The sequence below is a fragment of the Pelmatolapia mariae genome, linkage group LG12, assembly GCF_036321145.2.
Source record: "Pelmatolapia mariae isolate MD_Pm_ZW linkage group LG12, Pm_UMD_F_2, whole genome shotgun sequence".
Classification (NCBI taxonomy): Eukaryota; Metazoa; Chordata; class Actinopteri; order Cichliformes; family Cichlidae; genus Pelmatolapia; species Pelmatolapia mariae.
The window spans coordinates 15986945-16131123 of NC_086237.1; the positions used below are offsets into that span (position 1 = coordinate 15986945).

The 144179-nt window shown below is 40.3% G+C and overlaps 1 protein-coding gene across 8 annotated transcripts; it reads right to left on the reverse strand.

Annotated features, from left to right (window-relative positions):
• Positions 1 to 41896: 41896 nt before the first annotated feature.
• pbx3b (pre-B-cell leukemia homeobox 3b) lies at positions 41897 to 98225 on the reverse strand. 8 transcript variants are annotated; one of them, XM_063489866.1, is made up of 11 exons: positions 96766 to 98225; positions 96093 to 96166; positions 53844 to 54085; positions 52721 to 52911; positions 51578 to 51713; positions 50723 to 50752; positions 46940 to 47105; positions 46275 to 46352; positions 45729 to 45841; positions 44748 to 44837; positions 41897 to 43151 (listed from the first exon to the last, which is right to left on the reverse strand). In XM_063489866.1, exons 1-11 carry the CDS (start codon positions 97011 to 97013, stop codon positions 43059 to 43061), a joined length of 1461 nt encoding a protein of 486 aa, XP_063345936.1. In that variant the 5' UTR covers positions 97014 to 98225; the 3' UTR covers positions 41897 to 43058. The 8 variants fall into 8 exon arrangements, with proteins under 8 accessions (XP_063345936.1, XP_063345935.1, XP_063345938.1 ...); XM_063489865.1 differs by having other exon boundaries at positions 96093 to 96172; XM_063489868.1 differs by lacking the exon at positions 50723 to 50752.
• Positions 98226 to 144179: the final 45954 nt, after the last annotated feature.

The window sequence follows — 144179 nt, forward strand, 5'->3', positions numbered from 1 at the left end:
CAGATGGTCCACAATGCAGTGGCTTGGAGAGCCACATCCGTCCCTAATATAATTCATGGGGTGGCACCATTGTGGGGTGACTGATAAGGCCTTCACTTTGCCCTGCACTGGTCACTTGTCTCAAGGAGACTCCAAAGAAACTTCACTCTGTACAAATGGTGGCCAAAATATCTAATCCCACCAAGGGTTGCACTTTAGAGCTAAAACTTGTAGTGAGGTTACAGTGCTGAGAAAGGCCATTTATAATAGGGGAATTCTCTCTTTACCGTTTCACTAGTAGAAAATTCTTATTTGGAGGGTAAAAAAAGAAGAAGCAACTTCTTGTGAGAAAACTGCAGAAGATGTTAGATTTAGTGCAGACTTTACAGCAGTTATGGATGTCTACACAATGATCTACAGGCTTTTTTTTTTTTTTGCCATAGCATAACAAAACACCTTCAACTTGTGTAATTTTCCTCCTTGGCAATAAACTGAGAAAATGTTAATCTTATAAATGAGCACATTGGGGTGAGCTTGGTGACATTTTGATAGCTAAGAACACCATCAGACCTCATTTCGGCAGAGGAGGTTAAATGGAACCAAATGCACAGTTGTCCCAGAAGAGAGCAAACTGGTCACTGATGAGTAAGATCAGAGGAGATCAGTCGGCGCTGTGTTGACTCTCCGAATCTGTTTCCCATCAAGCCATTGTGGTTCACATTCTCCAGAGGAATTTTGCCTGACAAGGCAAATTTGTATAACTGCATGAAGATATTTAGAAATCTGTTCACCATTATCATAGCCGGTTATCATCCTCTGACGCTATTCATATGTTATTTCACATTGTTTATCCTCACAGATCTATGTCTCTGCCAAAATGAAAGTCTGCAGTGCTAAATGTTTAGCCCAACTATCAGTGCAATATAGATGTTTGGATTTGGAAAATATAAAACAGGTTTTCCAGCCTTTTATATTTTCTGCAGACAACACTGATAACAATAGTAACAATAATATATCATATTAACGCTTATCTGTTTTTAACATATAATCATGACTGGTCATTATATAAATAAGGTCATTACATGTGAATGTGACAGATTTAATATAGATATCCTCCAGTTTAATAGACCCAAGCAAATTTAGATCAAGTAGAGCCTCAGGAATAGCCTCCTTGAATTTGAACCACCTCATTGTCATCACAAATAATTTATCTAATAAATATTTATATCCTACTTGTCTTTTATACCCCTTTAAGCCTCCTCATATCACCTTTTGATTGTTTTCACGCTATGGCTGCGTTAGCAAAGCGCACCGAGCAGGAAATCAGAAACACCTGTATGATGCAACGCCATGCAATGTACTAGTTCTGCAATGAATTTCTCAATATTTTAATTGCTTGCCACGTCTATTGTGCAGTCTCCGGCTACACTTTACAATGAAAGCTGTTTCTGAGAACATCTCTTCTTCCTTTGAACAGCAGGATGTGGTGCACCTGTGCCTTCTGAGGTCAGCACAGGTCAAGAGTGATCTTAATTCCCGCTTGTTCAAACCCCCAAATTTTACAATTTTATTTCAAGAAATATATGTGTGTGTGTGTGTGCATGCTCTGTTGATTTATGCTGTTGTTTTCCATTGGCTACTATTGAAATTTAACACTGGAAGCTAACAATTTCAATTTTGGGGGTTGTTTGATTTTTAGATTGCTATAGAATAATCATATAAACAAATGTTTTATCCAAAACTCACTGTTCGCAAACAAAAGGAAATGCTGCATTCATTTGCTCTGCAGAGAGCCAAAAGACAATATAAATGCATCAAAGCCTGTTTTCATGCACTAAAAATTCAAAAGGCATTCATAAGTGGACTTTCAGTCTACACCAGCAGCCAGGGCTTATTTTTCAGCAAGACCAATAGTTGGAGTTCTGCCTATCGAAGCAGCATCTTTATTCGGATGGAAAATGAATCCTCAAGGAACATGGCCAGGCGCTTTATTGTGTATGCAGTGTGTGGCCAGGTTCAAATTGGCAATCAATTATCCAATTAAGACTGACAGAAATGCACATCAGGAATTCCAGCCCATCAGTCCAAGCTTCTGATTGGAACACGATTAGAGGGACTTAATTAAACCCTAGGTGCTGGGTGTTTAAACATCATTTGTGCAGCGTCAGAGGGCTTGGAAAATAAAAATCTGGACTCTGGATTCTCCACGCCTATTCCAGTCGCAGGCCAGGAAAGACATGAACACCTGTAAGGAATGTTCCTTTGACTCCGTCGTACGTGTGACTACGCTGGTTATTCAAAGAGGTACAACGACCATGGAATTGTAAAATTAAAATACATGCCCTTGGGAAGATAGGAAGAAAGAGATAAATATTTGTGAAAATTCCACAGTACAATGCAATAACAATAGCGACCATGATATTGTGCCACATTAGTCTTAAAGCCATTCCCACGGTTTAACAGTTTCTGAATAATTCAAGGACATACCATACCATGGAGAGCTGTATAAGTGTGATGTGTAGAATGAAATGCAGCTTGCTTCTGAGATTCTTCGGGGTATTTTCTTACTTGGCCAACCTCTCCTTCTCCTGTGTGGTTGTTTAGTGCCTGTATTGATTTCTGAGCTGTTTCTTCCTCCTATGTCAGACAGTGTGAAATGGAAGGCACTGCATTTTAATATTGGGTTGTGAATTAATCATTTTTCCTGATAGCAAAACTCAGCTCTGTCCCTGTAGGAGAACACCTTATCACAGCAAATAGGATTCAAAGGGAGAGGAGCAGTATAATCCACAGCTAATTGGATGAAATGGCTGGCTCTCTCCCTCCTTCCAGGGGCTAGCGTCCACGCAGCCCCCTCCACAGGGATCTTGGAGCCACCGAAGAGGTTATTACAGTTTGTCCTAAGGGAGCATTAATACCTTAGCCCTTGTTCAGACATGCAAATAATCTAATTCAAGGTCTAGCTAATTAACAACTTAGCTACAGTAAAGATAAAGAGGCTCAATAATAAGCCTGAGCTTTTTGTGGGAGGGCAATGTACCACCTACCTCAGATGCACCAATCTCACAAAAACACGGGGGCTGCACTTAAATATTACCAAACAACCTTGTATTCGAATGAAAAAGAGGGCTTTAAGCAAAACAGAGAACAATTAATTCTAAAGGCCAACGTGAAACTGGCTTCTTTGGGGACTGTATAAAAATTATTAAGGGAAGGTAGGCTACGTTTTGGGGCAGAGGGAGAGGCTCGTTAATGAGTGAATGTTATCCAGAGAAGGCATTATTTGTCACTAACCAGCAGCATCCATCTTCACTTTATCCTACATCTTAACAATTAGCAGTGCCAATGTAAAGTGGCATTTGTCAACAAAGGAAAATATGTGAGTTGACAAGATGAACTGTTTGAATAGTTTTGTTAGAACATATCATATCATAGTTTAAATGTGGGAACTTTTAGTTTGCTCCTCGAAGATGTTGCTTCAATCAGACAGACCAGAGGAGGGAAAAATTTGTGCTGGGGCGCTTTTAAAAATAACTGAAACATATCGTTTATCCTCTCACTCCACCACAATCTTTTTCACACAGTTTCCAGCAAACAAGAAAAAATTACAGCTAAATAAAACCATGCGGGGTCCTACAGAACAAAATTAAAAAAGGGGTAAGGTAAAGTGAAAAGGTCTACAGTATGAGTTTGTTAAAGAAAATATTAACTCTATTTATTGAATAATATTACAGCTGAGCATTAACCCTGGTTGTTAACCCTCGGGAACTGACACGCTTCAAATATATATACGCCAAGTTTTTTGGCAAATCGGCTTGTTGGTGCAAAAATATTCTTTCATGTCTGTCAAACTCTGTTATCTTTGGCTCTGTTTGTATATTTAACTCGATTAAAGGGAACACATTATTTCAATTTAAAATTTGTTCTTTGCTGAGTTGTCTGTTATGTGCGGACACAACAATGACTCATCCCTTGACTGAGCTACCTTTAAATGCTATGAGTAATGAAAGTTTGATAAGTGCATAACAGACAAACAAACTTCCTCTGACGACGGTTGGGTACATTAGTGAAAAAGCAGCCGAGCCGTTTCCTTAAGAATGGCTTTTTGACAGCCACACTTCTAATGAGACCATTTCTGATGAGGCTTTGGTGAGCAGTATATGGCTCAGCTGAAAGACCAGATGCATCTTTTAGGTCCTGCGCCAGGTCCTTGCTAGATTTATTTTCCCATTTCTTAAGAACATGACTTCCAGATACGGTTCACATCCCCTAGATAGTTTTTTTCTTTAGCCTCACCACTTTTTATTTTGTCCTCTACTTATCCAGTTTCCTAAAATTCCTTAAGAACACACTTTGCAGATTTTGATCAACCTTGCACTACAATAAAAGCAAGTGTCTGACTGGCAGTGGCTTCATTTTTCAGTATGACAATGACCCAAAACACTCAGTCATGGTCCCCAGAGCCCAAACCCGAACTTTATTGAAACAGTGCAGCATCATGTTGACAGAGAATGAAACAAAAGGCAGCCAACATCCAAAGAAGACCCATGAATGGGTTTAGGGGTAGTTTCCCTGAAGACTATTTAAGAAAGTTTGCCTAAGAGAGTTCAGGCTGTGCTGAAGAACAAATGTGGTCATACCAAATATTGACTCTTTCTGTTTTTGCCTTATGTGTTGTACATGTTTCAATAAGTCACTGTGCCGACCTCCCATTTTCCTAATTAAATACAAAAAAATGAGAGGTGTCTCGATACTTTTGCACAACATGGGATGTTTTCAGGAGCAATCAGATGGATATGTCAACATTTCTTTGACACTTAGCATGCTTAAATCTAATAAGAGTTTCTCCTTGAGTGCTCATGCAGCACACCATGGGCACTTATTTCAATAGCCTCTGCAGGCTGTTGTTTCATAATAAGCAACAGAAAAATGGAACATGTTTTAAGGCATCTCTGGCTTTTCCAGGGTAAAATGTTAATCCAGCTTTAGCAAGGTTACATGGTCAAGGTTGCCAAATTACCGACAAGCACTAATCACCCTGCCTTGGAGCGAGTCTGGCTCAGAAGCAAACACTGTGGAACATTGCTCCCAGCCCCCCTGAAATGCCTCACTACACTCACAGCCGCACTCCCTGCTTTTCCTATGTATGAAACTGTGATTTACAACATCAATTTACATCTGCCAATACCAAGTAACTTTTACTTAAATACATAAAGTTTCTGCTTCAAAGGGTTTGTGTTCGCCCTCTGAGGTTATTCAGAATACTATAAGCTTATATATCACACTAAAACAAACATGAAGATCACTGACCTTTGGAAATCGCAACACTGCCATCAAGAGAGAATCAGCACCAATTAACACAGAAACATTTCAGATTGGGATATATGCACACAGCTGTGTCTTTGTTTAGACTCCTCTTAAATTGACCATGAAATCCCTGGAAATGTGCTCCTCCAGAGTAGGAGGACTGTCATTTGTGGAGGAAAAAAACACCTTACCCAGCTTACTGTTTGTTAGAATGGTTTAATAAAAATGTAGCTGATTAGTAAGAAATCTTTACTGAAAAACATACGTTCAAACTTTTGTCATAGGCGTGCACATGTTTGCACAACTTTAAATATTATCGAAAAGCAGACATTTTCCAATATATAGTGTAAAAGTAAACATGTAAGTTCACCAACATACAATTTCCAACAATTGCAAAATTTGTCACGTATTTGCTTAAATACCTAAAATGCCCAATGGTAATAATACATTATCTCTTTTTGAGTATCTTACCTTATGTTTTAATCCTGTGTGCCATAGAATTTTGTTGTTAAAATAATATCAATCAATACATCGCTTGGGGAAATGCAGTGTGCTCTGAGTCACTAAAGTCAGTAAAGTGTCAAATGTGCATAAAAAAAGCCCCAAAACAAATAAAAAACAGTCCCTATAGTTCCAAATGTGCCATGTTAACCTGTCTGAGTGATGTTACCTACAAGCTGCAACAGTCATGAAAATTTAAATAAAAGTTATATTGTGTGTCATACATATTCTGGTCTTTTAGAGTATTCCAAACTGGGTAATGCATGATAGACGTATTCATGCACTGTTGGTTTAACTTGATTTAAGAAAATTCTTGACAGCAAGATCAATTCTGAGCAATCTCACCATAATAATGGACACGTGGTGATAACTTCTTACAATGTCATTAAAGACACGATGGGAATATATGTACATTTTTTAGAAAAGTATATATAAAACATCTCAAGGGTCCAACAGTCACCATTTTCCAACCAATCAGGCATCAGTTGTTATCATGGTTTGACACGTTTAAAGACAATAAACATAATCTGTGCATAATAATCTTGCGCTTACTATGAATTTTAGTTCCTCTTCTAAAACTAAGTATTATTGCAAAGGGTTAATGAAAGTTTAAAATATGGTATACCAAGTGTTACAGTCCAATCACTCTTTTTAATAGCTTTGTAGCGGCCAGAAAATCAAGTATTCATGAAGATTGAGGAAGATGATCCAGTGAACTTCAATTTAATTGGTGCAAATTAAAACAATCCATCTTTTGCAGCTGTCTATCTATCTGCTATCGCCACTTCATTGCTCGTCTTGCACCTTGATTACAATTATCTTTTAATAGCAAAACTTGTCAGCAATTTCTCTCCCTTCTGATTTACATCACAGCCCAACACAGCATTGTTCCACTCATATAATTCATGTTTTAGCGTAATGCAGAGTAAGCCTCCACTGGGCAGACGCAAGATATATTGACACCATCACCTAATATGTGCTGGCTGCTATGACATACTGTATGGCAAACTGTCTGTATGTAATACAGGCTGCAATCTTTCATCCATTCACACAAAAAGAGTTTGCATTGCCGCCGTTTGGTCCCAGTAGACTGTCCCCTGAGTAAAGAACATCAATAGACTGCAAAATAAATGCATATGCAGACAGTATTTTTTGCAGTACCAAGTAATGGCTCCAAGCAATTAGACTGAAAGATGACACTCTGATCTTTATTTGGGACACGGCGAGCTCTGTCTCTTTCCACTTTCATCCTCCCTTGCCTCTCCCGCGATATGCTGAGCTAAGATTTTGTCTGGTTCTATCCTCGAATAGGATCTTGCCATTAGCTTACGATGACGGGAACTAGCTTAAGGTTTCACATATGATATCACGTGTAGTAGTGCTCAGGGAATGGGCATGAATAGCTGTTGAGCTAAGCAGAAGGTTAAATATTTGCCAGATCAAGGCAAAACAACATTTAAAATGCTGTGCATGGTTGAGAACAAAAGCTCTTTTGTGAGAAGTAAATGCTGCTCAAGCCAACTGCTTGAACTTCTGGAAATAAAACTTAGAAGTATACCTCTGCACTAGTCTGTAAGGTCCAAGTGAGGCCGGTGTGAATGTCAGAACAGCCTTCATAGGAAAAAAAAATAATGTTCTCTGTAACTCATCTTTTCAAAGTATCAGCAGCAGACTCATTGCTGCAGCAGTAAAATATATCCAGGTCAAGAGTTTCAGCAATTGAAATTGCTGGACATTACAGCAAATGAGCCATGCATGGGCAATAATCAACAAAGAGATGGAGAAAGAACATGGCAAATATACAACTTCATATCAAGATATGCGGTCAGTGGGAGAAAAAACATCTGCTGGTTTTTTTTATTGCCAATAATTATTCACTTACAGAGGGTAACAGATATATTATGCTTTTGGAATTCCTCATAAACAAGACAATTAAAAAGGTACTTTAGGGAAGTAAAATCGGTGAAAAAGGGGTGGCGTGTGGAAAACAAAATCTGTTTATTTTTTCAATCGACAGTAATTTTACTGGTAACTACTGGCGAATGTACCCCTTTGCAATAAAGGGGTACATTCACCCCATTATTACACACAAAAAAAAAGGGGGGGGGGGGGGGGGGGGGAATCTATCAGTGCTTTAGGGAATTGTTCAGCCATTTCCACTATGCCCCAAATAAACTTGGATGTTCTTCATCCATCAGGTGACTACATGGAGAGCTGACCTGTCATAAATTCACTCTGTGGGGATGATGACAGGGCCGGAGCCAATCTTCATGAAAGAATAAAAAAATGGCACAAGGTTCCCTTCCCCCCACTCCCTGAGCCCCCTTCCAACCCCAACTCACCCTTTACCCTCACTACTGGAGAACCTCGCTCCCTATCTTCCTGCCTATCTCGCTGTCTCTGCGTCTACCTAGCTTTCTCTCTATCTCTCGCTCTCTCACTCTCTCTCTCTCTCTCACCCCCTTTTCTCTCCATGGGTAAGCAGGTAATCATGAGCTGTCACAGAAAGGTGACCCATTAATGTGATGGATACGGTGTGAAAAACAAATGGTGTGAAACGTGTGGATTGCTGTCCTTACTGCACCTTGGCCTTTTGTTCTGTCATATCAATATCCACACAGGGCCTCATTACACCGCTGCACTACACAATGAGTGGAGCGCCAGGGTCAAGACTGCGCCACGCTCCCTTTGACTGGCTCGGACTGGGCTTTTCAGCTCAACCTCACCCCAAAGGACTCCCAGGTAAACAGGAAGAGGGGCAACCTCTGGAGCCAGAGACAGCGCACATCATCCTAGACTAAATAAGCAACCGCCCCCACCCCAGCAGTTCCATCAGGGGCCCTGACTCTGTTGCTTATATGTGCTTACAGACAAAACTGGCAGTAGTCAATAAAATCAATGTTGTCATTTATTTGTGAATTGGTCTTTTGTCAATTTTAGGTTTATTTTTACTTGTAGCTTTGCTTTGGTTAACACTCCAAAGGAGCCTAGGCATTATTTATGTGTATTCATAGAAGTTTCACATTTTTCCTCAAATTATGTCAGCGAGGTCAAAAATATCTCTACATAAATATGGATGCCATCGAAGATGTTTTTCCAGAAAACTTACAAGTTCCTTGGCTATAGATCACATTTTTCCCAGACAATGGCAGGTCACATAGAGATGATTGAAACTCTGCATTGCTAGACTGTGTGTGAACAGCAGCAAAAGAATCAATAAGTGGGACTTATATGAATGTGTATGGACTTCTAAATTGCTTCAGGCATACGGTAAGATGGGCACTTAGACTTTCAAAGAGCCATACCGCCAGTCAAGGTCAGGAGGGGAAGTAGAGAGGAGCTATCAGAGTCCTGCCCTAACCCTGCACTGTCCATTACATTTCCCGGCTGTCTGGTCAAGCACTTATTAAAGACTGGGGCTAATTCTACCGCCAGGACCTGTGATCCACCAAGATTCTGCTAATCACCAAATAAGAAACATTATGGATTACATTCAATTGGTTTCATGTGCAGAAATCAGATGTATGGCCCGTAGGGACTTGTAGAGGAAGCACTAGAGTTACTTTGTGGGTTTTGCACGATAATCCACAGCATTTGTTAAAAATGTTAGACACGATAATATAATTTGCATTTATATTTGCATTTGACTTCTTCGCAGTTTTACAGTAGAACTGGAATATACTACATGTAAGTCAGCAGGGATGTCTCCACACCCTCTGTGTTTCCCCTGAGGTCTACAGTGGTGGTCTCGTGGACACCTCAGATGAAACGCTGGAGACTCTATTAAGGACAGTGGTTACGGGCCACAGACTAATCTAGTATGACAAACTGGAGGTGTCCTGTTATTTCCAGACCTGGTGATGAATCGAGGGCTGTAGTCCCCCATGCTGTCATGTCAGAGTGGAGCTGAAACAGATTGAGAGGGAACAGACAGCAGATTGATGTTCCAGGCTTCTTCCATCTCCTCTGAAATCCACAGAATCAGCCCATTAGCCCTCCTCCCATTTGCCTATCATTTTACACAGGCAGCTACCTCCACATTGAAATGTGAAACTCACCTAGGGGCTTAATCAAAGAAATAAAAAAATATACAAATGAAGAGTGATTTGTATATTTTTTTATTTATTACGTTTTACAATTTTTTAAAAAAAATATTTTCTGTTGTACTGTATTGTATCAAGCAGCCTTCGACTACAGCAGACAGTGGATCAACCAGTCTAATTAGGAAAAGCTGTTATCCACTGCCTATCGTTAGATTTATTTTGTGCTTTTAAATCAAAAAGGAGAAAAAAATATTATTTGCATAATTTCTACTAACATAGTTTAATGGCCCATTTTTAGCTCCCTCAAAGGTTATATTACCTTGTGCCAAAATTAGATATGTTATTCATTATTTTCTATTTTTCTTTTGCATTATCTTTCTTTAGGATTGCTTAAGCTAGCTACTTATTCTATTTTCTGGAACAATAAGGAAAAGTCAAGAATCAGCCAAACTACAAACACTGAAGTGTATCTAACCTGGCAGTGATGGGCTTGCTCTCATTTTGTCTACTTAACATCTCTAAGGTGTGTCCTCCTCTGATACTCAGTTTCTGTTGTTTAGCCAAAGTGGAAGTCATTGAAATCATCCTGTACATGCCTGTTATTCTATTTTTGTGTTTTTATGTACAGTTGTGATGCTGTATCTTGTTTAACATTAGCTAAAATTCTAGCCTTAGCATCCCATTAGCTAGCTAGCTTCTAGCTTGAGACTTGAGTACAATGGGCAAGTATTCCTGTAACCCCGCAGATCACAGCAATTATAATCAGCAACTGAAACACAGATGTTTTCAAAAACTGCAGTGGTTTTCACTTCTCATCACTGAAAAGAAAAAAAGTAATCAAATTACAATAATGCAATGAAGACTGCTGAACGGCATTACTAGCAATGCTAGGTAGGCTACTGAAGAAATGGTCACAGAAAAAAAACAAACCAGAACTCAAACTAAAGAAATATCTTTGGAAATATTTCAGGTTTCATTCATTTCTTTCCTCACAAGAATTAGATTTGTAATATTTTCATATCTTTACAATCTATGATGCTAGTTAGTTCACAGGGAGTCACTGATCAATCTATAGTTGCCATCCCTGAAACACACACCTCTGCCATACCCCCCTCCCTGCAATGACCGCATCCCCACAGTAATGTACCTGTATGTGTGTGAAGGACATCCCGACCGGCAGGGCTATCACAGACACAATCTCACAGCACTTTAATAACTTTGAGAGCGGTCAGCACCCTGCGCTTTAATAACACTCCCTGTCAGCTCACCCCACACTGCGCAAAATTGTCTCGTTGGAATTCTTTATGGTGGAGGCCAAAGAACTCCTGTGATGGGGATGGAATATAGCCACACTCAAACCGCTTCTACTTCTAAATGGCTTTCCAAGAGTATGTTTTTATCTTTGGCTCAAAACAAACAGGAGAGAAGACAGGCACTTGCTTTATGATGCAGCAATAAGCTTTAAAAATCAGCGCTATCAACTCTGGAAAAAAAAAGACGTCTTCTTTGAGTGTGCCTAAAGTTCACTCACTCATATGATAAAAATGTCAAAACTGGCACGACTGTTGAAAGCACACAAACTTTTCCATAAAAAAAACAGCTATCAATAGTACAAATAAACACTGACTGGACTGGCTGGATGTAACAAAGAATTGGCTCAATTAAACTGCTGGGAACATTATAGCACATATGTGCCGCTATATGCACATATCTGCCCACAAAAACTGGCAAATATAAATTGAAACCTGTAAATACACAACTGAATGAAATATATACTTTTTTTCCACGAATGACAGAGCTTGAAATTTTTTGTTGCGTCTTTGCTATAATTTGGCATCAAGCGCAGGGGGTAATGTAAGCAGTAACACTGGATGATTTCTAGCTATTGAAGTTTGTTTCAGTTTCCCCTCGCTGCCATTTGAAGCTGCCAACATGCAGCGCTGACTGGTGTAGCCACAGTGTTCTTATCATTATGCAAATATTTGATTATCTGTTAAGGGAGATCACAGCTAGTAGCTTTGCGAATGCAGCATGTTTATCTCCAGAATACATATTAAAGGAAAATTCAAGCTGAGCATATGAAGTGTAAATTGCCCAGTGCTGCACACAGTGTGCAGTGGCTGTGTTTCAGAGCTAATGATGGGCTCGGGCTGTGTTTTTGTGATGCATCTTAGATTATAGCTCTCTCTCCTGCAGCAGTGGTGCTGCGTTCCTGGTCATCACTGCCTAGTACTACTGATTAACATAATCAGCCAACATTAGTTATTCATGTGATGTGCAGAAGCGCTCGGGGGTCAAATCTTTGCCCTGTCTAATAACCTATGTTAAATATTAAAGAAGTACATGGGCTGCCTGATTTACATGCCTCTCATCCTGCCTTTAGATGCAAAAGTAGTGAGAAAAATCACTCTAGGCCTGTGGTCCATTAATTGCATGCAGAATAAATATATAGTGTGCTAAAAATGCATTGCTTTGATGATCTGAGGATGTGCCGTTAATGCCACAATGTACAACAGTTGTGCCCAATGCTAGATCACATCCAAGAGCTTATGTTCATGGAAGCTGAATATGTGATCATCTCATATCACACAGACCAGCCAAAGGTAGCCACCGCTGCCCTACAGAATTTCTCTGCGTGTGAATGTGTGTGCGTACAGTATTAGAGACCGCTTTTTTCCACTCGGCTTCATCTGACTGTCTGACAAAGAGGACGCCACTGGGCATGCATGAACTGACTTGCTGCATCTTTATGCCTCACATTTCTTGATTAGGAACAATGAGAGAGGCTAGCCAAGCGTTGAGCTGTCCATGTTGGGTGAGCCATGCGTTGGGTGGAGGGGTTGGGGGTGTGTAAATGTGTGTGTGTGTGTGTGTGTCTGTGAGTGGGGGTGGTTCTATGGGCTGCAGAGAAAGGGGCAGACTATGAACCCTGAGGAAGTCATTAGGAGACCAGTGACCTCACTGGTGCAGAGCTCAAAAAAAGCTGCCCATTGGCATGATGTCATACTTCACATGTCAACCTTCATCACAGCGGCACAATGAAGAGTCGAAAACTGTGAAAACTACATCACGTACCTGGATGCTTTAGCTCCACTTAGTGCGCCGTTTCAGTGAGTAATATTGCACTGAATCAAATCAGCATAGTGTATTCACGTGGTCCACATGTTCTGCAGCACATAAAAACATGGCGTTTCTCCATGTGCGAACGAGTCTGTCTGGTCCTACTATAAATAACAGCTTTGCTCAAAAATCCAGGTCAGTTTGTTCTTGTGTTTAAAAACTTAATAACGCTAAATCAGTCTGGCTTCAAAATACATTTAGAGGGTATTACATACCCAGTAGTCTTTATTTCAGAAACTCAGTCTTTCTCTCTGGGAGTTATAAAAGTCTCTAGCCCTACAAAATAAATACAAACACAGCTAGAGCAGCAGGTGGATCTCAAAGGTGGCACTATATTCCAATTCCACGTTGGGCCTTTAATGACAACTTGTACCGTGGAAGTGAATGGATGCACAATTTATCACCCATATTCCCTCACCCTGTAGGAATAAAGGGACCAAGCGTGTAGACTAATGAACTGCAAACTCTCCTCTAGGCTTCCTTTTGTAATGATGGAGCTACTCAGGAATTTTCTTCCTTCTTTTTTTGTAATTTGTTCCTTAAGAAAAAACAATTCTCCTTAGCTCTGCTCATTACTGCTTGGCTGTGGTGACCATTAGGAAATGAAAATAGCTGCACATATTGTGCAAAGCGAAGGCCTGCAGGCTAAAGGTCTGAGTAAAGAATTTAATCTCTAAATATAACTTAAGTGCTTATAAGCCGCTGTGATTTAACATAAAGAAATGGCATGATAGGCTAGTTTACAAGGCCCCTAAATTGCTAATGGAACCACTGTTTTCTGTAGAATTGCACAGAGTTTGAAATCAAATGTAAAAAAACTTCAGTGTGTATTTCCTCGTGAGCTATGTGTATAAGATTTGCTGTGTTGGAACCTGTGGTGGAAGCATGATTGATATCACCCCCACATGGGTGATATCAATCATATCTTTAGAAACTGAAAGTTTCATAGTCTATATCATCCGATACGAGACAAACAAAACACTTTACTACTGGCATTTTTCCCATTCTATCGTCTAAAGTACTGCACTTTTAGAAGAGCTAAAGGGGAAATGACGATACATTCTCAGGCAAGTAGCTATTGCTTCGTAAAGTTATTAGTGTAAATGGTCAGCGCATTCATTTTGTAAATCATTATGTACTTAATGTTTCTAATATTCATTATAAACTAACGCATAACAAAACAGTTTGGAAATGACCAGTTTGGCAGAATATTTTCCTGACCAAACCAATTTCAGTAGGACTTCCTGAGAGCTCAATAATGTCAGTCCTTCTGCAACATATGTGTAAACTTAGCTAATGCCTCCATCACACAAGTCTAAAGACCAGTCTGCAACTCCTGGCTGTTGCATTCAATTTATTGTCAGCAACAGACAGCAACCTCCAATGACCACACTCCAAACACTGCGGGAATGCACAGCAGCCCACTGCCAACCAGAAGTTGCCAATGGGCTGCTGAGCAATCTCTAGGGCATTGTGACAGAGGCCTTAGCTCAATTTAGATATATGTTGCAGAAGGACTGATATTGTTGAGCTGTCAGAAAAAGAAATAGCCAGAAAAAGACAGGTACTTAGGTAAAAGTGCTACATTGTTAATGACTTTAACTTTATACTCGTAACACAGACAGAGATTGAGTTACTTCTTTGTCACACACCAGTGCTTTTTATTAGCGCTATATAGTTCCGATAGAAAGACTTTAGACAATTCAGCATACTGTTAGAGGGAAGGCTTATATTAAAATAAAATTTCCTTTATTAGAGTTAACACTGTGACAATGAGCAGAATCTGTTCTTGTCAAGATTTGTGCAGAACTTTGTTCTGTGCAGTGTTAAGGAAACATGGCACACAAGCACAAAGTCTCATGGCACTCATACAGCATCAGTTCACTCACTCCAAACACAAATGTGGTGGCAAGCTCGATGTATTTGGCAGAGACCAATGTCCAGTGGTTACTGGATGAATGGCCCACAATATTGCACTGAGTGAGCGCACTCCCACATCGAGGCTGGACTGCTGTTTAAATCAAGCGGGCGGTCACACTCGATGTGTACATCACCACTGAGGCATGGTGAGCAATGAGACGCCTGTACTAGGCCCCTGCCGGCCCATTGCAGGGCTGGACTGCTGAGGCCCCTGGGCTGCCTAATCAAATCTGAAACCATCACATTCACTATGCTCTCAGGCAGAGATGCATGCAAGAAAGAAAAAAAAAAACATCTACATCACCAATCATCCCCCCTCCCCCACACATCTTAAATACCACCATTAGGAAGGCACTATAAAGGAATATGTAAGTAATGGTATAGCATTTCATTTTTTTCTAGTTTTTCCAGCAAAGGTCAGTTTGAAGTTAGACAGAGGTTTAAGAAGTCAGCGCAGCTTGTGCAAAACTCCTTGTGATCCTCACTACAGTGTGTGTATCATCAACCATATGCAGCTGATAACTACAATCTACCCTCAATCTCTAACTTTCCAGACCTATGAAATTGATGTGTTTATTTAGCGTGTCCAAGCCAAGGCAGAGCAGTAATAGCCTTGTCTAGGGGGTGAAGATGGAATCCCGTCGCTTCACCATCAATGTAAGATAATGGTTTCCTTTGATGGAGATTTGGGCCATCTAAACATAATTAGGCAAGCGTGAACAATGATCTCCATGAAGTGCAGAGTACTAATTAAAACAGTTCAGCATTACAGCATTTCAAAACATGACAATAAAAATAACAAGAGGACCCAAATGGATTGCACACTGTGCCAGTAGTTCCAAGGAAAAAAAAAAAGGACTGTCTCAGAAATTCAAAGGGCATTGAATTCACTCTAATGGAAACAGAGCTAAGGAGAAAAAATATAATTACACAAAATATATGTGTTTTAAATTAATCACTTCTAACTATTTACCCTTTATCTCGAGTTGCCCTCACTAACCGCATGTGTAAAATGAAAACTAATTATAAAATTCACTCACAAAGATCAGCTTTGAGCAAGAATGAGAGAAGTTATTAACATTATTCACTTAAAGCCATGAAGTTATGGAAAAAATGTATCAAATGTTGGATGTAAAAACTTGTTTACAGTTACTATGAAAGACCTTCTTTATAAAGCACATACATTTTTAGGTTAAAATCCCGCGTCTTACTCACAGTTCTGACCTTGCGTGTTCTCCTAATTAACATGTCTCATGTGTTCAGTGAAGCAGCATTACTACAGTAAAAACTAAGTACCTGCAGTCCATTAATGGTTGCTGTCTAAAACCATTTAAAGCTCAAAAGATCAGAAAAATAACAAAGGTTTTCAAGTGTGTGCGACTGTGTGTGATTCAAATAGCCAGTCTCTTAAGAGGCACATTGATTCCTAAATGAATGCAAGGCTAGAGAAAAATGGATTTTTTTCCTTAAGATGTGACTTTATATCTCTTCTTTAAATCCCTGCAGCACAGTGTGCATTTGATTACACACCGAGAAGGAGGAAATCTTTGCATCTTTATAAAATATTCATTGGAGTGGATGGGTGAGGCAAGGCTCTGTAGATGGTTGCTTGGTGATGGAGGAAAAGAAACTGAATTTGGTGTCTTCTGCGTAAATCAAACAAGTAGGTCAGGGATTTAATGCTAAAACTTCCAAAAAAAAAAAGAAAGAAATCCATTGTGAGTTTGCGTACTTATCAAAGATATTTTTCAGAGTATTTAATTAAGCGCTCAGTTTTTTAGTCTTTAATAAATGGTGCGCATCTAGTAAATGAGTTGATCAAGTGATTTACTGTTGTGAGATGGCTTTTGTTACAGCATCTTTCATCCGTTTTGTACGGACAAAAGATTGATTTAAGATATGATCGTGATTCAATTATAGCTGAATCCTTTATTACCCACTTGGCAGTCTCTGCTCTGTGGTTCCACTTCTGGTTGTGGCCTTCTTTGTAATTTTAAATTTTATATCCATGTGTTGACATTCCTGTGAAAACACAAATTCCCAATTACATCAGCTATCCATTTAATGTATGTCCTAAAAGTGTGTGTAATTCTTAACTTCCCTAACCTGATTTGCGTAATTGTAATTAATTCCTGTTGAGCCAGCACCAAACAAGTATGTGCAGCACTAAATTGGGCTCAGTGCAGTGTTAATCTTATAATTGTGGCACAAATAGACACACGCACACGTACACACACTCACACAAAGATGACTAATGACTTTTTAAAGCCCGGCAAATAGCTTTTGAATTCTCAGGAGTGCGTACAGTTACTGTTTCGCTCTTTACTGACACGGATGTGCATTTGTTTAATGTCTCAGATTGAAAGATTGAAAAGTTTACTGCTAAAAATAAGTAGCTGTGGTTCCACTGTCGTGCATGTCAGACTTTCAAAACAAAGGTGTAGTTCCAGTTCAGCAGTATGACTGCATTGCCAGACTCACTTTTATGTTCTTACTTTAAGAAAAAGGTGAATTTTAGTTAACATGTATTTGTGAAATTAACTGCCTTGTAATGTTTTCAGTGCCGATGGCCTTTCCTTATATGAAACATCAAGACACAAACTACCTATATCAGTGACTTAATGACAATCATTAATTAATTAGAAATGATAATTATTAGAAGTACCAATACCAGTGTTACGCTAATGCTGAACTCTTTTTAGGTGAAGCAGGCTGTGACTGAAAATGTGAACCCAGCCATACTTGGCCTTTTCAGAAAGCCAGAAGGTGTCACTGTTCATGCAATACTTCCACACTAAATGGACAGATGAAAGCACATCAGTGGTTTGTAAAAGCTGCTTGTGTTAGATTGGGGCTAAGGTAACAGCAATTAATGTATTATGGACATTCATTTGAATGAATGAATTTAATATTTAGTTAGTTACAGTGGCACAAATTCATATTTTCCAACACCTTAAACATCATTCAGCACTTACTAATGACATTAGAGTACACTAGTAAGCCTACTACTGTAATAAAAGATGCACTGTACCTGCCAGCACAGTTAAAAAAATTGAGTTGTTTCTTCATTACTTCATGAGATTAGATCTAATTTGACTAAAAAGCAACTCTGAGCAACAAAACACGTGAAAGAAAAGAAGCAGGATAATAAGAGCAGACAGAGTAGAAAAGACAGGTATGGCACAGACACACACACACACACACACACACACACACACACACACACACACACACACACACACACACACTCACAGACAGATTGAGTGGAGGGGCTTGTCAAAGAAGTAATACCCCTTGCTTGGTATCTTCAAAACTGACTGGATGACAAACATGTCTGTCAGTGCTGTGCCAATATAGTTTAGGGCCTCTCGTGATGGGGCACACACCCAATGACAGAAGCAGGTCATTTCCGCTCGCTAGCATCATAAATCCACCGTCTGGCCCCTGTCCGGCTGCTGATGCTGCAGAACACCACACACAGTGGACCTGTCGGAGCACCGTGAGCTACTGCGCTGTCCCCATGGCACACAAAAATACACACACATACACAACAAAAACTCGCAAAGAAGCGGTGGCCAACACACTGTCCCATCTACTCTTGTATGGCATCTTAGGTGAGTAAAGAAAGAAAAATATAAGTGTATCTTTTTGTTATAGCTTACAGAGCATCTTTGAGGATTTTTTTTCTCCCTTGTCAAGGAAGAAAGCAAAGCTGCTACACTGTGGTTCACCTGTCCTTTGTGTGGACCCTGACAGCTCATATTCTTGTCTGCAGTAAAGACTGCACTTAATATACAGAGGCATTGCAAGAATACAGTGCGAGCACGTCAGCTGGGAGATGAGGGATACTGCGCCTAATATATTCATGTTTTCTTAAATCAGGCTCAAGGTTAAAACAACATCTATTTTTCTTGGCGTCACATCTCTTTGGCAGAACACAGAGTTTCGATGTGCCAAACATGACACCTCCACTCACTAATACAAGAGAAATAAAGGATGAATGATAAATAAGTCTGCGTTTTCGCAACCTTCCACTATATACCCCACCCTCGTGTTCTTTTCAGCTCCTAGACAGAAATGCAAATAGGTCATCGAGCTTCATCCCCTATTGCCCTAACATGCAATGACAGTCCTTAAATTCACATTTGAAGCAGGAAGCTGAAAAAAAAAAGAGAAAAGAAATATGGGAAACTTTCCTATTTAGCTTGAAGAGGTAGTAATATTTCCCTTTGTAAGGCTGAGGATCAAAATATGTGCTTTAGGGAAATCATGACCGCTTTCAGGAAGCCATGACCGAGGTTGAGTGGAATGCTAAATGCCATACATCCTCAAGGTTATCTCTGAAGACAGAGCCCTTTTGGAATCTGCTTCTGCTTTATTTTCTTGAATGCATGCATCAAGTCGGCTGAAAAGAAAAAGATGAAGGTGACTCCTGGAACGAGTCAAACGCTCTCTCTTTGTGCACCCTGCCTGGCGGTTGTAGGGTGTACACCTTGCTGTGTTTGCAATGAATGGTTGCAATTCAGGAAGCTAGCTCCCAGTCGCTCTCTGTGCATTTCTGTCTGTGAACTGGGATTAGGCAGAGGTACAGTAAGCCAGGGGCTAATACAAAGCATTTAAATGTGAAAAGTGTCATTTCCATCCCCAAGTCCCTGAATATTGAAATTAGGTCATCAGTGCAGCAGAGGCCAATTTTCACCCTCATATATCATGGCTGCCCCTGCACCCAAGGTCTCATTACACCATACATGGTCAATAAGCCATTAACATGCAGCAGACAATGTGTAATGTTCATACAAAGACAATGTATCTACTGTACAGTAAGACTAGTGAATCACTGTTTGTGCAGTAAAATAACTGAAGGGAGGGGAAATAAAATATGTTTAAGAAACGGAGAGATAGAACTAGCGAGCATCTTTTGAAGTATTTTGGAGGGTTTGGATGCTATTGGTCGTTCGGCATGGGAGAAGCTTTTTGTATGCAGTCCTTTTTTTTCCCCAACATCAGTTTGCCAGAGTGATATTCATTTGTTGGAAGCTGTGCTGCATAAACAAACAACGCCCAAGGCTACCACTGGCTGGTTAAACAACCACGGGCTGTTTTCTCTTTTCTCTACCATAGCACATTGTAAATTCCTTGTTGGACCACAACACGCTCATCTATGTTTATTTAACAAATAGCCGACATGTACTGACAATTTCACCTCGGAATATTTACGCCTTGCATCTCAAAAACCACCTTGTTTACAGTTTCTGTTCAGGCTTTCAGTAATTAATTAATTAAAGATGGTTAGCACAAAAATAACAGCTCGCCATGACAGCAGAATTGTTTTAGGAATGATCGAACGGTCTACACCGCACATCCTCCCCAAGTTGCGATGATACAAACATTCTTTCGTTTGTCGGCATCCCTACATTTCTTCTTGCCATTACCCTGCAATAAACCGAGAGCATCAACATTCTTCTAACTAACCAAAGGCAGATTGAAGCTCCTGGCTGCCACTGCTGTAACAAATGGGGCAAATCATTGTCACAACCCATGTTTCTTTCTCCTTTAACGTGGTTACATGACTGTGCTGGGACATTTATGGACTGCCTGATCCAGTGCTGGCAGATTAAAGCAAAATCAACCCAAACCAGTTTAAACCTCTTCCCTGACGAGTCTCGCAGCATATTGTATGGCAAAAAACAAACATTTTATTAACAATAAAACATTGTTTTATTTCATTTTCTCGCTCTGATTCAATCTATTTCCCTCGACGTTTTTTTCAGGAGTACCTTCTTCCTGCTTGTGAAAATGGGGTTTGTATTGATGAGCTGGGCCCGATATTGATTTCCCATCATTCCTGGTGTGGACATTTTCTGGTCTATTATACTACAGTCGCAGCATATTCCCCTAGCAGCCGTAAAGTGGATATATGGGCAACCTGACCTTGGCAATATGGAGATAATGAAATATCCTTAATGACCCTTCCTGAAAGATTTTACAGGCTGGACTATAGACTGCCAACCCATGTACAATAATAGTTAGCAGAGGAGGATTTTAGAGGCCCAACTAAATCTAGAGCTCACTACACATATTAGTAGGAGTGTTGACTTGTTTATTTTACTAGGTTAATGTAACCATTAGGAGCACACATTTATATGATAGTAGCTAATATGAATGAAAGGTTTATATTCAAGGGCAGTGTCCGCCATTACTCTATGACTCCCAGCATAATGGAGGGAAAAAAGGAAAACAGTATGTGTATAAATGATACAGATCTATATATATATATATATATATATATATATATATATATATATATATATATATATATATATATATATATATATATATATATATATATATATATATATATATATATAAAATATTTGGACAGTGACACTTTTTGATCATTTTGATTTTAAGCCACCAAACAATAGAGATGACTGAATTTAACTCTAGGGGTTTAACAATAATGAATCACACCGCATTTTATTATTATATCATAATAAGAAGAAAATACTTCAACCTTGAGCATATGTCTTTACTCGTACCCTATTGATAATTGGAAGAAGAGTATGAAGGAAACGATTTAATTCTTTAGTGCTTACAAGGGCAAAGTGGGAGGGTGTGCGAAAACAATGTGCTCCTGTAATTTCCTCGAATTGTGTGAAACTGTAGCCAAAGACAGAAAGAAGAAAGGAAATGAATGCCTGAACTCAAGTAGTACTGTAGGTATTTAGGTGTCAGAGTTGGTTTGGCATCAGCAGGTAAAAAAGGGAGATCATTATTCACATGTCATGCTGACAGTTGTTTCAGAGATTCGTGCCGATAGCAGCTGATAATCATCCCCAGAGCGAAGCAACAATGAACTTGCCCTACCACTCCACTGTCTTCTGAACACTTCAAACATGCTCCACTTCAAACACAAAAGCAGCCATCTCCTTTGATGTCATTGTCAAAAAATGAGTTTTGTTCCATCGCATTTAAACTCCACCCCCTCCGCTGAAACCTTGACGGAGACGTGCGAGAAACAGATTTTGAACATGAAAAGAGCAGCTGTGTTGACTGATACAGCCCTCTATCCTCGGGCTGCCATACTTCTCCCTTTGCCTCACCAGAATAGGAAATAGTAAGAGCTGGGGAGTACATAACCTTTAAGGTTTTAGATGCCGCCGCTCGCGTTAATGTGATGTTTACAGAATATATGGTGCAGAATGTGTAATTATTTATAATTTCCTCTCCAGTTAAGTGACGACTACAACAATCCACGGAAGGCCAAGTAGTAGCTGAAATATCTAGTATTACATCTGCAGTTAGCTCTTTGTACAGCTCCTTTACTAAACGGGACCTGGTTGCAGAGGCAGCTGGCAGAGTATGTCTGCCCCTGATGAAATCGCACTACAGACACGGCTGCTTCATAATGACTATAATCACAGCAGATAAGCAACTAGTGCATGGGAAGGGTGGAGATCAGAGGGTGAAAGAAATAGAAGGAGAGAAAAAGTAATTGAATCTTTTGGAGGCACATTCAGATGAAAGCCATTGGCTGTGTGGGAGATGCTTTTCAGTGAATGACATTTAGATTACAGAGGTGCCCTGTTCACCATCACGGTCAATACCTCCTTCTTCACAATAGCACTCCTAAGTCTCAGCAACACTGCTCTCAGAATAAAGAACACATTTCAGCAGTGATGTGGATTTTGGGGATGCAGAGTTTTCTGTATGGATATTCTCCAGATTTAGGGGGCAAACACTGACGCTGCATTAAAGCATAGGAGACAGCATATTATCTGTTTAGACTGCAGTGTTCAAACATCGTCATCATCCCTGCTAGATAAATAAATTATAAGATTGAGATTTAATAATCTGATACATGGGCTGATATTTTTTTTCTTTCTGATATCAAAAAACAGATTTCCCTGTCATCTGTATAGTTACTCATAAATTTTTACAAAGATACGACAGCCCGTGTTAAAAATAACTTATTTTACTTGTTTATTCAGTTCTATTCTATTCGGTTTTATTTATGTAGCACCAAATCACAACAACAGTCACCTCAAGGCGCTTTTTATTTGAAACTAAAGACTCTACAACAATAGAGAGTAAGCCCCGACAATTAGATTACCTTCTATGAGGAATCACTTGACGACAGTGGGAAGAAAAAACTCCCTTTTAAGAGGAAGAAACCTCCGGCAGAACCAGGTTCAGAGAGGGGCAGCCATCTGCTGCGAGCGACTGGGGTTGACAGGACGGAGTCGGGTCACTTAGTCTCTCCCGAACTCTGTTTGTATCTGCTGGTTGTTGTGTTACAAACAGGGATGTTTCACTGTGCAATGTAACATGTTCAGGAGTATTTTTCCATCTTTTTTGCCTTTAAATGAAAATTATTTGTAGATACTGATTCGTCGACAAATAGCTAAACGGCTGGGCCGTAATACTGGCCAGTTAGCTATATGCTGATAATATCGTCCGGCCAGTATATCAGTCGGGCTCTAATAACTTCCACAACCAGAATAAGTGTTACATTCAAATATAAGGGTATTCAGTTTCTGCTGTGTATGGTCATTTTAAATATTCATTGAACCACCTTATCAAAATGTAACCGCTGGGGAAGTTTCTCCCCAGCACCTCCACCTGCTTTTATCCCTTCTATCTCCAGTATTGACACGGACCAGCATATTCCTAATATTAGAGGAATGCCATATTCCCCCGGTGACACACTTCAAATGTATCTCAGATTAATGATATATCACGGTAAGGGATCTACAAAAACCATTAGTAAGCCTGACACTTTGACGTCAGATTTTAAAAAATTTCCAAGTAATCTTTTTGATTTATGAAAGTGTGTCCAGGTTCATCGGGAGTGATTCCAGATTTATCACATCCTGGTTAGAATTATTAATGATTTTCAATTTGTAAATCTGATGCTGCCATGTTCGCAGGAGCTTCGCAGAATCACCAACGGCTGATATCAGAGTCCGAGGTTTGCTCCTGAAGCATGATTACTTTATAAAAATATTGCTACCTATGACTTACATTTCACTTATTTTCCACTCTCGCAGTTCCTTTCCCATCGCCTTCATTTCTCTCTCCTCACGTACGAGTGCCACACACATTTTTCAAAAACGCCTTCTAAACACCAGAGCAGCCACAGCTTATGTCATTGCTTGGCTAATCTTCTGAAGTTAGACATTGCACTATTAGTTCCGAGTTCCTGACACATGCACTTTTAAGGACCCGCTGTGTCAACATGTCAAATGGGATGTAGCGCGCTGACGGCTGTACATTGCAATCTTTCTCACTGTTGATGAGAAGTACAGAGAAGATCATCATCACTTTCCAAAGATAGCCAGCTATGTGTAATGTTGAGGTTTGCTTTGATGTCATGTCAATGCATCAGTACAACTACTTTACCTCTACTTAGTCTGTATGCTCACAATGACTTGAATCCATTCTCTGTGAGGTGTCCTTTGTGCGGCATATGCCCACTCAGACATGAATAAGAATGTCACTTTGCAAGTAAGCACTATGGAGACATAACAAGATGCACGGGTGTGACACCTTTTGCTGAAATGTGCTTTTCTATTGAAGCCAGAACAAACGCGATAATGATTTTTAAAAAGTTTAACATCCTCTCAGTCCGTCTTGTTTTCTAAGAGCACCTCAGTGATTATTTGAAATGCTATATTCCAGAAATAATTAGGCCACAGGAAGCTGATATTGCCAACATTTCTTGCTATTGCTGTTCCCATTCTTACACCTATATGGTGCATCTCACTTCAGAGGGAATCAGTGGATGTGTGAAACTGTTGATAACCCTCCCCTGTCCCTGTCCTGTTCTCAGATAAATACAGTCCTTCACCACATCCATGAGTCATTGCTGATAGTGCCAGCAGGAACGTGTTTGCAGTACTGCCTCTTTACCTATTCAAAACTCTGCTGCATTGACTCCCGTGTTGAATATCACCGATATCGTGGGGAAATTGATACTTCAGTCAACTTCAGTTAAGTTGTAACGTGTAAAGAAATCTTTGGTGAAGCATAAGAAAATTCCAGATCAAATATAACATTAGAGGAATATTATTGGAAAACTGTCATGTCTGCAAGGCAGCTAAATATAAATCCATACCCAGTAACTCATTATGACAAAGACTGGAACAGGAAACAGGCTGGCTCTGTCTAAAAATATGAAGAAATATGCCCACTCCAGCACCTCCCTCAAACTCATATTATTTCGAGGTTCTTGGAGTTTCATAATCAACGTAAGGTCAAAAAGAGAAACTTCCCCAAGGTCAAGACCCTTCTTCCTTAACTTCACTTGACCTACAGTGTCCTTGTGCTTGGGCACCACCTTTGTCTGCTCTGCTAGTTCTGATATGGATAATATCCCAGTAAGCATGATGCTGGCAGCTGGGCAACAAATGATAATACGTGCTTTTTAGCATCATCTTCTATCTTACTTTAGTGCAGTTGTTGGTCCACCGATGTATGCCCCAATAGGCAACAATCTTCCACTCTATCCTCCAGCAACCAACTAAGATGCTCTATTGATCAACTCAGTGGCTGAGGTAAAGGCCGGCGGGAAGATGGGACAAGTGGATGTGATTCCTACTTCCAGATGTTGCCAGAATGCAAGTTTGTACAAGCCTGTTCTGGCACAGGAGTAAGTTGCTCCTCTTCTGGTTTTGTTCACTGAATGTTGTCAGGATAATCTTTTATTGGGACACATAACAAAATAAAGTTATAACTAAAAATGTTCTTTGTAACCAATGACCTAACAACTGAAATTTCCTTCACCATGTGAACTAGTAAACAAAGAGCTTTAAATTTAGATGCCATAAGTATACAGTGTTTTCCCTGTGAGTACTACTAGGCCTCTGGTAATATTTAGTGTAAATCTGCCATTTACCTGCTGCCATCATTCAGCCTACTGTCTTGTCATTTCACAACAAGTCTTCTCAAACAGTTTTGTGAAATAAAGAAATTACCAAAATTACCATGCGCTATTTATCAAATAATGTAAAACAATAATGTTACCACTGAACCAAGTTACTACATGTAACACTGAATTTATTGCTCCACAAATTATTTTACCCAAAGTAATAAATGTTTTTGTAAGATTTTGCAGATTGAGAGTGCCAAAATGTGTAGTGCTCTGTAAAAATGAATCTCATTTCTCATTCTCTATTGTCTCTGCACTCAATTACCTAAATCTAATAAAAGCAACCACAAAGAAACTGTATAAACTTGAAAAAAGAAACCAAAAAAGGAGAAAAAAAAACAGAGGTTGAGAGGTTGAAGTCTTTACAGAAATCCTGATTAATTGTCCTCTACACAATTTAGATTTGGTTTCATGCTTTAAGTAAGAAGCTTCAGATTACAAAGCTCTTGTGCAAAGAGAACACAGACGTTGTAAGAAAAGAGAGCACTGTTATATACTGTTACACTGCTGCGTTTTGCAACTAATGAATTAAAAAATTCAAGCGTTACGCTCGCCATGAAGAAATACTTAAAACTCCACGGGAAATCTGCTTATTTGCTTTCTTGAGATTAAAGGTTAGATGACACCACTGATACTGTTAATATGCTGCATGCAAGGCAGCTATGCTCACCATAAAGAGAGGAAACAGAGAAAAACATCAAGCCTGGTTTTGTTCAAAGTGGGAATTAATTTCTTCTACTGGTACATATTTAATAAACATGCTCTAACGTTGTAATAAGAACACATTACTTGTTATAAATGGCATCAACCAGTCAGGCACAACAGATGAAAATCCGCTTTAATCTGGCATATTTACATGATGGATTACAGTTAATGAATTTTAATTAATGTGCATGAAGTTTAAAAACATTACAAAGCTGAAAAACTTCTGTAATGCTGGAAGATTTCACAGCTGATTAGGTCAATTGTAAATTAGTAAATGTAAATGGGTATAAAAAAAGAGCGTCCCAGAGAAGAGTGTTTACTGCTCCCTGAAAGACTGCAGCAAAGAGTTCAGCAATTTAAGAATAATGCATCTCACTGTAAAATTGTTAAAATATTGAGGATTTCATCCTGTATGGTATATGATATAATTAAAACATTTTGCAGTCTGGGGAAATCGCCGCTTACAAGGGACAGGGCTGGAATCCAATATTAAGAGGCTGCGATCTGCAGGGCCTCGGGTGGCACTGCTTTAAAAACAGATGTGATTCTGTGGTGGATGTCACTGCACAGCCTCGGAAACATTTACAAAAACCATTGTCAGTGAACATAGTTTGCTTCTACATCCACCAAGTTTAAATTCAACCTTGCAAAGAAGAAACCTTTATAAAGCAGAACCAGAAACACTGCTCCATTCTGCACTGAGCACGCCTCCTCGACTCTCCTCTGTTTCACTCCACACTACCGCATGTCATTAACTTTGTATCTTCCCTCTGCTGTGTTTTGTACTTTCGCCTCTCTCTCCCTGTACCTTACTGCAAATGCCTCCTCCTTCAGAGCCATATGTTCCTGATGCTCAGGTACCAACACTACCAACCTGCTGAGCATTTGATGTGATGTTGTTTGCTGTGTCTCTGTGCTGCTGCTGTTTCTCCCTTTGCTCTCCTCTCTCTTCAACCAGTCAAGATGGATAACTGCACCTCTTTCACCAAGAATCTTAAAGTTCTAATATTTAGAATAGTTTACCATACATTGTTAAATGGCAATGTTTTCGGCTGATGTTGTGTTGATAAAAGCAAAATAAGTGGAACATAATCCACTTACTTCATCCACTAATGGAGTGAGGCTGAAGAGAAAACAGTAAGCCTGTTTGCTTAGCTGGCCTGCCTGCAGTCCAGACCTATCACACATTGAACACATTTGGGGGAATATGAATTTTTTTAAAAAGTCCTTATTTGTTGAGGAGCTGATGATGCAACATCTTAATAAACATGCTGATGTCCTAACTTTATTAACCATTTTGGTGCTGAAAGATTAAGAGTAGTTCTTTTTCATCAAAAAGAAAATAAAAACAGTTTGTAAACTTTAACAGATTTTTTTCACGTTTCTTTCTTTGGGTTAGGTTTGTTTTTGGAAATGCGGTAGTATCCGACTTCTCGTGAAAATGGGAAGGAAAATTGACTGAAATTGAACATTTATTTAGCTCGAGGTTGAAAGTTATCAGAAAATAAAAACAAACAAACAAAAAAAAAGGTTACCAATAATAGCAAATGGATTTTCTGTTGAACTGGTTACTTTTATACTTGTTTCTTTTGCAATTGTTTACCAGTGGGTGAGTCAGTGTGAAACAATGTTTATTGCTTTTCGGTTAAGAGCCCAGGGGAATTTATGCATTGCTGTGGAAGTAATTAACAGAGATGGAGGGGTACAGCAAAGGAATTCCAAATGAAATGACAGCTCACTCCTCACTATCATACATTTACATTTTTCTTCTCTGCTGCTCATTTTTGTGGCTCCTGCTAAACGTTGTCCTGGGGAGACGAGTATTTTACGGTCAATGCAACTCTTTTTTTTCTATTACCTACAGCACCGACTGTCACTTTCCCTAAAGGCATGCCAAAAGAAAAGCCATTGTCTGTGCTACCGTATGCTAATCTAAACATTCTTGAGACTTCTTAGGACTTTATATGTGCTCATTATTGCCCTGGGAAAGTCAGACTCATAAGTCACTCTCAAACTGGTGTCTTTCTGTGACTAATATGTCCGGAGCCGTTTCCCGTTTGTAGTCTGCTTGTAGTCGAGTCCTACTAATTAATGGCTTTTGATCGCATGGCGATTAACAGTCCCTATGGAAACCTTTAAAAAAACGCTGGCATTTGCCGAAATCTATCCTATGACCGTTAGCTATCGTCACTTTAGCTTTAACATTTATCTGCATTCATAAATAAAAGTGCAAATTGAAATTTTCACCCGGATATCTGCTGGCTACACCGATAGCACCAAAAAAAAAAGGTCCGTTTTCCCCCAGAGGCTGAGTCAACAGAGTAGCTGAATTACTAATCACAATTCTTATACTGTAGTATCATTTTACGTCTGCAGCCCTTATTCAATTTTACTTGGCAGCGTCAAAATGAAATTTAATTTGAACTAAGATGCGTTGTAAAAGCCAGATGCTCTGAGATGAAACAGAGACACGTTGTTTCCTCCTGGGAACGAGAGATGGAAAAATTAAATGTCTTTTCACCACCGGTACATTCGTGTTTTTAATTTTTTTTAAAACAGAAACAGCATCATCTTGCAGTCTGGTATAGAATTTTATCTCTTGTTGTATAATATATAGTATGATGTCAGCCCCCTGTAAAAAGGCAGTCAGACAATCAGCACTTGAGAGGACCATAACTTACTTTCTAGTTTGAAAGCAAACAACGTTTTTTTTTGTTTTTTTTAAGACATTCTAGGTAGGATCAGAGTCTGGAAATTGCCATGCTTTTCCTTGCCAGTCTGTGCAGTCCTGACAGGCTTTGACAAAGGGAGCTGCAAGCTAACAGACTTGACAACAAGAGCCTGTGACAACCATACAAATTAAGGATGACTTATGATGAAGTATTGTGGTCTGAGAGGCAAGACAGAAAGTACCAGGACTTAATTTGTGTCAGACTAGCAATGATTGTAATGAATTCCTGTGGTTGGGTTGGACTCAGTGCCAAGGTCTTGAAAATTCATGCAGCGAAGATCCTGCATGTAGATTCCAAATATGCGGTGCAATCATTTATTGTCGAACCGCATCTTAAATGTATTCCTGTTGTTCTTTTAATGTGAATCATTTCTTCGATTATGTGTCCTTGTCAATTTGGTGGATAACTTGCTATTTTTGGTCATAGCTCTGACCACAATTTTCAAGTTCATTTTATGCTATAAGGCTCTCAGACAAGGCAGGCTGATCATTTTATCCATACAGTAAATGACCTTTTATTGAGGATGTCAATAGGAGGATCTGGTTACCTATGTTGAGGGAGAGGGAGGAACTTAATTGCTCCCAGTGAGTGCAGTCTGAGGACTTGATTAGACCTTGAACCCCTTCTCATGTTTTTCATTTGTGTGGTGACGACCTTCCTCCTGCCTGAAATCAGCCCGGGCTCATTGCGTGTCCACCGCTCTCTGGAGATTCATGCCCCAGTGGCTCCAACTGACTGCTGGCTTCATTCTAGTAACTCTGAAAGAAAATCTGTTAACTCTTTTTTTTAAAAGCATAGAGCTCATTATATTAATCCAGAAAACCGTCCTTCACAATTTATCTCATGACAATAACCTAAATGTAACAACATAGGCCGGTGAAAAAGGAGTGATTATTTGCTTCTTCTTTTTAAAAATCAATTATATTGTATATAAAACACCAGTTATAGTGTATTGCTTCCTGGAAAATGGAAAGTAAATCTACTATTCTATACTATAAAATAACTACTGCGACCAAATCAGATGAAAGGGGGGAGAAAAAACAGAAATCACAATTACGGCGCTCAACTGACCCACCTGCCATTAGCAAGATGAATTAGCTGGGTCCATGCTAGTGACAACAGCTACAGAGGGAAAATGATCCTGGTGCCTCATAGACCTGGGCTCCCAGACACTACCAGGAAGCAGACAGGGGCCACTTTGAGCCCGGAGACCCAGAGAGAGAGAGAGAGCGGGGGATAAACAAGATAAACACATTCACTAAAGCAGCAGTGGTGTAAAAGACTGATGGGGGTTTACATGTCCAGTAAAGTGCTACACCATGCTACAACCATTGTGAGTAAAATCAGTAACTTTGTTTCCTATTAGAAATTGGAAACAGGGCCAGAATGGAGTGGACAATATTTGTATGGCTTATATCACTTTTTAAGGGGTAAAAAAAATCTGTGATTCATGATCAAAAATTTATTATGTTACGTGGGACAGTGTTAACAGTTCTTCAAGACAATCTTCCATGTCTATTGCTTCAGATTTGATTGCCAGGGGTAATGGGATGACTGATTGCATGTTAAATATGACATCATGCCAATGGGCAACTTTTTCTGTGCGCTGCACCAGTGAGGTCACTGGTCTCCTAATGATTTCCTCGGGGTTCAGAACCAGCCTACTCGGCTACAGCCGCTCCTCTCACGCTTTTTAATCAATAGTCGAAGATAGTTGCAGAATGTAAAGTATGTTGCAATTCAGAGTCAAAAGAACTGGAAAGTGCCCTTAGATGTGATCGCATATGAAGCAACAAGATAACAAACACATTATTTAATTCAGTCAAATGATTGCATGGCAGGCTGTGAATTTTAAAGAGAATTAAAATGATCAGCTATGAATATTTTTTCATGTTAACCTGTAACGAAGGTGGTGTAAAGGTTTCGAAAATCCCACAGAAGTGTCTGTGAGAGAAAACTGTGCGATGGTGTTTACCACGGTTTCTGGACAAATATGTCCTCGGTATAACCGCCTCACATCTGTATTTGTTCTGCTCTGAATCATAGGTGGCCCAAAGCTGTCTTGATAAATAGCTACTCCAGGCAAGTATGGTGTATGCTCTCTGACACTATAGGTCACATAACCTTGTTGTCGGGACTAAGACTAATGCAATGTGAAGTGTCAAGTTATTATACTTAAACTAGACTGTGGAGCAGAACCTGAGCCACTGTGGTGATAGCAAGTAGGTGAAACAAGGCAAGGTGAATGTAAAAAGGTCATAAAAGGAGAAGATACTGAGCAAATGAGAGGGGATGGAAGGGAAAAATATTCGACACTGAGCGGGTCTTGTCGGAGGTGAAAAGGGGCACCGAGGTTCTCGCTACTCAACGTACATCATAATTGGCTGCTCAGAGCTGGAGCGATGCAAAACACAATGCTGACTCGCTAGTCGCGCACGATGCCAGGAAGGGAATCTGTTTGTTTATTTCAGGAGAACTAAATAATGCAGTAATAATCCTCCTCACCATGTCTCCCGAGCAAATGCCTCAGCACCTGTCAAGAATTTGCAGTATGTTGTCTATTGAGAGAGTTGCAAGAAGAAAACATGCTATTATTACAAAGCCAAGTAAACTAAAGTAATTGTCTGCAGATGGCAAAAACAAGCCACAGCTGTTAATACAGTGTGAAACATAAGATATGAAATATAAATGTAGCAGCGAGGGACTGAGAACAAACTGCATCAGACCAAAAGCTAATGACTTCCCATTACACAATGTAGCCTATAGCCACACTGCAATACATAGCGAATGGAGGATGGAAAATGTGCTGTAAAGACTAGCTGTTATTCCAAGTAATTACCAGAATCAAAGTCGCTAGCTGGAGGATTTTAGGTTTGAATCGATTTCACTAAAATGAACATTTTGCCAGTTTATTATAAAATGCAATATGGTGTATGTATTTTTTTATAGAGTAGCGGGCGCATTCTCTAAATGATTATAATTAACACAAATACATCTCATTAAAGCGTTGACACACAAAGTAGAATAATAAAGTCAGCAGGCAGCTTAGCATAGCTTAGCATAAAGACTGAAAATTGAGGAAATAGCAACTCCAGCACACGAGCATTAAACCAAAACTTTATGTTTCAGAAATAGCCAGGATAGCTGTTTCTCTCTGTGACTAATCCTTATGCCAAGTTTAACTAACTAACTAGTAGTCATTGGTGTTAAAAAACCTTGCAAAGAAAAAAAATTAAAGATTTTCCAAAATGCATCTATTATAAAACGGCTTCACAAAGCGTCTCCAAGTGAACCAGCAGGTGGTTCACAAAAAGAACACAGGAAGCAATCACATGCATCTTATTAAACAGTTTTTTTAATATGTGCAGGTGAGAAGAAGTCCAAAAAGTGATTTTGGTGCAGATGATTTCAGTCTTATTGCACTTAAATGAGTGCCACTCTGTCTTTGTAGATAAACATGCTGCCGGGAGGGGGGGTTAACGCCTGGGCCCTGTTTCAGAAAGCCGGTTTAGTGCAAACTCTGAGTAAGTATACCCTGAGTTAACGAAAACTCTGGGTTTTCGGTTTCACAAAGCGAGTTTAGATTAATTCTGAGTGAGTTACTATGACGACACACTCCGTGAAGCTAACCTGCCCCCTAGCAGGTTTACTTCAACTAACCCTTACCTTCTCCGCCTCTTTGTCGGAAACCTGACTGTAGGAAGTGTCAGACATGGCGTGCCCCTTCCTTGAAGAGCCAGTAGAAGCCCAAATTCTCCGCAGAGCTCTCCGCCGGGAGAGAGTGATTAGAGCGCGTTTGGACATTTTATCATTTCCTGATGATTTTCTGTGTGAACGTTACTGTTTTTCAGCACAATCCATAATTTATTTGAATAACATCCTCAGGCCTTATATTGCTCATGTGACACACCGCGGACATTCTCTCAGTTCTGTACATATTATTTGTATTGCACTACGTTTTTTTGCAAGCGGGAGCTTTCTGTATAATATTGGTGACGCTGAGCACGTTTCCAAGGCTACCGTCTGTCGGGCAGTCAGGAATGTGACAGTTGCACTGAAACGTCTCCTGTACTCGTTTGTGGTGTTCCCCGGTCATAGACCCACACGATTTATCAAAGAGGGATTCCACAAAATTGCAGGTATCAGGATGAACAAAACCTAATTCATGATGTGGTGATACTTGAACTACTACTTAGATTTTACATTTATTTTCAGGGTTCCCAGGCGTGATTGGCCGTATAGATGGCACTCACATTCCAATCATTGCTCCTTCAGTAAATGAAGGAGACTATGTGAACAGGAAGTCTTTCCACAGCATTAATGTACAGGTACATAGTTCCCTGTAGTAGTGCTGGGCGATATGACGATATATATCGTGTGGACGATAGAAAAGTGTCTATCGTGCCATTTGTCTTCTATCGTTTATATCGTTTCTAACCCGAATTTTACAAATTATTACATAAAATATATCATTAACCCTTTACAACCGGTCGGAGCAGGCAAACTCCGTTTTGCCTAACTATTTTTAAATCCCTGTAGAACTGTAACCACGTAAGGTGGCGCAATAATGTTTTTTTTGCATATGAAACCGTAGTAGTTGTACTTACATCTTATTCCATTAGCTTGTCCTAAGTCACGGTTTTCTTCCACATATAGCTTTGCAAAAATTGCATAAAAAGCGCTTGCAGCAACAAAAACATAATATTCCAGACTTGCAGCAACAAAAACACAATATTCCAGAAACAGGCTTTGCCGATCCGATCAGCTGTTCATAACACTTCCTACGTTGGAATATAAGTCAGCGCAACTATCTTATGTCCGCCATTACCTGTCCGAAACCGGAAGTGACGTCATGTTCGCGGAAAATGTAGTTTTTTAAGCTTCAAAGTCTATGTTGGTATTTTTAAAAGTCATGTTTGACTTTATGCTCTTCCGTATCGTTTCTGGGATGCTTAGAAGTCAAATTACACTGTTGGAAATAGTTTATTTTGATGCACATGCTGTGTTTTTGCAAATTTGCATTTATTTATTTTCATTTTTCCTGTAGTATATAAAAATTTGTGTATCTCAAAAATAAAACTATGAAGACACTCAAAATAAATAAATGTAAAGATAAGCTCTGGCGGACTTGGTTCTATTGTAGGTCTTAAAGGGTTAAATAGCCTGTGCAAATATATTAGTGTTGTCTTCTCACTATACATACTCTTAACTTTATGCATCCATAAAGTGTAAAAAAATGTTATTTTTTGCAAAGAAACTCTGTCTTGTGGTTTCACAACATGGTGCTGCTTTACGTGCACCCGGATTTGCGACATGCTTTACAGTAACTCAAAACAAAGACTGCACCCTCTCCACTCGCTGTTTAAAGACTGCATACTTTCCAGATGACCACAGGTCAGGTGGTATATCGTGATATATATCGTTATCGTGATATAAAATAATTCATATCGTGATAAATATTTTTTCCATATCGCCCAGCACTACCCTGTAGCATTTCAAACTAACAAATTATTTCATTATAGTAATGGAGTATAGTATAGGCCAACTGCTCCGCCTCTGTGAGTGGTGGTGGTGGAGGACCCCCACCTGTTTTTCGGGCCTCCGCTTTTTTTCTGTTGGCTATAACGGGTCACATTTGAGCATACAGAGTAAGCAAATATGTACTTGTAATGTGCTCAGATAATTTCAATAAGTGCTTACAGAAAGAAAATTAATGTAGCCTCTAACTGCAATTGATTTACATAGGACAAACAGACCAAGCACTATGGCTCATAATACAATTACACCTTACCTGTTTGGACTATATTTTTATATTTCATTTTTACTTGCTGCCAGGAACGTTTGGGGCCTGTTGGGTTGCACCTGCGCTCACATCACATCACAAAATAAAATGTATAAAATAAAAAATAAAATGAAATGTAATAAAATAACGTGTTAAATGGGTGGAAATCCCTAGATAAATGTTTAAATTAACACTCACGCATTGACTCTGACTCTGTCGGCTATGTTTTGCCATGCATGCTCCCTTTCTTTTGCAGCTGAGGCTGTGTTACTTTTTTTCCGCAAAATTTGCATGTTATCGGTGTATGCTGCCATCAGAATTTCGGCCTCAAGCGCTGTAAAATACATTGACCGTGCCTTCTTTCCCTCCGTCTCCATGGTGACTCGCTTAATCTGTGCTCCACTAATCAGGGCTTTATGCGCGCGCTTAACTTGGGGTTAAAGCAACTCCGGGTTGATTGAACTAATTGTTATCAGCCTTTCTGAAACCGAATATTCTGAGTTGGATAGTTCGGGGTTACTCAACCCTGAGTATCATTTTTAACTCTGAGTTTTCTAAACCGGCTTTCTGAAACAGGGCCCTGTTTTTGCAGGAGCAAAGGGCGAACACAATAAGGTTCATCCAGGTTGGAAACCTCACACGTAACCCTGACTGCAGAGCTTCTTTAGCAGCGCGACGGGATTCTGAATATTTGAAGAAGCTTTTGATAATCTTTCTCAGAATGGTGCCGTCCTTCTTTTAAATCGTCTCACCTCCACCACATGAAAACGTAGCGAACGATATTTAACAGACCATTTAATGTATTAGGAGAAAAACATCAAAGGAATCTATCACAAACACCTTGTCACTTTAGGTAGACTTGTCACTTCTTACCTTTTTTAAAGCTTGCAAATGAATTTAGTCTGTTGTCTGGTATATTTATTCAGTGACCCACTTTCCTAATCTTAAATAAAAAAAAATAATAAAAAGAAATTGGTTCAGTTGCGTTATCTTTTTTTCAGAAGTTGACAACAGGCTTGTTTGTTTTTGCATGTCAGGCTATATGTTGAAGCAAAGAAGGCAAACAGAGACAAGAAATGAGACAAAGCCTCAAAATATGGGATATTTACATACACTAACTCTGAGCCCCTTGATGCCCAAAAACTATGAAGTTACTAGATACGAATATATATACTATTTTATGCTGTAAGGGTTATGAAGACAGAAAAAAACTCTTCGAGAATCAAAGAGAATAAAGCTGAATTCCACATTAATTTTTTTTGTTTCCAAGTCTTCAAGTGTCCCATGATCTAAGTCAAGCTGACAGCAGACAGGAGTGACACCCAGTGGGGTCTTCTGCTGCCTAAAAGTTTGATCCGTGCATTCAGAGATGCTCTTCTGCATACTTTGGTTGAGGTTATTTGAGTTAGTTTTGCCGTCCTATCAGGTCAAAGCACTCTCCTCTGCCATCAACAAGATACTTTTGTTTAGAGATCTGTGGCGAACTGGATTTTCTTTGTAAACCCTACACGTGGCTGTGTGGGAAATTCCCAGTAAATCATCAGTTTATAAAATACACATATCAAATCAGCATTTGTTCCCCCATGCATCGAGTTTCTGGCCTGTGATTGGCTGATTAGATATTTGCATTAAGGAAGGCGTGAACAGGTGCACCTACAGTAACAAAGTAGCCACCAGTGTTGGGCAAGTTACTTTGAAAAAGTAATTCAATTATAGTTACTAGTTACTTCTTCAAAAAAGTAACTGAGTTAGTAACTGAGTTACAATATACTAAAAGTAATTAATTACTTGGAAAAGTAACTATTGCGTTACTTAAAAAAAAACAAAGAACGTTTAACCCTCTGGGGTCCAGGGTATAATTGGCCATTTTTTACTACTTTTGATTTTCCCTCCACATTTTACCTTTAAAAACTATTTACTTTGCCTTGTTTGGTATCATTCTTTTTAGCACAACATCACGTGTCTGAATTTACAGTCATGTTTTCATTTTGACAAACTGTATAACCAGAATTGATCTAAAATCAGACAAAAAACATAAAATCTGAGTAGAAAAAGTTATATTTTTACTGTAACAACCATAAACATGTTTAATGAATCATATTTCATAACTTCAAATGCAAATATTAATTGTCAATTTTAAAATCCTATGCACAAGTTTTGCAAACAACAAATTTATTTGCATCCTTTTACCTTGATTTTTTAAATAACCATTTCAAACTATTTACAGAACAATCAGCTGTTCTTCAATAAGATGCCACAAATTATTTGTGCCACTCCAAAAACATAATGTCTGTCCACTATAAAGGAGAACATCACAGCCTGATACCTGCAGGTCTGACAGCAGCAGGTGTATCACTCCTGTTTCTACCTGGAGACAGCAGTCGCCTCATTGTTCTAACACACAACACAAAACTATCCACAACACTACACACTAACTACACAAGACAACACATTAACTACACACTCCAAACACGCTAAACGTCACAAATCTCTCACATCTCAAAACTCTCTCTCTCTCTCTCTCTCTCTCTCTCTCTCGCCGTCACTCCTAAAACTTCCCCTGTTTTGTTTTGGGTTTTTGCTCATAAGCAGAGAGTGCTTGCTAGCGCTAACGTGGCAAAACTATTGAGGTAAAAACGCCGCGTATATCTTGTTTATCATGACTCTGGTTTTACGTGGCCTATCAACACAATTTATAAACTGGTATATATCACCTTGTTGCTTTGTCTTTAAGTGGTCATGTGATTGACTTACCACGACTACTTTATTCTTCCTCAGTCAAACAGCAGCACTCCTGCGATTGTTTTGCCCCCTTAGCTCCAGGTGTTGTGCTAGACAGTGATCGTGATTGCTGTCCGCGGGAGCGCGCGCAGCTGCTTAAAGCTGTAGCGTCCAGATTACTTACAGCTACTTCCTGCAGCTGATATAAGATGCGGTAAGCTGAACACAGCTTCAACCGTCTGTTTGTTGAAAAATAGTAACGGACCGCGTTTCCTTGTTAGTAACTGTAACGGCGTTGTAACGATAGGAATAGTAATTAGTTAGATTACTCGTTACTGAAAAAAGTAACGCCGTTAGTAACGCCGTTACTTGTAACGCCGTTATTCCCATCACTGGTAGCCACTGAGCCTTTATACAGATGGAAACATCTGTACCACCCTTACAGAACATAAAATTGAAACATGAACAGACTACTGTGGAATGTTTTCAAGCAGCATTGTTTTAATATAATATAATATTTATACCTCTAAAACATTCTTCATGCTTTTAATGCAATACATTTATTTCTTAGTTGTAAGTATGAGGGAGTCAAAAAAATAAATCTAAAATAAAAATAAATATAAATCTCTTTTGTTTGTTTTTTTTCTTGTTTGTATGATTGTTTGGGGGTTTTTTGTGACATGGTGTGAGTGTATTTGAGCAGCGCGGAGGCAGCACTTTGTTACTCACACGCGTCTGCTAAGGGGCAGGGCAAACATCTGTCTCCTGTCATAGCCTTCACATATATGCTTTTGTCCAAGCAGCTATGATAAGCCACCTTCAGTTCAGAGGAGAGATTACGTGCCATCTTAAAGCAATCTTTCAGCACCAAAATGGCTGAATGGGTTGAAATGAAATTGAAAATGAACTTCTAAAGATGTAAAGAGAAGCCAGATCAAATGTTAATTAACTCCACTGTTTTAAGCTCAAAGGCCACTCAGGACTCATCTCTTAATAGAAGTCACTGCGGCTGAAGAGATCAGTGCAGGCAGGCTATGGTCCATTATACATCTGCTCAGTGAATCAAACTCCTGCACACTACTCTCAGGCTACACTGCTCTCTTTATGAGCATCTTCCAAAGCAAAGTCTATCAAAATTATTGTCCAAGGGTGGCGATTAGCGAGTTAGCCAGACCCTTCTCATCCAAACATTCTGTGCTAAATAAGAGCTACAGCAACATGTCTTTAATGTTTACATGTAGGTTACTGGACCTTGTGTGCTTTTAAAAGAAAGAAATATAGTTTAATTACATGTTTAAATATCCTATTAAAATAACTAAAACATGATTTCTTAATTATGGCTCTATGTTCAGAATAACAAATTTTTTCCATGAAAAACAGATGTTCAAAGAGACACACGACTACTCTAATTTGCACTCTTCAGTCACTGTTAGGCTAAGGAGAATTGTTACGCTCACATAGAAGTATACACTTCTCAATATGATGATTTAGTAAAACACGGCTTTAATAGTCAAAAGAGAGATTTTATAATTGTGGATAAATGCAAAAAATTGAAATGTCCTTATGATTACATCACTATGATAGTGTCATAAAGCACTGATTAAAACTAAAAAAGCTAAAACAACAGAATATAAGTAAGATTCTCACAAGAAGTAATACAAGAACTGAAGCCAGTCTTTTAGAGGACTTTGATTTTTTTGTCTTTGTTTTTGCCACACTGCTGAACCTATTAAACAATATAATGGCTGTAAGCTTCTTCCTCTTAAAATCTCTTTATTGGGTATTGGTATCATTTGCACTTGACACCACAGATGCTTTTAGATTTGAATGCTTTTGGAGTTTAACTGTTGATTATATTTTTTTTAATAGGATTTCCAATTTTTTTTTTAAATGCATAGACTATTGTTTATTAACTCACATTATCTTACACAGTGCTGTTCAGATCTTCAAATACAAATTCAGAAGATTTACATATACTTTCTGTTTTTTATCATATTGCTGCAATCTTTGATCGGCGATCAAAGCACCAACGTACGCTTGTAATTATTCTCTGAAATCAGAAAGCATTGATTCCAGCATTATAGTGTTAATTGCTGATTTGACTAAAGGTTAACAACATAATGCTGCTTATGTTTTCGGGCGTTTGTGTGTACATTTGAATATCAAGTCATACTAAAGAGAGGAACAATACGTTTGGCAGCTCATAAATTTCAGTTTGAACTTCCTACCAATTAAATTGAGCAAAAGTGTGATGCAATTACATTTTTTTTTACATTTTAATATTAACAATCACTCTATTGAAATACAGTATAACATGGGTCCGTGAACCAAGCATTGCAAGGCATAAATCATAACGTGACAAAATTACATTTTATATTTAATCTAATATGAACTCTACCTTAATAATACAAATGATATCTTTCTCTAATTTAATTGGCGCTAGCTTGGTGCATATTGCTAATATAATTCAGGATTTCCATATTTAATGATGCATGCCTTTCATGGTGAGTTTTACTTAGAAAATGTCGTCTTTAATGAACCTTAGAAAAACCTCTAATAGGCATAATCTTAGAAAATGTAACTTCTTTATTTAAAAGGTTCTGAGAGCAATTTTGCTGAGTGCAGTACTTAAAATGTAATAGTTGAAGAATTGAGGAAGCAAATGCATTTGTAAAGCTAGAATAAGCAAATAGATTGCACTCTGAATGGCTGAGTAACACTGAACTGACCTCTACATGCTTTCATAGATCCTTAGAGTGGATCAGAAAAGGATCATATGTAAAAAAGGGCAAAACTGGGATTTTAATTTCATCTTCTAAGAAAATATGTGTGCATGTGCACAGAAATCTGTGACATGGGTGTGTAGTATTAGGACAAAGGCATGGTTTCCAGAGAAAGGTGTTCAGTGTTTTTGCCTGGATGGGTGGACAAATGTGTTCTTCTAGAAATTGCCTGTGCATTGCACTTCAATCACACTTGTGCTGTTACTTCTTTTTTTTTTAACTGTGTATATCAAAGAAAAAAACAAACTTGTACATGTGCTTTGAACTTGCTGCTTGCTGGGGATGCTGGGAGTATTTGTTGCAGCACTTTGTTGAAAATCTAGAGGGATCCATGACTGAAAGGGACAAACTCTGGACACGAGCTTAGTAGAAAGACAAGAATGAAGAACTATGCTAAGAAAATGAGAATAAATGGATGTCAATTTCCATGTGGAATTGGTAACCAATGATCCATTAAGCCAGCCTTTCCACAACAGACAGACAAAACAGCCTGAATTAGAAGTGCCTGACATTTCAGTTAATTGCACTTTGTCAGCTCTACAGTAGCTACAACCCAGGTCAAGTCCTCAGCGTCTACCCACAATATGTAAAGCTGGCAAATCCATACGTGATGAATAAATAACATGATTTTATCTTTAATTTGTATTTAATCTATCTAAAAACTAAACAGGAAATGTGTTTAAAAAATGAGAAGAAATGGCTTTTAATGACTCTGAAGTTCCGATTAATGAGCAGGAGCAGTCAGCTACCATTAAATTGCATCCCTCGTTGAGAGTTTACAGAGATGGAGAAGGGAGCCGAGGTTCTACTTACCAGACAAGCGTTAAGGGAAAAACTAAAGACAACAAACACACCCCCTTGCTGTCATGAAAGCAAAAGGTTTATTCATGTTTGAAATTACACAACTACCACAAGGAAGACTTTTCAGTCCAGGGTGTAGTCTGGTTAGAAAGTAACACTAAACATCTTTAATACATTAGAATCACTGCCACAAATCATTTGTCATGACTTTTCAGTTTCAGAATCACATACAATAGAAAAAAGAGAAAAGAAGTCTTGAACCCTGTTGAACAGAGCTGGAAATGTACAGTTCTGAATACTGAAACCTCTATGCATTACAGTTTTTATAGTGATTTTTTTGTCTTTTTTCTCCGCATGATTTAGTAACAAGATGAGCAACATTCAAAATGTTCTTTTTTTTTTTCTCCCTTCATTATTTACAACAGTTTTAACTGTTTGGTGTTAATTTATCAACAATATTCGCCACACGTCCCCACCCCTCCCACGCGCCCACACCCCCTAGCCATATAAGCCACAGAGCAACAACATCTTCAGCCACCCAACCCCACCCCACCCCCTCCCATCCCCTCCCCGTCTATTTTCCATGGTATTAATATTGTTATTTCATTGTTTTGTTTTGTTTTTATTTGTTATTTTAAGTTGCACAGCTGCAACATCATTTTATTAAAAGATTAAAATATACATTAGATTACATAGAGAATGAAGAGTTTACAGTGTTACAAGATGTGATCAAAATAACTACATAAAAACATTAAATAAGGGCCAAAGAAACTGTGGTGGTGATATGGTTTAGAGGTAGTAGGTGAGCGCTCTAAGCTACAGAAATGTTGGAAATTATTGGTTTCTATGAATGAGGTAATAAAGCTGGGTATTGATTGGTGGGGTGTATAATTACTCTTAAGCTATATTATGTACAACTTTTCCTGTGTAATGGGGGCCTGCTCCTGTGTGCCATGTTGTAATGATCTACTGTCCGTGTGTGTGTGTGCTGTCGAGGGGGGCTTCCATAAGCAGTACAAAAAAAAAAGGTTTACATATGTACATACTAAACATCAAATTATAAAATATGCAGTGGTGTCATGTTATAGTCAAGCAATCAATTATGCTTCTTTATGTTCCAGAGTTTGAATAGTCATTTCCTTGTACTAATGTATACAGCTGTAAGGCAAAAATAAATCTTGAAAGTAACTACAAAGCTGCCATTGAGCTGTCAACAACAGCATTGTTGAGTTGCCGGACAAGACTGCGAGCACATTACAGTCAAAGAAACAGCTGCTTTAATCTCTATGTTGTAAGGACTCAATTATCAAAATGGAGAGCGGCAATTAAATCAAGAATCGAACAAATGGGCCTTTAAGGTGTCATAAAATGTCACGGAAAACACACAAGTGTCATCCCGTACTTTTGAGTGGAGACAATTATCCTGAAAGTTTACTGTTATTTTTGTTTGGAAATGTGCATGTGTTTACCTCTACAGTGAACCAACAAATTACAAAGAAGAAAAAAAGCATGGTGTGTACACTTGATTGATTTATGAAGAAAGAACAAAACAGCTACCGGGAAACACTTGGTGTTCATAATGGAGGATGGAGTTTCAATGCGTGCGACACGGTCGTGATACATTTTAAGATACGTGAAAACCAATCTGCTGTGAAAGTTTATTTTTCAATATCCTCTTCAGGTGGTCAGCCAGTTAAAAAGTCCTGCTAGAGGCGAAGATGCATTAATAGCGGATCAATTCGAGGTATCGGAGTGCACACTTCCAGGTCCTTCTGTTGGAGATATTACAGAAGATGGAGTCGTTGCATCTTGCCATCCCCCATTAGCCTTGGACACAAATGGAAAAGGTTGAGATTACAATCAAACACTCAATGCAATATGAACCTGGTAAATTCTAGACACTCCAAAAACAGAATATGTAGATATATAGACTCATTGCCCTAATGTGTCAGTTAACATTAAAATGTTGCAGACGCAGTTAGTCTAGTCTCCGTGTTACAGTAGCATCAGCAAAGAGACTCTCAAAAACAAATTTGTCCTGTGTCCCGACCAATGGGAGCGATCCCTGAAATCAGTGTCTAAGCAGATTTCAGAAGCGACCGACAGCTTGTCGCTACATATTCTCCTGTCAGTCAAGAAGAGGGAGGGCTCGGGCTGCGTGAGGTGGGGAGAGCTGAGTGAAAGTGACAGGGCAGGGCCTCTCCAAGAGAGCCAGTCTTAGCCAGCCTGACTTTGCTTTGCTCCAGGCGTGACCTAGCCTTTACTGGATCCCTCTACGTCACCACCAACACAGCTAAAGGTCTATGTGAATATATCAATAGTGCATTTTCTGGGCTATGGCTAAAAACGGCTGTTTTTCCACAGCTTTCTGTTCAGAATATGTTTTTTACTTTATTACTCTTTGTGCTCCGATCCTCTCTTTTCATGTGTTAAGGTTATTCGACTATTAATATTTTAGTAGGGATCACACTGAGCTCTGCTGAGCCAGTAGGCACAGGTCTACACTGCACATGGAAGTGAGAAACCTTGTGAGAAAGTGAAAAACACTTGATCCTACAAGGAGTTGACATGTCTAAAGAGCTTATAGCAATAAGGCTACAGCAAAGCCAAAATGACACCAACAGCACAGAATTGCTGGCAACAGCCGCCACCGTTTGTTTATGTTTAAAAAAAAAAAACAGATTTTTAAAAAACTAATTTAATACCTTATTTTCATGCTTAACTCTTACATACTATTAAGACTGTGAATATCTGTGCATTTCACCCAACAGGCATGCTAACACAAAGAGAGCAAATGCTGCAGTGTTGATACAGTGCCGAGAGAACGAGCTGTCTCCTCCTATTTCTCTCTCTTTCTCTCCCTCACTCTCCATCCTCCCTCATCAACGAAATTAATCTTTACTCTGATAGCTTCAGATTATGTGCTGCTTTACAAAAAGGCGCCGTATCAAACCTCATCAGGGAAGAAGAAATTCATGTCTGGAAAAAGGCTGCGGGCGATCACGTGATCATATTTTATCATAAAGATAAGTCTACGGAAAATTCTGTGAAGCATTTCAAAGCAGCTGAAATGCAACAGATAGGGCATGTTTTTTTCCCCCCTCCAAATCTCATTCTTGGTTTGAGTCAAACAAAGTATTAAAAGCCGTTTATTAAAGTAAATCTGATTTTATTCACCTGCTGTGTAGCATATTTTTTATTAAAAGCAGCTTTTATTTAGATCAGGTGACACAGTGATGTGACACACTGGCTAATATTTTATTGTGCAGGTTGTAAAGCAATGTAATGCACCGTAATTTCATTAAATAAAATTAAAGGATAACCATGCAGCACTTTTATTGAAAAAAAAAAGAGTATCAATGAATTTCACACTCCCTTTGCCTCAACAAGCTCCACGTGTAAGCCAATAAAACCTTCACTTACATTTAGGCCATGTGGACTATACATCGTGTTTCCCCCCAGAGCATCATTGTATCCTGCCGTCTGACTGATAACATGGCGCAGGGTATCCACCTGAAGGGACAGACAAGGTGGACAAGCTGGTCAGCCGAGTGTCTCGCAGACTTCCAACACTAACTGTAAACATGCTTAATAAAGCAAAAGATACTAACTGAAGTGAAATTAACAAAAAGGGACTTCTGAGACAGCAAATGTACTAACCAGAAATAAACAAGGCAAAAAGATTTTCAAAATAAAATTAAAAACAAAGGATAGTGATGTTACGAGCATGCTCAGGTATACTACTTCATCTAAAGCAGTTGTGGATTGATATCAAATAAAAGCATAAGTAAAAGTAATGGAACACATAGACTTTAAAAAAATCTTAAATTAGCTTTGATTTTTCTTTACCTTTATTATGAATGAGCATATATTTTTTCTGGTGTGGTAGTGAGTGTGTGCAGTGTGTCGGCTGTGTAGCTGCGTTAAACTCACAAAATGGAAGACATCAACAACAAACAATAACAAGATGAGACAGGAAGATAGCGATACAGAAGTACAGAAAAAAGGGGATAACATCGTACCAAAAAACCCAAATACCAACCCAAGAGCTCAAGTCAAAGCCAAATGCATTCAGACAATGTTTTGAATAGTAACCAGGAAACTGCTTTGCGGCATGATTGCAGTGGGGTGGGATCATATTTTGGCGGCCAAAGCATTCCATCCAAAGCGAAATAGTCAGTAAACACTTCAGTCAATGGGCTGTTATTGGAGGCCTCGCTTGGTAATTTGAACTGCCCGTGGATGGGCAGCATGTTTTTCTTATTTATGTTTTTTGGATTTTTTTTTTCTTTTTTCAGTTTGTTGTGCTTTTTAGACTGCACTGTGGATGGCTCAGTACACAGGCAAGACAAGGACAGCTCTCTGCACTAGTCGTCAGGAACTGTCCCTGATTGTTGCTCCTACCTGTGACTGTACATTGGCTCCGACTTGTGCCCCTTGGTAAGAATCCCCATTCAGACTCTGCATGCTCAAGAACATGTCCCCAGAGTTTGGGAGGTTAAAAGAACCTGAAGAACCTGGAAAGGGAAGATGTAAGTAGCTGAATACATGAGAGGGCTATAAAGGGAAAGCACAGGCACACACACAGACACGCACGCACGCACACGCACACACATTTATCTGTAAAAAACACACCCAGCTCAAGCAGACAAACACACAGAAGAAAGACTCCCATAAAGCAGGCAACTACAGGGGTGACGGAAGAAAAGGCAAGGAACCAAAACAGAGGAGGAGGAGGATGATGTGCAGAAGAACTGAAGATCTTTTTTTACAAATGCAGTGAGCACAAATTAAATGAAAATCACATGACAACAAGGGGACCGGTTCTATATGTGGTTGGTCGCTTAAGCTCCCAATTGTTCCACATCACCTACTTCCAGTCTAAATTAGCAGGGAGGTATCACATGGTAAATGACAAGGACAATAAGAAGCTTATGAAAAGACCAGTACCAGTAAACATGTTGCTTAAAAGAGTGTTTTTGCTCTCTGCAGAATCCAGCTGAAACTCTTCATCTTTCATCTGGAATCCTGGGTGCAAGAAAAAGGGACCACTTCATAAGCTTACCACATCCCGACGAAGCTCAAGCTAGTCCAAACTCAGCATTACATTACTCATCAAACTTGACTAAATATGCCCTTTCAGGCTCTTTGCTTTTATCTCTATTTTTATTCAGCATCAACTGCACATAATACCATTTTGATACTACTACTGCAGGTAAAATGCTCCCAGCAATTATGTTTCACTTTTTTGCAAAATGCCTTTACCATTCAGTGGGAATACATACCATTACATTAGAAATGACAAGAAGTTGACAGAAAGTCAAGGGAAAACAAATCCCACGGCATTATTTTGAATTTTTTTTTCTTATTTTGCCAAAAATACATGTGTTCTCGGTTCACAAGTCAGGAACGCTCTCTTTATGCATGAGTTTGCTTGGCATCAACTGTCTTATAGACAGGAGACACTGTGATCCCCAAGCTGGGAGCAGAGCCTGTCATTCTAGCCTGTGTGAATGGTGCATGAGAGAGTGAGGCAGGCAGGCAGCAGGTTAAGGACTGAGGTAGAAGGTAGATCTTTTTGTTTGTTTTATTTGTCTATATGCAGGAATGCCTACCGGAGTTAGGTGTGGTAGGGGAGTTGGCCTGGCTGTTCTGCACTGCAGCGGCTGCAGCGTGTGCCGCATTTACAGCAGTCTTGGCGGCATACAGGTTGGCTTCTTCCTGAAACTTGCCGATATTTTTCTTGTACCGGATCCTTTTGTTGCCAAACCAGTTGGATACCTGCGTGGGAGAGCAGAAGGAGGAGGAGCAGAGGAGTCAGATGTCAAGCAGGCACAGCACCATGCACTGAGCAGTGCGATTGTTTCAAGATGTCATGTTTGGGTCCATCAAGTACCCAATTCCCAGCCCCTGCGCTAATGTCCGCCGGGTACACAAGCTAATTAAGCCGTAATCAGGAGCCACTTGTGTCTTCTCATGGATGGGAGCATGACATGCTCTCAGATCTGTCTCCTGACAAAACTAAAACACAAGGGGCTCCTATTGCACAGACACTGAAGTCGGTACATATTTCTCATATGAGGACTGGTTGTTAAGGATACAAATTTTGACATTTCCCTCAGTGAAACATATGAATGTTCACATTTTATCCTCCACAGAATTCTCACTGGTTCCAGACGAGTGGGTCCAGGTGATTGACATTTTATAGAAATACAGTTGCTTAACGCATTGTAATAATTCATCATATGAATACGTCCAGCATAACCACTGGAAAACATTACACAGTTTTTTGGGATTACTGGGTCTGGGTTGCTTTACTTTGGAAGATCATAAACCACTAAGGCAATGAAACATTTGTGCACGCTCAGTGATTTAGAGCGCCGTAGACATGAGAAGCAGTACAGAGATTATTGGGGCAGGCCTAGAGCTCTTAAGGCTTGAGAAAGACTCGAGATCAAACATGCACTAGAAACTGGGTACGTTCAGATTTAGAGCAGTCGGATATGTTAATTTTGTTGGACCGAAACGATGCCATTCAACATCAGACACTGAAAAGTTGTATGGTGTGAACCTTATGTGTGAATGCTGGCTCTGCAATAACAGTGGAATAATAATGAGATGATGCTTGTTTTTAATGGTCCTATAAATTAGAGTGTCTTGTCGCTGTGCTGCAACCCCCCTCTCAGGCCCTGCAGCCCACGGCTGGACCAGCCAAAGAGCAGCTGCCCCTAATGACGCTTTATTTAATTTCCACCCATGTGCTTAAATTTTAATATCCCCAGCAGCCCGCCGATGCTGTGGCGTAAAAACTGACTGGATTTGCAGGACATCAGATCATTTCTATCCTCCACGTCTCTGTGCTCTAAATCTTTAATATCTAGGCAATTAAAATTAATGACCATTCAGGCGAGGCCCACTGTTGGCAGGGTTTCCTTGACATCAATTGTTTGATGGGTTTACCTAGAGGTTAAACTAACAAGCAAGGCTTAATTGGAAGCAATGAAAGCCCTGGCCATCATCCTTTTTACTTAACCTGCTTAGAGTGGATTGTAGAGCCTAAGACGATGCAATATTGTTGCTCTTTTGGACAGCTCGCAATGTGCCCACAAACCCCTGAAAAATCATATAAAATGTTTTGTAAAGCTCATCAGTCTGTTTAATTTAACAAAATGTTCATAAAAACAGTGCATTAAACAGATCTGCATTTATTAAAATGTCAGTTGTGGCCAGTTGTGGTGTTTGCACGTTCAGACCTATTTTTATCATTAAATTTGACTTAATGGATACAGACTATACACTAGTTTACTTTCATCGCATATTACTTTCATCAGAAAGGAGGCAAATCCTGCAATAAAATATGACTGATTATTTCATAAAATTAATAGGTTTTTTTTGAGTGTGTTATGACTGTAGTGCACACATTTATTGTGTTACAAGCCTCAGCAGTCTGGACAGACTCAGCCGCGGTGGCGTCACATCTTGTGGATGTTATACCACCCTTCTTTATTCTGCACACACATTTCTCTCCTGCCCGATGAACTCTGGCTTTAGTGATTCTCGGGTTCAGCTAAAATATTGAATAGATGCACAGCACAGCACCGCAGCAGACCAAGCATTCAACTGACTCCTATGTTTGGTAAGAATTACCTGACACCACCCGCACTCAAAGGCAGCGATTGTGTCATGACAATGCAGACTTCTTGTGCAAAGCTATAATACCACTGGCTTCATTGTTGCACACTGTAGTTAAGAGTTTGGACTATTTCATTGTGTCTCAGATAAATACTGCTTTCTGATCAATATATGACCAATGCATGAGCCAAAAGTGAGTTTGCAATGCCCTACTGTAAGATCAAATACAAAAAATAAAGCATTCGCTGCTTTGAAATTATTATTATTTTTAAATAGCTGAAATATTGGAAAGGGTGTCATACATTTTGCATTATAACAGAACATATTAACCCTGTGGTGGAATCAGGTTTAACAGTTAACCAGTGTTATATTGACACATATTACATCAAAGGTGGCCTCTGAAGCATCCACACACCTCAACACAAACTACATCCATCATATCCCATGCCCTTAGCCCTTACTGCAATGCACATGCAAATTAAATAATAATAATAATAATAAAAAAAATAAAATGAATAAAAAAGGAAATAAGACCTGGTCTCGCACTAGGTAATGTTACCACCTTAAATACATCATTGTGCATCAGTTCTGTGCTCAAGCAGTAATCGGACATGAAACAGACATCTGCAATTTTGTTAATTCAAGGGTATTTTAAGGGCATTAAAAGTAATAATAGAAAGGAAATGTGGCATTTGGACTGCTGGAATCTGAGTGTGTGCTTGACTTGAAGATGACTTCATTTTCAATGATCCCTGTTAAAATGATGCAGGGTGTTTCATCAGCAAAGATGTATTGAGCAAAGCTGCAAAGCGATATTGGCATACCATTCACAACTGATGGTGTTTAGTTAATGAACTACTTGTGCAATCGAGAAAGCACCAAAAAAAGGGGGGGGGGGGGGTGTTACTTAGTCCAGCCTGCAGCGTGACCACAGTAAGCCATATATGAATCTGAAAGGCTGGGCCACAGTGAGGGATAACATACTTATAGTGAACCCAGCATTATGTCAAGCCTCTCACTCTGTTACCCTCCTAAAATGAGCCAAAGCACTAAGAATAAGTCAATAATGATGTCTGCCATGGCCTCCGCTTATCGAGGAGTACACCACTAATGGGGCCCGGGATGAGTTCAGGTGAATTTTTAAAAGCCCTCTAATTTCTGCAAAGACTTATTTGTTCTCATGGGAACTGGTTCAGCGGACTGCTTTAGGAGACACTCAGACAACAATGCCCATTTCTTTAACTGCTGTAAATCACACAGTGATCATGAGGTGGGAGGGATATAAATAAACTCTAAGTGCAATTTTTTTTTTTTTTTTTTTTTTTTTTGGGGGGGGGGGGGGTTCAAGATTTAAAAAGACCACACAATTATTCAATCTTCTACAAGAAAACAAAACAACAATAAAAGAAAAGAAAAAGAAAACAAATAAATCATGTCATAAACCATAGCCAGAAAGTAAAAATTACATGTGACACATTTGTACACACATAGTATGGTGATAATATGGGTGTAGTGTAAAGATGTCAAACATTAAAAATAGGCTGCAATCTCTTGTTAAAAGTGGGATGTAAATGCTGATATAGCTTAGCCACGCTTTTTTTAAAATGTAAATTCAAACTTTAAATTTGATATTATAGCATTAGCATGGATCCAATAGTGTAAGAGAGGGAGGGTCTGTGCAGTGGACAACTGTGAGGCCATTACATACATGAACAAAGGAGGTACAAAAAAATGAAAACAGTGGATCAGGAGAAGTTATGACATACCTGTGATACTGTGATGGTGCTTCCCACCCCCTGAAGGCAAAAAAGAATGGGCTTTTACAGTATCTGACTCTTCATGACTACACTCAATATACCCCTCATCACCCCCTCCCCACACAGACAAAACACTGCAGATTATTGTATAGATTCATGTTTCTCTGATATTGTGTCTCAAGAGGACAACCATAGAACAATGGAGAATAAAAAAATCTAGATAGTAGTCACAATCATAGCAAAGGGGGGAGGAAAAAAAAGAGAAGACAGGGTAATAATACTTTGGATGTGGGGGTTAGGTGTGAGAGATATTGCCTTCAGGTTTACCCAATGAGGAGGCTATGATAGATATCAAATTGGAAAGTTGACTTTTTAAGTGTGAAATATAACAGAATTAGCAGACTCCTGCAAGGTCACTTGAAGAGCAAACATATGAGTAAATACCCAGGATCATCCAGTGTTTTTGAAGCACCGGAGTGACCGCTTTTCTTAAAGTAATGGATGATGCCTTTTTTTTTTCTTTCCATATGACCTGAGCGACTGACCAGGCAAGAGAGAGAGAAAGCGCACATGGTGGATGGGAATGAGGGGGAAAAATGGCAGGGGACCCAGCGCTGGGGCGACTAAGGAAGGACAGCATAGTGCTTTGATTGAGGCTAAGATGATACAGGCCTCCCTTCCCTGTGGCCCTGCTCTGACTGACTGGGACCAGCCTTGACTGAAGGATCATTAGGAAGTCACAATGTCAAGGTTAGCAAAGGACATTGCGCCTTGGTGGTGCGACCTACGGTAACTATCCCTCAAGGCTTTTAGCCTTTCCCACCTTGATTACCCACCAGCTACTGTTAGACGAGCACTACCCACCTGGGAAACTGTGATGCTGCACTTCTTGGCCAGCTCCTCTTTTGCCTCCTCACTCGGATACGGGTTGCTGAGGTGCGAGTAGAAATATTCGTTCAAAATTTCTGTTGCCTGCTTGCTGAAGTTTCTCCTTTTCCGCCTGAGTGGGGAGCAAAACGAGAGAAACACCGAGCAAGCCTATTAGTGAGACCAGCATTAACTCATCCATTTGGATTGCACAAATTGCACAATCAATCTCACACATAAATGGTGAAAATAATGAGGAATGGGCTCTAAGGGCCCTCAGGAGCAGGATATCGTGTCCTGCTCCAAGAGCCTCATCAACACACAAAAGACTACAACCAATAAACTGACAAGCACACAGACAGACACACACACACATACCGTTGCAAAATACATACAATGTTTAATTTGGTGTGTTGGTCTCCAATCTCTAGTCCAAGCGTGTAATGTGTAGAGTTTAGTGCAGCGGATGGGTGGGCTTCATGATGGAGCACAAAGCCCAGTCGGAGTGCATCTCGGTACATTATAGAAATCATGGCATGCACAGTTGAGCATTGTTCCTGAAGTGCCACAGCCCCAGGGATCTCCAGTAGAAACAAGCAAACTCTAACTAGATCTGGGTCCCCTTCCCTCCCAGGGCACTACTTATCATGTTGTTGAGCATTTGCTTATTTTGCCTTGTTTACTGCGCTTCACACAGGCAGTGGGCAGCAAATGTGCTTCCACTTGGCTTGTTTGGCCCAAACTTGTGCTTCTCTCCGCAGAGCTTCTACAATGCACCATACTGTTAGTGATTAGAGTAATCCACAACACCTGCTGATGACCTCCCCTCCATCCATTACACATGACTCGGCCCCCATTTCATTTGGGTCCTAACTGCTCTCAGGTGTGAGGGCATGATTGTCTTGGAAATGGATAACGCATGGAACATGGGCATAATTAAAATCATGCATCTCTGCAGTGCTCACACTGTGTGCTGTGCCAGAAAAGTGAAAAGAAACTTCAGACCTGCGCGCCGTCTAAAAATGACCTCGCCCACTGGATTTAGTTATGTGGGTCACGCAGAAGCAATAAAAAAGTCGAAACTTTCTACCTACACACACGCGCGCACGCATTCGCGCTAAGCACACACGATCAACTGACCTGGCATCAAGGAATCTGGAGCGCAGGATCATGACAGCCTCACAGGTGCTCTGCTTCAGTTGCATCTGGATGGAACTGAACTTACGGTGGATGATTCCCACCATGCGCTCAATCTCTTTGGGAGAAATGGGCCGCGTACGAGACTGTTCCCTCAGCAGGTTCATCACGTGGGTAGTGAATTCGTTACATGCCTGCCAAGAGAAAGAGTGACAAAAACAACCAACGTGAGGTGGGGTTTTTGTTGTTTGTTTGTTTTAGAACTTTAAAAAGCTCCTGACTGATGTATTAAAGTTATAGCCATTTTTCATGTATTGAATGAGTTAATTTGCACACTGTTCTTGATAAAAGCTTCCACAGAGTGCAGTGTTTGCATATAACTGTGACATAATAGGTGAAGTCATCTCAGAATAAATGCAGATCTGCAATTTGGCCTGGCCTTAATGCACTGAAGTTAAGCAGCTTTTCGTTAACACGGTAGTTCATACATGATTAATTAGAATAACTCATTTACGTAGTGCACACTTTAGCTCATTACTCTGAGTAAAATTTGTTAAGTATTTACATTTAGATAATTAAAACCTGGAAACACCCTTAAGAAAGATGCATTTACTCCAGGCGAAGTGTTGTGTGCCCCCGCATATCCACCTCCTCTCTCGGAGAGAGCACAAAGTAAATTACTCTAATTTACCTCACTGGCTTGCTGAGGCATCACAGTTTCACCTTCTATTTTCACCCATAATGCCCGTGTTTAATGGCAGGCTCAAAGTGCTGGGTGAAAGAGCTGATCATACTTTCATTTAACACAGATGACTGGGGCACTCCTTTGGATCTCTATAATCAACTACAACACAGTGAATAATACGGCAATTTCGCTTTTTCCCGAGCTGCTTTTTTTCCCACATCCTCCTCTATCGTGCATATTCGCCACAGTTTGCAGTTGTGAAAGTAGAACTCAGTGGCTTTTAAACATTTAAACACAAAGTGAAAATTCGAAAGCTGGTAGTCACATGGAATAATGCATAAAGAACATTTTGGAGGGTGTGTGCTATTTCCAATAAAAACTCATTCGGGAGGCATTTCTTGGGAGGATCTTAACCTTGGGGTTGTAAAGCTCCCTCCTTACCTGTTCGTATTTCTCCAGCTCTGTGTGGTAAATCTGTCTGATCTGGGTGAGTTTGGCTCTGTAGTCGGAATGTTCGATTGAGTTGTCGGCTGCCCCGCCCGAGGCAGCGGCGGCGGCGGCTGCAGCGGCAGATCCGCCACCTTTCTCTGGTCCCGCTACTCCCTCTGCCAACAGCATATTGTCTAAACGCATGAGCTGAGGGTCTGGGGGGTCCTCCTCCTGAGCGCCACGGATGCTGAGACCTGCAGAGACACAGAAACAGGGACAGGTTTCAGCAAATGCATTCAAGAGATGAATTAAGATGGGAAAATTAACATTATTAATAAGAGAATAAGTCAGAACAGCTGAAACCAGAAGCGTTGACTCTATATCGTTTGATACTGTGATGTTTCCCCGTCAGGTAGGAACTGAGCGCCTCCTGTGTATATGCTGTGTTCCTGTCGCCCATGTGTACGCCTGTTCTCTTTTATTTACACACTGCGCTGCACACTGTGTGTACGGGAAGGCTGACATGACAGCAACATCCATAAACTGACAAATGCTCAATGGTGAAGTGGCACTTCTACTCTGTGAAAGGATGCTAAACAGAAAACTATACCTCTAGTAAGTGTCTGTCTTTCACACAGTGAATGCTGGGAAATCCACAAAAGTAACTATTGTTTTACTCGCGTCTATTTCCTTGTGAGTTTTGAATCTTCAATTAATTTAATTTAAGAGGAATCTAGGCCATTATAAGACTGAGCTATGAAATAATAATAAGGAAAAAATTGCGTAGTGAATTGCATGCAAAGCGCAAAGCCTGATTTCTGTGTTTGTTTTCAGATGGTGCTGTTTATTTCCTCTGGTCTTCTGTCTCGCCAGCCTGTCAGCAGGTCGTAATCACACAGCAGATAGCGCGGGCTACGTGCACACCTGGATGCGCTGGCAGTGAAACCACAATGTCAGGCTTTTCAGAAAACAAACAAAAAAAAAAGCTCTCGCAGGTCAAAATTACACCAAAAACACGCTCGAGCAATCAAGTCTAGTAAGTGGATAAAAATGTGGCTCAATGGGCAGTAAATACTGAGTGGCTACTCAAACGTTATGATTACCAGAGTTGTTTCAATTCAATAATCCCTCCCGCAATTCAGGGATTTTCAAGAGCTCATTACAGCTTCATTAAGATATGGCTAGCCTTTGGATTCTAAATAAGAAGATTAGTGGCTCTATTGTGTCAGCCAGTAGGCATGCAATCAGAGAAGCCCTTTTTACTGTGCTTTGACCGACTGACCCTGCGAGGCGTCCACAAGAGTAAATACTAGAGAGAAAACACTCCTTTTCTTCTTAATATCTTTCTTATAAACACAATCGTAGGTTAAAAAAAGCCCACAGTGTAACCTCTTTTCTGATGTTTTCATCCCCGTTGGTGGTTTGTTCAACTGCAATGCCACTGAAAAACAAATTTTCCTCTATTTATAGGTCGGCTGGCTTTGAGTCTTTTAGGTGTAATGGTGTGAAAGGAGTGGATGAATGTGGCTATTTGTGCTGGAGACATTGAGATGCTGGACAAGGCTCCATCAGGCTTTGCAGAGCCAAGCCATCCATGTGGACAATATGCCGCTGCTCCACTAACCCTCATCCACATCACGCTGCATCTGCACAACTCCACCCAAAGCCATCATTCTGGACAGACTCGACTGTTTCCATTCCAGTTTGTGCTGCGTGAAACAAAACGGCACATGATTCAAATGTGACTGACCAGATGCCCGGCTCGGGATCTCAACATGCTCTAATAGCTGGTGGTTTGTCTGCCACGACGGTTCATATTTTCCCTAATTCAGTGTTTACACCCACTCTCTGAATCAACGCAAACTCAGCAGGCTGCACTTTTCTTTGTGCTGCGGGTGGTGGTAAGTAGGTAGCCACGTTTTTCATGTCAGGTATATTAAATATAACTCTGGGACGCGGCGTACATTTCCACACCAAACCTAGTTGTCACTTTCACTCCACTCACTCCATATCCAGGGGAAATGCAGCTGAGGGAATTTACAGGGCTTTTCAGCTAAATGGGCATAAATCACTGGTTTCATTCAAACTAAATAATCACAGGCCATAAAGAGCTACTTGTCTCTTACCATATATTACCACAAAGTTCCTGTGTGCAATACTGTGGCCATTCACGGCAAAGGAAAACAGAGCGAGGCATTAGAAAGTGACACGTAATCCTGTTAGTCCGCTGACATGTGGAGTGGCCGTGACATTTTTATCATACGTGTCCATTTCTATTTAGGAAATCAGCAGGATAAAAATGATTACTGCGCTGCTCCGAGAAGGAGATGGCCCTGCAGGAGTCCACCAGGGTGTATTTGTGCCACGCCGGCTCTGGCTGGTCATTCATAACGCATGTTATGGGAGGGATAGTGAGTTCATCTCAACCACATAAATACTGAAAATTAAAGAAAGAATAAGAGCGAAACGCATATCTCTGCCTCGCTGTCTCTTTTCCGCGCACCTTTGTTGGAGGAGCTAAGCTCGGCGTCATCACACAACTTCCACAATATAAGCTCAAGCGAGATAATATCTTTAATTTGCTGTGTGGTTGACAAATCTGTATAGTAACTCGCAATTCCACAGTAACATTTTGCAATGCTGCTTTTCCTGCTCAAATCTTTATCCTGTTTTTGTCTGATGATATGGGTATTAAAACAAGTTTGGGCACCCGAGTTTAGCTTTAATCCACCTCCACAGTCAAAGTGGGATTAATCTCGGTGCGAGGGGAAAGTGCGGGAGTCATGTCACCTTGGTAAAGCCTCTAAGCAAAAGAAAAAGAAAAAAAGAAAAGGAATTTAAGAAAGAAAAATCCATATCTTCCAGTTATTACACATGGGCTTGATGATGATGCTCGCTCACTTAATTACCAGGGCGCATTTCATGATATAAAAGGGAAAAAAAATGAGAAATTGTAATAATAATGTCACATGTCCTTAATCGGCCCCATTTGTCATTCAACAATACAGGTGGGGTAGCCGGGTAGAAAAAAAAAAAGCACTTGCATATATGATTGTTCCTCATTTCTCTTCTGTGGCTGAGACAAAAGGAGACGCTGTGATTAATCCTTCCCTATCAGTTAGGGGTGGCTCTTCTTTTCACTTTTTACAGGTTTCACTGTCATTATCTGATTCGTGGATGTAACAAATTTGACAGATAAAGGCAATGCAGCCCTTTTCTCTCATACACTCTCCCCTGTTCACTGTTTATAATCATTTCCGGTTCGGGGCCGTTGTCTCGTACATCATTCCCTGCTTGAAGCCCTGACAGCGATCTGAGCACTGCCTCGGGCTGCTCTCCTTTCCTCCCACCTCTTTTTCCCCCTTGTGCCCTCTTTTATTCTGTGGGCTTAGCTGACCTTTGCCCCGCTGCTTGTTTACTCTCATCACTGAAGTGTGAGCAGGAGAGCCATAAAGGAAGAGCCCCGCTGGGTTAATGTGGCCTGCTGAAGAGTGCAGGGGTGGCTCTGGGCTTCTCCACCTCATTCTGCCTCGCTCAGTGCACTGTCAGACACGAGATGATACACTGAAAGAGCGGCGCTTCTTGCAGATGAAGCCAGAGATTTTTATTTTTATTTTTTTGCAATACTTTTCTCTCAATAACTAAAGGACTTTTCGAGATTAAAAGTTCTGTGAAGCAGTAAAGTAACCTATGTTTAGATGATACGCGCTGTGGCTCGGTTACTTCCACCACTGTTTCCAAAACATCCTGTTCATTACAAGTAACCCTGACCTCCTGCAGTCCTCTCCTACCCACTGCCTCTAGTGAACAGCTCCGGCCACATATCGACAGTCTGTTCATCTAATTGCATCGATCCGCAAAGGTCTCCCAAAGCCAACTAATCGAAACAGAATTTATTTTCTGTCAATATTTGCAAAGGTCATCTCTCTTAAAGCCGTGGAGTTGATGGTGTGAGGAGAGAATCGTCTGGAAGGAAGAGCGGGACCGTGGCTTCTAGCCTGTTACTGAAGCTCGTCCAAGGTGAGCTTTAACTTAAGCTTGGCACTCGGGATCCAGGGCTTCTAATCCACCGTGTTATTAAAACCCGCTGCCAAAGCAAAACACTAGAGACTACAGAGGGCTTAGAGTATCCATTTCACAAAGAGGCCAGTGTCACTACAGCCGCGTTCCACGTCTCCTTTGACTTCATATCATCTCCTTTGTCGTGGCGCCTGGATCGGTAACCTTCAGCTCGAGAGGCGGGGAGCTGGATCAAATTACCATTGAAAATCTTTTGTTCTGTCAAATGAAACATAAGAATCCTCTTTCATCGACGTTCTTAAAGGCTTTTTTTTTTTTTTAAGATTGGCCTACATCCACATGGCACAAAGAATCTGAGAGAATGCCTGTGGGCTCTCTCTCTCTAACATGTACAGTAATTAACATGCCATTAACACATTAATACACATTAACTATTCCCAATGTTAATGGCAGGGTAATTACCATACCTGATACCACTCTGTGGGGAAGCCAAAGCACATTTGCCACTTTGTGTTTCACTTTCTTTGTTGAGTGAGCTGAAAAGAATAATTTGGGAAGATGGCTCGGTCTGCTTTCCTCCACATGAACAATATCTGTGTCAGTGCAAATGGATATATTGTCTGTCTCCAGCTCAAACGCTAAGAAGGGCGTCCGTGTGAATAATGCAGCTGTTCTGATTTTACTATAAAAACACCGGAAAGGAAGAAAGTGCCCATTGTGAGGCGCTAAGGATTGGTTTTTTAGAGGTGAGGCTGAAACACTGGAAGGGACAAAGAGTGTGGTGATTAAATGCCGAGCAGTAGAAGACAGGGAATGGGCCCTAAACTGGGGAATCCCTGTCTGGAATGATGATGTATTTCCTCCCAGTGCAGTGAGTGATAAGCTAATCAGCCGCGCTGACAGTGAAGTGTTACAGCCCCCCAGTGCTGGGTCAAGACTTCTCCCATCATACACCACCAGCACACACTAAACAGACAGCGCATGGAGATGGTGGCGCTGGGGAGTGACAAAAAGTGGCTCTGGTCAGAAAAGAAGATCTCTGTCAGTTCAGGTAGCCTTTGTCCTTTGGTGATGATGAGGCACTCCTCCCCCCCAAAAAGCTGTGACAGCATTGGGGGTGGGGGGGTGGGGTGGAGAGGGGCATGCCACTCTCGACCCACAACTCCAAGACATGCGAGGAGCGGGGGTGGGCAAAGGGGGTGGGAAAAGACAACCCAAACAGACATCTTGAAGACATTTTGCCAGGCACACCAAAATTAATCACTGTCCCACGGTGGCACTGACATTTGTGGGAAGTGACACACAACATGACAGACTAGAGGGAGAGGATGAAAGGAGAGCGAGGGAGGGTGGGAGGGCTGAGTAAACAAGAGCCACTGTCACTCGCTGCGATCATGTGTGTGCGCGCACCCCTGTGTGTGTGTGTGTATGTGCATTTGTGTGTTTATATGTGGATATGTGAGTGCCCACTTTGTTTCCTGCCCTCTAAGACTCAAATGTGGGCAAACAGCCAAGTGGTTCAGTGATGGCTGACCAGGCCTGGTGGTGGCGGACACACGCGGCGGTCGGGGGAGACTGGCCAAATGAGCGGACAGGACCTCCGCTACAGATCAGCACACTGACTGACCCTACAGGACACGTACAGCATGGGGCTCCAACATAGGGCTCACGTGGTTCACATGGTCCGCTAGTCACAGAATGAGCAACAAACACAGAGACATCCGTGTTGTACTCAGGCAGTCGTACCAAAACCTAGGACAAACATAACATACGCTCGATAAACAGAACGGGAACAAATGACAGGAAAATCTTCCCCAGCAGCTTCAGTGTGCCTTGGTTTTGGTTTTATAAATCTTTGGGATTCTGCTGGAGGATTGAGCACCATTCCTCCAGCTGATCTTCATTTATTTGTTATTTGAAACAAATAAAGTGGTCAAAAAACACTGTCATCTTGGGAGAGACCACTCCCATCAAGACAGGAATGTTTCACCGTAAAGATCCGCAGTGGCACTTCCCTCTACAGGGGGACAAGTGGACACAAACCACATGAGAAACCCCTCCACCCCCCACATATTCGAACTGCCTCACCAGGCTCTCAGTAGGTGACATGCATTCAGACCTACACCCTCTGTTGGTGTTGGTAAGGGATGAATCATCCAACAATGTCCCCCTTTTTTTTTCCTGCATCTCTAAACCAGTGATAGTTTTTAAACTTCTGAACCTTCAAAATTGCATCTATCTTTGTAGGGATCAGTTTAAGGACTGCAATACTGCTGTAATATCCCTCTCTATGTAACTGTCAACAGTCTGCTGTTGCCGAGACTGATCACATGCTGCATTGGCATTCTCAAGTCAGCTAGGGAAGAGTTGCTCTTTTGTTTTTCCCTGAATGTTGCTCTAGCGCACAAGCATCACGGGCCAATAGCAGTTTCTGACCATCTTTCCCACAGATCTCAATGCAGACGTCACTTAAGTCACTGTTCTTACTGAAGCACTAGCGGAGCAGTCTTTGTGACCGAAGCCCCTGCCATCTGTGTCCCAACAATGAAACCACTCTTTCACCAGTGAAGAGAAATATGGGTGGGGGGGACAGAGAGTTTTACTGTCCAAGATTCAGACCCACTGCTTCACAAGTTGTCTTTGCATGATCGAATGCCAGCTGCTTAACTCCTGTGTACCTGTAGTCACTGTATTTTTCCACTCATTTATTTATGCCTTCCCTTTAATTTGTCCCCCACCCTTATTAGTCAAATAATATCTGTAAGCCTCATCTAGACTAGCACGTGGAGCGTAGATCACTTTGAGACCGTTATTGCATCTCATGTTTCAATATTTCATTTTATTGCCCCCTATATTGTGTTAGCATGTTTTGCTTATTTCTTTTCTTCAGTTTCATTTTATATTTCATGTATTGATGGTCTTTAGCTGCTAGCCTCAATTTGCTGGAAAGGTAGGCTGATTTGTTATTCAGACCCCAAGCAAATAATGCAAATGTGGCACTGAAAGCCACTTATGAAATACCCAACGGCAACTAATCACTCCTCCTCTCGTTCCAGCCTTTCTACAGCCTCCTAATTAGAAGATGGAGATTGCATGAAACCAGGTCACACAGCAGGTCTTGTACACACCGATAACCAGGCAAATACGCAGGCAAAACTTTGCCCAGACACTAAGCCAAGCATGCATTATTTTAAAGGCTAGAGGTGAAAAATAATGCTATTCAGGTTATTAATCCCATATATTTCACTGTATGCTTCCAAAGAAAGGATTTGGGCTGGAAGCATTTTGTCTGTGTGTGTTTATGTGTGTGTGTTCTGTATTTGTGTGTATCTGTGCATGTGCATACGTCCATGTCTGCATGTGTGCGTGCAAAGGCTAGATGCTCACATAAACAAAGAAAAGGCATTGGTAGCATACAGCCAACCATGATCCACTGCCAGAGAGATTATTCTTTGCAGTGCCATTTCTGCAAGAGAGTTGACAGTCCATCATTTAGATTTTGCAGTGTATCCACGAAAAGGCTGCATTGCCTGAAGCAGAAGGAGCTGCTCTTTCCTTCAGTGTCTTTTATAGAAGAGAATTCAGCTCCAAATTGTAAAGCCAGAATGTTTTGCTAGCTGTGCTAGCGTGTAAGGACTCTGCTACGAGGCAAGTGGGGTTATGACATCGGAATAAGACTGCACTTGACGTGCTGATTCTCGGTGGGGACTGATAAAGCTCACAAAAACACATCCACCTCCAGTATCTGAGGCTGAATGCACCCAGGACGACAGCGCTTTTTCTGGAAGCATCCTGAGTCTGAGCCATGTTGCAGGTTACTGCTAGGTCTGCAGAGTGCAGTGCAAGGAGTGGCTGGGCAGATCAGGTCCAGGCCAAACAACAGCTTGTGACAGAAGCAGGCCAAAGAGGATGTTGAGACACGCAGAGATTTAACAGGCAGCCGGCCTGCCATCCACTCTTTTTCAGCTCTCCTTATACTCAGCCCATCACTTCGGATCCATCGCAAGCGACTCTCAAAGAACACAGCAAGAATATAGTTTTGCATTGCTATGAGAAAGGGACAAAATAATAGTTGCACGTTTGTGGAAAATGAGGAAAATATCATTTTTCTCATTTTATTTTGATTGTATTACACACCTGCCGAGGATACTCCACTTTTTTTAATGACACCCTGAAAGCAAGGTAGCAAAAAAAAGAGGTTATTTGGTGCTAATTATTCCCAGCATGTACTTTACACAACATTTAATGAGTTAGACTGGAGGTGTGGCCATTGGCTGTGACTTGCTCGCCCAGTTACCGAAGATGAACCATGCAATCTCCCTCACGTCACCCCTGTCATGTGTACCACGTCCCCCTCCGCATCCAATTCCCCGCTAAGGCTTCAGTGGAGCAGAGACGAGGCGCCACTGAAGCAACACAACAGCTCCCGTAGCGTCTCCACACACCGGCGAGGGAGGGGTTGAAGGGGGGTAGAGCTGGGAGCTCACTCTCATAATTACAATAATTAACAGTTGCAGATTTAATTGGAAGGGAAGGCATTAACAGGAGGAACATTGTGGTGGCGCATGCAGAGGGAACCTTTGCTGCGAGAAGCTTTTGTCTTCTTTGTACCTAATGGTGCCTTGGCTGTGGTTGGCGAGTGCTGACACAACACAACACAACCGAGCTGAGGGTTCAGACGGTAGGGCTTGTCAGGACTCAGACTGGAGGCAGATAATTAGGTGCCAGGTTAATGAGAGCACAGGCTCTTGATGGCATTTGGTTACTGTATGTGGGCAATTAATGACTTTGTTTTTGTGTTTTTATTGCCCACTTGAGTGGAAAACATAATACATTATTCACCTCAGGCCCGGCGTGTGGTGTTTGATGGAGTAGCAGTGACTCTGGACTAAAGAATCAGTTTCATTCACCGTGGCGAATTCAAAACAATACATAGTATACGGAGTTGTGAAATGCAATCTCGGCTCACTCACGGCTACTGCGCCGTCTGACCTTTTCAGAGCGCATTACCTCATGTCGTCAGCAATGATGTTAAAAACTCCAAATATGTCAAGCAAACGCTGAAGTCACTGGTCAGGCGGAGGACAACGTAGCCCGCAAAACACACCAGAACAAAGAAAGCAAACCCGAGCGTTGGCTTAATTCTCCGCGTCGCGTTTCATAATGTATTTACGAAATTCCACACCCCGTGGAAAAGCCCCGCTTTCATTCCAGAGGATTTATTGGCAATGAATCCACTGAGAGGTCTTTAGACATCCTCTTCTTTAGCCCAACCGCTCGACGCCTCCTATTTTGGAGTTAGTTGTTCTCTAGCCTGTGGTGGCCAATTAGAGTGCTATAAGATAAATGGGCACCCGCAACTTTGATGTCCATCTTTTTAATAAGCTTTGGTTAAGATGACATCTGTGTGAAAGAGTTCAATATCTTCACAGTGGGAGAGAAAAGAGGTTTATTCTAAAATGAAATATCATGTAAATACTGCTGGAGGTTTAGGCTGGGTGGGGTGGGGTGGGGTGTTGGGGGATCACAGTGTCTGCTGTGACTCTGGTGTTGGCATTCATTATCTTCCACTGCAGTCGCGCAGATTAGTCAGCGAAAGATGATTTTTAGAGCCTTGTGAAATCTAGGCTTTTATATACACCGAATACTGAATCAGCTTTAGCAGGATTCAAATAAGGAGAACGTATCACATCTGAAAAACAGTGTCTATTTTATATATGTATATATACAGAAAAGTCAAAAAGAACATAGTAGAGCAGTAATAGGATAAAAGGTGCAGTGTAACAATATCTAAAATGGTGGGGTAATAAAATGGTGCATGAGTCTGTATGAATGTAGGAGAGAAGGAGAGGTGGAAAAAGCATATATCTAACCTAGCCTGCGGACTTGCTCCTTTATATGTGCGTGTAACTCAGTCAGGAATAATGTAAATGTCTGGAGAGTCTTAAGACTGAGCAGGCCCGTATAAAAGCACCCTGTTTCGGGCTAGTAAAACAAGTCAATAAATACAGCGGAGAAGTCAGTGCTGTCTGCTGCACTCTCGTGAATGAAAACAGAGGTGAACTGCTTATTTTCAGTCTGGCACCAGAGGTTGACAGCGGCATTATGGGCGCTCATACATTCTGACTATCACTCGTCACAAGCTATATCTGTCAACATTACACTCAAGTGCATTTTAGATGTAAAACAAGCCTTCGCTTTGCTGGTGGGGTGGGGGGCAGTATTTATGACTCGGCGTGGTCAGCTGCTAAATGAACTAAACAGCGGTGGCTGACCACGGTTGCGACGTCCTCGAACTACTTTTCCGTCTCGCCCACTTGGCCTGTTTGTCTTGTTTGCTGATTCTCACGGGCAGAACAAACACAGAAGCGCTACATGCTAAGCCTCTGTAGGCTGGCACTTACTGTGGGAGAAAGCGCGTCTAAATAGGAAGCCAATGGCACAGACTCGCACAAGATGGAAACACCATTAGGTAGGCAAACACTTTACCGAGATAACTGCTACCTGATTACAAGAGGGAAGCGTAGCCATGGTTCTCCTTTTTTTTTTCATACTGTATCAACACTTTGGGAAAGCAAATATTTCAGTGACTACCCTCGCCGCGCTTTAATCCATATGGCGCATTCCGCTTGTCACCACGGATGTTACACTCCCCGGATGGGTTTTCAGAATAGGAAGAACTGCTCTCTATAAGCAGTGCTCACCTGCTCCGTGCTACACAATGAATATACAGAGGTCACACACCATATCACACCAGGGCCAGCATCAATCCTTTATTAAATTACCCAGCTATCTTATTTTCTGTCACCACGCTGATATGAGGGTTATCTTTTTCATTTATGTAGCGGATTTTCAGGGGATTATGCATTAAAGATTAGGGGTGTGTATACCTCAGCACAACAAAATGCAATACCTCAGACAGTGCATGGCTGATGTGTGTTAAGGAAAAGGAGGTGCTATAAAACAAATCTTCAGCAGCCAGAACCGGACAGGGTTTATTCTCCTCAGACAATACAAGCTGTGACTATACAGAATGCTTCAACCCTAAAATACTGTGGTAAGCAATACAAATCCCTTGGACAAAATGAAATGTATTAAACATGTGGATTTCATAAATCTCCCCTTCCTCGGTCTGGGTCAGAGGTATATTCACTGTAGAGCTCAGCAGGCATTTTTTTTTCTTTCCCCAGCATTGTTACACCGAGTCGCAAGTGCTCCGAGTGGTTTCAAAATGAATGTCAGCAAAAGCTGCATGTGTACAGCAAACAGCAGATCCTCACACTAAAATGGTTCAAATCACTTACCCCTGCTACTTTATAAGAGTACAACACTGGTGAAGGGATTTAGGGGTGTGCTAGAGGAACGCTGCAGCTGAAATAGTGAAGCGGGATCTACATTGTAAATGTGAAATCGTCTAAGATGAACAGTTCCGGATAGTTGTCTAAGCTCACACTCTACAGTACAGACAGTTTAAAAAAAAATGCCATTCAGATCCGAGCACAACACTGTTAAACACCCAACTGGGATCCCTTTAACCTTGAGTAGCATACCAAAGGTAGAAGCAGCCTGGGGCTATGGGGGTGACTGGCTAGCACAACTCCCAGTGCCATGCTGGTCCACAGTGGGGGCCCGACATGGCCAGATTGCCAGAGCGGCCAGGAGAGGTGGTACTACAGAGTTAGCGGGGACTGATCATTCATCCGCCACAACATTCATTTAAGTTGCTTCATTATCTGTTTGTTTTGTTTTCCAAACGATTCTGTGCTGGTAACCTCGCTGAGGAAAAATAGCACCAATGTTCACCTTGTGACTGATAAAGCATCTGTTGGCGGTTCATTCGTGAGACGTTCCTGCTAATTATTTAGCTAGCTTGATGGATAATATGTGATCATTAAAGATCAGCGCTAAGAAAAGGGAGTAATTAGCACTGCTTTGTGGTTCTTGCTAGGACTTGAAGTAGCACAGATACACAATTAAATATTTGCACTTTTTGGACATACCAACAGGCTATACAATTTGGATTTCAAACTAAAAGCGTATTAATGATCTATGGATGTTATATATAGTCGTGCTTCGTGCGTCTGTGTGTGTGAGGGTGGGGGGTGTCGGGAGGGTGCAGGAGATGAATAAAGATGGAAGATAAATTAGTGTGTGAAAGAGGATTTTCTTTCCCTCAAGCTCACGTTACAGCTGAAGCAAAAACAAATAATGAAGCCTACAACCTACGAGTCACTTCAGTCCCACTGTACGATTCAATCATTTTTGTGACAGCTGACGATTACTTCATCATCACATAGAGACAGATTAAAAAGTTGTCAAATTAAATATTAAAGAGGGACTGCAGGCAGTGGTGAATTTTTAAAGGAATAACACAGATTGGAGATGAAACGAGGCACCTATATGCATATTTTATGCCATAGGGAACAAATGCATATTTTTTCCTCTAGGCCACCTACTTTGTAATAAAGAATAGCGAGCGTATAGATGTGGCAATGCAAGTACAGCAGAAATGATATGAAAGAGAAATTGGTTCTACATAATGATGTCAAAAGGAATACGGCTCTGCATGGTCATGCAGAATAAAGATAAGATTCTCCTTCTCCGTCAGTGAATATTTTGCTAATGGTTTCTTCATTTCCTTAAAGAATAAAGAAGTCAGCTTTGTATGAACCTTGAATGAGGTTTCTATTGAATGAAGTTAACATTTATCTTTCAATGGCAGAAGAGATCTGTTGAAAATACCCATGTGTGGAGCAGAATGCTGAATATAAAAGCTTTGTCATCTGTTGAAATAAAGATAAAGTGACAAGTGACAGTAAATGCTATCACATTTTCAGCAGAAGGGAGGTTTGAAGAGGAGAACAAAGCCACGAAATGCAATGCAGAGAGGGTTAAATCCCTGCAAAGAACAGAGAAGAGGCTGCATTTCACTAAGTCAGCATCGATTGGAGTAAACAATGACTGATCAATACGCATATAAAGGGCTCCTTCTAACAAAGACTTACATTCAGATTTCATATATTATATCTCTCAGAGAGCGTTTTCTCAAGCCTGTTGAATTAGCAGCGTCGCACCTTTTTTTTTCTCCTCCGAGCAGTGTTTTCTATTCGGTGCTGCTACATAGACGCACTCTTGTGTCCATACACACTTACTCATGCAATAAGCATCACTGTCACAGAGGCTTCCTTTCCAAATGGTTCAGCCTCCACCATCTGCAGGCGTTCCCAGACACACCGCTTTGAGTCTGCCATAATGATGCATGACTAAGTACAGTTAAAGTGTTGCAGTCTGTTGGCAAAAAGCAGTCAAGCACTTTGCTATAGTGTCACTCCGGATAAACCATACAGCTGAAGGTTGACGATGGATAAAAGGCGGTGACAGGCCTAGTGATGTGACTCTGTGTGCATGTGTGTGTGTGTGTGTGTGGATTCACACGTGTATGAGAGGTTAGAAACCATGGCACAGCAGATTTGTAAGTGTACTTAACTAGGATGTGAAATAGGGTTGGACACAGTGAAATAAAATGCTGCGCTGGAGTCTGTTGAAACTGGGACACGGTTTAAAAGTTATTCCCTCTGCCAATAAACACGCGGCCTCCCTCTAGAACTAAGGGGTTCACAAGAAACGCAGACTCATGGGTTTGGAAATATGTTTCATTACACACATTTCTGAAAGACTGTTGTTGGCATAACATTGTCAAATTGCAAGTCCGGAACGTTATTGTAACTGCTGACCTTGATCCACTTGGACCGTCTTTACAAAACTATTTTGCATTTGAATTTTTTTGTGTATAAATGATCATTACTTGCGGTCCACATTTTTTGCCAGGCTTATTTGGTCCTGTGCAGCCTAGTGGTTCAGTGAATTTAGCAATAAGGGGCTTAGCAATAAGCCTTCCTCTCAGCTCCAATCCAGTCATTCTCCTCTTTTTTACTGTCTCCTACAGTACGCTTCAGAGTAGATATTCAGCGTACAGTGAATACAGAGAAGACAAAGAACTCTCCATTATACTGTACTCTGTTTGCCAAAGTCTTTAGTGTCAAAATGCTCCGCAGACTTTGTTGCTGCTTTGTCGAGTTCACCGCTGCAGCCGCTTTCATGTAAATGATCCTGAATGTTATTTTCTAAAGAATGCATTTTAAAGAGAAATTCTCATTTCTGCCTCTGCATCTTGTCACGAACCCTTTTCTCTTCTATCTCCTCCCCCCTCTCTCTCTCCCCCCCCCTACTCGTCTCCCTCCTGCCGCAGCCGTAGACTGCATAATTGATGCAAATACTGTCACTTGTGTCAGGAGTGGAGGCTCTTCTAGTTTACTTCTGTGCTACACTTTATCGGAGAACATTAAGTGGAGAAAGCGGTCTCATGCCAGGGGTGGAAAATCAGCTTGTCAGTGGTCTCATTCACAAAGCCATTTCTTCGGGATTGTTTCATCAAGGTGATTGAGAACAAAAAGAACGGCAGCAAATTCCAGCTTATGTTTCGGAGCCCTGCCACATACATTATTTATATTTGTTGCCCACCCCGGTCTCCCTAGCCATCTGAATACATCATTGCCTAATTCTCAAATATTTCTTCAGATTTGCTCTTATTTGTGCAATATCCTTTCCACATCAGCCACGCCAAACCATTAGGCTTGTAAAGCATGCCTTTTGTGTGTGACACTGACATGAAATTATAGATAGCTACTTTAAAGGAGTGCTAGGGCATGATGGGAAAGCTGTAATGGCTGTTGAGTGACTGGAGTGCAGTCAGAGACAGAAACAGGATTTCATTTGCAACAACGATACAGGAGGAATTATGTAAAATGGTAACATTCCATGCCATTTAATGAGCCATATTCACTAATGTCGAAGTCTATGGTCTAGCAGTAATAAAACGCACCGCCTGCCAGAGCTCTGCCGCTACACTGTTTCTGTCTATTTCCAGCTACGTATGAAACAATGGTGCATAGCAGAACAGCCAGACATTTGCAGTTCTTTATCCCGCGTGCTGAATGCTTTGCCTTCAGAGTGAGGCGCTTGTCTGCTACCCTTTCCCCTCCTCCTCCTCATCCTTCTCCTCCCTTTCACCCCCCCCCCCTCCCCCCCTCTTCCATGCTCTCCCTGTCCTCGTTTTTCTGGCCCTAGTCTGTGCCACAGATTAAGTGACTTGATCCTGCAAACATCTGAAGAATTCAGCTCCACAAAGAGGTCAGACAAAGGCCAGGGGATAGCCTTACAGGTCCTCCTCTATTAGCAGATCCACAGAGGTGTCATCAAGAGGAGCAACAAAGGCGACTCAAAACGAGCAGACGGCCAACTGATGTTTATCGCGGCGCTCGTTATTAAAACTTTCACAGGCCGCGTTTGCTTGGACGCACGCCGTCGGAAATTAACGGGACAAATCGATTAGCCTCGGACTGCGCGGATGTTGTGTGATGAGCTGCGTCAGAAAAGAATATATTTTCGGACTTGTAAATGGAATCTTTGCTCTTTGTCGTATCTTAACAGTTTTTATTTTTATTTCTTCACAAAACAATTTTTTTCCTTTTTTTGCACAAACAAGTTCTCACTTGTGAACTGAAATACTCACACCAAGTGAGCCGCAAGTGCTGACTGTCTCTTTGTTTACATGCCACTTGATATAGATAAACAAAAAAATACCCCCATATTTTCCCGGCAATAGCGTTCACAAAGAATATCTGGGGCTCCTAGAAAAACATTTCAACTGTAATAAGCTTTCTCCATGAGAGTCTGAAACATTTCAGAGCGCCTCTTTGAAGCACTCACTGTGTTGACTGTTCATACAGACAGTGCTTGGAAAGTCTGAGCGCCATATCGCTGTAACCTCTCACTGCTTCTGCATTAATAATTAATAGCCAATGTGAGTAAACACCACTGTAGATACAAGAATGTCCTTAACAACGCAATCTCTGCTCTGCTCCCACTTAAAGCTGTATGCTCAACAAATTTAGTCGAGCTTGCAGATGCATGCTAATGCATGTATGTAGCGCCAATTCCAGCGGTGCCTTCTGTGTATATATTCGTGTGCAACTGAGCGCCGTTTGGCATATTTACCTAAACTGATTTGCTCAGTTGTGCAAAACCTTCACACTGGAGACGGATTCAAGCAGGTGGCTTTATCTTTCATGCCACAGACTCCCATGTGCGGTGAGACCTGCTCAGGAGGAGATTTGGAGGTGCTGCTCCTGCGCAGTTACCCTTTTGCTTACAGGCAACACGCTGTGAGTTTACGGCTAACACGGCCTCATTTATATTACTTATAGTGAGCAATGTATGTGCAGGGCCTGTAGAACATGCTGACCTTGTCACTGTTAGCGGCATCTCTCCGTGCTAGTGAAGAGCCTGTTCAGGTATTGTTATCCAACCACTCTGTGGCTTCCTGCTTGTGTTAAAGGAGAAGTTAATGGGAGTAGTACAGTTGCTTATTGAATGGCTGAACAACATAACATGCCCACTGAGCTCTGATTAAAAGATTTTATTACACATACAGCACAAGCTCATATCACAGCACTGCATAATATCTGGTTTTGAAAACCCCAGCTTGCTTCTGAATATAAGAGAAATGAGATGCTTTATAATATATAATATAATGCATACACTAATCATATTACAATGGCTGTGCAAGCATCACCAGTGAGCCTTATTTAGCTTTTGGTGGCGGAATATGAGCAGCTATTCAAAATTCAGGAGTTAGGAGAGCGTCTTTTATCTTACTATATATCCTCATTATTTCTAATAGCACTTCTGAAGGCTAAAGAGTAGAGCAGAGCATGTTCTCTTTATTCTTCAGTCACTGACAGACATTGCCAAGCACTATGGGTTAATGTAATATCACAGTTGGATGCCTCCTCAACTCACTTACATTCCCTGTTAGCTTAAAAGTCTGTCCATGAAAAAAAGGGGGGGGGTGCAATGCATGAAAGGATGTGACGATTGTGGGAGCTCGTAATGGCAGAGGGCCCACAAATTACACCATGAAAACAATCTTTCAAGGACCCCTTAAGAAAATAAGTTTAGTGGGCTAAAAGCATATTATTATTTTTTTATTCTAAATAAAGAAATGCATCATTATAATGTTTTCGCATAAAATCAAAGGGAAACAAAAGATCAAAAAAATTCACATGTGTGATAGCTACAGTCCCGCTCTGTCGTGGGGAATTGCCGGTCTAAGAATAGAAAAACTGACTGTAAAAAGTCCATGGTTCATCTACTGAGACTGGCATATCAATTAGGATTCTGAATAAGAGTGTAATTGAAAGCAACAGGAGCAGAAAGAAGCGGAAATTCATCAAGGCAAGCATGGAAAAGCACAAATGAGTTCCGAGCGAGACACAGAGAGCCTTGTCCCTATTCTCCTGCTCTGTCTTTGCCCAGAACAGATCCACCTAATCTCTCCCGCCATTACCAAACAATGAAATTAGCAACCAAACAACTCCGCCCGCTGTAGTTTCCTTTAATAATTCCAAGCGGCCTAATTGTTTTACTAGAGGTACAAATAAATATTTCTCAGAGAGTCTCCCTTTCCAGCCACAGTAGATTCATAAACTTTGCGTTAACGGCGCACTGGGCGCTCAAGTCTGCAGCCTAAGGGGCCCCAATAAGTGGTAAATCTAGTTTTACAAAAGCAAGCGAAAAAAAGGAGCTCACTGTGTAGCATTAACCAATTACTGTTAGCTCATCAGTCACAACCTGTTGCAGTGGTTCATCGCCTTCACGCAATTTTGAGCAAACTAAGAAATAAAAGTGCTGCCGGGGTCAAAGGTCACCTTGCTGGGAGTTTTATAGGTAGGTTTTATTGGGTGTGTCGGAGCTCTGAGCTTGTGATTGCTTTGCGGGGTCTGGTTTGCCGGACGGTTGCGTCTGGGTGTTCCTACAGCCCTCATCTCTGCTGGTAAGCGTGCACGCTGGTGCAGGACTGCCACACAATCATTGTACCATGGCTCCACTGTCACTAAATGGCACGTTCTCTGAGCCCCAGTCCTCCCTTTCCTAGGCACGGGCTTCTCCAGCTGCAGCCTAATTTCCTGTGACTTGCCTAATTACTGTAATTAAGGATTAATTGCCATTAATTATTCACACATAAGCTCATCGCAAATCATGGGGTAAATGTCTTATGAAAGCTGCCATACAAGCCATGTATAAACACACTAGGATGCTACAGGCTGCTGAATCGATCACTCAGCCCTCTAGCAAATACTCCACGCCACACTTAGGAAAACAGCGATAACTCTCCCCAAAATCAACAGCCTATCCAGGTGATGGAGGAATCAATTCACATGCTTTATTCATCTCAGCTAAATTCTGTTGCTTCCAAACAGCGCTTCCAGGATTTCCAAGGCATCAAACAGAGGGAGCTGTCTGCGAAATATTCCGTAAACACTAACTTTTGATTTTAAAAAAAGGAAAAAAAGCGTCTCGAAAGAGAAGAAAGTGTACGTGAAATAGATAAGTTGAGGCTAATTCTGCTCTAATCTGCTTCTGTCATCTTCCGCTTGATGTCAGCAGCATAAGAATCAGTCCATTAAATCTGCTATCTCAGCAAAGAGGTGAGGAACGCGAAGCTCTAGCAGAAATTGTCAATGATTGAGGTCATTCACTGACAACCCTAAGGAAATTTATTCATGTGCTACTTTACTTTTCATTGTCTCTCTAAATTTTATGCTCAGTTGTTTGGGGTTTTTTTCAGGGGGGGGTTCCAGGAACACAGTGTGATGTTTTTGCGACTGCGATGTTGCGGGACCTTCTGGTTCTGGGTGGAGAGAGAAAGTCGGACAAAATTCGGACAATTCCCAAACAGCTTTTTTTTGGGAAATGCTTTTTTTTTTTTTTTAAATTAAGCATCATAAAACCTTAATAGCCTATAATGTAAATCTGCTGAGCAGGAAATGTCTTCCAGGGACCTGCATGCAAACAGTATTTAAAGTGAGACATTTTTACAAGGCTTTAAATCAGCAGCGGAGCCATGTGTTGATAGAGAGAGAGAGAGAGAGAAAAAAAAGGAGAAGTAAACTGTGTGGTGCGTCACACCGGTCCCACCACATATCAGCTCCTCTGTGCTTTTTTTTTTTTTCCTTTTGGATAAACACTGGCCACTGAGTGGGAGGTGGATGGAATGAGAAGGGACTAATTGCTGGACCAAAGGCAGATGTGGCAGATTAATGCAGGAAACAGCTTCATTTTGGGCGCATAAGTTTGTGTGTTTGATTTAAACATTTATGTTAATGGGCCTTCTGGCAGCTCTTTAATGCTCTACACTCTCTTGCAAACAGCCACTTTGCAAATCCATCATTGGACCATCTTGAAAAAAAAAAGAAGAAGAAAAAATCAAGCTGCACAAGGAGAGGGGAAAAGATAACACTATTCCAGATCAAGACAAGGGGATAACAAGGCTTGGGACGTACAGAGGCAGCTTGAGCCAATGCCGGCAAAATTTCTCCAGATCAGCATTATCGCAGCCAGAGTTTAATTTATAGAACTGAGCCGGTCCTGTTTTATGCGTTTGTTAGATTAATGTGCCGAGCCATAGTTTTTTACTGCTATAGCCTTTGATCAAGTTCAATTTACTGGGCTTAACCTGCGGTTCAAGCGTAGTCTAAGATCCATTTCGAGTCATTATGTGAAGCCTCTACTTTCTTCATCCGCAACTGGGCTTCAAGTCCCCGTAATTAAACACAAGTTCAGAATATCAAATCTGTCGCCCAGTGTTGACGCTTCTTCCATGACCCTTTGCCGTAGCGTATTCGTTTCCTTTTATTTCGAGCCAACTTTTATACCTTTGTCGCGTGCCCCTCAAATTAGCATGTGTTAATTGTTACTTTATGAGGAGTGCAGTGCTGTGATAAATACCACTTTTCACTGAGACACAAGAGACAAGTGCGCACTTGCAGCTCGGTGTTAATATGGAGATATGTTGTACAATCAACGTGTCACCGCTCTGTGCGACTGCATGTGAGTTACAAGATCCCACAACCTGTGCTTTCTGCGGACCCTGCTGCCCCCACACATTTCACACTCCTACCCCCCGCCCCCCGCGTGACACCTCCCAGCACACGCATGCATCATCGCGTCATTGATGCCTAATTGATACTTCCCTATTTATTGTCACCTACCCTCTCTGTCAGCTGACTTGGCTCTCCGTGTCGCTTTGCATTTATGGACTCCCAGTTCGCTTGATCTCAGTAATTAGAGTTTATGTGCTAATTGGTGTAAATACAAAGATGGGAGTTGCAGGCGAACACTTCACACCGCGGCTATAAATTGTGGCTCTGATAAGTGTGGGTTGTAGTGCTGAAGGGATAGCAGGAGTGTCTCTAGGAAACTGATATTTCAATCACCAACCCCCGTCTTTTTTTTACACAAAGTGCTGCAAAGCGTGAATAATATTTAGATAGCTTAAGACATCTTCACATCTTCTGCCTTTGAACGTCTCATTCACCTTTTGATGTCAGGTGTCACATTTCTACTGTCCGGACCAGGCTGTCGCCTTAATTGCGAAGACACGACAGTGTTTTATAGATATGGAGAGATGGTTAACCATTTCTAACAGAGCCGCAGCTTCTCCATTCTAGTGAGAGTAATGTTCAATCAAAGGCAGTATAACGTATATACTACCCACACTTCTTGATTTCTGGTGCCTTCAGGAGAAAGAGGGTGATGGTTTGGCTTTCTACACTACTGTACGGTTACAGCAAACTCCACTTTCAGAATATTCATTTTTAAACTGACTGTGGTGTTGCTGAGGGGGAAGGCTGAAAAATAACAACTGGTTTGCAGGTCCACGGCAGAAAACATGTTAGTTTCACTGGAGAGGTGCTGCAGTTTCTTTACACTTTTTTTTCTCTTTGCCTGTCCCCATGTTTCTTTCTGTGAAAATAGCACAATACAGTGACTTATTTTGCACTAAGAGTCCAATGAATGTCGGCCTTTTTTTGTTGTTTTTCTTTCACATACATAATTTGACAGTCACACAATGATGAGGTAAGCCCAGAAAGGTTAAAAAACCATAACTGACATAGTACAATTTTTAGATGGTGTTGTGAAAAAACTTAGTGATTACACATTTTGATGTTATAAAATCTAACAGGGTATTAAAGATTAGAAAATTTAAAAAAATAGCTTTGGGGACTATAAATTAGACTTTTTATCATCATACAACAAGTTTTAAGTGTAAACAGAAGATGAAGTTAATCCTCATTAATCATCCTAAAAGTATAATAACCCTGACATCAGTGCAACAGAGGGCTTTACTTCAGAGGGCCGTAAACAGAGATGGGAGTGGATCGCTGTTGTAGCTGCTATGGAAAGAACTATCAGTGAGATACGATTTTAATCTGTAAAACTCAAAGCAACCTGTTTTTAATGTGTGCTGATGAGATCATTTATAACATCTGCTCAAAGCTACAACATATATTTCTTTTCTCGAGCCAGGCGCTTCCACAAATGCTCAAATCTGAAATTATACGACAGTTGTGCAGATATCAAATAGCAAACTTTCACACTTGTTAAAATCGTGGTTTAACCACATGCTTTTCACATGCAAACACGCAGATGCATGTTCCTTTATCCCCGTTTCATTTTCAACTCGGTTCCTTTTAAACTCTGTGTTGTCAGCAGATGTCCTTCTAACGGAGACAAAGAAAATGAGAGGGGGCTGGATATCATCAGCATAGAAATGAGCCTCCTCCGTGGCCCTTCTAAGGCACAGCCACAGTGCCGCTCCAGCCACTACACTACCTTTTCAACTTGCAAATGACAGTGTCACCAAATGCTATCCTTCCATCAATCAAGTCAGGGGGGTCATGAATATACAAAAGGCAAAGCGGAGACTGGCTGCCTCCCGCAGCTCTACTTGGCCCAATTATACAGGCTCAGCTTTCTCCTGTGAGCTTCCACTTTTTGTTTCAGTCTAAAGGGTACAGTCCAAGGCAGCCCCGGGCTTAATCAAGGTAGGTCACGCATACTGGACCTCTCAAGTGGACTGCAAATGCAAGTTAAATGTGGACACCAATCATCTTTCTTTTACATCATTACTGCTAGGGGGCAAAGACAGCAGGGGTCAGCTGCGCACCCCTTTTTCTGTGCACACTCCCATGAACTGAAGTCGTCCTCTTTACCCAAACACAAGACCCTACCACTAAGCCGTTGCAGCTCCCTCCTCTGCTTCTCTCTGCCGCAGCCTGCTTGCCCCTTTCTTTACCCCAGCTGTCAGATCATAGTAGTGAATTAGCATTCTAACAGATTCGCCTCAACCCAGGGATGAATTAGCACACAGGAGTAACTAATGACCTCCCTGCTGAAAGTGGACCTTATAGTCGATGGCACAGCTGATCAATACCACAGCTTCAGCTCAGTTTACCTGCTCTTCTCTCTTTTTAGTGCTTTTGCAGCCACAGAAAAAGCTTTCAAAGACACTTTAATTCAAAACATTACATGGGGAATTGCAAAACCTATTTGCATTCATGTCTATCTGAAGTAGAAAATGGCACAAAATTCATCGATGCAGCTGAATGGCGACTGCTCTGCGCAAAGTCCGCTGGTCAATAATGTCTCATTGTTACGTATTCATTATGATACCAAAAGTAAACAAGACAAATCCATGCGGTAGTGTAAGTAATGGTAATGTGACCAGATAGCATCAATCACTGAATGCAGCGTTTGCGTTCTTGCTCTGTGTTGACAAAGTGTTGCGAGAGCTGACCAATCAATCATCTCATTAAAAGCCATGATTCTAATTGTTTTTGATGAGTGTAACACTGACGCAAAGGTTAGACCATTTTGTTTCAGTGAAAGGCGTCTGACTGAACGAATGCGTTATAAATTTGTCAAGAGTGACACTGATGAAGCAGGAGTGGACTTTCTTACCAAAACACTTAACGATGATTTCGTTCTGAAGAAAGTATCTCTCCGCGTAATCACACGTTTTCTACCTAAGCGAGACGAGCCACTGACATACCGTGCACAAACATGAAAGGATGTAGGCTGTCAATGTTGTTAATCAGAGCTCCAAGCCCTTTGAAAAACACATTCGAAAATAAAGAGTGTCAAAAAGAAATCCGAAAACAAGGAGCCCGAAATGAGCTTTGATCAGCTGTTTTGATGTGTCGGTGGAAGAGAAGCGGTCGGCCTACGATGACAAGTCTCAGAGGACTACGAGAAAGCAAAGGGTTAATGTGGCTGGTAAAATAAATTACTCTAAATATGTAAGTGGACGTTGGAAGGGGCCCCTGCAAGAGCAGAATGGGTTTGGGTAAACCAACAGTCTGTCTGCAATAATTTATAGACAGCTATGATAAATACTATTTGTCCATGACAGTCACATGAAATAATAAACCATGGCTGGCTATAAACATTACTAAATCCTGACACTATTGATTTATAATGTCTAACAGTGACATCAAACCAAACAACTGACAGAAACAATGCCAGGGCTTTAGGAGCAGTTTGTCAACTATTAATTCTGTCAAAGGGGGTTTTGCTCTAAGCCGAGGGAGCTTGTCTTGCAGTTGTCAATCCCTTTGCTGGAAATGACTGCAGCACGTCTGCGGGTAAGGGCCCTAGGCGCTGCTCCGTTAGCCCTAATTACCCCCATCCCTGCCTTGGCAACGACAAGACCAGCCTCTATTTAAAATGCATGTTAATTATGCAAATTATTAATTGGGCTGGTGCTTGAGGATTTGTGTTTATGCCCGGATTAGAGTTAATAACTGTATCAAGCTACGTTTTAAGCCTGACCTATGACAAGTTATGCTGAGGTGCTGAAAGGGATATTTTCCAATACATTACCCTCTCTTCTCTTCCAAGTCCGTTCCCCATTACGGGAGGTTGAATAAACGGCACACAAATTCTCTTACCTCGCTGCAACACCCAGTTTGGATCTACACAGTGTGCTATCGTTGACACTGTTGCACCATAGGGCGCTTATACAAGATCTTTTTAGGGTACAGCAATCTGTATTTCCTGGTAACCACTATGATGCATATGTAAGCATGTTTTTAAAAAAAGAAAAATCACACGAGCATAGTCACATAAAGAGTAGAGGGTCTTATTTCATGGTGATCCAGGAGTAGCTGTCAGGCTAATTGCACACACCTGTGATGGGGGACCACACATGCGCTGCCACCACCTGCCATGGGCAACAGTCAACGAAAGCCTTAACTCTGCTCACCCAGTTCTCAAGTTCAAGCAAAGATCATGAGGCAAACCTAAAATGTATCGTAGTTTGTTCCAGTCATACCCGTTTGTGGAGGTTTCATTATTTTGACTTTAGAATAAATAATTCTAGTTATCTCATTTTACATATGTCACCATTGAATGGCATACATCAGGCTGGCATATAAAAGACAGGAACATTTTAGGAAAATCTCTAGCACTTTAAAGTTAAACAGTAAACAGACTACATGGGGTGTCAGCCAGTCAGCAGTCTTTCTACTTCCTGCCATGACTGAAATGGTTAAGGGTGCATTAAGCTGTTTTGCTCAATGGCCCTTGACCAATATAAAGAAGTACTGAGATAGCATGTTCTGATTTATGCCCTGTGAAGACATTATCAATGCATCCAAGCGCATGCATAAAGAACAACACACAGGGTGCAGGAAAAAAATCAGTAGATAGATAGATAGATAGATAGATAGATAGATAGATAGATAGATAGATAGATAGATAGATAGATAGATAGATAGATAGATAGATAGATAGATAGATAGATAGATAGATAGATAGATAGTCATCTGTAGACAGATTAAATAAAAAAAACTACTACAGCACAATCTGCACAACAACAAAAGACTAAATAAGCCCAATAAAAGAGAAAAACCTGTAAAATTGCAAATAGACTTTCCATTTATTTTCTAGGGAACCTTTTGTTTGTTGGATCTAAATTATAGCTTGATTAAAGTCTAACAGAGGGCTACAGTAAATCCTGTGTGAATGTTTGCTGCAGTTCCTCTAAAATGGGAAATATTGATCAGTATGATTTCCCTGGGTACTAGAGAGCTGTAGAGGAAGAGTGAGAGACATTATTTAAGGGACATGGAGCCTAAGTTGGGGGGGTGAAGAAAAAAAAGTGACATTATTGTATATGCCTTGAAACATGACTTAGTCTGAGTGGCCTTTGATGGTAAGGCAAAAAGGTAGTTCATCATTGTCTGCATGGGAACCAGGGGGGTGGTTGTCTTGTGTTGATTTTACATTATTAATTTGAAGCGCACAAGGTCATCTGGGCCCGTATAGTCATGAGAACCGGTTGTTATCTTAACACAGCTGTCGAGCTGCATCTGCATTGACTGATTATGCCATTGATTGGTAACAGTGTGAGAAGGGAGCCTTTAGGATGTTGCTCCAAAATCAGGGTATTTTCAGTACCACGACAGCTTCCTTGCTACCAAAAGCCTCGACTCCAAACAGGCCTTGTTATTTGTATGTACTGAATTTTCCAGCACTGTAGCTCCAGGAGTATTGTAAAAACCATGCCTCAGACACCTTCAATCTGCTGTAAGCAAATCAAATGTAAATGTCAAATTATTGTAAACATATGCTAATGCAGAAAAAAAAATCCATGGGGGGAAGGTGGTAGTGGGGAGGGGGGCTAAATAGAAAATAAACATTACAAAAACTGTGAAATCTTAAACAAAAGGGGGTTGAATCCTGAGCAGCTGGCAGGGAATGAACTCTTCTGGAGAGGGAATGCCAGTTTCAGAGCGCCCCGAGCATCGATTTGGAGCCAAGGCAGTAAACAGCTTTTATCAGCAATAATGATGGCATAATCCCAGCTAAAGAGGAAAGTAGCATATGGTGCAAAGCTTACAACTGCAATCCCAACAAAGTAGGGGGGATTTTCATCACTTTGTCCACTTGAAAGACACTCTGCCAATTCATTTTTTTTCAAGGATGATAATCCAAACAGTAAAACTAAAAGGGATTTGTTTCCTCTCATCTGTTGACTGTAGACCAGTGTTATTTATACATCTCCACCATGCAAAGTTGTACTGAAAAGGCTATAAGCACACCTATGTGCTTTAAATTACAGCCACACATCAAATTATGGATATGGATAATCATCTCTAAAATGAATTCCAAACAACACATTAGCTTCGACCTACGCAAAAGTCAGACTATCTTTGCTCCAGCGTCCTTATTTCAGCTGTCATCTTTATCGTATCCTCCATCATTAAAACGATCAAGTTCTCCTTTTGATCAGACAACCAGGGCCAGAAGACAGCTCTTTCCCAGGAACAGTGTAACACTGCCAAGTAGCACTCTAGACTGGCTTCAACCTCTGTCATTGATTTTCCTCCAAGCTGTGACCATTCATTGTTTGTGACATTCTCCTGTCGGCTCTTTAACACCCGTCAACCAAATCAATTTCATATTTTTGTCAATGCCTTGCAACTGGATGAGCCAGATGGGAAGGGATGTCACATGATTTAAGATGTCGATTCCTGGCAACAGTTTTATCTGCAGTTTTTGCAAGACTTGGAAAGCTGGCACAATGTTTTTTTTTTAAGATGTATAAGAACAGGAGGACATAAAAAAAGCTAGCATGCATTGCTGATCACTAATTAGTCATTAATTGATTACCTGATGAGTATGGCCTTACTGTAGCTTCTATCATTCATTCATTCATTTTATTTTGATTTTATAGTTCAGCCTATTTGCAGATTTTGGATGTAAAACAAAAGCAGACTTTTGCAGCACAACGTTATCTTCTGAGAACTCTAGCTCCAAAGAAATATAAACAACAGAATGTAAGTTAAGATAAGTTAATATAAAGTTCATGTAATCTGATGTTAAGTTAAGCGGTAGGAGTCATCAAAAGGAAACCAAACAACAAACCAATTTGCTCAACTTTAACAAGTCACTAAATGTATTCTTTGTCTCTTCATAAGCCTAGCAGACCATATGGCATTGCCCTCCATTATAGTCTCAATATCACGCACTAACAATGACAACAATAATAGAAGGGGTGACCTTGACTTCCCGTCTGGACTCTAAGAATAATATTTGATAGCAATATTAAGTGTAACAATAATGAGATGAATATTCCCCATTTAGTGCAGACAGCTTTAGGACAAATTCTGAAGGGAGAGCTGCCTGCTGCAGCTACATGCTGGTCACTCTTAGTTGTCAAGGCTGATTTATTGCCTCCTAGCTGTTCAATTTCACATTTTGTCCTCGTCATATCCCCGACTCATGATCATTCTGCACTGACCCTTGTAGGGCAGGCAGGGAATATTGATAAAACAATTATCTGCTTGCCGTTCATTTGATTTTCCATTTCAATTACGGATTGGAGGAGGCAAAAAGAAAAGATTGCAGCATCGATTTTTTTTTTCCTACCTTACAACAGGAAGGAGGCGAGCTTTGATGGGATGCTTTGGTGACATGGAATACGGGAAAGAGAAGTGCCTACCAGCTTTGGGAGTTCTGCCTGCCTTGGATGATGTCATGGCTTTAAGCACTACAGACTGAATTTGGCATATTCACCACAGCCAATTAATAGTTGTTTCGAAGCAAAATGACACCCAGATTCTGTATTTTTCATTTTTAAAAATCATATTTTGGAACATTTTTTGCATCCAGTTGACTAAAGATTATCTGACTGATTATTGGTGTTGATGATTCGGTGCAATGAGCACGATAGGCTTTTTCTCCATGGGGGAGCAACATGTTCATGCTGCTGCTGACCTGCGGTAAACACTGTATGTGCCTTGCACTCTGGAGGCCAAAGGATCCCAAAGGTCATAGCAGTTTGTCAGCGATACCATTCCACTCTCTTCCCCTTTCTGATGGTCTGCCACTGTCTATTTGTCAATCTAAAATGACAACACAGTTGCATCATACTTGTTTTTCCTGCAGCACTGACACAATGCTCCACCACCTCTGCATTGTGCAATATTGCACTGTGACGGAGAGCATACTGTGGGGATGATTTGGGGCATATTCAGAGACAGTGACAGATAAAAATCAAACCAAATATACAAAATACAGTAAATGATTCATTTGGGGATATATGCATGTTAAAAGAAGAGTTTCATTAAGAAAAGGCATGTCAAATGAATTCATTACGACATAAAATAAATAGATTCTTCTGTAAATGATTTGGAACATTGGTAATGGGTAAAGATCTAATGGGAATCCTGGTAAAATAGCCTTCGGGGAGCCTGGGAAAATCTGCCTCAGTGAAGTGGCCGGCTCTTGGCCAAAACCCTGTGTAGACGGGGAAAGGGGAGGGGGGAGGAGGGGAGGGAAGGGGATACACAGACTTCACAGAGATGACAGAGAGCGAGGGGGAGAAAAAGACAGACAGAGAAGGATAAGAGTGCGAGCGAGAACGCACTCTCAAGGAATCTCCAGCCGTGGATGATTTTAAGTTCCACTGTTGAACATAATCGTGTAAAAATGCTGAAGACTTGAAAAGGCTGATGATAATGCTATTGCTGTCCAGTGATCCAGCACGGTCACCGGCAGCAGCAGCAAGCCACAGCGCTGTACTACTTCCTATATCGCAGTCCGCTTCGGCGCACACGGCAGCTCCCAGGAGATTTCACATGGCTGACCTTAAATAAGTTTGGCTTTGATCAAAGTTTAGCTTTAGCATGATCAGTCTGCTTACTGCAGATCAGGGGATCAGGGAGATGAGACCCGGGGTAGGAAGCCCTGGCAAAGACTCCTTCCCAAAGCTCCAATGCACCCTTCCAACACCGGATTATGTTGAGCAATTAAGGTAATGAACTGGCTAACGTAACAGCACATAATGATCCTTTTTATCCTTGTTCTCTAAGGTGCCTCTTGTATTTTATCTGACACATCTTTCTCTGTATTGCACAAAAAAAAAATCAATTTTGTACCCTGATGGTTGATGCTCCCAATGAAGGAATTGATATCACAAGTAATATAAGGCAAAAGAAAACCTCCACTGGGCATGCCTGTGGGTAATACAGGCGGTGTTCAGAAGTAGAGTGCTAACAGAGGGCCTCTTGTTCGCAGTTTGGGCAGAAAGTAGAGGCCAAAAGGAGAAAGAGTGCAAAAGTACCTGTGCAGACGTGTGCACTTGCCTGCACTGGTGTACATCGGAGTGAACGGTCAGGCCTAATGTCTCTCTGTGTGGCAGTGAAAGCCTGCATTCCAGTTCCCCCAATCAACCTCCCACCCCATCAGTGCACGACTTGTCTGCCTGCTCCCTTTTCATTTGAACACATTTTCTAGCCAAAAATTTCACTTCAATCTCACCTCATCTCTCCATACTACATTAACCCCTGGCAATTGCCTTCCAAATGACCCCATTAAGCTGTAATTGCCTCAGCAGGCCTGCTCCCTCGCTTGTAATTCTGTGCAGCGAACCCACCAGACGTTCCCCCGGCATTGTTTCATGTTCTGGCTCCCATCAGCCAGTTCAGATGCTGACCCCCACCCCCACCTTACCCACCCACCAACCGCTACTCCCCACCTCTTCTCTGTCGTGGCCGGTGCGCTGTTGGTGCTCACTGCTAGCAATGCCACTCGCAGGCTCTCCTCATCTCCGCTGTGGGCTCACAGAGGGGGTAGCATGCCCTCACTACTTCCTCCTTAACAGCCAAACTCGTCGTCACTTACACAAGTACATTTACTAGAAGAACCTCCAAATAAAATAAGCTCCACCTGGCTTTTTATCATGTCTTTCCCTCCATTTTATGACAGCATTCGTTGTAACTTGGGAAAAGTATCAGGAAGAAAACAACATGTTTGGCTTTGCCGTTCACAATCTCTCTTCACGTGCCCATCGCACAATTAATTGTGGCATAACAGTTACATGTTAAAGCATCATTTCTCTCTTCAGTAGTCATTACGGTGCTGTTGGGTGCAGCGAGTACAGCCAGCGATGACACCCGCCGCGGCACCTCCCAGCACAACTTCACCTTTTCAGTTCCCACAAGGGAGCTGATGTCAAGACTGCTCAACTTTTTGACGAAGGCCTCCGCGGATAACTAACGTGCAAATGCGGATGGGTGGAGAAAGTGATCCTGACAGTGATGTATTGCAACTAGTTGCAGGTGTCAAAAAAGAAGATGCTCTGCCAGCCACTGGCGTGCGTGCAATATATACAGCGTGTGCATGCATGAACACATCTGGGGCCCCTGTGCGTTTTTCCTCAACATGTGTCCCTCTGCGCGTCACGTACGCGTTTATATTTGTGTGCGCACTCACAGACGTTTGATGTGGGCGCACGTGACTGTTGATGGCTCTGAGCCTCTATGGGTGATCTCGCGTGAGGCGACTCGGACTAATAATCTATTCAGCGTTTAATAAAGGGTATTTCTTCTTCTTACTCCCACTCTAGATTGGTTAGCTAATATAGGCTTTCTTTCACACGCTGCTACACAAACAATCAACTTAACACCATCTTAAACACCCTCCACCTATTATATATTTCATTTGTTTAAAAAAAAAACTTTAATTTTTTTTAAGACTGCTGAACGACATTACCAAAACACTTCAGCTACACTGATTTCCATTTTGTACACTGCAGCGCTTCACTGTGATTTGAAAAGTGGCTGCTAAATTAATTCTAAGCCAGAGATACACAAGCTTTCTCTGAGCACAGAAACCTTCAGAAATGCTTTAGATCATTTCATTCTCTCGTTGCCCGTTTATTTAAATTCATTCTTTTTCCTAAGCAAATGTTCCCAGGAATATCAAGGTGTTTTTGTTGCAAAGCTCTAACTGATCCAGGGGGATTTGCTTCCAACAGCCTGTCTCTCCCTCGCCTTTCAACACAAAACTCTGCGCTCCAATCAAAATGAACCACCAGGGACCCCCGCTGCACGCCCCCCCACCCGCCCCCCCTGAGCTACGCCTGCTCCGAATGCTGTGATAGCAGCCTCTCTGCCATTGATCGCGGAGTTTAGCACGGAGCATGTACGCCACTGTTAGCAGAAAACAAAGACCTCTCTCCCTTTAATAGCAGCGCGCACGGCTAATGCGCCGTCCTCCGCTTCCCCATGCCCCGAAGAATGAATGAAAGAAAGCAGATAACAATTAAAAGGGTTAACAAGGGTCCACGTCTAGTCACAAGTCATCTTTTTCACACAAATCTTTTTACCTCATAAACAGATTGATATCTTTTGGGAGCGCACATTCACTTGCCACCAGAGATAAAAACATGCATTCATGTCTTACTTCTAATTGTGTTCCACGTCGCAAATCTAATTGTAGACACTGAATTCAAAAAGGAAACACAGCTTTATTGATCCACCTAACACAGACCAGGAGGATCTCATGAATTAGGAATGAGATAAATCACCATTAACCCCAGAGAACCCAGCTTGTGGTCGACCACTGACACACTGCGCTGATCTTTTTTTTTTTTTTTTTAAATATTTGGGATAATTCTTCCTCGCAACGTATAAATATAACTCTTCAGTGAATACAGCATGTGTCTGTTTATTAAATCAGGGGCTGATTTAATTGTGACAGAGAATAAATTCTTCTATTTTCTGCCTCTATAAAATTGCCATCATTTTTAATTAATTCTTAATTAAAATATATTACACCACAGCTTCTACCCATCTCTCTTGATATTCTAACATAATCAATTCAGAACCATTTACGTATCATTAATTAAAAGCTTTCCTCTCTCATCCTTAAAATCATAATGAGGGCCGATTCCTCATTAGTAACCTATAAGGGAGAAAATAACAATACAGTAGAGAATGGATGGCACATTGCACAGTGAGTCCTTTGTCTCGGAGATTCGAAAAAAGCACATTTTTAATGCTTCTCAATTGGATTTAAGAATTACTGAGTCAATTTTGTAGACTCAATGAGAATAAGTGAAGCAACGCAGACTCTCTTAGTATTAATTTGTGCCTCCATGCTGCGTGCAGCGGTGAAACAAAGTCAATCAGGATCATCAGTCAGGTTGATTTTTGCACTAAATTCTATTTAAGCTGCAAAGAACTAAAAAGCAGAATTACTCAAGAGCGTTAAACATTATAAAAGCCTAATGTAAATATTTAAGAACGTTTATGTGTGTGTGTGTGTGTGTGTGTGTGTGTGTGTGTGTGTGTGTGTGTGTGTGTGTGTGTGTGTGTGTGTGTGTGTGTGTGTGAAAATCTCAAGATTGCAGGCTCCTTGTGCATTTGATTGCATCTGTGAATGCTGATGCTGGACCGGTAAATTAAATTTTCTAACACTAGCACTTTTTATATTGAACCTTCAGACAAAAAAAAAAATACGACCATTTTCTCAGAGTAATAAACAATTCTCCATGAATGTAAAAGCCATTTTAATACTTGTTGAAAAGCCATCAGCCTTCATAATTCCACTTAACCATAAATTCTTCTTTGGGGGTGGGCGTCTAAATAAACAGCGGCCAAAGATCATTTATTATCCAGACTTTAAAAGAAGCCAACGCGTTGAGACTATCTTTCCATCTTGAGCTCTCTCTTAAAGAAGAGTAATAATATCAAGTAATGATAGGTATTGTTATGCCGAGGATCAGGCGTATCCTGATTTTTATCGCTCGTCTCTCACAGGTGCTCCGGCGTTACTTGTCAGGACTGCATGTCTGGGTCTTCCACATGTCAGATAAAAATCGCTGCACTTGGTGTTTCGGCAGCCTGACAGCAATTTATTTGAATGTTTTGTCACACTGGTGTTGGTGCATTTTGTGTGGGCTGCTCACTGGAATGGCAACAGCTCGTAGCTTCCTGACACTCTCCAGCACTCACACACACACACACACATTGTGCAGCATAAAATCACAGATGTATATGTCTACTCTGGGTAATTAAACCCTCTGTATGTTAAAAAAATATATACAAATAGCTGCTGATGAACTTCATATCTAACAACCCATGAAGTAAATGACACTACATGATGAGCACTATCCTTTTCAAAACTGTACTTTTTTTGCTCGCTGTGACCACACACACACACTCAGACACACGCACGTACACACGCACGCACAAAACCCACTATGAAACCCAAATAAAATGTCAAACCAGCTGAGGTCAACTACAGCCAGGGAGATATAGAGTCTATATTTACATGCAAACCCACTGCTATTTGCTCCTCCTATTAATTAAATAGCATCTAGGTAAGTAACCCACTTGATTCAGAGGATGTTAAACACAAACCTCACTGCAATCTTGTGATCCTCCGAGCTGACATGGAATATTGAGTAAGTTAATGAAATCCTCTCAAAGACAGGAACTCTATTTTTACACCACGATAATTAAAGTACGGTACAGTTATAATTTACAGCTCTCGCTTAATTGCATAGGAAAAGTAAAATGGGAAGCCTACAGTATGAGATTAAATGTGTGTCTCCGTGTTTCTGTGTGCGTGTGTGCCTCTTCACTCAAGAAGAGCAAATATAAAAAGAGCTTCCTGTGCAGCTACACAACGGGACTGTATCTTTCAGCATCGTGGAACGTATCAAAGATTAGGTAATGAAATATACACTCTTCTATTTTTCTGCTACCAGGCCCTTTGACAAATCGAGTACAATCCAAAATCTCCATAAATCACTATTAAAGACAAGTATATCATCACCGGCGCATATATCTTCCCCAGCCTGACCTGTAGACTAATGAGAAAAGGCCCAGACTATCTTGTCTGATTAATTAATTCAAAATGTCGGCTGTTATTCAAATGTGAGGCTGGTGTTATTTGAATAACACTTGACAGCGACGCCTGAAGAAATAATTTCTGGTTTGTGAGGCTGCAGCGGCATTACTGATGATGGCTCGTGGAAATGTTAGAAGCCGCCGAGTGTTTTCCCCCCTCTTTGCTAGTCCTCTCGCTTTCCCTCCCTCACCTTCTCAGTTATGATAGCTCCAAGAAGTATTTCATTACTTCAGCCGCCCCTTCCTCACAATTATGGCTCTTGCCATTTTTTTTTTTTCCAACTGTCCCTCTCTCCGTGTTTGTATTCCCTCCCACAGCCAGCCCAGATCTACAGGGCAGTGCTTTGGCTCTGCAAGAGACATGCTGGCAAAGAGGAAGGTCATGGTTTTTACAACTGCAGCTCCCCAATGCTGACAGCCCGTGCTGCCAAAGTGACACGCTCTGTTTGGCTTTCCCACGTTCATGGAGCTCCACAGCACTTCGTCTTTATCACGGAGCACGCCACACACACACACACACACACACACGCACATTTAATCAGGCTCAGAGCTGCATTTCCTGCCAGTGTGCAACAAAACGATCACATGTACGGACATAATCACGAAATATCGCGACGGACACAAGCGGTTATTATCCTACTTGGTGGTGCACTTTTCCTTTTTATGTCTTTCTTTTTTTATTGCAAAACCCAGTGGATTGGGAGGGGGGGTAGGGAAAATAGGCACTGGAGAAAGAAAACCGTGAATGTACGTGCTAGGGCCTAGGGGCAGCGCACTCCCCTCTATCGCTTCCCTCATCAAGCATGGATTCTAATCAGGGCTGGGGAGATATAAGACGCTCAGTCATTAAATAAATTAACTCTGCCACTCCATGCTCTCCTTCAGCACCCGTGCGAGGCCCGCCGTGCTCTGCATACTTACAGAGGCTCACCTTCACGCCATAACCTAGCATGCCTGCCAACACACACACACACACACTCACACACACACACACGCACAGATGCACGTTAGGAACTAAACTTGAATATTTAGAGAAGGAAAGGAACCACACCTTCTGTCCCTCAACAACTGATGTTCCCTTTCCCACTGAAAGCTTTTACATTATTGGATTTAATTAAAAAAAATAAAAAATAAAAAAAGTCCTGTGGACATTTTAGGTATGTCCCACAGTTTAGCATTACAAAATAAAAAGAAGGGAAAAAAAATCCAAGTGTACACATAAGAGATAAAAAAATCTCTGAGATCCAAGGTTGATTCAGAGGGCTGGTGAGACAGCACAGACACAAGGTTTTTTTTGAGGATCTGTGCAGTGTGCTGCCATTCATCAACAGGAAGCAAGTGCAGTGACGAACAGTAAAAGAGCTCAGTGTCGGCTCGGATCACTGACACAAACAATCAAAGCTGACACAGTCTTCGTATAGCACCTGCCACTCCGCCAACACAAATAGATCAATATGAGGGGGAACTCATTCGCTGTTTAAAACTTATATGCGCGCACCCACATTATCTCCCAAAGCGGCGTGATGTAAAAAGCGCACGCTTAATACATATCAATCACTTTGACAGAGGAAATGCTTATTTGAGGAGCCAACGTGAAGCAAATACACGGTGTCAGCAGAATGTCCGTTGTCAAAACTTGCCATTTGAATTTTCAGCCGCATTGTGCTGAGACAAATGTCCTTAGAAATCCCTTACATTGCAATTTAGATCATTTTAATGCACGCTTTAATTCTCCATTACTTAGAGAGGAAGTACCTGGGAGGGTGGAAACGCATTAGAGAAAGTAAGAAATGAACAGAAGGGTCTGGGGAATCTCTCGAGCAGACACAATTAAATATTCATGCGTCTCCTCCTAGGACACAACAGATACAGATCATTATCATGGCAACAGCACACCACCATTTTGTTCACACCTTTGGCTTGGAATCAATGGGCGTGCGTAAAATTCTATACGAAAAGAAGCCATCGTCAGGTCAACTCTTATTAACTCTTATTAAAATTACATTTGCTAATTTTTTTTTAAAGATTACAAATAATATTAGATATCAGATTCTTAACTAGAGTCAAAATTATGACCAGTGGGTGAGCAGCTTTGCAAAAGGATCCATGTATTTGTGAGGATTTTGCAACGGGACAATATAGTAGGTCACAGTGTTACTGAATGGTTCCAAAATTCATTACCAGTGCTCGGTATTTTCCTGCCTCTTGCTTGAGGATAAAGTAAGAAAAAAAAAAGAATAGCAGTGTGTAATGTACTTCCTCCACTTTCTAAAGAGAGGAGAAACCAGCCTTTTTTTTCCCTCCTTCTTTTTGGTTTTCAATCCCCCATCAAAGAGGAGCAAAAGGAGGGACAGCATTTCCCTGCTCGCCGTCATTAATCATAGCTTTCTGGGAGCAAGTGCATATTAATTTCTGTCATCCCAAACATCATTTGGTATTGTTATGCCACGGCTTAGTCCTCATTCACCAGCAGACGTCGGCCGTTCCTCCTGGTTTGAGGGAAGACAGGGCCTGTGTGGCTGTGTTTCAGAGCAAGAGGCCTTTATCCCTGGGGCTCTGACACCAATTAAGCCATTTCACCGAGAGACGAAAACAGGTCCCACCGTTTCTGTGTAACATGAGCCAGCACCTAGCTGCTGGCCCCTCGCCATCTCTCCATTACTTCAGACGCAAAAATGAACTTCAAGGACTAAAGAAAATAAAAAGACAGTTAGCCCGGCAAATGGTTGCACTTAACTGACTGCTGACAAAATTACAAAGAAAGCTACTTAAGTCTTTGTCCACTGATCACCAGGAGTGCCAGCCCAGTTTCTCCATCATTAGCTCCAGTGACACATTTAGTTAAAATGATTTTAAACAGATATTTGAATTCATGGGCGATATCAAAACAGTGTGATATTTATGCCAAAACTGATAAGAAAAATGCTGGGTGTGCACTTCCTTTAACACCCCCTCCACTCCTCCATCGTTGCCTTTTAGCAGGCAGCAGAGTGGAGCTTGTCTTAGGGCAAGAGCAGAATAATGCAAGGTTTGTTATGAATTAAATATTAGAAATCTTAACACAGCAGCCAATAAGAATTATTTGCCTTATTAAAGCAGCAGAAGACGCTGATTAAAATTTCATTGCATTGCAGTCTTTTTCCCATTTCTGCCTTCAATATATCATTCTAATGTATGAAACGTGGAACAATGGCATCTGGAACAATGGGGAGAGGGGCTACATTTTCAAGCTCGCAAATGTAGCAGAGACAGCAAAGAGCCCCTTTTTTCCTTCCCCCGTTTTTGGAAAACAATCGCGTGTAAAGAGAAGAAAGGTGACGATTGTGTATCACGTCGCTATTGTCACACAACAAGCCGCAGACCGCCACGGTGTCGAGATATTACAAATGTGTGCATTTAGTGACTGGTGGCTTTAACTCCTTCATCATTTTAGCAAGAGAACCGCATCACCTGTAACACCTTCACACACACACACATACACACCCTCCAAAAAAAGTCCATCTATTAAAAAAGATTAAACACACACAAAAAAAAGGTAAATTAGGAGGAAATTCAAGAGCGCTGTCCATGTTCTTGCACTCACAGATGATGGGTCACTTAGTTGTCCACATGTAATGTGTACAAGAGTAAATGAACATCATGGTGTCTATTATCCCATGAGGAAAACTCTTCCCTGAAACACTAGGGCTAATGAAATAGGGACCTATAAATAGCAGAGTCATTACTGAGAGAGGACTTGCTTTGCGCCAGTCTTTCACTGTAACGCTTTTTACACTAATAACCAGCTCTATGCCATTACATACACTTGGCCATCGGGTGACACAGTAATGAACATCATGACACAAGAGACTTGGAGAGTAATTTTAAAATAAAGTCTCTTTGTGTCTTTATTTACTTACTTGTAAATAAACTCCAGCTATAGCTTGAAATCATATAGAATCACTATGAGTCTAAGGGAAGAAAAACATATAATGAAATGTGTTTTCATAATCAGAAACGCATTAAAAGTGGGTTTTAGATTTTGCAACAATTTTTTTTTCGTCAATACATTTTAGCCTATAAATAAATAAATACAGATGGATATTTTATTTTGTTTTTCCCTGCTACATTTAACTTTAACATTTAAAAAAAATGCAAAAATAAAAAGTGGAATAAATAAGTTATAAGATTGTTTACAGTCCAGCTGTAGTGACATAAAAAAATAAAAATTAAAAACAACAGCAGGACGAGTATTTCTTCAAACAGCCAAAAAAAAAGCGCAATATTTCTACAGGTGTCAAAATGTGACCCACCTTCTTCACGTTTGCGTCTGCCTCATGCTTTTTGCATTCAGCAACAAACAGATGCCACAAAAAGCAAGAGGGGCATGCAAAGAGTCTCCAGCAGGCACGCTCCTACTGCTGTAAACTAATTTCAATCAATCCTTCCTTTTTGCATCCAAAGCAGCCTCTGCTGGCTGCCACCGCCTGAAGATAACTATTTCACCACCTCTGTCATGCCTAATTAACAACTCAGATGTACAATTCAGAAATTTCGCAATTAACCTACTAAAATATTGTTGGAGGATGCTAATTGTTATGCCAGTTGCCATAAAGGCTCATTTGCATAACGTATGTGCAAAAAACAATTATGAGCTGTTGATCGCGCAGGAGCCCGCAGAAAACGCTTGAAGCGATTCGAGGGGGAGAGAGGGAGACGTGTGCAAGAAGATGGGTGCGTGCGTGTGCAGATAGAAGGACAGCACTAGATCATCCCACCACCCCCCCAAAAATAAATAAATAAATAAATAAAGATTTGAGGTTCTGTACGTGCAGATACCAGCCACTACAGCTGCAGAGACATCTATCGCCACAACACAAAAGCATTTACCCTTCCAAATGAAACCAATATGTATACTCTGTTTTTTTCCTCTTTGTCTGGCTCTCCTTCTTTTCATCTTTGATGATGGGGAAATGGAGGGTATTTGGGAGCTACTTAGATAATAGCCACATCTTCCTCGGTCCCCCTTGTGCTTTAGAAGGGGAAGCACTAGTGGCCCTGACACTGAGCCAGTCAAGAACCCAGCTGTGCGCAAGCCATTCGGCACAACACTATCTAGTCAGTGCAGCCGCATCACTGGGGCTCTCTGAGACAAAAAGCAGCCAAAGTCAATTGTGTCTGCTGCTGAATAGCTTTCTGTTCTCTGTCATGCATTTACTGGAGCCTTTTCAGGATGAAGAAAAACCCATGAGGTAGAACCAAAAAAAAAGAAAAGAAAAAAATTGACTAAAATAACATATATTTTTGTTCCCTAGCTCCCTAATTTTGAGAAAAAAAGTGTAATAAAAATATAATCATAATAATAATAATACAATTAGAACGAGTTTCCTCATTAACTTTGGCAGCACTAAAATTCATGCTCCCTACAGAATTCAGAAATGCTTACCCACTCAGTCCTAACTCTATTTACTTCAGGTAACACTTTTAGTCCGCCTTGCATGTGGTTAATTACAGGCTCATCCTGAACTGTATTTAGTGAGCACAGTCCTTCTCAGTCGAGCACCGAACACAGCGTGGACAGACCCAAATGCACACATGAAAGCACGTTCAGCCATATCAAAAACGTGCACACAAAAAAAAAACCACCAAACGGCGACACCGCCTCGACCTGTGAGTGCAGTACCCTCCCTAATCCACTGCCTCTGACACAGGATCGCAGCATTCATCAGCCTGAATCTCTGCCACATTCCCTCCCTCCCTCCTCTACCTCTCCAGACCCCCCATTTCTGAACCTGATGAGTCAAAGGTCACGAAAACAACAAGTCAATACGCAGCCAAAGAAGCACCACGCAGCTGAGAGAGCTGTGGAGAGGGCTAAGCCTCTCTGTAGTACTCCATGATTTAGCCTGTAATAGTTTTCTGTAATCTCTTTCTATTGATTAAACCTCACATCAAAGAGGAGTCTTGCTACAGAACCTCTCTTTTCCTGGTCAGAAATACCATATGGAGGTAATCTTTCACCTTTGTTATTCTTGCCGCTCCCGCTGCTCCTGCTGCTGTGAGCCTCTCTTCCAAGCAAGAGAGCAAGACAAGGGAGTAGCCAGCAGGATAAAACAAACCCAGCACAGAGGAATAACTGCAAAACTCATCTGAATCGCAGGCAATTTTCACTCAATGCATTCATTGTCTCCTCATGAAGCCTAAGGGGGGGAAAAGGTACAGCGTGAATGTATCCTTTGTCCTAAAACAGTTAGAGACATGAAAGATTTTGATTTGTTTGTCTTTTTTTATGTATGAACCTAAAGGGAAAAAAAAGATAACACACATGAAAGCACAAAGAACAACACTTGCCAACCAAATCTCACATTCAGCTTATCTAAATGCAAAACCAAGAAATTTTGGAGGAAAAAGCCTTCCTGCTAAAACACTCAATTTAGTGACAGGCAAATGACTTCATGCTGCCACTTAATCTCATTTCTTGCATAATGCTCTCTAATTAGCATATCAAAGTGAATTAATACTTCGAGGGCATTAGCAATGCAGAAATGTGCCCGTAGCTCTACAATAACAGTTAAAAGAGTGCCATAAACTTCTAAACACCTTGGAAAAAAACGCTTTGAAGTGTCTTGCTATTACTAGAAAATGCATTTTCTTAACCTTTCTGTTCCAAAACGCAATCATTTCAAAATGCAACTCAGTCTCGCCATCTTCGTCACAAAATAATACGAAAGCCAGACCTTAGTCTTACTAATCATCTGCACACCATGCAATAAGCCCTGATAACATGATACATGTGTGCAGTAATTACACTGATGATTCTTGGACCACTTTCAAATTTATTATTAAAAGCCATTTTCAGGCAGCGGTGGGCTCCATGGCTAAAAGACAGCGGTCCCATGTGCCATCTCAACAGACATGAAAGGGCCAAGGAAGCCTTGTGAATGATGCTGCAGGAGCCAGTGAAAGGCTTACTGTGAGCTGGAAAAGCAGACCGGTCAACAAGGCCACCAGACCAGCTGAGCTCTGTCAATGGCTAAGAGGGGGAGGCTGTGACTCTAAACCACAGGTTAACCATGCACACATACACACACACATGCACGCACGCAGGCTTGTGCTCACTCTCCTCCTCTGTCTCGTCTCTTTTTCACACTCACTTCTTACCAGGATCTCGATCAAACGTGCGCGTGCACACACCAAATGATTTTGCTTTAAATAATTTTCATGCTAACTTGAATGACTTGAGTTCACACAGCTTAAACATTCAAACAGGAGCCATTATAACTTCAAACAAACAAACAAGTAAAACTGATGTGGGAAAGTGGTTTGGGTCTGAAACTAAAAATCACTTCTAATACTTGTTTTTTTCAGTGAGCTCTACATTCTACAATCGCAGCAACACGTCCGCCTCAAAGCTGGCATCGTGTTTGATCTGCATCTACTCTTTTTTTTTTATTGCTCCGTCTCTTTCATTGCCTGAAATCAACAGGCTCACAAACATAGCAGAGCAGCTCGGCTAGACTGTGGACCCTCAGCCTGCCCCTGTGGACGCCACCTGTGTTGAGGAAGTTCATAAACTTTTATGACCTCCTTCAAGCTAATTTCCTCATAAACCGCACAAAGGTCACAAATCTGACAAAACACCAGGTTTACTCTTTTTTTTTCTAGTAGAGTCAAATTTGTTTATCATTTTAAAATACATATTACTAGAAAAATAAATAGCTAACATATAGGAGAGTAGATATTTGAAGCACCTATTCAATAAGCATGGTCTGCAAAAAAATTGTCATCAAAAAGCCAGCGTCCTTATTTAAGAAAATAGATCATAAGGTGTAAAACCAATAATCTCATGGGATACAGGTTTGGACTTGAAATAAAAAATACACAAAGTTTAAGCTATAAAAAATGAACACTTGTAATTACAACTCTCAATAATATATAAATGAAGTGTGTGTGCATGCTAAAGGTTTTCAATCCTAGTCCTAAAAAACAGAAATAACAGTTTATGCTCATATAAATATATAAAAAGAGGATTTTTTTTTATTATTATTTCACAATCCTTTTCTCTAACTAAGCTTCCAGGAGATGTGTTGTTTGCATTTTTCAAGATTAGCCATCCACCTTTGCAGGAAGGCTTTCATGCAACTGCAGTCGAATTATTAATTCTGCGAGCCCATCGTATGATTTGACTAATAAAAAAATCTCTTATAAGTTGATGGCAAAACGTTGTCAGGTTTTACAGCATGGATTCTGTGTGATCTAGGATATGTAGAGCATATGCTACGGGACTTCCCCAGCCTCTTCACTGGCAGGGTGGTGAGTGTGAAATCTGGAGCGCACTTTATGTTCAAATCCAAGCAAACCAGTGCTTTAAAGCACACTTGCAGAAGAAAAAAAAGAGCATCTTCAGTGGAAGAAGACTCTGCCTATTGTTCCGTGACAACAGGAGTTTCTGCGTGGTACGGTGACACATTTTTAAAAAGTGACTGATTCATTCGGTCAGAGGTCACCTATAACCTGGATGCAGGCTGTCATCAGCTCACTGAGAGGTAAAAAAAATATGCCTGTGTGCTTTTATTGATTCTCCAATTGCATGTATCACTGTAACGGTGGAGTTTATAGTTTGATATTACAGTATTTTAGACAAAGATCTTACCTGTCTTTTCTTTGATTTCACAGAGAACGCTGAAGAGTGCTGGTTTCATTCTGTGACAGTTCAGTCCGTGTTTCCTGTTTCAGTATAAGAGAAAATAAAATACTGAAATAAGTTCACTGATAGTTCACATGTCTGACACAAACAGTTAATAGGGTTGGACACGCTTTTAAGTTTAGTTGCCACTTTAATAATGCCTTTCAATGTTCCAAGCCTCTTCTTCAGAAAGTTAGCATTTTCTTCTAAAATGTATACTGTGTCATAGTATTTATTTATTTTTTTAAAAAGCATTTCCCAAATAACAACAAGCCCTAATGTAAATATTAGTCTCAGTGGCAATTCCCTGCATAACATGAGCCCACTGGCATTAATTATGTTTCAACACCACGTAGACTTTTGTAGATGAATGAACATTTATAAAACACGTGCTCACTAGGACAGTTTAACTAAAATGCTGTGCTTCCCTCAGTGGCAACTTTCGCTGTGTTAAAGCTTTGCGAGGCAATAAATACACCTCAGAGTGAGATTATCATTAAAGCCACTCCAGCCTATTGTTGTGCATTGGGGAGTTAAGTTAAACGGGCCACATCTCAATAATGATGCGTTCGGCGTTTTTTTTTTTTTCTTTTCTTTTTTTTGGTGTGGCGAAGTTAATAAAACATATAAATCAACCAACTTTGCTTGCGCCTCGTCCAGACTTTGATCAGTTATGGTCATTATTTGATGCAGAATGTCACCAATGTCTTGTTTTCTTCCGTCTCCGTCTGTCCCATCGTGTCCATGTGGAGGCGGCAGTGCCATGCCTCCTTGTACCGAGTGGCCAGCCAGACTGACACCGCCGATCGACTGCATGATCCGGGCTTGATCGTCCATAGTAGCCGCTAAAGAGTCTGTGCACTGAGCCACACAAATTGAAAAACTCATATACGAAATCGGCTACAACATGTGCCGCAGACTGGAAGGATGTACGGTTGTGTGATTCTTCGGGGTTAGGCAGCACACACGCGTCTTTTGTTAAAAAATATGCAGCAGTTTTTATTAATATTATTTTTTAGCGTAAATCTTGTGTCCAAGTTGTCGTCGCTTTACGCGCGGTCCAAAGTGCCAAAACGCTGATTTCGGCTGTGTTTGTAGAAAATCGCATGAATATTTTTTTCTCTTCTTCTTTAAAACTTGTTTGTCAAAATTGACGGTCCATCACATCCCGCACGGATCCTCATAGCAATCAGTCTTTTCTCTGGGTTTTGACGGGCGGTAGAGACAGAAACGGTCCTTGGTGGTCTCTCATTTATTAGCGCTCTTCGTGGGATTCCGGCGCATTTCCTTTCGAAAATGTCCAAATCCTCCTCGTGAAGCACCGGCAACAAAATTTAAAAAAAAAAAAAAAGATATCCGCTGTGAAAACGTGTAAACAAATTAAAAAAAAACAATCTTAGGCTCGCAGGTGTCAGCTATAAATGTGCAGAAATTATCCCCGCGACAACTGACAGTATTTAAAAAAAAATACACAATCTGCAGCAAGGTTTCCAAATGTGACTACAAAAAATATGAAATGTACAAAAAGTTGGGAGATTTCTGCTTAGAAAAAAAAGCAACGGCGAGAAGAAATTAATTAGGAGACAACGCTGTATAAAGGCGATGCGCAAAAAAATATCTTGCCCTTCTGAAATTTATGAGCTCCAGCCTCTGCCTGTGTGTGTTTTATGTTGTTTGATGGCAGCAGTAGTGAGCGATTGACAGTGTGCCAATGCCACTCACTCAGTGCAGACGTGTCAGAGCAGGGAAGAGGGCAGGAAAAAAAATAATCACAAAAAAAAAAAATACAAAATACGAAATGAAAATGCACGCTCCGCCCTGCAGAGGAGGGGTCTATATTCTTGTCACTTCTCGCCTGAACACCGAAAAACAAAATGTTAAGCGCTAGTACTTAGGATGGTGATTATAATGATGAAAGCACGGCTGAGTCCCCTCTCTTTCTTGCAACAGCGGCAGCAGGGTATCCTCGTTTCCTCACGCGTGCACGTGCAGCTATGTGCATATTCTCTTGCAATAACAAAGATTTAGCTCTGCAGCAATACAAGCAAACACATAATGAGAGTTTTTATACAGTTTGATGTAGAACTGCACAGTCCCTTGTAAGCCTCGGTTCAAGCCAGGCAAGCAGTAGACATGTTTATATTATTGGAAAGTAAAGCTCCTCGACCAATCCCGGGCGAGAATGACGAAGACTGACGAGCTCCGCGTCCTATGCTGGCAGATGCATGATGCCGAAAGCCCACCCACTTCATCCCTCCATCTTCACCACAGCTCTTGCAAAAGGATGGGAACTTCTGATTGGTCGTTGCTACGAGTGACATCCACTGCACAAGCAGGCGGCGCTGCTCTGTGCTCCTTCGCAGTTGCTATGGCAGCAGACAAGTTGTTGAGCCGGAGGAATGGCAGCGAATATACAGTGCACCTCTACTATAAGCATCGAGATCAGAAAAAAAAAGAAAATAGGGGGTTTCCCTTCAGTTAAAATGAATTCAGCGATAACGTGTAGGAATAAAGGATGTGGACAGAGTTTTATACGAAGAAACCACAAAAGAGGGCTTGTGTTGTGCAAAGACGTTAATGGTGAACTTTTGATAGATAGGCTTTGCTTGGTTCTGATTACCCTGCAATGAAGTGACAAAGTCACATAAACAATATTTAAGCACGGCCGTGTTGCTAAATATATGGTCTTGTTTGCTCAAGTGAGTTGTTAAGTTCTCCACCAGCCACTTTTCTTCCACCCTGACATCACTGAATAAATGACGTCTAAGTAGTTTAAAGCGGCCCATCCAGTGTTTCACCGGACCTCTGAAAAAGCAGAAAAGCTGCCCAAAATGCTATTTATTACTTCTGAAATAAATCGCTATATCCAGTTGGTAACTGTGTGCAAAGGTGAATGTGCAGCCATCAATAATAGAAGTAGGAGTTTCGGCAGACAGCATGGTGGTTCAGCGGTTAGCACGTCTGCCTCACAGCCAGACTCCTTGGTTCAAACTTGGGCAGAGCCCCTCTGTGAGCACACTCTTCCTTTACGGTATGCATGATTTCTCATAATAAAATAACAATAATAATAATAAAAACTAGTAGTTGGTGACCAACCAGCCTGCTGATTTGTACCGTGGACGCAAAGTACTTTACAGTATACCAGGATGTAGCTTTTTATAAGCACCTTTTAGCACAGTGAGTGAACATGTGCATTTAAAATATCTATTTATTTAGTTATTTTTGCACAGTTAATTTAATCAAAATACAAACAGGATGTTCTATATAGTCAACATCTGCCTGTAATTTTGACTATGTTGCATGTGTACATATTTATCAGATTTGGAATTAGCTTAATTCATGAAACCTGAAATGTAGAGAAAAATACTGTAACATTTTTGCCAAAAAAAAATCATATTTCATTTGTTTTTGTCATATATGTGTATGGTTTTGTTTATTTGAAAGGTTTATGTTGACCTTCCCTGCGTCTACAGATGTAAACTAGCAGTTTCTCTATAATGTGACATCTTTGCATTTTAAACATGTCATGTATATTTGACAAATATACATGTTTGGTATATTGATGTTCATTAAACTGTGTTGACCCTTTTAAATAAAGAAGGAAAAAAAAGAGCTCATTCATTATATGGAAAATGTAAGTCTGAATTTGATGAACACCAGAAGTTACTCTGACATGGAAAGTTGGCATTATGTTCAACTTGTGAGTCTGTCAGTGTGTCATCATGAAAAACTGTTTTCCTGGAGACAACTACTGTAGCGGAAAATACCACAAAAGCACTTCTGAGTGTTTTGGCAGGTGTTTGTATGTCTGCCTGTGGACAGATTTTGTCAACACGGCAGTGTCGCAATCGTACAGTATAAAGCTTCAAAGATGTACAGATGTGATGCTGAGCTCAAAATGAAGGCAGGAATCAAAGATGTGTGTTGTTTGACCAATAGAGGGACTGCCGGGGGCTATGGCAGCTTCACAAAATACCACCTTCTTCTTAAGCTTGAATATGTTTGTAGCTCCCTGATTAAGTGTCTTTTATATGAAAGTCTGATATCTACTAGTAACAGCTGATGTTGTTTTAACCATGCTCTATCTGTCTTTGTGTGTACGTCTACGTGTGTGTGTGTGTGTGTGTGTCACTGTGACAAAATGTGGTCGTCAAGACAATGTTGCAGAAACCACCACAAAGGCATTTTTTAGTGCTTTGCCAGGTGTTCGTCTGTGTGTCTGTTGACAGATTTTGTCAAAATGATAGTCACAACTCTGGAATATGCAGTTGCAAAATTTTATAGGTGTGTAACTGACACTGGAATAAAGTAAGAGATTGACTATGGGTTTGAGACTGTGGCTGCGGACTGTGGAAATCTCGCTGGTGTGATCCAGTGTGTGGTCTTTACTTTCTCTATGGCAAATATTCAAAAACAGCGTGCTATAACAGTGATGTCACAAATAGCTAACACATTTTAAGCTCTGATGACACCTATGAAAGTTCCCTGTCTAATATAGATGGTAAAGATGGATATGATGTGGCATGACCATATTTTACATCACTGCATTATCTGTTCAGCATTATTAGAATCATCTTATTACTTCAGGAAGTGCTCCTTTTTGAATATTTTCCTGGCAGCTGTCAGGAGTCCACGTAATACTGTATTAAAATAGTGAATAGTTTTAGCGAATGATTCATCTTCATGAGTCAGAACTCAGTGAGTGGATCGATCTTGTGAAAAGGAACCAACTTTTACTGAAAGAAATTTGTTTGAAGTCATGATACGGTGAGTCATTACTTAAAATAACTTTTCAGCATCTGATTTTCTTACTAGAATAGGTAAGAAAATCTTACCTATAAATGAATATATAATTGTTTCACAATAAAAGCGACTGACGTGGTCAATTTAAAGGAAATCACTGATGCTGAAAGTTTGCATTAGTGTATCTACCAAATTCCAAAGTTTGAAATGTTCACATCACAAGCGATTTCAACATGTGAAGAAGAAAAAAAATCTAATTTGTCTTTAGTGGTCTGTGTGGTTTTGCTCATTCATTTGACCTTGAAGTATGGGAGCAATGCACTCTTGAGTTTAGTGAATGGGAGTCCCAGGACTACTGCATTTATCATTGAAATACTGAGCTGTCAAGTCACACTGCATACCTGTCAAGAGGGGCTCAAAGGTACGGCTCCGACTCCTCTCCTCTGTTGCAGTGCATGATTCTTCATTGCATTGCATAGCAGGCCTATTCGCCGTTGTTTTCAGCCATATGTCAACATAATTCATTTCCGTATGTGACAGCTCCTTACAGTAAGACACTGTGGGTCTACTAGTTGACAAAACCATCTTTACATAACCGAGGGGTTGTGCTAACCACTGCTGCTGGTGTGAAAACCGTGCAGGTCAGTTTATCTGAGGAGAAATAATTTAGACGTAATTTGACATGTTGTTTCCACAAGTACTGCAGATTAGGTTAAATAAAATGACAATATTTTTACAAATGTGCTTAGCGAGGCATAGGAATAAGCACCTATGAGTGCAGAGACAACACTTTGTCATCATGCTTCTCATTGTGACATCTGAAAAGACCCACAGGTGCTGTGGAAAGTGACTGTGTTGTCATATTTCATTTAGGCATCCTTCTGCAAAGCTGTAATTGCCTAATTAGCTTGTTAATTAGGAGATTAGCATTTACTGATAGAGTGGCTTGCTCTGTTGTGATGAGAGTAATACAGATTAAGTGAGAAGTTATGGGTGCATGAGTTCACAATTTCGCTGTCCACAAAAAGGGTCAGAAATCATTAAAAGATTTGTGAAATCACCGGGTGTAGTGCAAGTGAAGATGTCTTTTCTCCCGGCTTCCTTGTATTTGAACTGGTGTTGAAGAAGGTGAGAGAATGCAAGAAGGCAGCCTGTCACGGAGCGGCGAGACACTTCCTGTTCTGAGTGTCGCCTGTATGATCCCCTGTTGCTCAGGGAGATTGAAGGAAATGACCGAGCAGACGGTGCCAGGGACATTACTAACCCAATTATAAACAGCCTTTCATCTGGTTTGGATATATTATTTATTTCTTGATATTTGTCGCTGCTGTGCATGCAATTCGTCTTCATTGTGCTTGTAAATGTTAGAGTGGATAGCATGAATATTGGTTTAATCTGCAGGAAGCGGTGCCATGAAAAATTTTGACGTATATGCCTCAGATGCAGGTGCAAGGCAGGTAGAGTCAGGTTACTTTTATTCATATAACACATGCTTTGACAATACAAATACACGCGAATATCCAGGATGGGTAATACACGCAAGGCAGACACAACATGATACCTCATAAACACAATGAAAAACTAAAGTAGAATCAAAAAGTATTTATGGAGAAAGTATTCACATCCTTAATTAAATTAAAAATCCTGCTTTCCAAAGCATTGTCAGCAAAATGTACTTATAGCACCAACATTAAAAGTACTCATTATGCAGGACTGTGGCTCTCGTTAATTGCATTTTCATGAAGCACTTTTATGTTGAAGCTCATCGAGGAGGAGTTGATTTTAATTGCTTTATGTACTGTTGAGTGTAAAAATAAAGCTTCTTACGTGTTTTGGACATAAAGTCTTCTTCTGCAAAGAAACCAGTAGAGGCTTTCAAGTAAACTTGAAAAATACAAATGCAAAAAAAAAAAAAAAAAATAGAAAGCAAACTGAAGAGTCTCAAAAAGAAAATACAGATACAAAAGTACTAGTAAATAGTAAATATTGGTTGACAGTTTACAGGAAATACTGCATGTGAGGTTAAACTAATAAAACGTGATACCTCTCAACCATGTTTCTGGCACATGACAGAATTCTGCTACTAATAATAAGATCATTTCTTTGAGGTTTAAAAATCTGGGTGATAAATAAACAGATGAAGACTAACAAAGTATGCTTCATTATAACACAGCACCTACTACAGCAGCTACTCAGTGCCTCACTCTGTCCACCTCATTCATGTGCATAACTGAAACCAAAAAGTAAACCAGTCAATAAAGTTTTAATCCCAAGAGTTTTAAGTCTAAGGAATTTGTTTCTTGAGAAAGTCAAGACAGATGTGAGAGATCAGGAGCAGGCACTAATCTGGGAGGGGGGGTGTGTAAGAAATACACAGCTATACTGCTCAGCGCGATCAATCATAGTACACTTGTCCTCCCTCGACTCTCTCGCTGTTACTGTCTCCACTGAATGCTCTTCTCTCTTTGCTTAAAATTATTACACAGACCATAAACCCAGAGAGGTGAGTGTCCTGTTAATGTGGGTACATGTAGTGGATGCAGTAACCTTTAAGACTGGCCAGCAAGCGGTGGTGGCTTGGACACAGGCCATATATTCTGGTCAATACCAAAGGCATGGACCGAGTTCAGCAGGCATTTTAAGGCCTTACATTTTAATTGTCATCCAGGCTACAGCCCAAATTGATTCTCAGGAGAGGAATAACATCAGACCTTTGTTACAATGCTTTTATTGCAAAAATTCTGATAAATTTGTTGGATTTCTCAAATTTTGGGGGTGGAAAAAAAAGCTGGGGTGAAAGTCAGAGAGCAAGGGATCTTCATCCAGCTGCCACTGTAACATTTATTTGGCTCAGTAGCCAGAAACTTGATGATGGACTGATGTAAAATTCTATCATATGACTCATAAAAATTGGGTAATGTTCACCTTAATCACTTTTTAGCCCAAGTTTTCTTGATATTGTACAGTCAATTTTTAATTTAAGCTAGGCTGTGTTTCTCTTCATAAAACAGCAGAAGCCCTCTACACGACCAACTTCGGACTTCATTTCATCTACTTTATCTCCATCCTATGTCTAATTATAAAGATTAAAACATAAAATTTTATATTTTTCACTGCTTTCATCATCAATTTATCTGGTAATGAAGAGGAAATCTCAGAAGAGGTCAGAGTGTAGCATGTCTAAATCACTGCGGCCAGACTGCCCTCAACTCAGCTTGAGTATTGACATTATGCCAGCTATGACACCATAACTCAGCCCACTGCGATGGTCATTTGATAAATGGTATCATAAATTGTTGACAAAACAATTTGTGATGTATTATGTTACCGATGGGTTGTACTGCTTATCAAATCAAGTAATCTGGCAGGGCTCTCCATTCATCAGCATAATGCAAGCTCTAGCTGTAGATAGTGATGGCTTTGTTGCTTTGTCAACATAAAGTTCAAATGTAGTGTTGCTAGAAACAGGGAGACCGGCGAGTTTCATTATTTTTATGAGGCTCTTATGGGGTTGCAGTGTTACTGTCTTTTTTGTTTTTTCTCACTAGAAAGAACGAGAGCGAGACGAGTATATTGTGTAATTTTCAGCTCATCATTATGAAATAGTCATTATATTGAAATTCACCGGTGCATGAAAGAATAGTAGTGTGCAAACAAACATCACAGATGTTTTATCATTAATGAAAAGTAATGAAGCATCAGGAAAAGGAGTCAAAATGCACAACTGCATGCATGTTAAACCATTCCAAAGTTTAAATTTGACATTTTGGCAAAATATTTGCTTAGTTCTGAATAGGCAGCCTTTTCCTTATGCTGAGCTAACATGACCGATGACCTAGTTAAATAAACAGCGAGAGATTCGTTTTTTAAAATGGTCATCGTTATATAAAAAACATGGTAAAGTACAATCTCTGTGAAGTCTTAGAGTTTATATATCAAGACATATTTAAAAGAAATTAACTAGTGCTTACTAGGTCTTAAAATCAGGTGAGTGGAACCCAGATGAACAAGAATACATGACATATAACACCTTGTGATTATTTATTTAACCAAATTTAAGAGTACACTCCATGATTCAGTAGCTTGTAGAATGACCTTTAGCAGAAATAGCTTAAAAAAACATTATTGTGATGGAATTTTGGCTCACACTTCGTTGCAGAGTTGTTTAATTTCATTGAGGTTAGTTGGCATTTGTTTATGGCTCTGCCATAATATATCAGTTGGGTTGAGGTTTAGACATGGGATCACTGTCCTGTTGAATGAGCCAATTTACACCAAACTGGACAAATAGCTTCCCATTAGACTCTAGAACAGTGGTCCCCAACCCCCGGGCCACAGATCGGTACCGGCCCGTGAGTCATATGGTCCCGGTCTACGAGAGTTGAGGCTCTGATGTGAAATTGATGGTTTTCAGGGATTTATCGTTATCTCGGTTTCCCTGGGTCTTTTGTAGTTGTGTTTCTTATTTTGAAAGAAATATTTACACATTACCATAGCGACCAGAGTGCATTAAGGGGCAGAGAGGAGGATGTTACTCTCAATGCTGTTGGCGCATTTCAGGAGGACGCTGCTAATAAAGTTACACAATTACACAGTGAATTTGCGATTTTGCAATTTTATCCCAGAATAAGTGGCTACTATTGCATTTTTTCCCCTACATTTTCTATAACATTCTGCACCATTAAATGTCTTCCATTGATTTCAATTAAAGCTCAATTAAAATAGCCTGTTTCACAGCTATTTCACATTGATATGTACTCCTGGTATCTAAGCTTGATTTTACTTTCACGCTTTACAAATTAAGTTAATTTGACACACATGTCAGTATTTAAGACAGTTGTTTTTCTCCTTTACAAACATTTGTCATCCTTTATGTCCCTTAAAAACATGGCAGATAGAAAATATTCCTCTTGCACCAAACAGCTCAAGAGTGAGTTCATTAATGTTGGGTTACTGACAAGCGGTGGTGTGAATGTGACCGCGCTCACCAACAGCTGTCTTTTTTTTCTCTTAAGTGTCCTGCATAGAGCGCTCAAAGAAAAGAAAAAGCAAAACAGCAGCCTGCCTAGGTGGTGTAATTAGGAGGTATTTTAATAAATGCTAAAAGCATAAAAAGAAAAAAAACTCCTTATTTTTGCCTTCTGTGAAGTCACACGATTACACTTTTAATTGTCAGTTTGCTTCAAACACTTTCAGGTGACTGTGTCCCATTTTTCTTTTTTGTGGTATTCATGTGAAACATACAGTACAATATTTATGAAGTGCACCGCCATACAGCCTGCACTACAGCCAATTTTCAGCTGAAATATTTGATCTTAAAAGCCACAGAAGCCGCGTGCTCTTGATCAAGAAACAATGTTGCATCTTTTCATCTCGCTCTTCTTTGCTGGAAGTCGCCTGTCCATTCTTTCTCTGACAGTGCCATTTCTGTTTGGCTGGCAGTAAGCAACCCCTGGGCTTCAAAGATACATTGAAGTTCTGCAAATAATCTGTCAAGCATGGAGACCAATGACTATAACAGCATCTGTCCACCACATCTCAGCAAACCTATTCATGAATGCACCGTTTGTTGTTGACATGATGGAATGCGTTTGTTGTCATCAGAGTATTTTAGCACAGTGAAGCCCTCCAACGCAGTCATTGCTCACTTCTTATCATTGTCTTAATGCTGTTTGTTGAGGAAAAGGGATTTGATGACCTACTGGTTTGTGACATTTAGTATCCACTATCTCTCTGAGGAGGTGATGGGATTTATGAAATGGGTCACACACACGCACATGAGTCTTACTTAAGCTTCCCGTTAAGGCCGCATGACCTTAAGAGAGAGAGAAACATATCACTGGAAAATGCTAATGTAGTACATTTGGTGCACATTAATTCTGTGCATGAATAAGACACATATTTCACTACAGGAAAAACACAAATGTAGCATTTGAGTGATGTATTCTCTCATCATCCTTAAAAATTAAGGGAATCTGCTCTTTAGCAATTAGTGGTAGTATTTGTAATTTGTAAATGGTGATATTGCAGCTATTACTGGGTTTTCTTGTGATAATATTGAACTGAGTGATTTGTTTTGAGGGAAAGCATTTTAAAATACATGTAAACTGTGTGGATGTACAACCTGGAGTCAGTAAAAGTGGAATGCATTCATTTAACTTTGTACTTTTTTATATCCATATTTGTTTATTTTTATTTATGACGGTGAGACCTGGATGGCAAAACTTTCAAGGGAGGCTGGAAAAAGGGGGAGGGGCTGTGATCAAACAGTTAAGCAATTTCAGAACGATACCTAATTTAAACATCTGGATAAAAACTCTGATCACAGTGTTCAGAGCAGGATTCACTCTATGTAAACAAAAATAATTATACAGCAAGATCCAGATGTTGTTTTTGAAAATCGTGGATTCCGAATTGTTTGGACTGAAGAGGAGACGGATCGTTTCGGCTGTTACCAAATCCAAAAGTCAGCATCTGTGATGATATGGAAAATGTTTAGTACAGAATTCATCATTGAAGGATTGATGGCACAATTAATTTGGAAAAACATATAAAGGTTTTATTAACGTCAAACTTTGCCTTCTTTGGAGGAAAAGTCGTTCTTTTCTATTCAAGACGATGTCAAATCACATTCTGCATGTATTCCAACGTGGCTCTGTTGTAATCAGACCTTGTAAGAAAAAAAACCATTTTGTGGTCTATGATGACATGCAAAACACAACAAAGGAAGCCCCACTAAACTAAGAATTAAGCTCCTTGGTGCCTCAAACAGTTACAGGGTGTTTTGAAAGACGAGGTGATGACGCATAGTGGGAAACGCCGCTGTTTTTGCTGACATCACATTCAAAATGAACTTTTTTCCAAACCATAACATTTACATCTTTATTTACACTTTATTTGCATCATTGTGCCCTGAACTATGTGCCAGTCTGTAACAGTCAAAACTGGACAGCTGTTGAGCATGAGAGGAGACAGTTGCTATGGTTTTCCTGTCCAGTGGAAACACCCGACTGTCTGGGTTTTGGTCAATTTTGCTCCACGTTTCAACTTCAATTTTTCCCAAAGCTGCAGCACTAACTCCTATGAAAAGATGAAGTGCTCTACAATGTCAGGGTTCATGATAGCCCTTACTCCTGGTGTTCTGTGGAGATCACCGCAATTAGGCTTTTCACTTGTGAATTTTAAACAGTTTGAAATTGAAGAGGTCAGTTGTCGTTATCAACTGTGTGCCCTCAAAAAGGAAGATACACAGAGGTCAAGCGCGTCGCGTTACAGGGCTAAGATGATAGCGAAATCTAAGCAATGAAAAATTGGGGTTCATTTTGAATTTTCATTCTTTTTTTTTGGAAATATTTGAACACCTCTGGCGGCTCATGTTGGCCTAGCATTGAGTAATAATTTGGGGCCCATGCAACACAAGCTCCAAGTGAGCCACATGTTAATTTGTTTACCAGGAGATAAAAATTTGTGTGAGAAAAGTTTTGGGCTGAAAATCAAACCAGTCATTAAAAGTCAGGCAGCACTACCAACCCCTTCCATGTTTAAAGAGTGTTGTGAGTTAACAGAGAAAGGCTGTCTGTGTGACCAAAATACTCAGTGACTTGTATTGACTCAGAAAGGTTTTTTATGCTTTTACAAGCTGAATATACAAAAATACAAAATAATAATCAGCACTGTGCTACACGGCAGTGTGTATGCACATCTACATTTAATTTGCAGGTATCAAGATTTGAAATTTATGCCGTATCAGCACAGAGATAACAATTAGTTCTTCTTTCCTTTCTTCTTCTGAAAACAAAAGTTGCGTGTTTGCCCAAGAAATCAAACCATAGAGCGGTTACTGACTCCGGCATAATGTTAGAAAAAGTGATTAACGAAGACAACGTTAACAAGATTGTCTTCAATTGCAATTAACCGCGCTAACCATGTGACTATTGGTGCTCTGAGAAAACGGTGCGCGTTGTGGTTCGATGTATTGGAAGACTGCCGTGAAGCTGAGGATGGAGAGACGCAGCCTGTGTGAGCAGAGATAGCACAAATACTTGTGTTGATTGGGAACAATTTTTTGCCATTTCATTGTACTGTGACATATCTTTCATTAAGGTTTAAGCATTAGATTAAACTAGAACCAGTATCCAATAGTAATTAACTTGAGTATATCGGGAGGCCATTATTCACATTAAAGTAACCTTTTAATAGCTGAGCCTTTAACTCCACTGCAGGTAATGACTTTAAAGAGTGCTTATTAAAAGAGAAATGGTAATGAGCTTTAATAAAGCAGAACAACTTTGAAATGAAGAGGGCTTTTCAATAGAAAAGGATGGAGGGATTGGACCTGTGATTCCATTAACGAGACTAATGATTCTTTATCAGCCCTCTTATGTGTACATGGAGTTAACATTAACAGTGATTGAAGATGGGTTTCAGTAAAAAGATGGGCCCTTTCATTACCCTTTAAAAGATCAGATAAGAGAAAAAGAACTTTAGCAATTTAAATCATTGAGAATTGATAACACAAGTCGTGCGACCTCAAAGTCAGCGACCACAGCCAAAATCTCCTTCAGCACTTATGGGCTGTAACAATGCAGTACATCTGTAATTATAAAATCTGTCTCATTATGTGCGAAAATGAACCGAATGAAAGGAAGCAGATTAAGTGATACGAGTGTCAAAATTTGGCTTGGAAAATGCAAGTTATCTAGTAGATTTAATTTTACACTCTTTGTGCCGCTTTATAATGTTAAAAGACGCTTCAGATTTGCATGAAATCCAATAACGGCCATTTGAATATATACGACGCATTGTTTTGGCCACAATAGACCTTTGGGTTTTCAGCGAGAAGCCAAAAGGCAACAAGGTAGAGAAGACAAAGAATTAAAGAAATGCAGGGACAGAGGGAATGGAAATAATTAAATCAATCTTTGGCGAGCAGCTGGAGCAGGACTCCAGCTGACAACAGCACCTGGGTGTGCAGTAGAGTCTGCCTGGGGCTGTGCTGCCTCCCCTCCGCCTCCTCGGTACCCCACCTCTTTCCAAAGCCCCCTAATGGCCCCCGGCCCCTGCTGGAGCTCTGGCTGGTACACCCACCCCCGTCTCCGTGTTTTCAGACAGAGGCAGCGTCGTCACACTGACGCTCGCCGACTAATTAAAGGGATGATTTGTGAAACGCCACCTTTTTATTCAATTAATCACCAACACATAGCCATAAACCCCATCGGCTAAAAATATTCTTGTTGGTTTGCTGTATAACTGATAGAGAGTGCATTAAAGAAGCAGCGGGTTTTAAAAGAGGCGCCAAAAAAGGTTGGTCGACCTTTTTTTAAAGACCCGTCAATCCATTTTATTGTGGCAGCATCACGGCAACAATACAAACGATTCCCTTTCGCTATTAGTGACAACAGCTTGCTCTGTGTTCGTACATCACTCTGGATTCTTTAAACAGAAGCCAAACATACATGTCTAAATGAATGACTGTGCAGTTCTCAAACAAATGCTTCCCTTCTTCCGTGTTCCTCCTCATTTCAACATGTTTTAATTAGTAGTGAAAAATGAGTTCATTTGGATGATAAATAACGGGAGCTGTGCATGCTTTTGGTTGGCAGGGCTAAACACGAGTGTTTTTCACCCCATTCTCATACAGAAGGAGTCAGAGACGGTCTGAACAGCTTACAGGGCCATTTAAAAGAAACGCTGATGGCTTGAAAATAATTTACATTGGCTAAAGGCTGCATGCTTCAAAAATTTTAGCTTTTACCAAAATGGTTAGCAGAATATTGTTTGAGAGTAAAGCTACTACTTTGCAAATACTAGAGTAAAGTTTATAGGTAGACAGACATTCCGTTCAAACCCCTACAAGAGGAAAACGTACTAATGCCGTTATTCACGTACTCTACACTGGAGATACTAAGAAAGCAGTTTTTGTCATTATACTCTCCAACACCAAGTGCGGTGACGCTTTAATGGGTTTCCTTTCATCATACCATCGCTAAAGTTTTCCACCTTGAAGAGCCAACCCAAGTTCTTGCACACTCTTCTTTGTCTTTGTTCAAACAGCCAAAATTTTGTGTCAAAAGTTGTCTCGTTTCATCTTTATTTTCTCAAACGACTTCACTAGTGCAGAAGAAATCACACATATCATCAATAAATATTTATTCAGTGTTTGTGGTGAGCAATTGGTGCGAACTCAGGTGTAATTTGGTTTCAGCCTATCGAGATTAATTTTGTCAGGAACATGATGAATGCAATGCAGGGCAACGCTCCGATGCATCAGTGTCATTCCAGATGAGATTTTTCACAGGAGTTGAGAGTTTCTAAGATTAAGTGCAGTATTAGTCAATGTTTTTGGGATAAGACTTCACACTAATTTAGTGAAGAGCAACAACCTGCAGAGGAGGCTCCATTAGCAATGACAATGAACTACAGCTCTGGAGGGGAAAATCTGATTAACGCCGCTCACTGGAATTGTAAAGTTTCTTCAGTGGCTGGGCGATAATTCCACATTTGCAGGAATACCAGCTCGTAAAGTGCTTTTGTCCATGTCAAAGTCTCTCTTTGCTGATGTATTGTCATATTTCCCAAGGCCCCAGAAGACAATAAATTTATAGACCTATCAAGAAAAGTACCGTGCAATAACATATCTCAGAAACTGCTACAGCAGACAGGTATTTGTCTATGAATTTGGGAATATGCTAAATCTCATTTGTGCAGCAGTGCTTTAAACAAAAGCAAGAACATGCCCGAGGCGATATGAAATGTAAAGTGTGTAAAGGCATGCTGGTAGGATCAGCGTGTTTTCTTGAAAAATCTATCCTCATCAGGACACTGAACACTTACAGCACAGTGCAATCTCTCCCGTTTCCTGTTTTAACTTTATTCGGGATGTAGGACTGGCCTTTTACCACCAAATATCTCTTCATTATCCCCCAGCCCCCCCACCCACCCCCCTCTTTTTTTTCTCAAGGAAATTTCTCTATTGAGATCAGATGTTCTGAATATATAACAGTGACAAGCTGCTGTCAGCATTGATTTCCATTTCTCCTAGAAATATGGTGTTGAAATCCTCTCCAGGCAGATAAGTATCTTTACACATGACTGCCAGATTTGATTGCCTTCTGTAAAAGAGGCTGTATTGGAGTCACTCTCAGTGCTTGCCACAGTACATTGTATTCTTCTTCTGTTATGCCATACTATGCCCCTTGCAGAGCCCTCATCTAAATAAGAATATTTCTTCCATGCTTGGCTGTCCTCAGAGGGATTGGTGTGCAGCAGGGCTGAGTTGTCGGGTTGGGCGGGAGGAGGATGGAGGGGGTGCAGGGATTCCACTCTCTGCTCACTGTAATGGAACATGTGACCTTACCAAACTAGAGATGTCGGCTTGAATTGCTGTAAGAAGTGTTCTTTCTATATGCTGTGTACTTAGGATGTCTGTTTTACCTCGCAATATGAGAAGCCACCCTGCACGAGAACCAGATCGTGAATCATGATGGTGAAACTTTAAAATCAGCTGCAGCGATTACACTTTTAGTTGAATGTAAGTTTGCTTATTTATCATCTATGTAGTTCCTTATTCATTTGCTGACTTTGAATGAGTTCTTAGGAAAACGCATATTAACCGCAGAGGAATCTGTGGATACTGAATGCTTTAAATGTATTTTTTTATGAGCATTTTGTTTGCATACAGTTTGTAGCTACTTTACTTTATACTGGAAAAGACTGAATATTTTACTCCTACTACAAATGTAAATTTAAAGTATGATAGGTTTTTAGATTTGTCATCCACTGTAAGATTTAACAGTCTTGTACTAGAAATTTAAAGGTTACTTTTAAAGGTTACTTTTAAAATGAAAGTAACCTACATGTTAGCCAAAAGTAATAATTTTAAATGTAATATTTAACTCTTCAAGCATCATGAAGTCTTGTTTATTTGTTTGTTTATTTTTAATTAGCAAAGTTCCAGATAGCTTAGCATGTCATGCTCTGTTCTAAATATAATAAATTTCTCTTGCTTAAAAAATGAATATGGGAGTGACTAAGACACTAATACTGAGGCTTCAAAATGTGATTCTGAATGCGAGTCCATTGTTTATATACAGTCTATGTAATCATAACATAACATTATACAACACTTTCAGTAGTAGAATTGCACTTGAAATGGAGCATATTTTTTTAAATCTGGTATGTAGAGAATATGTTTATGTTCTCTAGTAATTAAATATCCTGATTATGAATCTTGAATCATGTGTATAATATGACTTTTAAACTCATCTAATCTTTCGCCAGTTTTCACAGAAAGAAATGATAAAGACATTGTGCACACATTAATGTCTCTTCAGTATTAAATATCTTTACATTGCACCTTTTCATCAATACTGTCTCTGGCTCCCAAATGCACTTTTCCTGATGCACTTTAAACAGTTTAACGTTACGTGTTAAGTACAGCAACAAAGTACTGAAGATAATCCACAAATAGCAGAAGTGTGAAGTGCGTCTAAAGTGTGATTTCAGTTTGAATTTTGTAATCGTTGCTATTAATTTTATTCACGTGGTGGGAATGAAATTGAGAACCAAAAGCACGATCGGAATTTCATAGAGGGAGAAAGAGAGAGAGAGCACAGCAATTGTGGTGTGCTGTGATGAGGGACACTAGGTTTGATGGTTGCTGCTTCACACGGTGCAATAATAAATTTGGGGCTATGGGGGTCTGACATTGTCTGCGCTCAGTATAATTAAGCGGTGCATTAGAAAGAGGGCTGGAATAAAACATGAGTATGTAAATTTAGCCTGGAGCTGATGTTCTAGTGATTATTACAATGCAGATAAAGCATTTCTCACAACTGCCTGTGTCTACTGAAGCCTCCAAAAACATCTGGACCTTTTAATTGAAAAATGGCATGGTGTTTCGCTGTGCTGCTTTGTGCTAAGTGAAGTCAACAATTAAGACGAAAATGTAATTGATAAGAATTGCATTGCTTCATTATTTGGTGTTCTAGTCAAGAAAATTGATTTATCAATTATTTACAGGTCACAGAGCAGAGGCCATGCATTTCTGTTTTCATTGCATCATCATCTGAGAACATACAGCACGGAGCTGAGAGCATCTCTGGAGTTCTTCCATTTGAAATCAATCATAACATGCATACTATGTTCAAAACTAATTACTTTTTTGTGCTGGTATTACATGCTGAAATGGGATGCATGATTTGGTTCCTTACTCGTGTAGCTGTTTAATTACAGCTTGTGTTAAGTCTGAAATGATGAGAGAAAGAAGCAATATAATATGATGAGGTTCTCAGGAGATATAAGTGTACAGTAAGCACCACTGATGGTTTCTTGAGGTTAATATTTAAAAATAAAACTTGAATTATTAGCAACAAGAGTGACATGATTTCTCACGTCATGCATGTCTGCTGGGCCGCAGTGGTGACATGTAACTAAGTACATTTACTTGAGTACTGAACTAAAGGTTCATTTGCATCTGAGCACAGACATCAATACTAGTGAATTGTTTTTACTCCAGCACTGAAACCACAGACCTTGTAGATTGTATTCATCACTATTTTTTATTTCATTATCCTAACTGGAGCAATAGGCTTGTTAGAATTGTGTATGTGTGAGCTGCATGTTGCATGTGTGGTTCAATAGCAGATTCTGAGCACGTTTCAGGTAGTGCACCTGAATTTTGATGTATAGGCCCAACATAGTGCAATGAAACTAAAAGTATCTTATCTTAATTTTGCACTTCAGTCTTTCTTTTCTTTGTTGTTCTGAATTTCTCTCAGAAGAAACTGTACTTCTTCCTTTATTGACTGCTTTTCTTGCTACTTTTTAAAGTAAAAAGTAGCAATTTCTTGGCATTTTCTGATTTCTTTATAACAGTTGAGAAGAAAATAGTCAGCACATAACTCCATAATAATATAATGACATCACAGTTTGAAACAGGTTTCACCTGAACCAGCTAATTCACTAAACATTATGTTTTTACACTGAAATATGTGCATTAATAATAATAATAATAATAATTAGTGTAAAAGTCACAGAGGAGTATTTTTCTGTATCAAGAAGATTAGCTCTCCTAAACCACAACTGTCCTGATCATGCGTAGACTACAACCTAAACACTCACCTGACATATGCAAATACTCAGCTATCATGCAAAAGGGATTTTTTTAAAAATATCTGCATTGCTGTTTTAATACATGATTTCTATTGCATATTTACATATTTCTTTAAACGACAATCACAGAGCATTTTAAATCAAGGCCAGAATGTCGAGTGTTTCATTAAAATTATAAGGACTACCCCAGTTATTGTCCCCCTCAACACTGTTTTCAGTGCTGGGTGAACATTCCTTCATCCTCCCTGTCTGAAGTCTCTAGATTAGTGGGCCTGGGGCAGAGGCTGTTCATCTGCCAATATGGCACCAGCCTGAGTGATGGGCATGTGGCGATGTCACTAATGATCAGACCATAATGATTCGCTGACAGGGGTGGAGAGCAATAGATTGTCACTGGGGGTTGAGTTAAAGAGGGATCCTAATGATCTGCCTGCAAACACTGCCAGAGCACCTCCTATATCACTCCATCTCTTTACTATACCACTCATCAGGTTCCTCTCCAATGGAGGGAGCCACTGTGTTGTGTCTCAATGCCATCTCACGACCTACTGTAAACATCTGTCACCTCCGTATCTATATTTCATGCTATTACCTTTTAGGCCTTGGGCTGCGTGCTGTAAGCCTCGGGGTACTTGATTTCTACCGGCATGAGCTTTCAGCGGAAAAGGATCAAGTTGTAATCATGGTGGTGCACGGTGGTGTTTTAACAGCAGGCGTCCTATATACCAGCGTCCCAAGTGGTTCCAAATCTGGAGTAGTCAGCAAAATAAAGAATACCTTGTGACCTCTATTTTTATCAGACGCTCTATTACACCTGTCTCCATTTTCTGTGTCTACTGTAGTGCTTAACCTGCAATAAGAATAAAGCTGACAGGTTAAAATTATCCCTATTAGTCCCTACTCTTTCTTTTAGCATATTATATTGACACGGGAGCAAATTACTCTCCTTTACGGTTTTGTAAGTTTACAAAAACTGTAGAAGACTGGAGATACATTTGAATATCATCACGAGTAGGATAAACACCAATGCTGTTTTTAATCATTATATCAGTTTGCAGTCTGTAAAGGTATCAAGCTGTCAAGCAGGTAAATCCAGAATGTTAATGATGATATTGCTAACAAGGATTGAGTAGAATTTAATCATAAACAGGTGTTAAGAAGTCTAATTCATGACATGGGATTTTGCAGCGTGTACAGGCTGTAGTTTAAAAAAAAAACATTATTTTTTATTTTGTTCTCAGTTTTCATCAAAACTGAGTTAAACACATTCTTCTTTTCCATATAACATCTCTTTATCAGAGAGATGGTGTCCCCCTGCTTTCTAAATGGGTCAGGTCGCAGATGAATGACTTTGTCTCACTGTTAATCGTCATATTGCGCATTATTATGGCAGCCCGGTCTGCACGTGAGCAGCAGAGTTTGGGTGTGTCTCATTCTTCTAAATCAGAGAAGAAGCTGTAAAGATTTCAGTGAAGGGCTGCCTCGTTTATGTATTCGTTATGATGCTCAAGCAAAATAATTCACGTTCTCCGGGCTGATCCATTACCCTGATGAAACCAGAATTATTAATGACATGGTTTGATTTAAGTAAAACCTCAGCAAAAGATTCTGCCGTGATGTTTACTTAAATTGTTTATTGATTATGAGGCTGTTGTGAGCCAATAAGTTGTGTCATTGCCACCGAAAACCTGACAGATTATTTTTTTAGACTGAAGTTCAGCACCAGGCCATCTGTAAACTTCAAAATTCTGATAAATCTTGATAATTCTGCATTTTGCTTTTCTCTCCAGGTGAACGGTCATGTATATGTAGAAGACCTATTCCCAATAAATAAATCTCCAATTTAAAAACCAAACAAAACAGGTTATAAGAAAGAAAGAAAAGTGCGTTACATCCTTGTTTGAAGCTTGTCAGACACTTTAAGTCTGATTCGTCACACTCCCACAGACTGTGGTGTGAACTGACACCGGAGTGATTTTAACACACGGCAACATTTTTAAACACCACCACCACTGCAGACCACTTTCACCCCATCAGCGTATTTAATTACGGTTGGACTTGATTCAGTGCTCATCCTCTCAGTATTATTTTATCTCATTTAAGGGAAAAAAATGAAAGGTGGGGGAGGGGGCGGCAAGTACTTTCGTAATTTAAGAGAGTGTTAATGAGTGGCTGTTCACCTTTCTCAGTTATCCATCATCCAGCTAATGGAGGCAAGGATCCCTTTTCCAATCTGCTTTATTAAAAACTTTTTATTAAATCTAAATATGACGCCACGTACTGCGGAAATTAATCGTTTCTGAATGTCTAATTCATCCTTATGGCGCTAAAATCCTCCTTGAACATTTTATCCGCATTGATTTTGTATTATTTAAGAAGACAGAGGTCTTTAAAACCATGTCTGAACGATAAAATGCTCTACCAGAATTACCTGAGACCACAGCTGCATCACTGCCACTGAATTTATCATAGCTGCTATATATTACAGTAGATTGTTTGGAAGTTAGTCACTTGATGGCCAGGGTTTATGGCGGAGAGAAAAACAAACTAAAGTAAATTTTGAACTCTCGCAGGAATGGACTTATGGCCTGAGGTTAGAGGGAGGCAGTACTGTATAGGGTTTATGGCTCAAATAAGCTCTTGATCATTGCATATTACAGTATTTATGTGTGCCGGTTCGAATGCAGTTACACGAGCCAAACACTTTTTAGTCATTCGTCTGAGAAGTGCTGTTGTTTTTTGTAACCTATTTATCTGAGGTGAAAGATATGCAAGTAAAAACAGCAACAGCACAATGTGAAAAGTGCTATAAAATAAGTCCAGTATATTGAACAGCCCCTCTCAGTGTGTTCTTTTTAAATTAATATGATAAAAAATAGTCTGTAAACAATCAGACTTAATTTATACCCATGTTTATTTACTAGAATAGAATAGAATAGAATAGCTTTTTATTGTCACTGTTACAAGAACAATGAAAGGCAGTTTGGCATTTCTCCATGTGTGTGAAGTACACAATAGCGTAAGTATTTACACAATAACAGACAAATTTACATTTACACAAGAAAGATATGTACAAGTTATACATACACCTGCAAACATACGGATACACCCATACATACAAACATACACGCACATACATACATATATGTATATATACATATATTGATACGTACATACATACACACACATATTTTCACATGCACGCTGACATATATATACGTACACATACATGCCATCTGAGGAGCAGGTGCTAATCACAGAATCTGCAAGTAAAATCATAAACTTTAGCTTAACTTGGTAAAGTTTGTCGTTTCCGTGAACTCGCATTCAGTCTGGTCAGTGTACTATCAACTAAATCTGCAGTCCCCAACCTTTTTTGGGCCACGTACCGGTTTATGTCCGATAATATTTTCACGGACCAGCCTTTTAAGGTGTCACGGATAAATACAACAAAATAAAACCAGTATCGGTACCAAAAAAAGATTTATTCATAACACACGGGAAAAGACCCAGGGAAACCAAGTTAATGATAAAAATGATAAAACAATAACGATAAATACCCTGAAAACCATAAATTTCACACCCGAGCCTCAACTCTCATGGCCTGGTACTAAACGACTCACGGACCACGATAACGGTCCGTGGCCCGGGGTTTGGGGACCGCTGAACGAAATGTTCCTGCTTTATCTGGATAAACGTTGGCACATAACGTGCTTGATATTATTGATATTGACCGTTTTCTCTTTCTCATGTTTTTTCCCTTCATTATTGATCAGGTTGCATCCAGCACTCTCAAAATATTTCCCTCAGTCGGGTTGTCATAAAACTTTCAGTTCACAGGAAACCTAAACGCAGCAGTGTTTCCTTCACTGAATCAGGGTTGATTTGAATGTCCACAGTGTCTCTATGTGAGACAATAACCTTAAAAATATCCATTTTCTGTTAGCTATGTACTTTAGAAAGTCCATATAAGTTATAAAATACTTGACAGCAAACTGTGTTGGGCTGTTAATCGTCATGGATACTACTCCCTCTTTTGCTTCTTCATATTTCCATTTTCCCATTCGCACTTATTTCCTTAAGATGGTTGTTGGCATGGAAAAGGTCTGGCTATATCCCCAAACCAGATGTGTGCAGTTGCTCTGTCAATCCAATACCCCTAAACTCCTGTTGGACAATATGGAAAAGTGCAAGAGGGCAAATGGTGAAGTCAGAGATTCCCCCCTCCCTTTTCTTGTCATAAATCATGCTTGGCAGCACAGAATAAGCTAGTTCTAGAGACATTGCTACTGGCACTATACCCATTGCCATTCATCACCTCCGAGGAACTACAAAAAGCTTGAAAAAAAAAAATCACCACAAGCTACCCACGTAACCTCTGGACCAACACCGCCAACATTAGCAAAAGTGCATTCCTCTCCTGGAGACGAGAGAATGTTTGCCACCTGTACAATCAGTCCTTTTTATTGCCACTGTGGCCTTTTGGAGAATTTAACAGAGCTAATTGCTCTTCATTTACTCGCAGGGATGGATATAATGTAATGAGGCATCTGAAATAGGAAAAAAAATGAATTTCGCTCATGGAACAATTTTTCCAGAGGTAAATCTCCTCTCAAGAGCTGAGTGCTAAGTGGAGGACACTTTTACTCGGGTAGATTTTTCTCTCTGTCTCCCGTTAGTAAATTTTGTTCCATGAACTCATGCTGACACCCTTTTAAGCCTTTGTGCGTCCTATATAAAATCAAATCCCAAGGCATTTGTTAAAAGTCTGATACTAAATAAAGAGGCATTTTATGAAATTTCAGGTCTACTTTTGCTACATTATGCACTGAGCGACAGTGAATATACCAGCGTACAAGGAGGGATGTGCCAGACTCCATCTACATGAACTAACCTTTAACCTGCGCCTTAAAATGACTGCTGTTTTTCATTTCCTCGAAGAGATCTGACGGGCATGGCAGTAATGGTACTGATGAATGCCAGAATAAACAGACGGTGGGAGACAAGACAAAGAAGAAGATGAATGTGTCTGAAAGGTAGGATTCTTGGCAGTACTGAATTTAGAGAAAACCTGGGTTTCATTTTTGAATTTTATCTGTTTGTACCATGAGGAGTTTGTCCTGACAAACACGCACGTTTGTTTGCTTTATATATAGAATTTTTGGCCTTGGATCACAGCGGTTTAGCGAAACTGGCCCAATCGATTTTTCCAAAAAATAAATGAATTTCAAGGTTTCTCTACCTCGCACATTTTAAATGGTCAGAATATTTTATTTTCTTGCCAGCTTAGATATGAGAGTCACACAGCTTAATTACAATGGGAATGAAGCATCATTTTGTCCAATTAAAGAAGAGATTTTTTTTATATGTAGTGTATGAAAAGTCTTCTGATTTAGTGATTATTTTAAATTACCAGTAAAAGAAACAAAAGGATTATTTAGTCCGACTGCTTCACATAAGAGGCTTGTCTCTTGGTCTCTGCATCCTGTCATCAAACTTTGCCTCTGCTCCCCATCCAGATCCACAGCAGAGAGTGACTGCAGACGCTTGAAGTCCATTATTTATTTCAAAGTGTTTTGCTGAAGCTCAATACCATAAATTACCATTGCTATCAATCTAGGGCTGGGCTTAGCCAGCTAGATTGGACCACTGATTTATTTATTACCCACAGTATCTATTTAAAACATTTACATCTGTGTACATTAGCAAAGAGTATCATCTGGGAACCATTTATTGATGCCTACTCAACTAAAGGAAAGGAAGCCCATTCCTAAAAGAGGGACAGCTTCACTTCATCTTAGCACACCTCAGATGGTTTCTTTTATCGTACATTACTTACGAGTAAGTTAATAAATGATAAGTTCTGTTGCTTTTGATTCCAGCACATTGCTTTCAGGAGTTGGTATCAAATTACAGTTTTTTGACATGTTTTTTTGCAAATGGCAGCGAAACTTGGAGTTATCACATTCACATGAGAGGTACCAGTATACAAAACCTTAGCTTGTGTAATATATTTCTCTTTCTATTTGTTTCTATTCAAATTTATCATTTTTATTTGATTTAAAAATAAACATGAATAGCATACAGTGTAGCCAATAAACTGTTGTATGATCAAACCTAGCCTTTATCTGATGCTAGACTATGTCGCTGTGTCACTACTGTACACTCTAATTTTAATGCTAATCTTAAAGTCAAACCGCAAATACAACACACAGGAACAGAAAAAATTATTTCTTATTTTTCGTATTTTTTAAATTATTTGTTGGAAAATCAAAGAAATCTAAATTAATACATATAATATAATACTATAATGATAACATAGTACATATATTATACAATGTACATATTAGATTAAAATTAAAAACAGGATTGGGAGAGTTCTATTTTTTTAATATATTAAAATATATTTTGTTTGTAATTATGGATTTTATACCAAAACAAACGTTTGTTTTTGGTACTTTGTTTTTTTAATCAAGTCACAAAAAAGTCACTGCTTATAATGGATGGGAGTTGATAAGAATTTAGAGATTCTGAGCCCATTGTCAATATCACTTATTGATTCAATTGCTTATTGATTCTCATTCTGTTCTCACTGGCACCAAATCAAATAAATTACATTCCTGCAAATTCACTGCTGATGTTTGGTTAAATGTTTGTGCATGTTGGAGGTATTTCCACTCTTTGTTGTAGAGATCAGTGCTGTGGTCATTACTCAAAAAAAGTAATGTAGTACATAAATTACACAGAACACAGTATTCCAGTATGTTGCATTACTTTTGCTCTTCTCCATATAATAGGACCTGAAACACACTGTCTCATAATTACCATTTAACAACATAAACCTTGAGACTGCTGGCACCAACACCAACACAAATCTCTATCCTAATGACATTATCCCAATATTATCCTAATTATGAACACAAAGCCGAAAAGACAAAGCAAAGATGAAAACCAGCACAAAGAGCCACAATTATTCTACTTTAGAAACATGAACGGGTAGAAATGAAGGCTGCAGCCTGACTGCTCATCAGGTTGTTACCTGTTGAAGTTTAGGGTCTGGCCGCTGGGCTCCAATTGGCATTCACGTAGCTAAAGTTAATCTGGCTTCTTGGCTAGTTTAGCATTAGCATGCTATTTGTGGAGGTGCTTGCAGAGAGTTGAAGTGTTTGCAACATAATATAGTTGCTTCTGTCCTGGATGCAGTTTGCACTTTACCATCTCATTCGTTTGTGCAATAAAAATAAAAATAGTGTCCATGTCACACTGTAAACTGCACCACTGTTTTCCTCCTCCAGCACAGGAAGTGAAATCAGCAGACTGTAGTGCAATCAGTGCATCAGGTTATCATGGACCTTGGAAAAGATCCCTACACATCTACACACACCCCACTCTAACCTCTGAAAGGCCAGTTGTTTTGGTTTCCATAATGCCATACTTCCCAACAGTCCTGTATGTCCTTCAGTGCTCTAGAAATGGTAACTTACACGTGGAATGTAGCGAAGCATTAAATGCAGGAATAGTTTTGGTGTCAATGAATGATTTATAGAGCATGTCTGCATTGTATCCTAAAATGGCAGGTATGAATCTTTAAGGAGGAATTCCAGGAGAAAAATTTCCATTCACTTTTTTAAATGTATTTTTGTTTCTTTTCATTGAAACAAAGAGATATCATATTGACAGCTATTTCCTAAAACTGCATTTCACAAGACATCCCAAGATAATTCACCTGTAGCTTGTAGAGCAAAAAAATGACATTCATCTCAGATACTTGACCTTACTGAGGACTTCCACTTTAATTTGCATTAGAAATGTGAAATATAGATAGAATGAAAAATGTTCTTGGATTGGTTTCTGCAGCACAATATGAAAATTTACAGTGCATTAATATTAATGCATCATTATTGGCTGTCTGATTTCATAAATAACTACAGCAGTGTCAGGTCTGGTATAGATCACTTGGATAGGGGCAGACTTTGCAGAACCACACCTAAAAGAGCTTTGTGAATTTAATTGGGAAAATTGCAAATCAGGTAGTCAGCCGTATAACTCATTGTCACATTTAATCAATAAACTTTGTAAATCAACTCATTTCATTTATAAATGATCTTATATAGATCAGGCAACCAATTAAACAATTAGCATATATTTAGCAATTAATTAATTTAATCATTAATCACACCATTACCGTTCAAATTTTAAGCCAACAAATTTGGGAGCAGACATGCAGGCTGGCGTTGGAGCCGTACATCATGCCTGGGGAGTGCAGATTGTGACACAGCTAGATTTACTGTGCTAAAAATCAATGCAATTAGGAGAGAGGCTGGAGGCTGGCCTGGGGTCCAGCATGGTCTTTAGGAAATTTTTGACACATACGCACAGACACACACACATACTGCCAAATGTATTTCCTCCTTTTTTTAATTGTAGGCATACTAAGGTGATAATAACTTTAGCTTTGTGCATGCATTGCATTTTTGGACATCAATATGTCATTGTCAAATTAATTGTGACATCTTGGCATAATTACTTCAAACAAATGAGACAATGGCTCAGATGATTTGTTGCCCCTGTCTCACACCACCTTTATTAATGTTAGTGTTTATCCAAATTAGAGCCACATTCTCCATAAACCGTTATGCTTTCGTCTATGCTAGTCCAGCGCTGATGAAGGCAACCTCATCATGTTTAGTGCTCCAAAGAGGGCCAGACAGTACTTTCTATTGAAGGCGTATCACGCGGGGAAACAAACCAACAGATTGTAACTGTGAGACTGTCCCAGTTTTTAGTTCACAAAGATTTAAAAAGCTAAAATATGTATATATCATGAATGCAAGCTACAATAAAGCTGCATCACAAACACATTACTGACATTTGATCACCTAATTTAATGAGTGTGGATAATGTGCTTGCAAACAGTTGCCTATTTTTACACAGATCCACATTAGCCTTTATGTAGAGCTGTCAGACAAATTAACACATTACATGTTTGCCATTTTACTCTATACAAACTACTGAGGCATATACCTGGATAAACTGGCAAATTCTGCAATATGTGGCAACTACCTACTCGTGGGAGCTCCCTGCATCCCTGGGAAATCCTCTGAGTTTACCTTTAAGCATTTTTTTCTGTTTTAAACTGTTAATAGAAATCTTGATGTCTCACAGTAGTTGATTGGTATTTAAGTCACAAAATGCTTTGTATTCTCTTCTTTACGTACAAGCTAGTTAAAGTCCAGAAATCAGTGTCAACATTTTGTTCAATTTCACAGCTAATGTTTTACAAACATTTACTTTTTTTGCTGAATATCAGTGCCACTTGTGGATTTTTGTGTTTGCTGGTCATGCCAGTGTGTCACCACCCAATATGCAATTCAATTCAGATTTATTTATATAGCGCCAAATCACACAACAGTTGCCCCAAGCTGCTTTCTTTGTGAGGTAAAGACCCTACAATTATCACCAAATCAATCATATGAATGTGTGTGTGTGTCCAAACCTTTCTTCCTCCAGCATATATGAAAGATTGTCAGTCTTCATTTTATTGCAGGACAATTAGCATGCAGTTTGAATATGACTGTTTTTTTTCCCTGCTTATAAACAGCTGCAAGCTAGAGCTTTGTGAGAGATAAAACCAAAACAGTAATTTTAAGGGCCTGAACACTAAATCATTTAGCTAAAATATGTTTATGCACTTCATACAGCCGAGGGGAAAATATGGGTTTGTCACTATTAAACGATTGCTTTAAATAATTTGTATCTGCAAGTTAAAAGAAGAGTACATCACATACCTTTCAACTTTTGAAATACTCAAGAACAGCCATGACCTCATCTCCTCACTTCAGCAAAGAGAAAGGTGAGATCAGGTTTGAGATGTTGTGGACGAGCTGCCCTCAAACACAGGATGCAGGCAGGGTTGAAGTGCTGTCCAGGCCTTGGGTTGCTGATTGTCTCATCTGTCTTGGCTAAGTCAGCAGGATGTGACAGCCGCCCTCTCTCTGTTACCCGCTGACCACTGGGCTTGGCATTCTCTCCACTCACCTGCCCTATCACCGCCTCCACCATATCTCTATCCTCGCCTCACTCTCACCTCAAAGTCTTCGTAGCGAGAATGAGGATCAACGCCTTAGTGTCAAAGAAGAGGAATGTAGGCTAACAATTTCTGGCTGCGGGCTTGCAAGTATCGGTTCCGGGTGCTGACTTTGGTTTGTTGGTTTTTGATAGAGGCTGACAAAGTGACAAACCTTTGCTTCAGGTGTAACTGACTAAACAGACATAACTTACTTTATTTCAGAGATCTCGCTCAAGGAGAAGGTAAGTGCTTGTTTCTGGTATTTTTAATTGCTTTTTGAGATTATGTGCATTGCATTGTTAAACAATGAGTTCCACACAAACTAGGCAGCTCTTTCTGGCTTACCGAGCTACTACTTAATTCACCGAGTTGTTCTGAATATATATACAGGAGGTGGGGCGTGCTTATCTGTACTGAGCTGCAAATCCACATTGTCACAATGATTGTGTCTCCAGATGCCGACTGCGTCATCTTGTCTCTATGGCCGGCACTCCTAAAGAAGCTGTATGTCAGATACCTGCCTTCCTGAGTCACTGTTGTCTTTTTTAGTGCAGGATGTCAAAATATTATTATGGTATGTCACAAATTATTACAGAACACCAGAAAGCATCTTTTTGGGGGGGTTACTTTGTCAGACAGCCGTATGTGTCACCTGAGTTTACAGTCCGTTTGATTTTATCTGCATGTGGTCTATCAAATTTGACAAAAACATACAGCAGCTGGTTCCTGCTGTGTTTTCCCAGTTTGGCTTTGTCACCAGGTTTATGTTTATGAGCTGAATTGTATTTCACCTCTCAAAAGCAAAAAAAAAAGCAAAAAAGGAGTGGGGGGGTGTAGGGGATGGGATTGATATTTTCATCTTAAGAGCTGAAGTTGTGATTGTTTTGGTTGTTTGTTTGTTAGTTTTATTTTTGTGCGTTTCATTACAGCTCCTTTTTACTCACCACTCACTACAGTCCTGATCCCAGACGTGAAGCAGCGACAAAAGCCGGCTCGTCAGGGATAACAGATGAGCGCAGATGAACAGTGTCAGGTAAAGTGCTGTGAAAGACATTTAATGTGTTTTATATCAGTGTGTCTGAATTGTCCAGGAACACTTGAATCACTCAGTGTCAGCCAAATACGGCATAATGAGACTCGCCTTCTCTCATCTGAAGACACATGTCTCACTGCTGTCACTCAGGCTAACGGGGGGAAAAGGGCTTTTCGAGCCTTTTGAAGCACACAATTGTGTATGATAGTACCCTGCTTTAGCATCGGGGATTGCTCGTGCGGGATTATTTCATTAGGAGGCTCCCGGAGAGAGGACAGAGGTCACAGTCTGGAGCTCATTCAAACATCTGGAGTTCGGGAACATAAATTATTAAATGAGGTGGCAGTTTGGATTGAGACACCTTACGGTTTTTCACGATGAACTTAAAGGTATTCAATTTTCAAAAGCTTGAAAAAACAGCATTTTTTCACTATTTTTTCTTACTTTTTTGGGGTCTGCCAAGCTTGAGTTGTTTGGAGTGGGATATTAGTGTTGGCTATTAAATACTTCTTGAGTTCTTCTGTCGATGTTATTGCTGTGTTTCTTTTACTGCTGTGTCACAATCTGGCCAGACAAAATATGGTTTGTTGTGGAGCTTTTTTTTCCCCTCAATTTTTCTTGGTGTCTGTTTGGAGATCTCAGAGTTTCCTCCATTTACGCCAACACAACCCGTTGGTAGGTACGGTGCACTGGTGTGACAAGCTGTAAGGGAGAAGTGGTTCGTATGATGTTGGAGTCAAGAGGTTGATGATGGGAGTGGCTCCACCTTGCAGCATAGCCTCGTTTTAGCTGTCACAACCAGCACAAAAAAAGAAAGTTTGATTGGAAGATAGAAATCTCTAATTATCCCCACCTGTGTCTGGCTACAATGGGAGGGTCGAGATGAAGTCATTAGCTGTCTCTCCACTGGCACCACCAAGAGTTTGTATACATCTGTGTCTTATTTTCTTTTCTGGCACAATCAGTCCAGCAAGCTAAGCAGGCATGACCAGATTTGGCAAGTTCCAATGACTTTGGCAAAGTTAGACAAGGAGGAAGCGGTGAGATGCAGAGAGGGGGATGAGCTGGCATGGACTCTGTGTTTGCCTTCTCCCATGCCTGTTACTCAAGCTGGGTGTGTGGCTTGGAAAGAGGTGCCGGGTCGGTCAGAACAATTCACCGAATGCCGAAGGAGACCGCTACAGCAGGGAAAGTTGCAGGGAGAAAAAGCAGTGGAAGGAAAAGGTGATTGAGTTGGTTTACAGTTGTGTAGATCACAGGCAGCAGAATCCCCCTAGCTTTTTTCAACTCGTGTGTGCGTAAGTGTGCTGTTCAAGCTTATTGGGATACTTAAGCTCATCTCCCATTTGACTCATAGCACTTGATAGAAAAAGGCTCAATGTGATTTCAATATTGTCAGTTTTGATTAGCTGAATCAAGCCTTTGTCTGGCCCAGCAAGTGTGCATGTTGTCAAAGCTATTTACGAGCAATGGCCAGATATGAAGCCCAGACTATTGCGGTCATGTAAGCAGCCACATCTGTTTGAACCCACCTGCTCCCTTGTGTTTACTGGGCTCTGTAAATAATGAAATAAGTCCTTCTGAATAAAAATATTACAGTGGCATGGGCTTTTGCATTAAAATGACACAATAATTAATCAACGCTATAAACAAAAAGCTGCCAGGAATTGCAAATTTATAAATAAAAGTAATTTAAAAAAAAAATGTCCATGCATCCATGGTGTGTGTGTGTGTGTTTTTTTTGTTTTGTTTTGTTTTTTTTCTGGTGCGCCCAGACACATTCATTCATTCAGACTCTCATTCATTCATTTCTGCTCTAATTTATTTATATATGAGTGTTTGTTTTCACTTTAGTCCCTTGAACCTTGCCACCCTGTGTGTGACACCCGGGCTGTGAGGGAAGACGGAGAGGCAGGCTGGATCAGAATGATCACTATCATTAACATTCATGGGGGGTTCACTTATCATCCCTGACTGGAGGGACATGGCAGCCATTATGAGACGTCCGCAGGTGGAGTGCCATGATACATATTGCATCTTGCCACAATGGATTTATGTATTCAGTAGCAAAAGAAAAGTCTAATGAAAAAATACAGAAGGCAATCCTTTATTTCTCGCTCGGCTTCAAGTGAGGCCACCATGTCCTGCGATGAAGAGCGCAGGGGAATTCCAGGGCTGTACGCGGACCTGTCACTCATGCTGCGCGCATGCCACACCACTATACTTCACATTATGGACAACTTTTACCGGTAATACATTTGTGCTCCTAACCCTAAACATAACTCTTTAGGACAAGGTCTTATGTGTTAAGCATAGAGATGAATCATATAAAATGACGTTTTTCTTAAATGTTGGTCAAACACAATAGAGATTTACTATGTTTCCAGTTTATGAAGGTTGCTATTCCAGAAAGAGTAGTTAGCTTTTTATAGGGCCTCAAGAGGAATGCTTTTGTGCACAAATATGTGCACAAAACTGCTTTTAAAGTAGCATCACAACATCGTTTGCTTTCGTAGAGAGCATTAGCTGTCTAAAATAAGAGCAACATGGCTGCCACGTAACAACACAATTCCAGACTGGACAAATAAGATTAAGAAAGCTCACGATTTAGGTTAAAAAAAAAATTAAAAAAATTACACCTGTTCACAACCTTCTTTCACCTGCAACAGAAACTACTCTTCCATTTTCCTGCTGCATCTTCCAGGCCATCAGATACTGCCTTTTTGGCACTAAATTTTGGGTTGGGTCAGACATGTCTGTCACTCCCAACTTGGCACATATGGACACTTAAAGAACCCCTTTGTATCCCATTTAAATGTTCAAGCATCATTTATCGATACCATCAAAAACCTGCCCAACAAGCGGCTGGACCTGCAACACTTGTAATGTAAGAACATAATGTTTACAAAATCAAAAAGAATTGGGATTTATAATAATTCTTGTAGAAAACAATACAGATGTCAATAATTGCTGTGTGTGTGATGATTTTTGTGCAAAGCTTTGTTCAGTTTGGCCCATCTCTGAAGGAGAAGATGGGATAAATACAGACATTTATGAATATATATATATAAACGCTTTTATATTACATAAATATTTTAGCCTACAATCTGCCCTGAACAAAATTTAATTTAAATATTTTTAGCATCTAAACCTAACTATAAATTTACTGGTTGAGCATCATTTATCAATACTAGCAAAAACCTGGCCTACAGGTTCTTGCTAGTATTGATAAAGTGGCCATAATGTGGCTTTTGCCAGGCCTGAGGTGCTTTTCAAAGTCTTCCTTCTATATTTAGTCATGAGTTGAATAAAATTCCATCATTCATACAACTTTTGGTTACCATTAAGTTACGTACATTGAACATAACACATGAAAGGAAGGCAAAGGGATAATGTAACATGAGATGATAAATGAAAATAATATATACCAAAATTTAAAAAGAATTGGCCATTTACAATAAATCCTACATTACATGCACATTTTAGCCCAAAATCTTTCCTGAATTTAACCAAGAGTTTTATTATTTTTGACATTTAAACCTAACCTTAAATGTACTGCTTAAGTATCATTTGTCATACTAGAAAACAGCCGTAGTACAGATTAGATCTTTAAAAAAAACGAAAACATAGATGTTAATAACTGCTGTATGTGTGATCATGTTCATGTTAAGTTTGTTTTTTTTGGGGGGGGGGGGGGGGGGGACTGGCCCATCCATTAAGGAGGAGATGTGGTACATATAGACATGTTTGCACCTAAACCTAACCTTAAATTTACCGGTTAATCATCATTTATCAGTACTAGCAAAAACCTGTAGGATTTTCCTGAACCTACCCAAGTATTTCATTAATTTGCACATCAAACCCTAACCAGAGTGTAACAGCAAACATAAAACAAGCATGTGGAAATGAAACGACTCAGAGACTGAAAACTAATCAAACTGGACACGAATCACAGTCCACTCAGCGATGAGCATGTGACTTATTTAACCCTTCTGGCATCCTAATGCAGACTCTGCTGTTTAAAAGATGACTGTCAGCTCATGTTGTATTGCCTCAGACAGTACATCAAGGCCGGCCATTTATGCCAAAGGACAACTTGTGAGTAATTTAGAGATGCTAGCGGTATCTGACAGAATGGCAGCATTTGATGAGAAATTGTTGGGAGAGTCCCGCTGGGTGATGATACCAGCAGAACGCATTTGGCTGTACTCTTGTGTTTTGTTACATAGTGAGCACACCAGCAATTTTCTGTGTTGGAACCAAATTTTGACACCGACATATACAAATTTAAATGTCTGTTTGTTTAAAATATATAAAATTGCCCAACCTAACAGTTTTTTTCTTTATTATTCCCAGTTTGCCCCAGTATTCACCCAGCAGTGATGTTTTAGCAAGAAAATCTAAAACAAACAATGTCTAAACTATTTATGGTCAGTAGCATATGTGCTTCTGATGTTTATCCTGAATAAAAAAAGGTCATTTCACGTAAACAAATCACAAGGAACATCCCATTTTGAGTAAACAGAACAGCAGGGACAGAGAACTATTCCATGATAGATTTCTTTATGCTTGATTAAAGACACAATTCCTATCCTGATATTTCCTTGAGTAAAAAGGCTCCCAGACCAGTAATAACCTAATTGGAGAGAAACCTCTAACTAGTGTTGCTCCTCTGTGTCCCTGTGTATAAATAGAGTCCATAATGGACCAAGGTGCGATGCCATCATTCATCTCTGCTCAGAAACACTTCAGGTTCGGGTCTTAGCTCATTTTCCTAATGATGCTCTTGTTTTAGGTATGTTTTCACTTTAAGGTTTGTAAGATTCCAGCTTAATGGACACTATTCATCATGGACTCAGACCAGTTCATCCAGCAAACTTATTTGACATAACAAATTGCCAAAATGAAAGGATGCTCAAGCAGGTGGATATTTCAGACCAATAAGTAAATTTGTTCTCACTGTAAAAATAATAATAACAATAACATAAAAAGCCAGTTTCCTGCAAGGATTTTGCTTCTCCTGTATGACAATTGCAACATTGCTGTCAAACAAATCTGTCATTTCATAATGTGCTTAACACGGCTACGTGAAGTGCTTTTTAATTTTAAATGTTAATTGACTAAAAGAGGACTTCCAATTCCACTGGCACCATGTAATAGGAGGTTTCCCCCGAAAAACATGGAGTCTTCTGGGAAGCATATCCCACATGATAGCCCCCGGTTATGCCATGCTTTTATGTGGTAGATTACTCCCTGGCTCTGTCCCAAAAAAGGCTGCTTTTTAACCACTGCTTCTCCCATTTGCCTCGGGATACTCATGGGCTGGCAGGTTGCACAACACATTACCATCCTGCAGCATCTCTTAAAACACATTTTAGCCCTGAAACACAGCTGGCATTTTGGCCGGCTTTGCTGCGCTGGGCACGGAAGGACCAAACATCAGGATGTTACAGAGAAATTAAAATGGAACCTAGTTGTAATGATGTGAGCAGATCTGCAATATGCTGTGATGTCAGTGCACTTCTCATTCCCGACACATCCTTTGTCAGAACTCAAGAGCAAGAGCGGGCTTCGGTTATTGCAAGCTAATTTAGAAGATATTATACATTTGTGAAAGAGGGGGCTCAATGTACTGCAGGGCGTGAGAGAGTCTTCACATGCATGGTCGACCCTGTGAGGATGAGTGTGTACTACCCCATGCCAAATTCAGGGTCTGTGTGTAGAGTTATGTGTTGCTAAACATCACTAAGATCCAACAGCCCAGTGTGATGCCTTTGGTTTCCAATCTCATGCTTCACGCCTGCTGCCCCTCTATCATGGATTCTTATTTACAGGCAGGACCCTCACTGAATCCCCTGAGGAGCAGATGATGTGCAGGTCTAGGTAGGGACCATATCCCATGAATACTGTCCGTATCACTATGAATTCAATTCAAGAATTCCAGTAGGCGATCCGACCAGCTTCTTTATGTCCAGAGCTGTCAACCATGAAATATTTTACAGAGAATTAGGTTATCTTAGGGTAGATGTGCATTGTCCGTTGCAGTCATAATCTAACCAATGGCATGCACTAATTCTATTTCAATTTCCTATCTGCTGTGTTTTTACTCTAACTCCAGTCCCCATTCCCTCTCTTTTAAAAGCATTATAAATTATGTGCTATCTTTAAACATGCCCAAAATAAAATGTGCAGGACAATGAGGCAGGAAATATGAGCTGTCCGGCTCATATCCATGTCATCAAGATGACTAAATTCAAAAGCCGCAGGGAAAGCTAATTGTGCATTGCTGGTCCAGAAATACAATCTTCTTCCATTTTTCTTATTTTTTCCCCCGTTTCAAAAGACTATATAGCCTGCACTCTCCAGAAAAAGATAGGTTAATCCTTAGAAGTTAATGCACAGGCTCTCAGGCATTTGTCTTCCTGCACCATAAAAGGGTGAGTGAGGCTGGCACTGCACAAATGTAGTGGAGATGCATACTGAAGTCCTCCACTTTTCCAATGGCACACAGAGTATTCAGCATTCAGATGGATGTAGGAAGTTTGTGGAAGTAACCTGATGCAGTGGGCTAAAGGTGGATATCCTACTATGCTGCAGCCCGCCACCTCCCATTGTCTTGATAGGGGAGCAAGAGATGTACAGCGGCCTCAAATGGAGGTGGCATCTGGTGCCCAATTTGTCATGCCTGAATTACCTAGGAGCTGATAAAGGCTGAAGTTTTAATAAAAGTTGGGAGCAGCAGATAGCAAGGTGAAGGACACTGATGAAGTGTCTTGGGGCCTATTTCCAGCTAGAGATAAGAACCTACAGAGAGAGGTGGGTCGAGGGTCTAGCACGGTGTGATAATACGCTGATGCTGTGGAAACAAAAAAAAATAAAAAGTGCTGTTGAAATGCAACACAGCACACATAATGGAAAAAATAATAAATAAGCAAATAAATAATGATGATGATCTAAACGAGGAGAAGCCAGGGTGGAGGCTGTGGAGTCCTGAAGCGTCTCTGCCTGTAATTTGGCCACCCGCCAGCAGCCATTGCTCACCCTCAGCTGCGACGGCAAGCTCCAGATGTGCCAACGGCACGTTTTGGATATTGCCAGCTGACTGCACCGTTTGATAGCCCGCTCTCTGGATGCCCATCACCGGCCGCAGAGATAGAATTAAATGATGATGATCTTCCCACAAGTTGGGTGAGGAAACAACGCATATAAATCTTGATTTCATCTCAGCGTGAGAAGTCTTTATCCATCATCACTCTTAATGAACAAGTCATTAGCTGCGATGAATGGCGCTCTGGGCTCCTGCTCGCCACTGCTGCTTTTGTTTGCAGCTTTCAGGGGCAACTTCCTGTGCCCTTTGAGAGGGTCAAACTCATTTCTCCAGATGTGGGGTAACCTCTCTGCTCCTGGGGTGGCTGCGCATCCATGTACTAAACAGGGCTGGGAAAAATGAGGATATACTGAGAGTTTTTATGATTTTTATTTTTTATTTTTTTGCCATATTGTCAGTTCCTCAGCAAGTCTCTGCATGCCTTCTCATCCAGAGAAGCACATTAGCAAACTCGGTGGCCGCCTATTATGGTAATTTTATGTGCACAATCCACGACTTGATGCAAGCTTGCTATGTAAACAGAAAAAGGCTTTTTCATTGTACGGTAATAGAAAGCTACCGAGGAGATGTAAAAACATGCTGGGCTGCGCTGCTACACCGTAACACAAATATATACCAGCAACAGCGTGACGCCACCACATTTTTATTTATTTTTTTGCTTCTGTATCTGCAAACTCGATCAGTCTTTCATGTGAACTGATAATTCCTCCGTTTGAAATGAATGAGCTGTTTGGTGAACAAGAGTTGTTGAAGACAAACATTTCCCGGGAGCCTTCATTTTTATTTACAATCACCGCGCCGCTTAAAGCCATTGTTAAAGAATTTAACAGTGTGAACCGTACCCCCTCGGGCTACCAGAATCTAAAACACTTCCATAAAAGTTGGATGAAATTGTTGTGATCTTCTCCTCCGCCTTCTCCTCTGAAGTACAACAGTGCTTGAAATATGAAAAAAGGGGAGGCATCAATCAGGCTGTACGGCAGTAAATGTGAAGAGATAAAGGTTGACACGCGATAATTGAAAATATCTGCCGCTAATACACCAGAGTCTGTGTTTGTATTTGAACATAAAGGGGAAGAGTGGCATGTGACTTTCCTTGTTAGTGACAGCTGCCATGTTCCCCGGTCTACGGGGACGTAGCACACTGGAAGATTCATCTGACTTCTACAGTATGTCTGAAGTTCCTCAAATCCCCCGAGACACCTCTTTACATGTTTGATGATGTTCCTGAAGAGGTTCCAGCTGAATCTTGTTCAGAAGTTTTGCGCCTTGAATTCCCTGAACATTTAAGTCCCAGAAACAAGAGAGAGCAAACACAAAGTGATCGTGAATTTGTGTTACGGTTTTACTCATGGGATTATTTCTGCTCTTTTAAGAGCATAATTTCTGTTTCTCTAGCGCTCCCAACAAGCAATGTGGTTTTCTAGTGATGACTCTAATGTCGTCAGTTGACGAAATATAAATTTACTGATGTTGTGGATGCGCCCCGTATTTATCTATGTTTCCAGTTTCAACGCACGCTCGCAGTATAGGTAGGAAGTGAAATACCCATTACTGCATGTGTCAGTGTCATAAACAATAGCGTCGACTCCTCGGAAGGAGGCAGGGCGATAATGGAGGCAGTGCATCAATGTTCAGCACAAGGTCTGCAATTCACACGAGGAGAACACTCACCTGAGCACCGGGAACGCTGGTTGTAGACGGAATTAACAGTAGCAGATGTGTAGTGGAGGACCACTTTCTAAAATGAGCTCTGTGCGCGCACTGGTTAAAGGGTCAGTTCACCTGAAGTATAAAAAAAAGTGCCTAATGGTATTAGAGCAAGTAGATTCACAATTGCTGAGGTTTTCATTTTCAACAGCTTCTGAAAAATTGCCCATCACATCAATATAATATTAGCTCCAGGGCTCACATATAAATGGACAATTGACCGGAAAGCAGTTTCATAGCCAGGTGAGGCCTGTTCCCACATTACTCCATGAAAAATTAAGCAGATAGAGCATTTGCAGTTGAATCCAAGTGTTGAACTTGAAGTTGGTAGCAGTTCACTGGACCTAGCAATATGAAGCCCAAAGAGATGGTGATGCAAGGAGGCCATCAGGAGGCTGACAAAACCAAAATAAGCATCATCAGACAGATAGCAAAAATTTGTGAGTGGTCAAATTCTTAAAAAGGATGAGTCCACCAACGAACTCAATAACACCAAAGGCTGGGAGACCATCAAGGACAACTGAAGGAGATGATTGCAGGATTCTTTGCTTGGTTAAGAAAACACTCTTGAAAAGTAAGAAATGTGATTGTCAAAGTCTGCAATCAAGGTGCAAATCACTTGTTACACTCAGCAAACAAGAAGGTCAGATTAGACTGCCAGAAAAGAGAAAAGAGCCTGCATGGTTCTGAAAAAACTATCTGACCAAATGAAACCGAGATTAAATTGTACCAGAAGGATGGAGAAGAAAAGGAACATCTCATGATCTGAAGCATCCCACATCATCTGTCATGGCTACCAGTGGAACCAGGCCACTAGTGTTTATTAATGATGTGACTCCTGATAGAAGTAGCAGGATGACTTGTGAAGTGTGCGGGTCTATACTCTCTGCTGGGATTCAACCCGATGCTGCAAAGCTGATCAGACAGTGCTCCACAGTGCAGCAGAGCACACTTTTCAGCTACTGAAGACAAAACTATAGACTAACAAGCAGCAACTGAAGGCAGCTACAGAGTAAAGGCCTAGAAGTCATCTCTAGGGAGGAAACAGCATTTGGTGATTTCCATATGTTCTAAACTTAATGTAGTCATTGTCTGCAAATACATTTATTTTTTAAATCCTTATAAGTAAAATTGTGTTAGTTTGTTTGAGCCAGTGAAATGGGAGACTGTGTAAAAATGGCTGTAATTCCTAAACAGTTACTGCAGTTCTTTTGGAAAACATCTTGAGTTAAAGTCCACACTTTAATCACAACTTGATTGCTTAATTTGAAATCCACTGTGATGATGTACATGTTGTTATTACTGTTTGTGGAGTGACTCTGGTTGAACCCTTATATAGAAGCTTAAATTTGGGGAAAATACTCCAAAATGTGTATCAGACGCATCACACTGGTCCTGACAGTCAGAGTCTGGATGGCTCAAGAGGGAAACGAGGTTGGATACAAACGAGCTGCTTGTAAACCACTATTTATTTTTAAATAATGGTGAAAGTGCAGTTTGTGGTTTTACAAATTACATTTCTGATTCATCAAAGGGAGGCTTAATGCTGATTTGTTTCTTTCTTTTTTAGTAAATATATCTTAAAGAATGAATCCCTGACATCGCCAAGCAGCTAATATTTGTAAGATGGGCTGGAGGAAAACATTTAAACAATGTATTATGAAACTATCAAAGGCTTAACAGCATGTACATTGTTGGGGATATTGCATTTGTTTTGATCCACCATTACTCTCAGCATAAGTGCATCCAAACTCAGTTTGCCCATTTGATAATAAATAATAGAAACAGAAAACTGTCTACCACAGGCTTAAGTATATAAAGTAGTTATATAGGTCTTTCATTTCCTATGATGTGATGCTGCTTTAGGCAGAAAGAGCAATTACTTGAAAAAAATGTATAAATAAAAAATTGCAGAGGGGCTTTGCAATCTAAAGGCAAGCACATGTTGTAGTTTCATGTGTGAAAGGATTCCTGCATGAGACCGTGTATGCGTGCGTGCTTGTGTGTGTTTCTGAGTTGACTAGTCTAAAAGAACTGAATCACTTAGGCCTGGAAAAAATTATTTCTCTATTGTTATGAGTCTGTTAATAAAACCAGTTTGGCTACATTTGAACTCCTTCCTCACTCACAGAGAGGAAATCATATAGATAACATTTAAGACAGTAACAGGGAGGTACTCGTGATATAAGCTGGACTCACCTTTGTAATTTTTTTAGTACTTAAGCTCAAAGCAATAGACTATGTGCAGGTTAGCGTATGCTACTTCCGGTGCGGAAACTCCTGTGGGGAGCTTTGTTTCCGGTGTCCTATTCGCGCCCTGTTTGTGGTCCAAAACAAGTTAAGCAAATGAATGAATCAAGCAGTGATTTACATTTCTATAGATGTCTTGGGCATTTACCCAATATATCTGTAAATGATGTTCATCGACTTGTCGATATTTTTTCCCCAGTGCCTCTCTTTTTCTCAAAAGAGAAAATGGATTCAAATGTTATATTTCTCAGTATCTGTAAACAGTGGTCCCTCGTTTATCACGGGTGTTATGTTCTAAAAATAACCAGCGATAGGTAAAATCAACTAGCCAATTTTATTTTTTGACGGTGCAAAACGTTTCATGGACATCGTGGACATACAGTACTGCACTTCAGACTCACACTGCTAGCGATCGATGCAGCGATTCTGTACTGTACAGGAGAGACGTCACGGAGGAGATCGTCTGCAGCGATCAGGACGCAGAACACAATGTGATGTAAAAAAAAAAAAAAAAGCATGCAAACTTGCACTAAAAAATCTGCAAAACAGCGAGGTGAAAGGTGAACCGCGTTATAGCGAGGGACCACTGTAATTTTGAAGGTAAGTCACAACATACCCTTCGTAAATACTAATGTATAGAAACCCTTACCAGCAATCATTCATTTTTTGTGTGGCTTTTTTTCACGGTTTGTTAACATGCTGTGTAGGTGTGTACTTGACTAGCTGATATTGACATAATGGGGAAACATCTGGTTTGACTATTCTTCACCTGTAGTTTGAATGCTGAACATTTGCCTGTTTAAATCATAATAACTGTCACTATACAGAGATGTGCTTCTGAATGTGGACAATGTGTCTTCTGATTTTGTAATGCAGTTCTGCTTGTGTTGAGTGATGTAAACAACTGATCGATCTAAACTCTTTAAACGTCAAAATTGATCATTAGATTTTTTATGACACAACAGTGGTGAGTGTTCCCACCTTCTGCTCGTTGTAACTTAAAGCGATCTTTCCGTTTTCGAGTTTTGGACATGATTTTGGAGTATATCTTTGCAGTAGCGATTGACCGCAAAGTAAAGCTACCGGAAATGTACAACCCTACCTACATCCGGTCTCAAACCAGGAAGTTAGTATTTTCTGGTGCACAGGGTCTATCAGATACTGGGAGGTAGGTAAACATGTGATTAATGTGCGTGGCATACTCTTGCAAAAATTGCTTTCTCACACTGTTTTTAGGAAGAGCAAATGACCCAGAAGAACCCTAAGGTGCAGCTTTAAATATAGCGGGTTAAATTAAGACAACTGCCAAAACAAAATATCCCAGAATGCTTCTTTTTGATTCAGTGAAAAACAGTTTTTAGAAAGTTCAACAGCATTATCAATGAGCAAAGATAGTGCTGCCTGCTCAGGGTGTCTCTTCTCTTCACTTTGACCACCATGTCGCTCTTCCACCTCACTGGTCATATTGTCAACCATTCCATAGTGCCCTTGGTGTCCTTGAGTTTTGTTTGGTAGTGAGGAGAAATTCCCAAAGGACTTCTGTTCTTCTGCCCCTGAGACCAGTGTCCCAGGTGTGGTTGCTAAATATTTTACTGTGTGTTGACTAGTTACAGGTCACGCTGGTGTTACTACCAGAAATTACTGAGCTCATTCCCTCTAAGCTTAGTGAAAATTTCTACTGACGCTAAACACATAAGGCACAACTTCGGCAAACTTCTACAATGTTGCCATTTCTTAACTGGGAACTAAAAAACATATATATGTTTATACATAACCATATATTGTCTAAAGTACATACACACATACACACACACATGTACACATTTTAAGCAATAAATGTTTTTTGGCCATCTGGGGCAACAAAACAAGCAAAACAAGCGAAATTGTTCAACTGATGTGTTTCTAGCACAACATGTGACAAATGCCCACTATCCTCCCTGTCCATATATTTGGTTTGCCACAAACTCCAGAGAGAAACATGGATCATAAGCAGCTAAATGTTTGGTTTGTTTTGTTTGTTTGTTTTTACCAGAGTAAAATACAACCAACAGAATGAAATACTCACAAAAGACCCTCAGCTTAACTGAGTTAAGTAGCTTGTCATGCTTTCTTGTCCTTTGTCATCTGCTGTATAATCATTCTTTCTAACCATGCGGATTCTGATTTTGATACAAAATGATGTAATAGCTCATCTGGCTAATGAACCATCACAGTTCCCAGGTTACTGTAAAAAAGGAAGTAGTGAAAGAAATTCTTTTCACATTTTTTTTCTGTATTGCAAAAGCTAACGAAAGTTAAAATCCATTAAAAAAGACAAATGTAACCCTGACCATTAGCACAGTTGGGCTGAAGACTCATTAGCCAATCATTGCGTCTAACCTTCGTTCAGTTCTAATAAATACTGTAGGAGAAGTTGCGAACTGTGACTGGATGAATGAGCCTATCAGTCTTTTGACAAGATCAGCTAGAAAAAAAGGAGCACAGCTTCCATGGCTTCTGTTTGGTTCTCCACCAAAGCTGTAAAGTCAATGCAGAAATACCCTAAACCTTCATTCTTCAAAGTAGCCATCAAAGCTCCTTTGGTTACAAAAGCAAGTCCAATTGTATAGAAGTGCAAGTAAAAATGACACTAATTCTCATTCAACCTTTAACACTTTGCTAATGAGTTTGTGTTCAAAGTCGCTGGTTTTAAGTTGGAGTCATTACAACATGATGTTTTTTTTAACAATGGTCAAAAACGTTGGTTTTAGGGTGGGCCGACCTTGTGATTTACAAACCGCTTATTAACTTGTCAACATGACACGAAAGGTTTTGAAACACCAAGATGACAATAGCCAGAAACTCTCAGACTAACCAATCTGTGATGTCATGTTCCTTATGTCCGTCTTTTATATACAGTCTTTGGGAAAAACTGTATGCTTTTACTGAGAGTTTGATGGCACAATGGCTCCAAGCTGCAGGTTCGCCCACCCCACATAGACCAGTTATTCCCTTCGTTTAGGTGAATGTAATGCAGCTGGTGTGGGTGTTGTGGGAGAGAAAGGCAGAGCGTCACGGTGATGACTGTGGTCTTGTCAGTAATTCAGGAGATCAGATGACACTTCAATAGAAAAGCCAGAGTGTGGGGTGGAATTTGAAAATTGAGTTGACAACACCAACCATAAAGGCGTTATGGTCTCTGGTATTGGTCTCTAAATGGCTGTTGATTCTGTTGTTGAACAATGTGCTAGAGAAAGATTACTGCATGAAACTGCAATATTACCTCTTGCACTTAAAACTTTTTGGCTTTAATGTTTTGTATGTGTGTGTGCATGTGTGTGTGTAATTGAATAACAGAAGTCTCAGCAGATGTGAATATAGTCTAAATGTTTCTCTTCAGCTCGGCCTCTGTAGCTTGATAAATGCTCATATTAGGTTTTCCGTAAGTCCTCAAAAAACAAGTCAGAAAATGGCATTTTTATTCTTTAAGACCATCAAAGAGCAAAATTGCATGCAGCTTACAAACCCGCCGTGATGCAATATTTTTAGGAGTTGTGAATGAGCTGGATTTAAACAAAAGCAGCTGTGGTTTAATGTTAACATTGTACTGTCCTGTCACTATTTCTGTTTAAAGCGTTATTTTTCACCCTCACAGTTCCGTCTGATTTAAAATGGTTTAGAGAAACCGTCTGCAAATCCCTCTTGAGCGGATTATAGTGAGGTTGGAAAACTTGGGGCAGTTTCACGCGCTTGCTAAATTGCATAGAGATCAGTGAGTCAGAAGTATATAATACTTTAAAAAGGGTTGGGGTTTTTTTCTTCTTTAAAGCGTGGCTGTAACTTTGTTGCCTCACTTTACTGAATTTTTTTAGGTTGTTATAAAAAACATATCGTCTCCTTATAATAAGCATTTGCAATGAATAGCAAACATATATTTTTTACGTATATATATATATATATATATTTGTATTGTTTGTAGATAGATATGCTTAAAATCCCAGATCTGGAATAACAGAGCTGTGAGAATGTACTGTGAGGTGTGATTTTCTAAAGAAATTGCGTCAGCATCTGAAGAATGCCTTTGTGTTTCCAAACCTGGCTCTTTAACACACATTTCAGAGGAGGGCTGTCAGCTTATGGCATATTAGCTGGATGGGTTCGTTTCCCATGGGACATGAGAGGCTAGCTTGGAGGGATCCCAGGGTAGAAATGGAAGACACACTATGTGAATAGCTTTACTCTGTCATTCCAATTCGGCACAATAAAAATCAAAAGCAGCTTGGCCACAGACCGCGGCTTCACCTGGAGCTTTCTACAGTACAGTACCAGCCTCAGACACAATGAAAAAAATACTGCTGTCAAGACTCATTTTATACTTTATAAAAGGAGCTATAATTGAAAAACAATCACTTCCTGCATGACAATTCCTCATAACTCACACACTGCATTTATGGCAATCCAGAGCACAGTGGTGTTTGCAGATATATGCTATCTCAAACAGCACATTATAATTCTGATGGCTTGTGTATTGAAATCACTTCATGTGCATAACGTAAGCAATTTAATATTGCTTAAGTCTAAATAAATGCTCTTCATAGTATGTGCTAATGTGTAGTAAAAGTGCGACATGTCCTTTTGTTGTTTTTCTGGAAGCCGTACTTTTTAGCAGCTGCTGTTTTCTACATTGCTGACTGACTTCAGTAAAACAACCTCCGCCACGCTACTTGCCCTTATGGACCCAGAAAAACATGAAATCAATACTGTATGCATTTCAAGCAGGAAAATTCTTTTATTGAGTATACTGCTTTATAATGGTTTCCATTATTGACATCTATGAGTTATGAAATAAAACCTAATCCAATGAGGATGAGGAAAATAGCATTTGAGGCTTTTTATTGGATCAATTTAAAGTCAGCACACTGCATTCTGATGACAATAAAATGATAATCCTGACCAGTATTTACAACATCAAAAAGTGCTGTGGTTTCAAAAAAAATGCTAAAACAAGAGAATTTGAGCCATAATGAAAGAGTCTGCAGGCGTGTCTGTCTCGATTTTTCTGGAAGGATTTTTGACTGAATTTTGCGAGATGATGTGGCCGGCCGATTTTTACCAAACAGAGATCAGTGTAGGAGGTTTCACAAAATGGTTTTGGGGTAGAGGACATGATCATATAATCATATTACTTCTTGGACACAACCAAACCAACATCTTGTAACTTTTCACACAGTTTTCATATATGCTCTTTTTTGTATCTATTAATGTTTATTTATATTCATATTTTTATTTCAGATTTTGGCCCTGATTGGCATTTTGTGACAAAACCTCGAAATCATTTCGTGAGTATTACTGTTTGTTTATAATTAAACATAATAATTATGTATTTTTACACACATGCATTCAATTATTTTATTCATTTATTTTTTTACTAAGCAATAATCCCAGAATTAGAAAAAAAAATGTGTGCTATTGATGCAGTCATCTGAATCTGGCTGATCTCAGATGACCCTTCCTCTTTACTCCACCACAGCCACCCCCCGCTCCCCCCTTCTCCCCTTTCTTATCCATTACATGGGAGCTGAATGATGGTGATTTGGTTGAGGCCCAGTGAGTGCCTGTAGAAAATTGGTTGGTTGATAAAAACCCTCCTATCAAAGGGGGCTACTTTCTCATTTACATTTAGATGAGTATTGATTATTTATTTACTCAGTGGAGTGGGATTCTTTTCCAATCTTATCTCTCGTCTGTGCCTGTCACCTGGAAAAAAAAAGAGATAGAGTTCTTGACACCGCGCTAAGATAACGGCATTTTGTAGAAGCAGATAAAACTTGGAATGGTGGTCTCTGCTTCTTACGTTCCCCCTTTTCCTCCTACCCGATTTTGACGGAAAAGGGAAAGTTTGGAAAATTAAAACTGATAGCCCTTGTTCAAAACATTGGGGGGCAGGCAGTGAAGGAATCTCTATTTGCAGGGGAATAAGTCAAATTGGCTGTACAGATATGGTCAGGCTGCTTCCACGGGGAGAAATCTTATTCGAGTTGTCTTAGTAGTTTAGTATTTCTTTCACACATAATATAATGTTGTTTCATAATTGTAACAGTAAACAATACTGTACATTTTATCCAACAGTGTGTTTAATAAGAATCTATTACACAGTGCGGGAGTTACGTATGATCCCAGCGTTTGCAGCCTGTGTGGAAATGAAGCCCCTGGACGTGTCTGTCATGTTCTAAGTGCTAAACTCTGGTGATGTTTGGGTGGTTGAGCTGGGGATTGGTCATGCATTGCCAATGAGTCTGGAGGCTTGTGGCAGGGTGAGGAGCTTTGTGAGACTGACTAAAGGTGTTTAGGGTGGGAGGTGCAGCATGTGGGTGCTCTGTAGGAATTGGGAACCCCTGACAGACCCTGCCTCTTCTTCTCAGCTCTTTGATGGAGAGTGAAGAGTCTCTTGAGGTGGCCTCTGTCAGCTCTACTCCTCCTCAAAGCAGACACGCGGCTTCGGCACAACACTACCGCGCCTTTCTCACCCTTCACCCCCCGGGCCACTCCCAACCTCTCATGGTCACTTTTCATCTCCTCCGTCTCTGCACAGAGGATCTTGCCACATGTAAACGGACTTGTAAGCACTCTATTTTGAGACCACCTAATAGGAAGCTTGCATATTTGTTGACCCCAGAGTATATCACTGTGCCAACGCTGTAGGTTGGCACAGTGAGCAAAGCTACACTGGCAATGACTCTTCACTGCTGCCTCACTGAAGGTGACTTATTATGCTGCTCAAGGATTATACCCCATTTTTCTTTGTTAGCCAGTCAGTCATTAGCCTAGTTACACATCTGGATCCCCACAGCAATTTAAGAATATGGAAGGTTCCTCTAAAAAAAAAACTAATTAGTCCAACTGGAAAGGAACATCTTGTTTTCCTGCACCCCTAATGGATTGGACCAAGGTCTTTTGAAATGCAAACCCATCAAGGAGATGCCTGAAAACAGCCCCTAACCCTGCCCTGACTGTCTCACGATGAACATACTGCTAACATGCTACTAGGAA

What these genes read in the sequence shown, in the direction of transcription:
- pbx3b (XM_063489865.1), bottom strand. Translation starts at nt 97,013, where the DNA reads ATGAGTTTTTCAATTTGTGTGGCTCAGTGCACAGACTCTTTAGCGGCT. An exon ending in CTGGACGAGGCGCAAGCAAA is followed by an intron (nt 96,173 to 96,765) that starts GTTGGTTGATTT and finishes TCTCTTATACTG; the next exon opens with AAACAGGAAACACGGACTGA. An exon ending in TCCAGATTCCTTGATGCCAG is followed by an intron (nt 51,714 to 52,720) that starts GTCAGTTGATCG and finishes CTCCCCACTCAG; the next exon opens with GCGGAAAAGGAGAAACTTCA.